This window comes from Biomphalaria glabrata, chromosome 1, assembly GCF_947242115.1.
Source record: "Biomphalaria glabrata chromosome 1, xgBioGlab47.1, whole genome shotgun sequence".
In the NCBI taxonomy this organism is placed as follows: Eukaryota; Metazoa; Mollusca; class Gastropoda; family Planorbidae; genus Biomphalaria; species Biomphalaria glabrata.
The window spans coordinates 10,862,192-10,984,087 of NC_074711.1; the positions used below are offsets into that span (position 1 = coordinate 10,862,192).

The following is a 121,896-nucleotide window of genomic DNA, read 5'->3' on the forward strand; positions in this document are numbered from 1 at the left end:
CAATAGTTTAAATGGAAAATAAAAAAAAAAAAAATACACTAATCTAATTACCCTGACAAAACTACACCACCGTAAAGATCCACATTTGACATAGTGCCACAAGTCTAGACAACATTTGTTGCCAATAACAACGGAAGTTATTACGTGGCACGTGACGTGATTACCCACGAAAGCAATAGATTTCCAGTAGAGCTAAAATAACTAAAGGGCGATAATTTAAAACAAAAGTTTAATTTTTATTTCCGAGTCTGTAGTCACTGTAGTGTTGTCACATTTTCTAGATCTAAACTTCAAAACGGAATGATCGATACAAACTCTCTTTACGGATTTATTCTTTCCATTTATTTCTATTGAGACATTGGATCTGTAGCTATTTACATGTATTGGGCCTATATATAATTCACCTTGTATATTAAGTGCAAGTAGTATCAATAAGAATCACACCACACTGATGATACCTTTGCATTAAACAATGGATCACCATCACAATAGTTGCAGATGTAGGGTCACTACGAAATAACAAGAAATTTAAAAAAAAAGAAAAAGCTGTAAGTGTAATTGTATTAATTAGTTTGGATCAGTCATGTAATTAAATTTGTAATAGATCTAGACTAACAATTATAAACCTGTGCATTAGAAATATTTTTACCAATAGTTTTGTTTAGCGCAATTTCATGCCTTTAGCTTTCTCAATGCACTATGATCCGATCACTTAACAATTATCTGGACCAGTTGGGAAAAGAGGGAGGGGGGGGGGCAGAAAGAGGTGGGTATTTGCTATATGGATGAAGGTTACCATTATCGCCTTTTTATGCATTTTATTTATTTATTTTTTAAAATTGTACGACTTCAATTTGAACTCGAGGGATCAAGCCTCATCAAACCAACACACTAACTACTGTGCCAGCGAAGTGCTCATAATTATCTATTGTTAGTTTCAAACTTTTAACCAACGACCTAATTGTCTACACATAGAATAAAAGGGACTAATAGTTTTATACCGCCACATCAGTCAAGTACCTCTACAATTTCTTTCACTTGTTCAATACCAGACAAAATAATTAATTTCCACCAATTAATTAAAGAATTTGGAAATTTTTGTTATTGATTCTTGTTTTGTTAGGTACAAGAAATAATTGTGCAAAGTTTCAACTTGATCCGAGAATGGGTGTGGGAGAAAAAAAGTGTTCAAACTTTTGACCAGACAGACAGAGTAAGTTGATATAACCTTTGTAAAAACCACACGGAACCAACATGACACATTCACATAGCCACTAACACCACTATACACATGCTATGTTTAAAAATTTAAACATTTTCACTCAACTGAGAATATTTATGGATCAATCCGTATCAGCAGAAGTCGGTTTCAAGTATATGGATTGGATTATTACAAACTTGTACACTTAATTTGTCTATTTATTTGTACCAGGAAATACGTTGAATCTATATTTTTTGAGCAAATAAACGTTCTGCCATATTGTCGTCTGCTTATCAACCTCGTTCTGAATACGGGCAAGGGATTAGCGGATATTGTTAAAATATACAGATCTAATTTTCTACTTTATTTTTTCTTACCCCGGATAGTAAATATTCTTTTAAAATTGACACAGAGAAGGAAAGGGAGAGAATTTCACGAAGAATACGTGTCTCCTCAAATTTAATATCATCAATTTTCCTCCCCTTTCCCACAAGACCTCGCCACACTCCCCCTCCCCCTTCCCCCCAGAAGGCAAACATTGGGTAGATGGGCCGAGGGCATATCTTGAATGTCAACAGCCATTTGCTAGGTCAATATTGACAGGAGCCAACCTCGTGTGGGCCATGTCCCTGCAGTTTTATCTACGACACTGGCCACTAAATTCTCCATGCACTATACCATGACCAGAGTCGTGTCCGTGACAATACATGATGACGTGTCCTTTTCAAAAATGTATTCAGCGAAAGAACGTTAAAAATAAAAAAATGATTTCCCCCCACAAACACACAGACACACACACAAAGCCACACACTTGTATTTATCATTATAGCGCCGGCTAACATTATCAGGTCTCCTATGTCGTTGTTTGGGAATCGAACACGCTCTAATAGGTAGCTTATGTGACATCAAACTCAGAAAGATTTTTTTAAATAGAGATTTTTCTTTTTTCCGTATTTTTTTCTTCCCAGACATCAACCAGGAAAACTACTATCTATGCAAGATTTAAAATCTAATGAACTCGGGCGACTATGACTCTAGACCCTATACAAATAAGCGCAGGTTGTAACAATACTTTTGAAAAGGATGTTTATTTCTGATCTAATTCGTAAATGTTCAATTGAATGCTGCGCACAAACGTAGGCATCACAGCAATTTACATTTCCTTTTTTAGCGGCCCACGAAAGGTCTAGAATAGACGCTATTAGTTTTGTATGGTCTCTCTGTCCGTCAGTCCGATTTAGATCTCGTAAACTAGAAAAGATATTGAAAATCTGACATCATGATATTTTAGACCTTTCAAAGTTCTGATGCAACGGCTACTTTTTTCTTTTCTGAACGCGAAAAATTTAATTTTTAAAATCACACAATATCTGTCAACTTTCTTTCTCCATTCTTCTGTCAATTCCCTTTGATAGAATTTCATTGTGATATTTTTCTGAAAATATTGAAGCCTGCCTTTTGACTTGCCTGGGTGGATCACTTCGGAGGCCGAATTTGAGTTTGTGTTAAGCACAATTTTTAATAAATATTTTTAAAAAGGATTTGAGAACAACATTCTAAAGGCTTCGTTGTGAAAATAAGTATGGGTTTGTAACTACCGTTACCTATTGTAAGTAATCCAACATACCCGTAAAGATTTTGTTAAAAGTGTGTTTTTAAAAAAGGAAATACACCGAGCCATCATTGTAGCCTAGACTCTACATAGTAGAGGAAACTCCTCCTTTCTTTCCTTTAAATGATGCTAAAAATAACTGACCTACTTGGCTGCCATGAAACAAGAGTGTAAATATTTCTCTCGGGGAAAAAAAAAAGACTAGGGGGAGCAACTCTTTAATGAATGAGAACAAAAAATCGCGGGCCTACAAAATTCTTGAAACAAAATAGGTCTGTCTAAAGTTGAGCACAGCATTAACTTAATGGATCAATATGCAAGTATTGTGCGCAGGAAATTTGTTTTTTAAATGGGGTTTAAAAAATATTTTTGACATGTCTGCGAATACATTATTAGATTGCAAGTGAGATAAACCGATGCAAGCATCTGTCTCGCCCGGGTGGTATTGAATTACGCCAAATATCAAATCAGCGGATCAACCCAGTGTATCAACTGTGCATACGATTTTCGTAAGCTGTTTAGTTTCAACACACACTCCCTAGCCAAACAGTTCTCAAAACTTTGTGGTCCCAGACACAGAGATTGCCATTATTATGCCAACTCAAGTTGGAATAAGACTTAGCTCTTTAGAGCTAGAGGACTGTGTTAGAAAATATTAAGCAATATGATTAAAATAGATCTAGGTCAAGGTCAATGTTTAGGGTAGATCTAGAGATGATTTACAAGACCAGACTGTATGAGAACCACTGTAAAATTTATCTAGATCAAGGTCAATAGTTAGGGCAGCTCTAGATGGTTTACAAAGCCAGGCTGCATGAGAACCACTGCAGTTATATGATTAAAATAGATCTGGGTCAAGGTCAACATTTAAAGTAGACCTAGCTGGTTTACAAGGTCATTGTTATGGAGTGTGTGTGTGTTTGTGTGTTGCTGCTGTAATTATGGCGAATAATGTTTCTATAAGCTCAATAGATTCTGATGTAATAATTATGGAGAATAATGTTTCTATAAGCTCAATAGATTCTGATGTACTAACGAGGAAGTCGAGGTTGTAAATAGAGCGAGTGATAGGATGGTGGGACAAGCAAGAGACATGTGACAGAAAGGTCTTTTTATTTTAAAGAGGATTCTCACTTCTGTTGTGTTACTACACACTCAACATTAAACTTAAACGCTGTGTCTATAATGTCTATAAAAGTTGCATTCAAATTATGTTCAAGTTTGATTCAGGCAGGCATTTTTAGAGTGATGCGCCTACTAACTATTTGGGGATACAACCCATTGACGCGTTTTAACAGTCAAGCTGTTGGAGAACCACTGCAGAAATACGATTACAATAGCTCTAGCTGGTCTATAGACTTCTATCACGTGAGAACCACCATTGTTATACGATTAAAATAGATCTATTTCTAGCTCAATATTTGGGGTAGATCGAGTTAGTTTACAAGGTCAAACTGTGTGAGAACCACTGAAGTAATCCCTCACCATCACGCCCTCCTTACAGCCTCGCACTTCAGCTCAGTGTCACGTGTTCGCGACCCAAGTGCTGGGCTATCATTTTGTCAGATGTCGTGGATATCAAATAAACCATGAAACACGATGCGTCCTTTCCTCCATCAAAGACCCACCCCCCACAATAATAATAGCAGCCCATTATCTGTTGGCATAAACGGGCTTGTGTTTTAAACTCCCGACAATTACTTCATTGATGATGGTACAGTAACAGACAATCCATTCTTAATGATTATTTTATCAGGCGAATTTCTTTTTTATTCAAATGACAGATTAAGAAGCATCACTAAGAAATAAAGACTCGCTCCAAGATAGACACGGACCCAACCATTGCCTAATGTCTCTGACATTATTCATGGGCTTTTAATCAGGTAAGTGCTTTGTTGTATTGCAATTAAACACTGAACTAAACTCTGTATCATCACTCATGCACGAAAAGAGAACTCTTCAATGTCACCCATTCGATAGCCTCTACTTCAAGAACGGAACTATTTCTCTGATTCTAGATCTACCTGTACACTTCATGCGCTAGAACAGTGCCCCTAGTCTGCGGTACGGGTAGATCTATAGGACAATGTACACTGGTTGGACCAAGTTTTAAAGAGAGTTGATCTAAAGATAATCTAAAGAGTGACAAAAGCAGAAAGAAAAGTTTTTAGGGATACGTAAGAAAAGAGATATTTATGACGTAAAGAGTGAACGATTCTTAGAATTTGGTAAGTCTTTAAGTGGTATCTATCCTTCAAGAAAAATACAGAAAGCCCTTCTGCTAACAAGGTCTAGATCTCTCTCTCTCTCTCTGTGGCATTTTCAGCTTGATCCCAGATTGGGTGTTGGAGAAATAAGGTGTACAAACTTTTTACCAGACAGAGTTGATATAAGCTTTAAAAAAAAAACAGGCCTCTGCACCCTTTTGCGTCTAACATTTTTTACCACATTTAGTCATTTTATGATTTCATAACACTAAATACCCCCTCCCCCTTACGGCAAGAGGTGTAGATGAAATAACTCAATTATACGGCTCACAAAGTTTGAAGAGATCACCTGGGACACGAGAAACAGATCCAATCAAACAATGCCAAGAAACCAGAAAGGAGAGGAATGATCTTCCCCCAAGTCCCAAAAGGCTCTGAATGAATTCATCACCTTGAAAGAACTCGGTAAACCTCAATCTATCATCAACACTTTGGAAAGTTTTAGATCAAGTCTTAGTCTCGTATTTCGTACCACGGAGTCCTCCCAATATTAATTAGTGTTAAGGACATGAACTAAATGTCAGCGAAGATACTGAACGCAACATACACTCATTATTTTGTTCAGCATGTCACCAAAACAACACGTGAACCCTAGTTCATCTCAACAAAGCTTTCAACGAAACGTCTGTAGCCCACAGCAAGGGTTTTTGTCCGAAGCAGACCCATTGTCCCTATGTACAAAGGGGTCACCAAAGGGGACAGGAACTTAAAACTAGATTTTGTGTTACCGTTCTGGCAACTGGGCTGTGACTATAGAGTTTGGGAACAACCATACAGTTTATTACTTATATACAATAAACAATGTTTAAAAGACTTGGTGTTTATATTTTTATGCGATTAACTAGGCAAGTTCCTTCAACAAAGAAAAAAAAAGCGTCAGGAAAATGAACATGAACGAATGAAATCGAAAAAAAAAAAAAGGGGGGGGTGAGGTGGGGTTTAAATAACTTATGGACAGGTTTAGAAATGAAGCCTGCATAAGACTATTCAAGAAATGGCTAAATTTCTTTCATTAACGTGACACAATGATCTCAAGTAGAGGTCCAGCACTTCAATATTGAGTGATGAACGAGTGTAATAGTCAAAGTCTAGGACAAAGAAAGGCTTGAGAATACTTCCTACAAACGTAGGTACATACCAGTAGTAACATACATTTTAAATATAAGAGGCAACATCAAGCAGCACATCTTTATGTGCAACACATGCAACAACACAGCAACATTAGACTTCTGTCAACTGGTTAGCAGTAGGTCACCCATAACAAAACTATGATATGGCAAAAGTAAATATCGAGAGGACCATAGTCTTTTAAACTGGAAAAACTGCTGTAAACATGTCTAAGTTATGTACTGAATTTTTAAACATTAAAAAAAAAAAAGGCTGTACCTTGCTTATGATGTGTATAGACCTTTGTCAAATAATCAACCTAATGTTATTAACAGGTTGAGACCTGATCCAAATGTCACATTGGACATAATCTACAAGAAGAGTAAGTAGTCACATCATTATTAGCACTCTACAATAGGGACATTGGACTAAGAGGAATGATAGATAGAATAGAGAGAGTTGAAACACTTGATCCCTACATAAAGTACAACACTAAATAATTCTAAGTGGCAAGCAACACAATGACAATGGAACATAATCACAACAATGGAACATAATCACACCAAGTCAGTGAACTAGTTTTATACATTTTATTTTTTATTTTGGAACTACATAAACATACGGACAGACAAACCAACTATCACAAAACCACACAATTAGAGAGAATGTGAGATGACATGGTTATTTACAAACATTAGCAATCATAAACAACATTGATGAAATTATCTCCCCTTTCACACATAACATGTCACCTGGTCAACCATCAACATTCAAAAAGTTACAAAAATAAAAATATTTTGCACTATCCAGTCATTCTAAAGCAGAAATCCTCTAGAACACCTTTGGAATTATGATTAAAAAAAAAAGGCAGTGACAGTTCTATCAAACTTCTCATAGGTACATATCTTTGAAGAAAAAAAAACAACATGCAATCTCATTAAAAAAAAAACTATTTACACAATGTCCTCTCTCACATCTGCAGCAATTATCTCCCCTCGCTCAAACAACACTTATTGATTTTAGATTCCAGTCTGAGGTCTGGGCTTTAAATAGAAGCAACAAGAATTATGAAACAAGCAAGCATTTCCTCCTTGACAAAAAATGTTTAATTGTTTATCTTTTAGATGTCATGATTAAACAATTCTGTGTCAACTTGATAAAATACAAGTCTTGAGGATTAGAAGAACAAGTAAATAAAAAAGGTAGCTGCATTACAAATAAACTTTGCTCTGTGATGACACATTTAGAATCAATGTCTCTTTAGTCCAAAGACTAGTAGACAGCCTTTAAATAAAGGAAGTGGTACAAATACCACTTGGTGAACAAAATCTGTTGTGTACTTTCTAAGCTGAAACCAGTGGCACATACAATCCCTGTTTTAAAGCTTAATCAAAAATGTGTAATACATGTTGGATGTTCCATTAGAACTGAAGATTATTACATCCTAATCAAAATATCCCACAGGATGGCAGTGGGCAGGGTTTAAACCTTATTGAGATGAAAGTCCAGTGTATACCACATGATCAGATGCCATCCTTTTTTGTTAAAATAAAAAATCTACGACAGCTTGTTTTAAAAAGAGCTAATTGCCCCCCCCCCCCCCCCCCCAACTAGGGAAAGAAATTGAATCAAAATAAAAAGTTGCCTGTATTTAAAGTTAATACCTAAATATTTATTTTTTTTTATTTATTTATTTAAGGCTACTCTGAAAGCAAGATTTATGAAATCTTTCTGAAACATTTTCTGATTGTCCAAGTAGGCATGCTAATGCTAGTCACCCTAAAACTAGCAGTAGAATGCAAAACTTTACCCTGGCTTTATCAGCAGCCAACAAAGACTAAGCCATTTTGCAATCTGTAACCAACTGGTTTCCTATCTGACTAGTGTTGGGATAACAACACTTCATGTCTTATCATTTTCAATGGAGGGCACTTGAACGTTATGAACTAGTCTTGCTTCAATAACTAAATCTTCAACGTAGGAAAAGTAATAAAGTGAACTCTTCCGAGATTGTAGTTCAATAGAACAAACAAAGTTCAACATTTAACACAAAGATTAGCTTTTGCTAATAATTATTTATAGATAATAAAAAAAAAAAGACAAAAGTAATAATTGCCTACTTCTCTTCTTAATAAAATTAAAATTAGGAAGTTTAAAAAATGTGTTAACCAATAAACAAATGACATATGCACTTGTTTATGCAGACTACTTCTATTAGAGGAAGTTTACACTGGATTCTAATCAATGGTAACTACACAAGGGAATTTCAAGGGGGTGGGAAGGAGGAGCTGGGGGTTCCTACATCACCTTGATCTAAATGAAGGGCAATATATAATTCTTTCAAAGGTTCTGTAGGCTACTTACTACTTCAGACAAGTCAAAATGGAAACATTGGACCAGACATTACATTACTTCATGAAGAGAACTCCTCCCCCCCCCCTTTTCTCAGTTCCAATCTCTCTTTAATGATACTAACTAGCATCTCTTCCACTCCATAAACTGGGATGACCACAAATCTATACTTTTATTAAAGTCAATTTTGTTATGTTAAAAACTTTTTGAGAGAATATAACTGTTTTAGTTGTACTACTGGTCGGTAAAAGTGCCTGTCTAGGTTAGGAAAACCCAAATTAAGAGTAGGATAAAGGGAAGAGTAATTTAGTAAACTTAGCTAATTGCCACTTAAACAGGTCAAGAACATAGGACAACAGTCATCACATTGAATAAGTAATTTCACAGAAACAAAAATTAATTATATTTAAATGGAAAAATAAAAGAGTATTTAGGTCAACGGACCTGCCAGATATGGTACAAAATTTGTATTCTTGCACATGAGCTTAACTTTGTTCCCCTAGAGATCAAAGCACACAGAACACAGACAAAGCAAAGCAATATTTTATAGCTACAGTTACAAAAGTCCCCAAATATTTGATTCATTCGTACAGTCAGAAACACTGATATAATTTTCTTTACATATGTATATATTTTATAAAGGATTTTTGTGTTAAAGCTGTGAGTCCCAGACAAACAACAGGTTGTCACAGAATAGGAGCGGCCATCGTAGTCTATTATGTCTACTATATGCAACAATGGGTAGTATTTACATAGAAACACACACACACACAAACATGTCAATCTAAATCACTCTGTACTCACTTTGTTTCTGAATAACTTGAAGAGAACACATTAATTAACATTCAATAATGAAGTAGAATCAAAGGACAAAAAAAAAAAAAAAAAACTTAGAACAAGGCATAATACCAAGAATTAGCCATAGGAAATTCTTCCTCCTTCTGTTCCAGCAAAAAGAAAAGGCAAATGTTTACCTCATTATGTACTTTTGCCTCAGAGTGGTAATCCAATAATAGGTTCTTAAAAGGAGCACCCGTTGTGATACTTCAATGTACTCACACACACAGTTTCAGTGAGCTGAATATGTAAATCCTTTTTTTTCCCCCTCCGCAAGGGGAGCGTCACAACAAAATGGAAATCAAAATGGTCGTGCCATCGCTTAACAAGCAATAGACATTCATATTCTTTCATTTTGATGAAATGAATCACACATCTTTTTTTTAAAATAAAAGTGTGAACAAATAAATCCATCCAATTAAATGAAAGCTTTCTGCACTGTCTACTCCATAAAGAATCATTGAAACCTATCAACACACACTGAAAATAATCCTGAGACCAGCAATATTTCTATTGGAGGCAATACATAGAGGAAGAGACACATATGAATACACTGAAATATAATCCAAACAAACACAGAAAGTTGCTTGATCTTGGCTTTGAAGCTTTGGATTATTTGATGAACTCTCCATAATGAAGAGGAAAATAAAAACAACAACAATATTTAGCACAAAGATATTTCTTGAACAATTGTTGTCACCATAGATTCTGGTGCATATTGAAGGGATGGGCAGCCATTGTTAGGAAATGTGTAGATATGCTGTTTTCAAGCATGATATGAATCTGTTGACATAACAAAACACTTCATGGTATCCTCAGCTAGTTTGTATTTAAAAGATGACTTCATAAACTGTGGCTTTCTTGTCCCCTGATCCGGTAACAATATATTTATCATCAGCAGAAATATCACAACTCAACACTGATGAAGGTTCTTTGGACTGTAAAAAAAAAAAAAAAAAAAAAATTATTTTCATGGTAAATAAAGTATAAAATGTATTATAAAGAAATGATAAGAGCACAAACTTACCTGGAAAATACTAGCACCATATGGAGTACGCCAGGCATTGAGCAAATTATCTTTACCAGTACTAATGAACCATTCACCACAATAGGCAAATTTAAGAGACAGTACACAGCTTTCATGAAGGTGGAGCTGGTATTTATCAGGCTTAGAATGGTGCAACACTTCAACATTGCTGCTTTCCATGCTAATTATAGAAAAAAAAAAGTTACAGCAAATTAATACCATTTTTTTTATACACAGGTAATTAGATCAAAATAAAAATGTAGAAATTAAATTAGAACAGTTTTAAAAATTCATAACCTTCATGACTTACCCAACTGCTAACCATTCTCCTTTTGGACAATACCCTAATGAAAATATTTGAGAGGAGAAATCATGCTGCTGTAACTGTCTTCCCTGAAAGCAAAAGTAAAATGCAATAAGCACAAGAATAAACAACTATAACATTTAGTACACGGTTGAAAAAAGAAAAAGTGGAAAAGCTCACCTCTCTAAGATCCCATGATCGCACAGTATTATCCAAACCACCAGTCCACAGTTTGGTGCCATCTGGAGATATATCTATACAGCTTGCACCATCTGTGTGTCCTTGGAATTGCCTTCAAAGAAACGAAATTTAAAGCCAAATAGAAACAAATGACAAGAAAAAAAAAAATAAATAAATAAAGTGGTCAAAAAGCACAAGTAGTCAAAATATTTAGCTAGAAGCCCACATACCTGACTAGTGTTTGGTTGTGTAAGTCCCAGACTGCAATATGGCCATCACTACAACAACTAAAACATACTTTGGCATCTGGACTGATAGCCAGAGCATAACATGCTGGGGCACTGGAAGTTAACTCAGCTTTTATTCTTGGTGTAGGCTGGGAAGAAGAGATGGAACACAAAGGTAAACACACAAGTCTCAAGTGTTTCTCTGAAACAGCTTCAGAAATTACATTCTATCAACTTACTGATGCAAGATCCCATATTGATAATGTACTAGCCTCTCCACCAACAATTAAAGTGCGTCCATCTTGAAGAAGTTTGATTGATCTAATATAATTGTCACGTTGCTAAACCCAACAAATAAAAAAAAAGGTTAGGACAAGATGCAAGATAAATGTTTTAAGTTTGAGAAGAAAAAAAAAAAGTACTAGCTTTAAACTATTTCTTACCAGACAATCCAACTGTGAAATAGGAGGGCTCTTATTTCCTGGCTGACTGATGTCCCAAACTTTCACACAGCCCTGGAAAATGTAGTTTAAGTATGCAGTTAAGTATGGACATACAAAAAATAATCAAGAAATTAAATGCTGTCCTAAATATCAAGACAATGTATTACCTTTCCACCAGTATAGACATGCCGTGTGGGATTACTAACAGTGACAGCACACACCACCTCACCATGGTTGAGTGTGTTTATTTGTCGAGCATGACGAGGGATACCTGGTCCTATGAGAGCATCAGGTGGGAATGGAACTGGCTGCATCTGACCATCACCACTCACATGGAATGAATATGCTCTATACAGAATACAACAGAATAGTATAAAATAAGAGGTCTCGGCAAAACTATTGGCAGGAATGATGTGTACTCAGCATTACATATAGTTATAAATACACTTACGGTTTTCCTCCAGAAACACTGTTCAGATTGGGTCGCATAGCACCATGTGATCCATGAGCTTCAAATCCAACCTACAGAATGGAAAATAAATTGATGTCACTGTGTGTGCTAAGAAACCATTCTATGTAGACAGTTACAGGTCCAGGACATTGTAGTCATGACAATGTAATCAAATTACAAAAGTATAAATACCATTGGTGGTCTTGGAAAACTGTTAAGTGCACTGGCTGCCAAACCATTTGTTAAAGGACCAGCTGATGTATAAGGAATGGGGCTCAATTCTGAAGCACTCATGTTTGCACCACTACGTTGCATGAAAGGATAGCCTGATGAAACAATGTGTACAAAAACTATATCAGTCAAAATAGTCATTCCAGTCACTAAGTATTTCGTAAAAACATTTTGTTTAAGGTAACTAAATTTTTGAAAACATTTATGTAGGTAGAATGTTACATCACACACTAAATTTTTGAAAACATTTATGTAGGTAGAATGTTACATCCTTAAGAAATTATATACAGTTACACCTAAATTAATTGTTTAATGATATTTACATAATACAACATCATTATAACTTTTCCACAGCAGCCTTAATACAAGTGAAACATGAAGGAATGTGTGCCCATGTGATATAAACCACTTGCATTACTTAAAAGGGGACTTGAGTTTTAATCCTGATGTGAACCAGATTTGTTCTCATTGAGATTTGAGTTGATTTTCTCTAACTTGTATATAAAATAACTCTCACCATGTTTCACACCTGCTGATGGTCCTGGTGTGGTGCTGCCTGAGCTTGTTGGTGTGGCTGGTTTTGATACAGGTGTTCCTGCCTTTTCACTCTGCTCATATAAATAACATTTTGACACTCATCAAATCATGGAAAAATTAGTCACATTTTTATGAAGATATCTAATATCTAAGAGCCTAGTGTATTTTCAATCTAAGATATTTTTAAAGCCATATTAACAGGGCAATGATATGTGAAAAAAAAATCTGTTAAAATTTTTTTTATTAAGTAGTAACCTCTTTGGGTTTAGAGGAGGTAGAACTTGCATGAGAAGAGGCATCACTGTCTCTGTCACGCTCCTCCTTTTTGATGCCATCTTTAAGTGCATGTTTTTCTCTTGGTGACATGTCACCGTTATTATGTGGAGATATATTGTCCTGAAATAACCAAACTCTTTAATTAACATCTGTCTGACTAGACTAGTTTAAATTAACGTTTATCTGATATTAACATGTCTGACTAGGCTAGTTTAAATTAACATTTATCTGATATTAACATCTGTCTGACTAGACTAGTTTAAATTAACATTTATCTGATATCAACATCTGTCTGACTAGACTAGTTTAAATTAACGTTTAAATTAAGATCTATCTGACTAGACTAGTTTAAATTAACATTTAACTGATATTAACATCTGTCTGACTAGACTAGTTTAAATTAACGTTTATCTGATATTAACATCTGTCTGACTAGACAAGTTTAAATTAACGTTTATCTGATGAGCTTAAGGTACAAAATGTTATAAATAGAAATATACAGATGCTATATGTATTACCAACAATCTATCCATTTACTAAATAAAAAGAAATGTTCATTCAATTTAATTAACATTACAAATTTGTTAAGCACTGTCTTTAATATGTGATATTTAAAGATTTATTTAACTCTTAGAGCTCACCAAGACCATAACATAATAAATCAGTGACTATCATGGTCACTTGACTTAACTGGTTTGCAACTGAATATGTAAGGGTTTATGCATTATGTCTACATTTTTGTGCATGTCAGTGAAGGAAAAATAAAAAGGAAACTTACATCAACCACTAAATCTTGATCACTTTTTTCCCCATCACTGTCCTGGAAATTCAATAAATAAAACTTCATCAACTTCATGTGACAGTAATTAGCTGACATATGCATGTGAAGTATTCCTTGTCAACACATAGTGTAGGACCAAGTCAAAGTAGGCAGTGGCACTTCAAGAGGGCATTTGGTTGTAGTCAGCAATACCACTCACATACATGTGTAAACACAACTAAATGTTGCTTGCCTTTCTATGTGTTGACACATTTTTCACAATTTTATCAACTGAACAAAAACAGGTGTTTTTTGTAAAAGTGTAAAGTGTGGTGGCCAGGTGGTAAAGCATTAGGCTTCTGAACCTAGGGTTTGAATCCCAACAAAGGCTAGATATAGAAATATAAGGATTCTTAAGGATGTCCCCAAGTCCACCCAACTCAAAATGGTTACCCGACATACATTGGGGAAGTAAAGGCAGTTGGTCAATGTGTTGGCCCTTGTTAAATGTCGGCCAAAAAACAACATAGATCTGCCACCATAGAATACATGGCCTGAAAGGGGTACATTTTACTTACTTTACTTTTGTATAAGCAAAATGTTTTTTAAAAAATCTAGAGGCTATTATAACACATAGATTTGAACTTACTGCTGCCTTCTCCTCTGCTCTTCTTTTCTTTGACTGTTCACTCACTTCAGGTGTCCTACTCCTCTGTCTGAACTTTTCTCTCTCTATTGGAGAAGCTGAGCGTCTCTATGATATATAAAATAATGAGTTCAAGAACGGTGTACAAAAGTGATCAAGAATCTTAGAAATAAAACTAGGCCTTTAAACTGAATGCCTCAAGACAACAAGATAAACAAATGAACTGTTTGTTGTTTTTTTTTTTAAATAATTTGTAAATCCATTAAAGTTCTTCATAAAAAAATATATAATTTAAATTGTACTACTTACATGTTTATCATCATTTACTGCAAAAGAAGAAAAAAAAATGGTTTTAATTATTTTGACTCATACATATTAATAATAAGTTATATATATTACACACAAACATTTTAAACATCTATGAAGACAAAATAAAATTTAATAAAAAAAAATGATGATTTATTAAATGCTAAAAACCTATTAAAAAATATGTGGACACAAATGGTAGAAAGGACCCAGATTTGTAGTCTTTTTTTTAATCAACTGAACTGCCCCCCCCCCCCCCCCCCAATAACCCAATATGATCCCAATTTGAATCTCCTGTCATAAATGAGTTATAAACAACTCTTAATATATATATGTATGCTTCCCCTGTATATTTTACTTGAATTTATGTTTATCTATGGGCGAGATAACTCCATATGAATTTTCTTTGAATTGGTGAAATGGACTATTATTATAAACAGTCCATTTCAACATTTTGAATTTGGTTATCTGCATGATCTGGACAGACTCTATTCCCAATAAATCTGGAAAATCAATGTTCTTCTCTGTGTGTGTGTGTGTTTATATATACATATACACACACACAAATATTAAATGCATCTTAGGCTGAGTTCTATCATTTAAAAACAAAAGGATGTTTTCTCAACATCATCCACATTGCCATACAACACTGAAGCTTAATAAACAAGACTCTAAAAGAATGTATTAGTTTTTTTTTTTAAACTTACCCTTATCTTCTTTCAGAACATTCAGACCATGTGGCATTGGGAATGGTGTTGGTGTAAAATTTAAGAAACCTGATCCACTGGAGACTGGAGGGATGGGGGGCTGAAGACCAGCTGGGTGTGGTGTCAGTGGTATAGGTGGGGCATGTGCATGAGGCAAGTGTTGAGCTTGCATCTGTTGCTGAAACATGAGACAATATCAGTAACTGAACAATGAAGAGAGTTGAAATAGAACTAAGAGCAATGAAAAAGATACTGTATCTATAGAAAAGCTATACAGCACATTTTTTTTTAACCCCATAATTGTATAAGTACTTTTATATGAACTAATTATACAGCTTAGAAATATCCAGGTTCTCTTAGATGTTCTATTCACACTTTGGGGAATGAATTGGTCTTGGTCTACCCCTGTTTCTCACTTTATAATTTAGTACTAGTATTTACACAAACACAGACATAGATGTGAGTCATTAGAGAATACCAAGCTTTTAAAAGGGTATGTTTGATTTTAAGGGGGTTGAGGGTAAGGTAACATACATACATATTGTTTAGCTTTTTTAGCACACTAATGCTTTATTTACTGACAAATTTGAATCATGTGTTCTTTTCATACTTAAATTTTCATTTGAAATTCAAAAAGTCTCACTTTCGGCTTGAGTTGACAAAAATGATAACTTTAGAAATTTATTACAAATTATTTTTTAAAATGTTGCTTAATACACAAAAGAAGGGAAAAGAAAAGAAAAAGAAGCATAGATTAAAAATAAGCAGAAGTAATTAAATTGAAGATTAAATTATCAACTCAAATTCTGTGGGTTTTTTTCTAAAAAGTATATGTCTTTTTTTTTTTGGAAGGAAAAGGGAAAAAGGGGGGGGGGGGGGGGGGAATCAAGTGTGTGTGTGTGTTGTGTAAGCTGAAGTAATTCTATTAAAAAGTTAGCCAGGTAAAGTCAAAGATCTCTCCTCCCATTTGCCTGCCCAAGTAATGCCATGTGAAAACAATGTAGTATGTGGCATGATGCCAGAGATCATAGAGAACAATTAATGCCAGGATATACCCTAGTCTAATCGCTTCATGATTTATTAGTGTCTCGACTTGTACCCCAACCTGTCTTGTACCCAACCTGTCGTAAATGTATTCTATTTGTTAGGGAAAACCAGTTTGTTCATTGGAACACTATGGGACAAAGGACGAAAATGCAGACAAGTTTGTATGAGCATGTTTCTGTGTGTCATGGAAAGTTTCACTGTATTAAGCATCCAAATAAAATGTGGTGGATGTTAACAGAATTCTCTTCTCAGCGATGTATATTCTCATTCTACTGGAAGATATTTTAATCATAATAATTGATGTGAACAAAGCAGGAGGGGGAGAGAATGCACCACTCTTTCCCCAGCAATGATATAACAAGTTGATATTATAGCCCCTGAAAGGGGATGGGGTTCTATTCCTCTCCCCTTTTTAACTTCTTTCCTACACTGTGAAGGTATAAAACAGACGGCTATTGCAAGCAGGTAAAGAGGGGGGAGGGGTGAGAGCAAAGGCAAGAGAAAGGGAATATCTGGGAGCACAGAACAGCAGGGGAGAGGGTAAGGTGTGGGGTGAGAAAAGTTTGTTCTAAGGTTACGTTAAGTTCAACAACAAGGAAAGTGGAGAAAAACGCGCGCGCGCACACACACACTGTACTAAAGGGAAGAAAAAAATATGGCGTCAGATCAATGGAGCTATGGGACTAGTGCTCAAATGCTAGAAAATAAACTGTATCTCAAAATTGTTTTATTTTTATTCAGGAACATTTCAAATAACTTAGAGGCTAATGCCAGGCATGGAAGAGAAGATAGTCGGAGGAAGGACACAACAATTCTTAAATTCACATTACTGGTCAAACGTTAGCTGTAGAAAAATTTTGTGATGTTTTTATGTACAGATTTGTGTAATCAATAAAAAAAAAAACAACATGTCTTAAAACTACAGTAGTAGTGCCCCCTCCCCACCAAAAAAACACCTCTAGATCTAGGTATATTTATGTCTAATCCTGGCTACAACCAATGTGTAGTGCGAAAAGGAAAAGATCGAGAACAAGTACAATCAGTACAGGAGGTGGGACTGGCTGAGATTTCAAGAGTTGTCTATACATGCTAAGATTTCTCTCCACCAGAGGGCATTCTAAGCACAAGTTGAGAGCAACGAGGGGGCGGGGGTACCCCTGACCTTTTTTCCCTGGCTTTTGTTGTTATAAAATGGGAAAGAAAGAAGGCCGGGTTTTCTGCGTTCATTTGCTACACCGCCAGTACAGAGGACCCCCCCCCCCCACCCAGTCTCTCAGAAGCTCATGTTGAAGTGTATTTTATCTATCAGCATTGAGATTGTTAATGTCTGAATTATAGACAATACAAGCAGGTATGTATCCTTGTCCTGCCCCTGTAGAAACACGTATCCGAGATGAATCATACATTAAACACACGTATGTCTGTTAAACACATGCATTTATGGCATTGTACTTTTGCTTTAATACCCATTCTATGTATTTTTTGTTATTGCAGATATTTTCTGTGGACTTTGTTACCGAAACAAACGTGTATGTGAATTAATGGCGATATATATACATATACACATAAGTTTTAAAAAGTATAAGGGCTTTTGTTGTTGCCATGTGATTTTGTTTTTAAAGATCAACCACACTTAAAACCTCACAGAAAATTTATAATGGACTATCTTATCTTATATCTTATATAATACAGACATTACTTCAAGTCCTACTAGTCATGCATGTTAGCCAATGACTTAAATTCTGCCAAGTCATTGGTTTTCCTAGCTTTCTCAGGCAACCCATTCCATGCTCTAATAGCACTAGTGACTAGGGAAGAAGGAGCATTTGTACAAATTTGTCCTAGCATATGGAACAAGGATTGTGCTTTTATCTTTGTGTCTTTTTGAGTATTTTTTAAATTTAGATTGTTTTTGTATTTGAAGATTATGGTTCAGTGTTTTATGTATAATTGCTGATTCATTTTTGAGTCTTCTATCCTGAAGGCTTTCTAAATTTAGTGATTTTACTAAAGGTGTTACTCTAGTCAAATGAATATTTGTTATGAATCTCACTGTTGAGGGGTCCCAAACGGAGGATGCATTATTGGCCTAACCAAGGTTTATTAACATTTTAGTTATATGTTCTTATTTGGTTTATAGAAATTTCTTTTAAGTTTCATCAATATGAGGATTCCATGACAGTTTTTCATTTATTATAACACCTAGGTATTTTGTGTTTTTAGTCTGTGTTAATGGTTTACCATGAATACAATAAGTGGAATTTAATTGTTTTAGTTTTTTTGTTACTCTTAATAACCAACATTTTTCTGGGTGGAAAAACATGCTCCAATTTGATTCCCATTTCAGTAATTCAACTAATTCTCTTTGTAAAATTTCTGCATCTTGTGTTGTTTTTATTGTTTTATATATAATTCAATCGTCTGAAAATAATCTGACTTTTGTTCCTGAACTAATGCAATTTGGTAAATCATTTATGTAAATTAAAAATAGCAGTGGTCCTAAGAAAGTTCCTTGAGGTAAATTTGAGTTTATTGTTAGAGCCATTTATTATTACAGCTTGTTGTCTCCCTAACAGAAAATCCTGTACAGTAGTGATTCTCTCCCAGGGTTACTGTATTCAATCTGCTCAAAGGGATGGCCTGTTTCTTGTTTGATCATCTACAGCATGTAACTAATGTTCACTTTTATTTTGAAACAATAGAGACACTTTTCTTTGGGGGTAATAATAATATTATTTACTGTAGCAGTTTTCTTAGAAGCTTTGTGCTTCAAATACCAACACACACAAATGTAAGTGAAAAGTGCATTAATTCACAATTACAAGTGTCTGGTGATATTACTCTCACTCCAGATCAGACTATAGGTGATGATAGACAAACACTATATTAATTACTCAGAAACTGACAATGCCATGTTTGTCCAGAGCAGAGGTCTATTAACTGTTATCTCTATGGTTAGAAGGGGAATGGTGGGGAGGGTCAACTATCAATAGTAAACATACCCCAATGATTGCATTTAACTCTTGCATGGTGACTTGCTTAGCTCTTTCTACAGCTGCAGCTACTTGCTGTTGATGCTATGTTCAAAAAAAAAAAAAAAAAAAATTCTTTTTAACCAAAGAAAATGTGCATTAATCAATTCATCAATAAATTAACAACAACAGTCAAAAAAATAAAAGCTGTGGAAAGGAGTGAGGTATCTAGGTTATCACAGTTATGTGTGACAGTGGCTGCTTAACCATTGAACTGCATATTTAAAAAATTGTATCAATTGGTACATTTAATATCCTAATGGTAGGAAAGTTCAATTGTATACACGTGAGAACATTTACTGATCAACTATTTTTTGTTTATTTTTTTTTTAATGGCCTCCTATGGCAAAGCAACTATGGATCATCTCATGGAAATGAGATGAATGCCTGGCCATTAACTGTGGTCGGAATGGATGTGGCCCACATATTAGTTCCCACTTCTCCATGCAGCTGATGTATCTAAAGGAACGTCAAGTGTCCATACAGTTTGGGGTCAGGGGCATCACATGCTCTGCCAGGGTGTAGTACTGAGTAGTGCAAACTGCCTATGGGTCACTGGCTCCTGATTTTTCCTTAGGGTTGACTACCGAAGCCTTTCCCATGATTGTATAGGCAGCAGAGACTTGAATTCAGAGTTTTCCTTCTCCTAGGTGAGTATCCAGCCATGGCCAACTTGCCCCTCCTGCCCGAAGCTACCCACCTTCTCCTGTTAGTGACCACTTCTTACAGACACTAAAAACACAGGATACTGTGTCACAGAGAATGTTCATGACACATCAGTAGTTACGACTGGTATTGTACAGACACAAATATGTGCATGGTTCTAGCTAATGTTAATCATAAATAAATATAATACTACATTTTTATGTGTCCTCCAAAGGTGTTGTCTGATACTTTTTAGATCTTAAGAACTAAAATCCCTATTGACTACTTTTTAAAAGCAAAATGGAAAATACTTTTAAAAATAAAGCTTTTATGTGTACAATTAGTTTGGATCAGTCATGTAATTAAATAAGTAATAGATCTAAACTAACAAAACTAAATCTGTTTGATTGGAAATATTTGTTTACCAATTGTTTTTGTTTAGCACATTTCATTCTCAATATGGTATGATCCTATCACTTGTCTGGACCAGTTGGAAAAGGGGGTGGGGGAGAATGGGGTACCTGGGTGATCACTTAAATGTTGTTTTTTTTTTAAACTACATGAATTCGAACTTGTGGGCCTTTCAAGCCAACACAGTAACCACTCTGCTAGCGAAGAGTCTTTGAACATAGAAGACTATAGTTACCTATTGTTTCTATTTCAAGTTTGTGTTCACTAAGCCTCAGAGGGCAGCCTAATATAAAGATGACTAATTCAGCTAATACCACCACTTCAGTTAAGTACTATTTCTTTCCATTGTTTGAGATACCAAACAAAGTAATTTATTACCAATAGTTAATTAACTGATTGGTTAATTTTTTTTTATTAAATCTTGTGCTGTCAGGTAAAAGAAATAATTGTGCAAAATCTCAGCTTGATCAGAGAATGGGTGTTGGAGAAATAACACGTACAAACTTTTGGCCAGACAGACAAGAGTGAGTTGATAAAAGCTTTGAAAAAAAGTGTTGCATGGTTTTAACTTTATATAATGATAAAGTTTTGTAACTAGCCAAGTGAATGTAATGACAATTTTAAAAATAAGTGATGGTTGGTGCCAGTGGCATCACTAGGCAGGTGCGGGGGGTGAGGTCCACACCGGGTGACACCCACCAAGGGTTGACACCCAAGTGGAAAAAGAATTTTTCTTTGGAAGAAACAGACAACTTAGAAGAAAAAAAGTGATTAGCTAGAATCCCAAACATACTTTGATCTATATATTTTAATTTACTTTTTTTTTTGGTTGGCCTACAAATGTCCAAAATGCTAAGTGTTGAAAATTGGGACGCAAAGGTTGTCTTTCGTTTAAAGACAAAAAGTCGGTTGTATTTGCATTGCAATCCTTTCATATTTTATTATTAATCAAGTAGAAACTGCATTGTTGCCAAAATTTTTTTAAAAAGTATTATAACTAGAACCTTAAGACCTTTTCCCCATTACTACAAGATCGAGCCAATTGTTGTTTTTTTTAATAAGACTTCAACAATGCGATTTTTTAGTCTTCTAACTTCTTATGACAGAACTGATAAATTTCTCTCGGCTGATGTACAATCGTACTATTATGTATGATATGTGAACAGAACAGGCCTGCTACAAGCCCTCTTGCTAAACACGAATATGATCAAATGACAATCAAGCCCATTAAAAACTTGCATGTTATATTGCAGTGTTTCTCAAACTGTGGGGGGTATGACAAATGTGGAGGGGGCAAAGCCTTTTAAATTATATTTCAAGGATAAAATTAAAAAGTTGTATTTTTGTTGAAGTAATTAATCAACGTCTTAATATTAATCTTGTCAAATGTCTTTCTTAGGCCAGAAATTGTCACAACTGTTGAAAATGATCTTAAGACCATCATGCCCACTACAGACATACGTGCGCAATGTGTAAACAAATTCTAAAATATTTTAGATGGTAATAAAAGTTTGAATAAGGTTAGCATAATGTTAAAAAGTTTCCATAATGTGTAAAGGACTTGAAAGTCTTAAGAAAGAAAAACATGTTCAGTTAATGTAAAGTCTATTTATTATTTAATAAACTTATGTCTTAATATATGTAATAACCATAGATAAAATGTCATAATCAATCACAATTAAAACAGAATAGATACTCATTTTACATTTGTGTAACAATATTGGGAAATGTTGTTGAGGAGGGGGGTGACACCCACCCTAGTGACGCCACTGGTTGGTGCAAAAGACTGATATACTTGAATATCACTTTTTGTTTTTAAAATCAAACTATACATGGCATGTATGACACAATCACATTTTTGTTAAGCAGTTTGTGTATTACTCTGAAATTTATATACAACATAATTTCAGGGCAAGGTAATATGTAGGCACAACAAAAAATGTGGAAGCTACCCACGATTTACTATATTTTCTTGTGTATTGAAGTTTATGATTTTTTTTGTAACTTAAAAAAAAATAAATATGCACAACCAAAAAAAAAAAAATTATAAAAGAATATTAAATATAACTCATCTGTGCTGTTATTGTTACAAATGTTTTACTTAAACACTGTTCATATTTTATTTCCATATTTTAATAACAGCCAGAAGGCACTAAGGCGGACAATTTTTTTTTATTAAAAAAAAAATTTGGCCATATGGATCCATGTTTGACATCATTAACAATGTTTAAAAAAAACTAAAATATTTTAAGTAAGAAACATTGTTTCAACAACTGAGTAGGACATTTTCATGAGATACATGCAACAATATCAAATTTTTTTCAAGAAGAAGACATTTCAGTACTTCTTCGCTAATGGGATTCTTCTTGACTCATGTCAACATTGGTGAATTTCAAATATGGAATGTTCGCATCTTCATACATTTGTGAGCAGCCTTCATTTTCAGTAAGGAAACTTAAAGATGTGTCAAAAATTAATTGACGGATAAGTACCCCAGTTCCTTTTTTAGAATAACTATGATGCACTCTTATCAAAACATTCAAGCTTCATCGTTCTATTTTGCTTTAGTTTAATTTCGATATAATTAAATCTAGTTCTGTGTGATTTCTTATGTATATGTATATGCTGTTTACATCCAAACCCTCTAAACATTGAGTCATGGCAATTCTACAAAGTATACTATCCTATGTATTACTAATAAATCTTAAACAACAAAATAAAAAACTGTCGAGCTTACCTCTTGTGAAAGAAATGGAATAACTTGGGCACAAATAGCATTCAGTCGCTTGGCAATCTCAGTCTGCACAACAAACAAACAAAAAAATTTAGTATGTGTACAGTATCTGCTGTGGAGGGGGATTCTGGGAATGCTTCAAACTGACAGTTATTGGCTGTGTGATAAGAGCAGCCATCTATTTAGTCTACTTGCCATAGAGGGGCATAAAGGTTTGATACATAATTTCAATGTCCACATTTTAAATCCCAAATGTAATATTATCACTTTAAATTGCAGTACAACTTGAAAAAGAGAAAAATATTTTTTTTTTAATGCAAAAAGCAATGGTTGAAAAGAGACTTCAAAATGTAACAATTAGAAGTCTAAAACCTAATCAATTAGTTATGTTTACTTCTGCAACTTGCTATTGTTGTCTAATATTAACCTTAACATGAGTGTATATCTCAAAATGTTCACTGCTGTATTCTGATTACAACAGAAATATTCTAAATGTGCTAAAAAAAAAGGGTTAGGAGTACACACAACTATCATATATTATATATATATATATAAATATATAAATAAATGTATTGATTATCTTTGTCAGTAGTTTAACTTGATTGTACTTATTAAGAACACAAGACAAATACTGTACAAGAAACATACTACACAGAAAACAACTGCTTAATATAAAGAACTGGAGAGTATAAAAGAAAGGGAGAAAAAAAAAGTGAGCTGTGTGGCCATTAAAGCACGACATGTGTTGAGGCAAAGGTCGAGGGGAGAGATCAATAAAGCCGCACGATAAAGGTAGGGGGTGGGTGGGTGAGGCGAGCGATTGTTATCAAGTGAGGGCTTTATTTTGTAGCCTTATGTCTAGTGATGAGAGTTGCACAGTGTCACCGAGCTACTAGCTGCCTATACAAACACTATACCTCTAAATCAACAATACAAACACTATACCTCTAAATCAACAATATTTATTTGGGTAGGAAATTGTAAGCATTGCTTGTATTTTTGTAACAATAGCCGGGCTACCTTCTGCTAACATTTTTTTACACACGTTTACTACGAGAGAAAATGAAGGATTCAAAATGGCAATTTTTTTAGGGGGAAAAGGGGAGGGGGGTGAAGTAAGAAAGCGGATCAACAAAAATTAGGAAATCTCACGCACACACCAAGTTTCAGGGGAAGGGAAGAGCCAAATGTGCAGAGAATAAAAAAAAAATTCACTAAGCATAAAGTAACTACTGAACGGTTGGCCAGTCAAGCATGATTTTTCCACCCACCAGTCATCCCCCCTGCTCCTTTATCCATCATGTTTTAATGGCATATCAGCAAGGAGAGACAAGCATTATTCTTGCATGAATAAGTCCAAACTATCACCGCCTGCCCACCCCCAAACCCTCATAATTCATAAAAGGTGGGGTAGGAAAGTGCTACTGATCACTACTGCAAAGACGCACACAGGGAAGGGAAAAATACTTGGCTAATTTAATGGCCTGCTTAATGAGGGATGAACAAAAAAGTGTTTTCATGTATAAGACTGCAGATATGGGAATGTTTTTTTTTTTTTTTGGGGGGGGGGGGGGGGAGATTTTTTTTTGGGGGGATGAGATAAAGTGAGATAGACATTCAATGAGTTTTGTGGTTACAAGCCAAAAGAATTATCCGAATAATTCATCAATTTTTCAAATACAGATATCAAACGATGTGCATTTGTTTGTTTGATGCAAGTTCGAATAATTGTTTCATCTATAGGTTTTGTGTCTATTTCACACACACACAATGGTATACCAATAATTAAATAACACATCAATACAAAAATAAATAAACTTCCTTTACCTGTTTATGCATTTCAACATTTAATCCATATGACATTTCGTAATACTGAAACATACATAAAAAAAAGAGTTGCAATACACATCTAATTAGGATCTGGACAAAGTAAATGTAAATATTTAATTACAAAAGCAAAACGTGTGCCGTGCATCACTTCCTGTTAATAAATAGGTGGACACTAAACTATGCTCATTAACACATGAGACTAATTGCTAAATGAAAGTTCATTATTAGGTGAAACTATCTAGTGAGGATGAAAACACAACAGCTTGAAATAACCTTTTAAAAAAAAAAAAAAAAGAAAAGTTCTCTGGTAACATTAATGACAATAAACCATGTTCTACGCTTTCCTCTCTAACAAGGTTACAATAACCTTTTCCTTACAGAACTTGAGCTTCCCTTCCTCTCCCCCCCCCCCAACACGCACACACACATCCCTTTCTAGTAACCGCCATTCTAAAACCCATGAAACAACTAATGAGGCTCGCGCATTCCTCTCAGACAGCCCGCCATTAATCAAATCAGGGGGAGAGAAGCCCTCACTCCAATTCCCAACCCCTGACATCGATTTCGTGAATTCATCTCATCTTCTCCTCCATGCTGTTTGAGATCTAACAATCTCGTCGTTGGAAGTCAACGCACCACCATGACACGGGGGCCTTTGTGAAAGAAAGCAAGGCGAATTGGGTTAGGGGAGGGCACACACTCGCTCTGCGTGTGTAGTGTACAAGAATAAAGAGTGAAAGGGGAGGTAATGTAGTACCAAAGATCGACAAATTCTCAAATAGTGATAAAAAGGGTGTTTTAAAAAGTGTTTAAAATGTAATTTTGAAGATTCAATTTTAATTTAAAAATTAAATCCTCTACATTCTAGAAATCCTTAAGATACAAATAGTAAATCTAGATGGTCTATTTACCATAACATAGTGTCTCTGCATCTCCGTCTTTTCTTGTGCTAACTTCTCACATTCCATCTTCAACCTATAATATCATATTGCATGTTAACAAACGTTGGATAGTAATTGGAACTAAACCTAATGCCTTATACTACAATTGTAACTCTTTTCTTACTATTAGCATAATTATATCTATTTATGCACATTTATGGTAGATCTGCAAGAAACAAAAATCTATGAGAAAAAGTTTTTTAATTACTTACGTATGATATTGCGCCTGAAGAAAACTAAATTCTTCTTTAATACGATCACAGGACTCAGCCACTGTAAACTTAAATGGCTGCCCCGGTTGAGGACCCTACAAGAAAAAATATTTGTTTACAAATTGATACAGATACAGTGTCTATTTAGATCTAGAGGCAGTTTAATATGCAAAACTCGTAGATCTATTTTCTTGTTGCTAGATCTAGACTATCCAAGACTAAGGCTAAGGTCCCCTAACCTACTTAAAAAAAAATTATTATAGATCTAGATCTCACGTTTTCTAAAATAAATGTAGACCCTATATTCCTATATCTAAATCTGATCATACAGTCTTATCACTGTCATTCTTATATTCTAAATCTAGATCTTCAATTCATCTAGATTTAGTTATGACATCTCTACTAATCTAGATCTAGTCACTAGTCAGTCTATAGAATAATAGATCTAGTCTATCTAGTGACTACAGATAAGATAACTAGAGATTACTATAGAGGTCTAAACTATGACTAATCAACAAGAATCTAGATCAATTAGATTGATTTAAATCGGATTTTTGTTCATTTATTGCACTTCATTTTTTTTTCTAAAACGTTTACACTGATTTCTTAGATTATAGATAGATCTAGATTATATAATTATAGACTAGTGACTAGGACTACTCTAGCTACTCTAACTAGGATCTACATATTTGGAATAGTTTTGAAAGACTAGAATACAACTGATGACGCAATTATAATAAGAGTTTACTAGAGCACATGTAAATTATATCTAGATCTATATATTTGATATAAATATTATAGATCTAGTTATGTTCTAGATTCTAGATAGATCTAGAGTCTAGTAGAGTAAGTAAATCTAGAATAGATCTAGAGTAGACCTTATATCTTATAAATCTTACATATATATATATATATAGATCTAGATATTAATCTAGAAGTCTAGTTAAGATAGATCTAATTCTAGATTAAGATAGACTATATAGATCTAGAATGTCTAGATCTAGACTCTATAGTCACATTATACAGTTAAGATAGATCTAGTCTATATAATAATAATAATATTATTATTATTATATAGATCTAGATTTTCTAGATTTAGATCTAGACCTAGTCTAGACCTAGATTCTAGATATAGTTCTAGACTCTATGTGTCAATAGAAAAGTCAGTATAGTTAGTAAAATATAGATCTAGTATAGATATCTACTACTACTAGACTCTAGATCTAGATCTATATCTAGAATCTAGTTACTTCTAGATCTAGATCTATATCTAGAATCTAGTTACTTCTAGATCTAGATCTATATCTAGAATCTAGTTACTTCTAGATCTAGTATCTAGTAAATCTAATCTAATTAGGTCTAGATCTAGATCTAGTATAATCTAATATGTCATAATAACTAGATTAGTAGATCTAGATATATATATATAAAGTATAGAGTTAGAGTCTAGAAGTCTAGATCTAGAATAGACTACATTTCTATGAAGAGACCTAGTGTGAAGTGTCACCTAGAGGCTAGATCTAGTATATAGATCTACACTGACAAACACAAAGTGACATAATCAGTATGACTGAGTATGATAATGGATGATAATCTATAAGTATAAGATAGGTCTAAGACTCTAGACTAGATTCTTTATTATTCTAGAGTTTAGAACTAAGTCTAGATCTAGTCTAGACCTGTGGTAGATTCTTATAACTGTAATAAGTTACCATACTAGATCAGATCTAGATCTAGAGCCTATCATGATCATCTATGATGAACTCACCGGATGTCGATTCGGATACATGTTGGCACGTTTGGCTAGATACAAATCAATTTTCAAGCAGCAGTCTGAGCGTTTATAGAAAATCTGATAGATCTAGACTAGTATAAATCCTTAGCGAAAACTACACAATACACGATTCAACACTTGATATCCCATCGTCTCAATGCGTTCAACATAAAATCCAGAATGAGAATAAGAAGAATGAAGAATCCCGCCAAGAAGTTTTCGATATCAGGCTAAAACACCAATTAAAATAAAGAATGAAGGGAATGAGTCACGCACACGTTAAGTCTTATGTACTCCTTTATAATCATAAAATGAAGATTAAAACAGACATATCCTGCATCAAGAAATATATTATAAGAACACACTTTATAGACTTGCGCAATAACTGTGTAGCACCGTACTAGTTAAACGATTAAAAAAAAAAAACAATAGATCTCTATGCGAACAAAATACAATCCGTAAGAACAAGTTGCCTGAACCACACACTAGCGCGGACTACAACACGCCACATAGCGCATTAGCTTCGCACGAACAATGGAAATGGCAAACAGCTCAGTCAAACTAATCTCGATTGCGATTGGCTGAAATCCTCTAAAGTCAGCGAGAACATTTTCCAACGTGGGCTCATTACTATGCGCGATGGTATCCAATGAAAACTATCCACTCAGTGTACAAAGCGTGAAATTTCGCCCCTTGAGACGTCTCATGAATATTGTCCCCGCCTACCCCATTTTGTAAACACTGAATCGATTGCTTTTAGATTGAAAATGATGATATTGTCTTAAGCGGATAGGACTAGTGGTAAAGTAGTTGAAATGCGTCGTACTTGAAGTAATGCTCCACAGGTGTCCTTGTGAGAGAGAAGGGGGGGGGGGGGCTATTATTAAAGCATACATTATTAGACTAATATCTAAGCCTAATCAATAGTGATAACATTTTATTTTAACCATTAGTTTACTATTGACGAAACCAGTAGATCTAAGTAGTTGTTCTTCCTAAGGAACCTTATCGGGTTTTTTTTTAAATGTTAACTTATGTGTTGTTTCTATTTTGCTTGTAATTACACCGAATAATTGCTGCTATTTAACTTCGTAATTAAACTTTTAAAAGTGGTTACCAGTGGTGGGTGCTGGGAAAGGGTTGATATATTTTTAATTGTGATTTTTAAACTTTGATTTATTCATATTTCTTTTTTTTTTTTTTTTTTCAAATTATTATTTCACGTGTTCTTGAATTTGATACCTATATAGATCTAGCGCTAATCATTTTAGTGACGTACTTTGTCTCCGTGTACCATCACTTGCTGTATGTTATACATAGTAGGTCGATAAACCTGTCTTAATTAACCCTTAAAGTGCTGAGCTGTTTTACAATAAGTGCATACAAAATGGAATTACAATTCTAACGTTTGGAGGCTAAACTACCACACGCGCCTTTAAGGGTTAAGAACATATAAGAAAATAGCTAGCCTACTTCATAAGAAATCCATTGGCTTCTGTCTACATCTACGTACGAAAAATTGTGTTTAGGGTCTAGACTTGTATTCCGTTTTAATGTGCCGATCAATGTTTTTAAAAAATCAAGTAAGAATTTGAAAGTGTTGACTAAACGATCAAAGTAGTCGATAAAACGTTACAACACTATTTAAAGAAGAAAAAAAAAATATCCTCTTATTTCTTATTTATATACACTTTATGAAACTAAGAACAAAACTCCTCCAGCACTAGTCTGCGCACAAGAGGTAAATATTAGACAAAATAATGTTTGTACTCCAGTCCCAGAAATAATATTTGTTAAGCTGTCGCAAAAGATTGAGTCAATAGCCGCCGAATCAAAGCCAGATCGGGTTTACTAATAATTCGGGGGAGGGGGGCGGTCAAATAGAGAGAGCAAACACGGTGATTATCTTAGCCAACAGCACGCGCGATTGTCTAAACAGCCGCCTCGCATTGATTGCAGTGGAGTGAGAGAACTAAGGGGTGGGGGTGGGGGAGGTCGACGGATCCTACTCCCTCCCCAACACACACGCACGCATGTTAAAACATACGCGTACAAACACTCGACAAAAAAAAAAAAAGCTTGCACAAGTGAACTGGAGAACGGAGCGGGGAAGGGGGTGTCTGAATGACGTGAATTTGTCTACTTGAGGGTGACAGTGTGAGGGCTATTACGTATGGATTATTTACATCTTGTTTCCACGTTCCCGCCAAAACCATCAAAGGGAGAGCAATGTGGTAATGAAATTGTAAGCTAACGCAATTTATTTTCTAAATTTAATTTTTAAATTTTAATGAAACTGTGTATGTCTACTGTTATTTGTTGTTTGTTTATTTGTTTTTAGATTAAAAGAACCAACCATCATTGGCATAGTGGAGAGGAGTCCAAATTTGAAAATCCCCCCCCCCCCCCCGAGCCCCCACTTGAGGTGATCCCCAAATGATGGTCAGAAATGTGTTTTTACATGAAATATTACACTATTATCTCATGTCATGATGTCGAATGTCAAAACGCAGGGGGCCCCTAAAGAGATCAAGCCCCACCCCCCGGGCCAGCAAAAAGCCCTAGCTACGCCATTGCTATCCATGTCCTCTTCCTTCTCATTATGGAGCTCGAGAGTAAACCCATAACTGCTTTTACGAATTCACTATAGTTTGGTACACTTCCTGTTTTTCAATGTTGAAGAGCATGTCTGGATGGAACGAGACCAACGATGGAACCCCCCCCCCCCGCACCAGCCAACCCCCCATCAATTTAAAAGTCTCCCGATCCTTACAGGAACAAAATGCCACTGTTAGAATGTACATTCCGTTCAGCTACAATTTCTTGAGTTTAGAATCGAATATCTTGATGAGAGAAACCAAACCCGATAGAAAAGCTTTAGGTCTCGTACACAAATGACGTCCATTAATGCTTCCTTAAAAAAACTTAGAACTGCCTGATCTGGAAACCACTGTGCGGTTCATCTCAGACATAGGATTACTGATCTGAACCCTCCTGACATGTACAAATGGGAACAAAGAAGAAGAATGCTTCCTTCTGTCATAAGATATTAAAGCTTTCAGTATAGGAGTTTATTTTCTTAGTTAAAACAACGCTTTAAAAAACAAAAAAACAAAAAAACGACTATAGCTAACCAGCAGACGACCAGCAATATGACGTTTATGTAGACAGTCAATAGTTCCCTTTTCGTAAGAATAAGTATTATCTAGGAAGTTGTCTTTGTTTCGTTTCGTATTCCAAAGCTCCCTCAATTATAATTAAAAAAAAAAAAAAACTTCAAGTATAAAACGCTTTTTTGTGTGCTCTCGATGGATTGTTGAGGTCATGTAATCGCTGACCGTACGCGTTGTGCCGAGCGAGTCATGGCGCAATAGTTCGTGAGGAACACTGACCACATAAGAACATTTTGTTAAGACTTAAGACATTTTGTCCCCTAGACTTTACGACATCCGTGAGACTTAGTCCACTAGACTTTACGACATTCGTGAGACTTAGTCCACTAGACTTTACGACATTCGTGAGACTTAGTCCACTAGACTTTACGACATTCGTGAGACTTAATCCACTAGACTTTACGACATTCGTGAGACTTAGTCCACTAGACTTTACGACATTCGTGAGACTTAGTCCACTAGACTTTACGACATTCGTGAGACTTAATCCACTAGACTTTACGACATTCGTGAGACTTAGTCCACTAGACTTTACGACATTCGTGAGACTTAGTCCACTAGACTTTACGACATTCGTGAGACTTAGTCCACTAGACTTTACGACATTCGTAGGACTTAGTCCACTAGACTTTACGACATTCGTGAGACTTAGTCCACTAGACTTTACGACATTCGTGAGACTTAGTCCACTAGACTTTACGACATTCGTGAGACTTAGTCCACTAGACTTTACGACATTCGTGAGACTTAGTCCACTAGACTTTACGACATTCGTAGGACTTAGTCCACTAGACTTTACGACATTCGTGAGACTTAGTCCACTAGACTTTACGACATTCGTGAGACTTAGTCCACTAGACGGGCTTATGGGCGTCCATTTTCACACCCTATTGCTGTCATTTATAAAGATACTTGTAGGCACCAAAACGTCTCCGCTTCTTCTGCTTGGTGTCATTGTGCTCTATACTTAAACTAACTTTGTACTATGCTAAGTCCTCAAGGACCTTGTCTGTTAAGCTGGCCTCTAGAGGAGGGTGGCGACGACCAAACCGTGTGTAACTTCGTTGGTCCTGCCTAACTACATTCATCTACCTCTCCCATTGCTGGGGGGCGTCTAGACTAATTGTCTAAACGACTTAACTTTATCGTACGGGTAGAAAGGTTTAAACCCATCCGCTGCATTTTAATTAACTTAATTGTCTCTTCCCTTAAAAACGTGGAGTATATTATAAAGCTACACCATTGGAATAGAAGAGCCAACAAGAAATATCATTCAGTGAACCCAATAGAGAAAAAAAAAATATAACCGAGAGGGGAAACAACATGCTACGTTATTTAAGTAGCAAATCAAGAAACTGGGTTGCAGCCTTATAGACGTTGTGGGTCAAGGTCATGGAGAACCACAGATAGACGCATCGTTAATAGCAGATCACACCCGGAGAATGGTTGGGGCCTCCTTCAGTCGTAGAACGACTAGGGTTCATCTCGTAGAACACTTTTACACGTGACTATGGAGCCCTACTCCAGAGAGACATTCCCGTCCATATGTATCACAGGTTAAGTCGACATTCGCTTTGACGCGCTTTTCTTATTTCTTGGTCACCATCTCTCGCCACATAGTGAGGTATAGCGACGGGTATAGAGCTATATTTTCCCAGTGGTCAACATCAATCTGCCGTACATACCAGGAGGATAGCTGCATTTCAAAAACGCAATTCTGATCCTGAGTTTCGTGCTACTCCTTATGACCCCCATGAACGTGCCGTTCTTCCACTTTCTATTTCCTCTCTTCGAGTGTCTTGGTGTAACAAGTTGAACATAGACTCTGCTTCTTGGGAGACTTGAGCTAATTATAGAACATTGTAGACCATGTTGTAAGGACTGGCACTAAATTCGCCGAAAACAACAAAACAGCCTTGGCAGAGGAAAAGTGTCAAAGGTCACGGCTATTCACACAGGTTCCCGCTACAGGCGCGGTGGCTGAGAGGTTCGAAACCTGGTGAAGATTGTGATTTTGAGTTTCAGGATCTTTGGGCGCCTTGGAGTCCACCCAGCTGTAATGGGTACCTGACATTAGTTGGGGAAAAGTAAAGGCGGTTGATAGTTGTGCTGGCCACATGACACCCTCGTTAACCGTTGGCCACAGAAACAGATTACCTTTACATCATCTGCCCTATAGATCAGAAGGTCTGAAAGGGGAACTTTTTTCCAAAGAGTACTATGCCCAGTATTTAGGGATTAAGTAGGGCCTCATCAGCCACAAGCGGAGGCAAGAAAATGCAGAGCCATATCTTAATCCCCAGGAATGACTGCAACCTACGGCTCAGCAGTCAAAAGCTGCCTAGACTAAGTACCATAGATGACAGAGGTTGTCCTCATCGAGTTTGGTGGACAGCCTGGATCTATTTATTCCTTCTCTTGGGGGATTCACACCACACCAAACTCATCTTGACAAGTCTTGATTCTGTGAATGTGTGTCTGTCTAGTATAAACTCTGTATGGGGCACAGGTGAGATACAAGTGGGTCTACTTAGGGCCGTGCCCCGAGGCATTGGAAACCAAGAAGCGTTCTTATCCAGCCCTTGGGATGACCGGCTTCAATTGAGTTGCTTTTGAAGTTTTTCTGAATGAACACAAATTTCTTGTCTATATCTGAGCCTCTCTTTCACCTATTTTTTTAAACTCATTACACCCCCTCCTTTTTTTAACTCAATACACCCCTCTTTTTTTTTAACTCATTACACCCCCCTCATTTTTAACTCATTACACCCCCTCATTTTTAACTCATTACACCCCTCCTTTTTTTTAACTCATTACACCCCCTCCTTTTTTAAACTCATTACACCCCCCTCCTTTTTTTTTACATCATTACACCCCCCCTCCTTTTTTTTTTCAAAAGATAGAAAAAGCAAGACTTAAAATCTAGAAGCTAGTGTTTCCAAAACAAACAAAAAGTTATTACAATGTTTGCAACATAGACTATATGTATATATGGTTTGCAACTTCAGTTTTCGTATTCTTGCGCTGCTTCTCACTTCCGCCGTTTCTCCCCCTAACAACTAGTACATATATTTTCCTTGAATCAAAGATTGAGTGTTAGTGAATTCATTTGAACTCTGGAAGTGGAGGGGGGTGAGTGTTTGCAGAGCTCCCCATCCCCTTCTCCCGACGTCGTCTCTTGGAAGAAGTGATACATCTCATTGCCAGAGGAGCACTTTAAAAATCTGGAGTAGCAGACTGGCAAGTTCCACCCGCATCACCCCACAACTCACGTATACCTCAGTCACGTGGTGCCCCACCCGCATCAGCACATCGCGCGCGCATGTCATGATACATGATATAATAAAAATAATAAATTATTGAGTGCACTAAAAAAGGTGGGGGATAAGTTGCATATAAAAAAAGACGAGGCGCACTTCATTGCAAATCTGAACTTAGTGCTCCGCAGTTTTTATTTATTTATTTTTTTGCTCACCAGATAACAATTCTTTGATTGTAATGTGTTGTTGTTGTTTTGTGTGTGTGCACTCGTGCGTGTTTTTTTATATAAATAAATGTATGCATTTTTTGAATTTTGATATTTATTTTATCCTTTTTGTGGGGGACCTATCTCTTGTGAAATCCCCGGGGCAGTAGTCCCGTATGCACTCCCTTAAATCCGGCCCTGGCTGTAGACACTGGTTGGTTGTAGAGTCTGGCTGATTGCGGAGACTGATTGGTTGTAAAGAATGATTAGTTCTAGAGATTGATTAGTTGTAGAGAATGGTTGGCCGTAGGACTGGTTGGTTGCAGAGGCTGGTTGGTTCCTTGGCTCCCCTAGCTGCACCTCTCATCAAGGCCTCTGCGACACTCTGTCATGGTGTAGTAGAACTGCCCCTTTCCCCCCCCCCCCCTCCTCTCTCACCTGGCCAAGGCAATGGGAAATTGTGCTCATCGTACCGTCTGTCACACGCTTCACTGACTCCAGACCGACTCAATGATGCTCGAGCTCGACCTAAGGCATCCACCAACTCTTCCCCCTCACATTCATGAAAGGGGAACCCTTTTTCTGGGGGCGGGGCGGGGGGGAGGTCAATATGAACCACGAAGGTGTCTTATTCACAGTGACCTCCGTGTTTTTTTTTAAGTGCATCAATATTCATTCGGGTTGGGTTCGAGTGTCTCTAGCTGGTTGTGGAAACTGACTGGTTTTTAGAGACTCGTTGGTTGTAAAGACTGGTTAGTTGTAGAGACTGGTTAGTTGTAGAGACTGGTTAGTTGTAAAGACTGGTTAGTTGTAGAGACTGGTTAGTTGTAGAGACTGGTTAGTTGTAGAGACTGGTTAGTTGAGACTGGTTAGTTGTTAAGACCTGTTAGTTGTAGAGATTGGTTAGTTGTAAAGACTGGTTAGTTGTAGAGACTGGATAGTTGTGGAGACTGGTTAGTTGTAAAGACTGGTTAGTTGTAGAGACGGGTTAGTTGTAGAGACTGGTTGACCATACAACTGGTTGACCATACAACTGGTTGACCATAGAGACTGGTTAGTTATACAGATTGGTTGGTCGTAAAGACTTCGTAGTTGTAGATTGGTTGGTTTATTCAAACTATCAATAAGTGATAGAGAAAATCTTTAATGGTTGGAGAAAACGGCAATTGTTCAAATCAAAAGTGACACTTGGAATTATATCAAATATTCAATAAAAATTGTGTCTTAGAGAGGGAGTGAGAGAGTGACAGACGACAAAGGTGCCTAAAAATAAATATTTTAAATTCTATAAAAAAGTGCAAACTAGTAATAATAAATAAATAAATACTTCTACATCTCTACTAAGACATTCACAAATTTCACTGTAACAAAAATGTAGTGTCTACCAACGTAGTGCTCTGAACAGGGGCATGTACTCTATCTCCCTCCTTCCCAAATTGTCAAGCACTTTAGAATATGTATACATGTATTAGATCTGGGTCATTAGACTTCCCAACAGGTCTGGATAAGCTGGACGTAATATTTTGCCTTGGAAAAAATAAGTGGGGGGGGGGGGGGAGACCAAATGTTAACTTTTAATCAAGGAAAAATAGAAATCATGTAGACCTCATAATTATTAGTAGTCATATTTTTCATTATTTTATTTTTCTTGTTAGCTCTTCACAGTTTGTCGTGAAATGGTTACTATTCACACCTCTGCCGATCTCTACTGCTGTCGACTGCTCGCCAAATAAACACCACATCGCATTCTGTGACGGAAATCGAACATATGTATTGATATTTCCTGCGTGGCAGAGTTTTATCATCAAGGTCATGGCTGACTTCACATAACGGGAAAAAGTTCAGGACATTGCCAGTGGGCAGGACATTACCAGTAGGCAGGACATTACCACTGGATAGAGTTAACTGAGACGTTTTATGTGCATTTTGATATTTGTGTCTACAACCCTTCTCACCCCCAACCCCTAATAAAAAATATTTCTAGAGCCCTTTACTTCTTCTGCAAAGACCTGGGTTGGGTTATAATTAATGTACTTGTTGTTGTGTGTGTGTGTGTGTGTGAACGGTTCCAAGAGAGGAGAGGGACTGAGTACTGAGCGACTAAAGCCTTGAGGACCCCATGATAATGGATCTTGAAAAATGACTTTGAGAAATGCAAATGTAATCTGTCCTAGCAGCCCCGTCCACTCAAACAAACCTTATTGTCTGGGGGGTGACCGGAGGGTGTCGGAAGGGGGCCAACTTGAAACGTTCTTATAATTGAGAGACCGACACCCTTTCGCCCCATCTCCCAATGGAATGGCTTGGGGAGGGGAAGATTTGGGGGGGGGGGCGGGATTATAGCACTTCAATAAAAGGGTAATTGAATCAGACTGAGTGGCCACACAATGAACTATGTCAAATATCAGGGGCGGGGTGCGGTGGGTGCTGGGTGGAACAATTGAGTCGCCAAAACTTTAGACAAGAAAGATAACACTGGGAAAATGCGGAGAGGGGTGATGGGGGTGGGGGGAGAAGGAAGAACAACAGAAGATATCTATATTTTGTCAGATGTTTGTTTAGTGAACGACTGAATGAATGCATTCTAGGGAAAAACATGGTGAAGGAGGCAAAGGTACCCTTGACAAACAAACTGACAATATTTGTATACCCCACTATATATTTCCCTAGCCATCCCCCCTCAGGCTATTTCCCAGTGACATTTCTTTATTTCGTTTCTTGTTGAAATCAAATCTTGGAAGTTTGTATTTTGCATTCTCAGCGCTCAACGACTCTTGCTTGGTCGGGGACAATAGGTCACTTTCTTGTTAAGTGGACAAGAGTAGCCACTTGGCAAAACCATAGAAAATTGCCCGTTGATTACTCTGTGTGTGTGTGCTTCACACTCAGATGGACCTACTATTCAAACGTAGTTATCTAGCGTGTTATTTACTTATTTCATTAGCAAGTGTAGGCATATGTACCTGGAGGTTAGACGCTCTCCTGGTATTCAAATCAAACAATTCCGACAACTTAATTCTGTCTCGTTGGTCATTGACTTTTTTTTTCTTTTCTCAATCTTGGCTCTCCACGCCATCAGTTAAATCTCCAGGGAGGTAGTAGCCTTCAGCACTATTTCTGTGTCCCATCGCCCCATGGAAGTGACTTTTATATAACTGATACCGTCAAGTCCCACAAAAAATATTGATTGGCGATTTCGCAAGAGAAATGGTGACTGACTCGTGGGTACTGTCATCCTTGATAACACATATAATCTACTTTATGCGTTTTATGATAAAAGTTTCACTCATTAGCCGCACGTTTTATAACAAACGAATATCTTATCTTATATAATACAGACGTTACTTCAAAAAAGAAGATGATTACGTCCTACGCGTCATGCATTTAGCCATGCATATTAACCAGTGACCTAAATTCTGCCAAGTCACTGGTTTTCCTGGCCAGCTCAGACAACCCAACCCGAACTTTAGCTCCCCTGGATGACAAAAGGGTCATCATCGAACTATGATGGAAGAACTATATAGTCTATAATATATGCTAAATACTCAGGCAGGTCAAAACCATCCTTCGTGCTGGAAAGAAAAAGGAACGCCATCAAATCATGGCTTTTTTTTAAAACAGGATGCGAACCGTCTTCTAATGGGTCCAGACTGAAAGGTGTGACACTCGCAGCGTCTCCACTAAGTCAAAAAAGAAAAATTAATTTAAAAAAAAAGCACGAAACAAATGACCAAAAATACTGAAAGTTTTAAAACAGGGGGTGGTGTGGTGGGTGTGATCAATATGAGAATTAAATCAGGGATCCGCAAACTACGGACCTCGAGCCAAATGTGTCCCATGGCTATGTGCTATCTGGCCCTTGGAACCTCCTCCCAACAGAACGTAATGAACCTGCAGAGATTAAATTCTACTGGACAATTTATTTATCTACATTGTTATGTTGTGGTTAGGCTCTGCCCATGACACGAGGAAACTTCTATGGCACCCAGACAAAAAGTTTGGCACCACTGCCTTAGATTGGTGATGGCCCAGGTACTTCATTTTGAGAAACATTGGTGAAATCAGAAATAGATATTTTCAAATTCCATACCCTGGCACTTCACGTTTCTCAAAGCTCGCCAGATGGTCATTATTATATCTCCACCCCCCCCCCCACTAGCCTTTGTCTTTTGTCTCTGACGTCTACCACTTTATACTACCCATGTAGTGCCCCAACCTACACCCCCCACTAGTCTTTGTCTTTCGTCTCTGACGTCTACCACTTTATAATACCCATGTAGTGCCCCAACCTACACCCCCCACTAGTCTTTGTCTGTTGTCTCTGACGTCTACCACTTTATACTACCCATGTAGTTCCCCAACCTACACCCCCCACTAGTCTTTGTCAGTTGTCTCTGACGTCTACCACTTTATAATACCCATGTAGTGCCCCAACCTACGCCCCTCCCCCCAACTAGTCTGTTGTCTCTGACGTCTACCACTTTATACTACCCATGTAGTGCCCCAACCTACACCCCCCCCCACTAGTCTTTGTCTGTTGTCTCTGACGTCTACCACTTTATACTACCCATGTAGTGCCCCAACCTACACCCCCCCACTAGTCTTTGTCTGTTGTCTCTGACGTCTACCACTTTATACTACCCATGCAGTGCCCCAACCTACACCCCCCCCCACACACACACACACTAGTCTGTTGTCTCTGACGTCTACCACTTTATACTACCCATGTAGTGCCCCAACCTACACCCCCCACACACACACACGTCTGTTGTCTCTGACGTCTACCACTTTATACTACCCATGTAGTGCCCCAACCTACACCCCCCCCCACACCTCTTTTTAACATCTTCAGTGCGTCTTTCTTTTCTATTGACCATGGGTCACACTGGTCAGCGCCGTGCTAGACAGCGCTAATTAGAGGTTATTGACAAAACGAACATCAAACCCGAGGGTGTATGCGTGGGAGGTGGGGGGGGGGCGCTGAGACTATAATCCACATGGAAGAATGTCCGTATGTGGAGAAGAAGGGGAGACTAATGTGACAGCAGTGTGAACTCAGGCTGACTTGGGTGCTAGCAGCGCAGCAGGCGATTTGCTAGCTTTGTGAGCGACATCTGCCGGCTAATTTATTTAGTGGTTACGTAAAACTTGGTACAAGGGCAGGTAATATTCGGGCAAGGGTGGGTAATTCGATCGGCGTCAGCATTTTTTTTTTCTTCTATTTTTTTTTTTTTACTGTTACTGTGCGCCCCATTAAATGAAACTTAACTCTAGATCTATAAAAGTTATTGTCATAAAGATATGTTGATCGGGTTCGGAGTTCAGACATGTAGTCCAACTTACCCCTGTAGTCCAACAATCTTAAGAAGATAAGATAGAATAGAAACTTGAAAAAAGCTACAAAGCTTTTTTGAAACATAATGATCATGACAGGTTATATCAAACACTTAATATGTATATTTTTTTATTATTATGAACCCGGGCATGCTACCCTGCCTCATAGTGGCGTCCGGGTGGAAACGATCGTAGGAGGAAACGATTAGGCTAAAGGGTAGCAAACAAGACTCCCGTGGGGGTGCCTAAAGGGGTGCGTGAGCATCCTCATTGCACTGTGCGGAGTTGTAAAAAAGCTCCCACAACCTTGTCACAATCCAGGCGCCGTTCCTCAAGTGGCCGTTACATAAATGGCGTGTCCTGCAAGGTTAGCCTGGTATAGAAAAGGAAAATGGCAGGGATCCCTATGCACGCGGTCTCTGGCCGCGAGTCTGACACCTCATTCAGGCCGGTGAAAGGGAGAGCTCTTGTTCACTTTTGCTGGCCTGGAGTTCCAAGAGCCAAAGGCTCAACTCTATCTGACGGTTTCAAGAAGAAGAAGAAATAATTATGAAAACACAAATTAAATTACAGGTGAACATATTTTCAATTACATTTCTGTCTACTCTCTCTTACATGGATTCGCATTTTTATTCCTCGTCTGCGACAATCTTTCTAAACATAACATCAAATACTCCATACACACATCAGAACACAATGAATGTCAGGGGCAGACTGCCAAGCTTTTTGTGCCAGAACCCAATGAGCCGATGGGGCCGCCACAGAAAGACATTTTAATTAGGGATTTAATAGCTTCTATATGTACACTTAACTTCGAGGACACGCAGTATTTCTAAAATGAATGAAACTGCAGTTCTTTTGGTCTAGAGTACCAGACGATTTTTTTAGAAAAGGGGGGGGGGTATGCCGGCACGTGACATGCCTGTCGGAAATTATAAATTCGAGAAAGTGATCTTTTCTTTTGTACAGACCAGCAAGTCTAAATCTTTCTGAATATACATCAACTGTGCCTTAACTTTACTTAGTCTTCTGACCCCAAACTTTGTTCATCATACAACAGGTTAGGTAACTATGCATATTATGCATATGTTTGGAATTCGGAGGGTGTGTGAGAAAGTCAAGTACCGGTAATAAAATGTAATAAAATGCATGTATTATCTCTCTTGATCTTTTTCATTGTAATGTTGGTTCGTAGTCCTATAGCTGAGATGAAATGGCTTCCAGACGGCTCTCCACACAGTTTTTACTCTATACGGGTGTTTAAGGCCAAGTGTTTTCTATTCGGGCCTCTCGATAAATTATGCAGCTTTGGAGGACATGGTCCGCATTCTTCAGTGACACTCCACTAGGGCAAGTTTCGCTGATTCTAACTTTCAGCTTCTGGAACGTGTTTTGTTACTGTATCATGGGATAGGTCAATGTGACATGTTATACTGACTTCTTATTGTCTCAAATCTTTTAGCTCGATACCAGTACATTAAAGAAAGTGATAGCAAAGTGTAAGCTAAGAGACCCCCCCACACACACACACACAAAAACATGAAGGAGGGAAGGGTCAGTGGCAGAGCATTGTCAGTGGCATAGCATTGGACATTGACAGGAAATGGACAGTGGCAGAAAAGGGTTACTGGCAATGTGATGTCGGTGAATAGATTAAATCATTGGTAGTGAGTTTTTTTTTTTTTTTACAGATATCATTGATTTTATAGTGATTAGCGACAGAGCTCTGGTTCTGGTAACGCGGCGGTGCTAGTTGTCACTGGCGGGGAATGGTTTAAAAATCAAATTCAGATAGTCATTCAAAGAACTAATCTGAAAAAAATTAAGAGTAATATTAATAGTAAATAAGTTTGTGTTTTCACATTAACACAGAGGCTGCTCCCGATGGGACCACCATGTGTCCGCTGTTTAGTAAATAATGCAGACAATGCAGATTTTAAAAAAGGCAGGTTTTAATATTTTCAGCACTAATAGCAGAAGCTAAAAAATATTTCTTTAAATCAATCACGATTGAGATCACTTACTTTCGATACATTGTAACGTGCACCATTGTCATTAATTTAGGTGACATAGTATCCTTATTTATTATAATTGAACATATCTTACATTGTCATTAATTTAGGTGACATAGTATCCTTATTTATTATAATTGAACATATCTTACATTGTCATTAATTTAGGTGACATAGTATCCTTATTTATTATAATTGAACATATCTTACATTGTCATTAATTTAGATGACATAGTATCCTTATTTATTATAATTGAACATATCTTACATTGTCATTAATTTAGGTGACATAGTATCCTTATTTATTATAATTGAACATATCTTACATTGTCATTAATTTAGGTGACATAGTATCCTTATTTATTATAATTGAACATATCTTACATTGTCATTAATTTAGGTGACATAGTATCCTTATTTATTATAATTGAACATATCTTACATTGTCATTAATTTAGGTGACATAGTATCCTTATTTATTATAATTGAACATATCTTACATTGTCATTAATTTAGGTGACATAGTATCCTTATTTATTATAATTGAACATATCTTACATTGTCATTAATTTAGGTGACATAGTATCCTTATTTATTATAATTGAACATATCTTACATTGTCATTAATTTAGGTGACATAGTATCCTTATTTATTATAATTGAACATATCTTACATTGTCATTAATTTAGGTGACATAGTATCCTTATTTATTATAATTGAACATATCTTACATTGTCATTAATTTAGGTGACATAGTATCCTTATTTATTATAATTGAACATATCTTACATTGTCATTAATTTAGGTGACATAGTATCCTTATTTATTATAATTGAACATATCTTACATTGTCATTAATTTAGGTGACATAGTATCCTTATTTATTATAATAGAACCTATCTTACATTGTCATTAATTTAGGTGACATAGTATCCTTATTTATTATAATAAAACCTATCTTACATTGTCATTAATTTAGGTGACATAGTATCCTTATTTATTATAATTGAACATATCTTACATTGTCATTAATTTAGGTGACATAGTATCCTTATTTATTATAATAAAACCTATCTTACATTGTCATTAATTTAGGTGACATAGTATCCTTATTTATTATAATAAAACCTATCTTACATTGTCATTAATTTAGGTGACATAGTATCCTTATTTATTATAATTGAACATATCTTACATTGTCATTAATTTAGGTGACATAGTATCCTTATTTATTATAATAAAACATATCTTACATTGTCATTAATTTAGGTGACATAGTATCCTTATTTATTATAATAAAACCTATCTTACATTGTCATTAATTTAGGTGACATAGTATCCTTATTTATTATAATTGAACATATCTTACATTGTCATTAATTTAGGTGACATAGTATCCTTATTTATTATAATTGAACATATCTTACATTGTCATTAATTTAGGTGACATAGTATCCTTATTTATTATAATTGAACATATCTTACATTGTCATTAATTTAGGTGACATAGTATCCTTATGTATTATAATTGAACCTATCTTACATTGTCATTAATTTAGGTGACATAGTATCCTTATTTATTATAATTGAACATATCTTACATTGTCATTAATTTAGGTGACATAGTATCCTTATGTATTATAATTGAACATATCTTACATTGTCATTAATTTAGGTGACATAGTATCCTTATGTATTATAATTGAACCTATCTTACATTGTCATTAATTTAGGTGACATAGTATCCTTATTTATTATAATTGAACATATCTTACATTGTCATTAATTTAGGTGACATAGTATCCTTATGTATTATAATTGAACATATCTTACATTGTCATTAATTTAGGTGACATAGTATCCTTATGTATTATAATTGAACCTATCTTACATTGTCATTAATTTAGGTGACATAGTATCCTTATTTATTATAATTGAACATATCTTACATTGTCATTAATTTAGGTGACATAGTATCCTTATGTATTATAATTGAACATATCTTACATTGTCATTAATTTAGGTGACATAGTATCCTTATGTATTATAATTGAACCTATCTTATATGTCGTATTTATTCTTCAAAGGAGAAGTCTGTTTAAATTCAATGGATTAGACATTTCAATATTTATAACAGAATATGATAAGAGGATGGGGAAAATGCTGATTAGGGTCTGCCTCTACTAGACCCTGGAAGTCAGTTAGGCGGAGAAGTCGATATGATGTATCTAATGACACGGCTTGGGTTGCTCCCCTTGGTCTGTAGTGGCGCCCATTGTTCCGATTGGCCGCGCGCAAAGATGTGCGAGGGAGATAATCACAGACGCTGTTGTCCCCCCCCCCCCTCCTTTTTTACCCCAATCCCTTTGGTGTGTCTACCCTCCTCTGATACTGTAGACCAGCGGTTCTCAACCTTTTAAGCTTGGCGACCCCTTTTTACAACCCCCCCTCTGACGCGACCCCCCCCCCTTTCCACATACATACAGCAATAGAAGAATAGACAATAACAATCCATATTTTCGTTGGTCTTAGGCGACCCCTGGCAAATCGTCAATCGACCCCCCAAGGGGGTCGCGAACCACAGGTTGAGAACCCCTGCTGTAGACCTTCCACCCATTCCTAGTGCAGTTAGTGGTAGAAACGTCTTCAGAAGAGACATGAATCTGGACTAGTTTGTTGTCTTTAGTCTTACAGAGGTGAGGAGCGAGTGGCGGCACCCGCGAAAACAACGAACGGGTTTAAAAATAAATTAAAAAAATGAATGCTCTTAGGGGGGAGATGGGGAATACAAGTAAGAATATATTAGCCAGTACTAGATCTCAGGTCTATGTATTAGTATGTATGTATGTTAATAAATATAGAAATAAATAAATACAAATACGTTCACATCCTTTAAAAATTAATACAATTTAAATACTAGAGGACGTTGTTTCATATTCTAACTAGGACCTTTAAGAATACGTACTTTTTTTTTTTTTTTTTTTTTTTGCGAGAGGCGTCTGCACCATATCGAGTCAAAAACTTTTTGAAGTAGACATTTTTTAAAACGTCTCCGCTATTCTACTCGACTCTCTTATGCCCAAGATTGTCATCTTGATGATTTTTTGCGAAAAAAAGAAAAGATCCGCGATATGATGTCTTACTAATACGAAGATCTTACGATTCATGCCCATTGCATACGTACATTATGTTCCTCGAATGTCTCTCGCATAATAGTTTAGGACAATACTGCCTCATTCTTAATTTAGACTTATTTTGACTTGCGTATTGGCCTACCCAACCCTTTTAAATTGTATTATTTGTGACATGCACTCTTATTTCTGTGAGAAAAAAAAAGTTGTTGACGCCAGTAGCATTAGTTTTGATGCTCAGAAGGCTTGAAAACGCTTTGCGCCGGGGCTCCGCCCAGAACCCTCTGTAGGTAGGGTTGTAGACTTGCTGGAAGGGAGACCTGTTGCCCCCCCCCACTCCCACTATCTTCAGAACTAATCTTTTTCTTGTATACAAATCACTTAATAATAAATTATTTACTTATTAAATGGCCAGCTTAAATGAAAATTCATTATGTACATTTTGATTCCAAATATATTTTTAAAAAACAACGGATTATTATGCTAAGTAAGTTTCATTACTTTTTAAAAACCTTGCAGCTTGACATACAGCTGGGGTGGGTGCCACTGATCAAAGTTTGAGAAACACTGGCGTGGATCAAGAAAACCTTAATAGATTTAATAGCAGGTGCAAACTTAGGTCAATTTGACCAGGACAAAAGCTTATCCCAGTGAATGTCAGCGTCGAAATAAACATCACACACACATAATGGTTACTTACTCAATTTTAACCTTTTTTTTTTTTAAATGTGTAAATCTAAATACCTGTAAAGTGGGATGTAAAATCTCATCGATTTGAAGATGCCTATTTACTATTACAAGGAACTAGTTAGGTCTACCGAGCAATGCATTAAACCAGTACAGGTTACGACACGCGGATGTACACATTTTTAGTGACATTTCCTAAATTAATTTACAATATTAGTTCATGTTTGCTAGTTATCCATGTATTAAAAATAAATGAATTGCCGTCCGTGAATTTTAGGTTATGGCCCGTAAGTCACCTACCAAAAAATCTGCCACTGTCTCTTGCTTAGTCACCTACGTAAGAGGGTAACAAAGGTCACACTTGGTGTCTAGTAGGGGGTAAATCGGTGAAAATCATTTTCATTTGGAGCCACCAAATTCACTTCCCCTATGGCTACAAAAAAGAAACATTAAAGGCGTTGTTTCTCAGCCTCAACGTGGCGCTGACTACGAAAAAGAAACATTGAGGGCATTGTTTCTCAGCCTCAACGTGGCGCTGACTACGAAAAAGAAACATTGAGGGCATTGCTTCTCAGCCTCAACGTGGCGCTGACTACGAAAAAGAAACATTAAGGGCATTGCTTCTCAACCTCAACGTGGCGCTCGGATGGAAACGTTCGTTAGAGGAGACGATTAGGCCAACATGGAGGCCAAACAGAATCCCCGTTTGATTGCCTAAGGAGAGTCCATTGCTCTGGCGGGATGGAAGAAAGCCTAATAAATATGTCACTACCCACACACCATTCCCCAAGAAGCCGTTTTTTTTTTATGGCAGACACCTCTAGGTCTACGGTTGATGTGTTGTACAGAGAAGGAATAAGGGAGTTTCCCCGGTATGCTCGGCTTATGGACTCGCTTCTAACTCGAGCGTCCTGGGATACGAACCATCGGTAATAGGGATGTAAAAATGTACATCTGCTTGGATCTTTCCCAGACTGAAGTTTGTTCAGACAGGCAGATGGAAGCAAGCGGCCCAGAGTTCCTAGAGTCGTAAAGAAAAGTACGAAGACATAGATTTGAATAACTAAAGAATAATCGCGTGTATGTAGAAATTTCTTTCTGGTAAAAATTCGCGGGCCAAAAGATTGTCAAGGAAGCCTTAGCACGTGGGAGTAGATAAGAATGAGTTATCAGGTAGTATGTTGATATATATATTGCAAAGTCAAAAGTGAAGGTGCTATATATTTAAATAAACTGAATCCACCTGTTTCTATGTATAATCCATTTTATATTTATTTACGTAATCAGTCCATTCGTAAGGTCTGCAGATACAATATATTAATAGTGACTACTGAAGTACATATTCACAATGAAATTCGTATGACATTTGATCAAAATTGCCAGAAAGGGAGGGGAGAAGAGTTTTTGTCACACTTTCAACAAAAGATATAAAATAAATGGATAATGATTTCTCCTGGCTTCTTACCACAATGACCGTTGCCATTTTATTTTTTGGTTTCAATGGGAGAGTTACCCTCCCTTTTTTTCCCCCCTTGTTCATACACTTGCAAAGTATTGTAAGAGCCTATCAACTTTTGTAGACCTGTTCCGCTAGACTATTTTTACATTTGGGCTAAAATAAAAATGGGGGGGGGGGTGTTATTAACACAATATAAATGCAGACACATTAAAAACACATAATATAGTAGTACTAAATTATTTTCCAACCATCACACATTTTCTCTCACCCCCCTCCCCCTAGGGTCAAATATTGAAAAAAAAAAGAAAAGAAATGGGGGGTGGGGGGGGGGAGGAGGAGGCTAGTATGGTGCTGATGGCTTTGTTCAACATTTCTTCGATACTATCTTTGCAACTGTCATAATAAATAAAGCTTTTCATTCAAATACACTGTCCAACTTTATGTTCAACACATTCAATTCTGTAGACTGTATGCTAACACAATGGGTTCTACAGTAAACACAATAAGTATACAACTCCAGGGAGTATGGACTCTGCTCAGTTTATTGACTCAAACAAAAAGGTCTCAAGTCAGATTGTATAGAAACAAATACAAACAAATCAAAAGAGTTCCGCTGAGACTGATGTCTAGAACTGGTCAACATGAACAGAAAACTATTGCCTTAACAAACAGTGATTGGATCGCCTTCACTTTTGACATTACACATACAGGTGATCAATCAAAGCTGGGCTCAAACTTTATAGAACAATCTATATACATACAGATGTACGGCAGATTGATCTGACTCAATCAGGAGACCAGGTCAGTAAATATGTTGACCTCTCAGGCCAATTACTAAACAGTGCTCATGAACACAAGAACACAAAGGAAAAACTGGTCACTTACAGAGTGAACTGCACAAATTGATCTTTTATTTTTTTTATATATATATTTTTTTATGTTTGACATGGTGTAAACTTTCTAAACCAACTGTCATACTGAAAGCTCAAGATTGGGAAGGAGGGGGGAGTAGCTTTTTGGAAAGGGGGTCAGCAGACAGCAGGATGAGGAAAAGAGGGAGATGAACGGGTGTATTCTCACTTCTGACACCACATTATTTCTGGAGCCAAAATGGGCAACACAGTCAAATGTGTGTAAATAACATGAGCACCTCTAACCTAAAGCTTGAATCACAATCCCCTTCTTGACTTTTTTAAGGAGGACTTTTATTAATCTCATTATACAGCGGCTCATCAGATTTAAAATCTACACCTCATAGTTTATATGAAACCCCACCCTGAACATCCTTGACATTGTGCAAGTAAATGTCCCTGTATATCATAACATCCTTCCATCTAGCCCCTAAGCTGACACATCTGAAGACAAGGTTGCTGTGACCAGTACAGCCTTTGTTCAGGCAATTCATCATACATACATAATATTTATGCTAGATGTCCCCCACCCCACCCCCAGGTCATATTGCCCTAAAAATAATTTGTTTTTCTCTAGTACAAATTCCTCAATAATATATTTTACATCAGAAAAAAAGGGACAAGAAAAAAAAACAAGAAAAAATTGGAATAAAACTTACACAAGATATGTGACATCTTTTAAGAGTCTTGACATTAGAAGTTTATTAAAAAGGCTACTAGGTCAAATAATGAATATTGGATGTAAGCTGAATTACATTTTTTTTGTATGGTATATCTTCTTTACTATCTTAATGAATGTTTGAATGTTCTCTGTAAGCAAATTTGTATAAGTAAATTGCAAGATCCTAGATATTAACACCAAGGCTGTTTTTTTTTTTTAAAACTAAAAACCAAAATTTGGCTTCAGAATTAAAAACTAAGAGTTTGAGATGATGCAACAGTTAAGTCATGTCCAGTCCACTACTAAGATATATCTAAAGCTGGTTTTAAAAGATACATTTGTTTAATATTTTGAAATAAAGATCCACCTCTGACAAGACACAAGGTATTTGATAATCTTTTCAAAGTGCTGCTACAATAATTGCACACCAGGCTTGACTGAATAATGGGGGCAGCCTATTTTATCAAAGTTAACATCATCTAGTCAACACCAACACACAGGATTTAAAACAAACACATAGTGACGAAGACAAAATCATCGCAATGTATGGCTAGAGCAGAGAAAAGTTAAAACCAAACAAAAAAAATAAATTTTTCCTGTTCAGAAACAATGAAATCAAAGAGACAGAAATGACAAAGACTCTCATCAGCTGTTTGAAACAGACACAAAAATAGAATCTACATGAACAGAGTTGTTCTAGTTCTAATTGAAAACTTGCGTGTTTTTATTATTAAAAGTTTTGTGTGTGTGTAAGTATCTATACTATTACAGTACAGTAGTTAAAATTTTTAAGGAAAAATACAAAAGAGTAAGTGTATTTATATATATATATATATATATTTGACCGAACAATAAGATAAATACAAGCTGCTAAATCTGGCTAACAATGTGACATGGAGCAACATGTCAAAGAGTAAAATACTAGGAACTTAGAATTTCACATTAAGTTGGTCAGCAAACACAGACTTACAGTTTCATTAAGCAATGCTTAATAGTCTTGCCAGTTGGTACAACATCTACAATTCTGTAGTATTATCTTTGAACAACACAAAAAAAAAGTTGATTTACATCTCTTCACTAATTTACTACCTAAAAAGATTGAACCTGCTGTCATAGAATATCCTTGCTTTGTTAAAATACTTCATGGAAGTCTCATCAGAGTGGTCACCAGGTAGAATTGTCAGCATAAGTAATTAATTCCCACACAAAGAAAAAAAAAAAAAAAGAAATTTGAATCCAGGTTATAACATAAGTCACACATTAAAAGGATTCCCAAGTTATGAGATCTGGGTCCAATAATGTTCTCCCATGCCACACCTTGATCTGTTGAACAAGTTAATTGTTCCAGATGCACAAACAGACATGGCTAATCAGTAATTGTGGCAGGCAATAGGAATGAACAGAATAATATTTTCTTTTTTTGAAGGCAGCAAAGCAAGACGCAGAGCAGATTAAAACATTTCCTCTCCAAGATGCAAGCTTTAATGTTATTATGACAAGCTGGCCAAAACATCAGAACCCAAGTCACTTTTAGATGTTTTTATTTCTCTTACATCATATCTCTAATTGCTTTGTTGAGTTGATCCAGAAGTGTGGCCAGATTTTTCCTCCATCTCAAGCTGTTTTCATTTTTGGATTCATAATATGACGGTATACACTATTTGTCCAGTCCAATTAAACTACTGGTAATACGAAGTCAGTGGCAGATAATTCACGGATCTTAATGAACCGGGTCACTAGAAGTTAGGTCTCAACGTATTGGTTAGTGCTTGCTGCTGTCATCCCTTGCCTTGCTGAAGAAGCACAGACTTCCATTTACGATTAAATTCCATCACTGTGTCAATGGTAACACCTAGACATGAAAACAATAACCAGAATGAATTAGAACATTAACATTTACATACTGCTAAAACAAGAACTGGTTGTGCAATTTAATGCTTCTTTGTTTCATAATGAAAACAATCCTAAAAAAGTTACCCGGTCTTAGTGTTAACTATCACTAATGAATACTACTGGTCAATATAAAGTTTACATGCTTGGCTCATGAATTGTAGGGGTTAAAATTGTGTTGAATAAAAAGATTTTGTGTTCACCCATGTTACCAGACATACGTTAGCAAAGTCAAGGTGCGTGGTCAACAAGACACCCTATTTAACTGGGCCCTTAAAAACATTCAACACCATCCCTTAGTGTGAACCACAAAGAGTTGTACTCTATTCCTTTCACTCAGTGGCATAGCTAAGGATTTAGGGTGCTGGGGTACTTGACCTCTTTAGGGGCCCCTGCATTTTGACATTCGCATCAAGACATGAGATAATGGCGTAATATTTAAAGTAAAAACAAATTTCGGACACTCATTTGGGGGCCCCCTTAGTGGGGACCCAGGGGAATTTTAAAGTTTTGACCCTCCCACCGCCACCCTAGCTACGCCACTGCTCTCACTCAAATCTATCTGATTAGAACTGAACCCATAAAGAAATAACGGAAAAGATATTAAACTGACCTTCTTGTTCTGAAGAGGTCTTGACCTGTGCAATGACAGGCTGTATAGGTGGTGTCATCAGTTTCTGCTGTCCAGTGAGGACTGCCACAACACTGTGTCCTGTAAATGTACCAGTCTGTTGAGCCAGATATCTGGCACAGCCAAGGAGTTCAAGGTAATACCTAGAAAGGTGAAACCAAAGCAACTGACAACCTGGTTCAGTAGTTTTCAAAACTCTATAAGCATTGTCTTGAGCATATCATTTTACAAACTTTGTCCACGTGCCACTAGTTGTGAAACCAATACATGAAATTTACATTTTGGTCACTTTCTTCTTTCTATGTACATCTCCATCCCAAATGCATGGCAATAAAATACAGACAGTTCTTGTGATATAAATTAACCAATCAGACTTTATTATTTTTAAATTCTTGATTCTTTACATGACCAAGAGAAAAACAAATGCAACAAAACCCTATTCCTCTATTAAAACAAGTTTTTGTTTATGTTTAAAGTGAATGGTAAGAGTGGACAATTTCAGCTCTACTTACCAAGCCTCTCTATTCCTCTTCTTGAGCAAGCCATGTTGCTGTGTGGACAAAGTTTCTTTGGGTTTCTGGGCTCTGATATATCTGAAAGACAAAACATTAACTTTGAGAACAAGCAGAGTTTTAGACCCATGTCATTTTTTAATACACTCTTTGAGTCTCACAGTTTTGAAGGAAGCCCAGCAAGTGATATGCCAAGAAAATAGCGAAATGAAGATGAAGTATTCAGTAGCATTGCAGTGACTCAACAGCTTCATATGAACTATTCAGTAACACTGCAGTGACTCAACAGCTTCATATGAACTATTCAGTAACACTGCAGTGACTCAACAGCTTCATATGAACTATTCAGTAACATTGCAGTGACTCAACAGCTTCATATGAACTATTCAGTAACATTGCAGTGACTCAACAGCTTGGATGGCTGCCTGGTCGTGGGGTTTACGCGCTGGACTGTTATTTGGATTTATCGATGGTCCCGGGTTCCATCCCTCGTCGTCCAGCGAGAGGTTTGGACTAAGAAGTAAACTATCTTCAACTCTGAAGGAACATCCTAAACATGTAAAACATTTTACAAACAAACATATGAACTATTCAGTAACATTGCAGTGACTCAACAGCTTCAGTCAAACAAAAAAAAGTTGTGAGTTTAAATCCCAGTTAAAAAAACCCACAACAGAGTTTTACATTGGTTAAATAATAGTCTCTGTTTTAAATCACTGGCCCTTAATGCAATAGGATAAAGTAGGCCTATTTGTGAATTGAACCAACTGACCACTGTTTGATAGGGTCAAACTATGTTGTTAATTGCGAGTGTTTGTGTGTAAATAACTTTAAATAAGGTTTCATTATCACTAATATGATTGTTTCAAGTGTTCCTTCAGAAAAAAAAAAGTTGATTATAACCCAATGTCCAAAACTTTTTCAAGGTGTAAGGGATGACAGCTAAAGGCAGTGGCATAGCTAGGATTTTCCAACCTTTGGGGGCCCAGGGAGATTGACCTCTTTATATCACTGGTTAGTCAAACCTTTCGTTTATCTGACTTAATCTTAAAGTACCAAATCAATCTTGTAATACAGAAAATATAGAGAACGTAGGACCTGCAGGCTAATAATACCCAGAACAGAAACATCCTGATGGGGTCAATTATCCAAAATCTCCTGCACTGTACTACCTAAACAATTCAGACAACTCAAAACACATGAACATTGACTAGGCAGTGATCCCAAGCATTGTCTCCATTTTATTTCTATGTCAAAAACACACCAGTCTTAAATGAAGAGAAATGTTGGAGGGAGGAAATAAACATGCTAATTAGGTCCCCTGGTTGCTTCAGCCTTACACTAATGAGTTGAAGCCCTGACACCCACCAAAGGACAATCATAAATCAATGGAACAGTACCTGTTGCCCTTCCTCAACTGCGCCTCTAGCCACCTGATCGCCTCCCTTGCATTGGCGCTGTCCTTCTTCTGAAGGTCAAGGCTATCCACAACTGTATATTTATTAGAGTAAAAAAAACAACAACAACTGTACATTTATTAAAGAACAAAAGCACTACAAATTAAAAATACATAGATGTAGGTTAAAAAACATAGTTAGCCAACATTGACACAAAAAATAAATCTAAATGATGGGCCCAGCAAGAGAAAACAATGTTTGACAACACTGCTACATGACTTGGCGCTGACATGTCAAAAGTGCAGAGGGTGCAACCACTTGTAAACAAGAGGGGTGAACAGGATAAGGTGTCACATGGGAACACGGAACATCATGTACTCTTGTGTTCACTGTAGGCACACAAAAGACAGAATGGATGTCTATGGACATCATACATCACAGCGTGGTCCTCAAGAGCAGGACTGAAGTGCAGTGAGAATACCGCCCCCTTCCCCTACAGTGTCTGCTTTGTTTATGTTGAGCTCCCGTTTTTCCCATCTATGAAATCAATGTCCATGGCGTTCTAAGCTCCTAGACGAATGAGCCCAACAAACGCTGTGTGGTTATGGAGGTAGTCATACAGCCCAGACATTGGTTACTTAGGCCCGTATGTCTACTAAGTAAAATAAGGTTCCTCTTTCAGACCATGCGGTCTATAGGGCAGATGATGATAATGTCATCTGTTTCATTGGCCAACGATTAACGAGCAGGGTGTCATGTGGGCAGCACAATGACCAACCGCCTTTCCTTCCCCCAAACTTAAGTCAGGTACCCATTAGAGTGGAGTGGACTCGGGGATGCCCTTAATTAAGTTCAAAATCCCAGAGTTTCCTGAGATTCGAACCCAGGACCCCAGCCAAGCGCTGGCCTCCAAACCGGGGCCATAATCCTTTAACAAAAAGAAAAAAAAAGCACTGAGCGCAGTTAGTTTAAGATCAATATTTAAAACAATAAAAGTAACCAGAGTGGTAAGTGTCACAAAGTGCCCCCCCCCTTTTCCAATTGTGTCACATACACAAGAATTCCCCCTTCTGGAATGGTAAAAGCTTTCCCCCCACTTAGAGTGCACATTCATAAAGCCTTGTTTTATTTTCTTCCTCCCAATAAATCACTAAATGTAAGTGTGTAAAGCATTTCTAAGGTTGCTTCTATTGAGTCAACCAAGATCCAATTCTAAGTGTGTAAAACATTTCAACTAAAGATCAAACTAGATGAGTTGAACTATGAACCCACGAATACACCCCAAATGAACAATTCTTGCAACAACTGCTATCCTGCTATCTACCTTTTGTTCGTCTCCATTTTTTTTTTAAAATTAATTAATTTTTTGTCATGCAATTTTTCTGGGCCTACAAGTAATTTATGAGAGCCATTGTTTGGTTCCTGTTGGATGCAGACTCAACGCTGAGACTATTTGCCAGACAGACATATGTATTGTTATGTTGATACCTAACTCACAGGAAATTAACTACAACAGGGCAGTCTAAACTGGGGGGGGGGGGGGGGATTCATGTATACAAATGTTTGCTTCAAAATGACTGACATATTGTTTCAGTGGTATAAAAGGAGGGGGGTCCAGGATGGTCGAGACAATTTGAGGTTTGGGCTAGCTTAACGAGTGGGTAACGCCATGCATCAAAGTTTTAGAGAAACAAAAAGTAGGTATGTACTTCTTAACGAGACGCCAAAGTCCACAATTTAATGTGGTACCAGCAATGACTATCTAGGCTAGGGCATTTAAAAATAAGGTCAAGTTCATGGTAGAGGGTTTCATGCCAATGAATAAACTACAAAAAGTGAGATGTGGTCATGAGTTGACTTTAATGACATAACTAAGACCCTGTCTGCTACATTCATCAACTTAAACCAACTTAAACACTGACCTGCCAATGGAATAACCACAATGCAACGGGCTGACCCTGCCAACTCTTTCACCTTGCTCAGGTAGCTGCACAAGGCGGCGTCATCTACCACTACATAAGGGGGGAACACGGGGTGCTCAGCACTTTTCAGGCTTCCTTCCAGCTCGCTGACTTCCGCCTGGTCGTGAACAGAAAGTTAAAGCATAAACTTCATCAAAACTGAACTTGCTGACCTCAAGCGCCTGGCTGCCAAGCCCGAGGTCTTCCAACAGAGATAATGATTGTTATTTTTGTTATTCAGGGTTTAAAGAAGGCTTCCTATATAGATATAATAGGTCGTATGTATGGAGCATCAAAAGTAGATTGATGTTCAACAATTTAAAATAACATTAATTGTTTTTTTTTAATTTTTTTTTTAATTGTGTTGCTACGAAAGCAAAAATAAGTAAAAGAAAAACTAGGAAGGGTTAGAAACTAAGAAAGAAAGGAATGAATAGTGTACCATCTCACTGAATATGTGTACCATCTCACTGAATATGTGTACCATCTCACTGATTATGTGTACCATCTCACTAAATATGTGTACCATCTCACTAAATATGTGTACCATCTCACTGAATATGTGTACCATCTCACTGAATATGTGTACACTATAAAACAATTGATGAACTCTCACCTTACCAAACACACACACACAAAGATCTACCAATGTTACACCTTTACCAAACACACACACACAAAGATCTACCAATGTTACACCTAAGTATTATTACTTGCAATAGTGACAAGATAAGACCACAGTACCAACAGACACACACACAGGAGCCAAGTGTGAGCCAATTGTGCTCACCAGTGAAACCCTAGAACTAAAGTGTGTGTGTGTTTGTCTGGTTGAGAGGAGGAGCACGGCAATATGAAAAGAAAAAGTACCTGGAGCCTTAACTGTGCCATGTCTCTCATCAGTTGATTTCTACGACTCTCAGACTCTTTCTGAAAATAGAGACAATGTACATCATACATGTGTAAATACAGATCACATAGACTCAGTATACATATCACATAGACTAGAGTATACATATCACATAGACTCAGTATACATATCACATAGACTAGAGTATACATATCACATAGACTCAGTATACATATCACATAGACTAGAGTGTACATATCACATAGTCTCAGTATACATATCACATAGTCTCAGTATACATATCACATAGACTCAGTATACATATCACATAGACTAGAGTGTACATATCACATAGACTCAGTATACATATCACATAGACTCAGTATACATATCACATAGACTCAGTATACGTATCACATAGACTCAGTATACATATCACATAGACTAGAGTATACATATCACATAGACTCAGTATACATATCACATAGACTCAGTATACATATCACATAGACACAGAGTATGCATATCACATAGACTCAGTATACATATCACATAGACTCAGTATACATATCACATAGACTAGAGTATACATATCACATAGACTCAGTATACATATCACATAGACTCAGTATACATATCACATAGACTCACTCATAGAGTGTACATATCACATAGACTCATAGAGTGTACATATCACATAGACTCACTCAGAGAGTATACATATCACATAGACTAACTCATAGAGTGTACATATCACATAGACTCATAGAGTGTACATATTACATAGACTCATAGAGTATACGTATCACATATGCTCAAGAGTATATATTGCATGGTCTAATGTCTAGCCAGTGTGCATGTTGTGATGGAAGTAAGATGGAGCAGGCTTAGCCAGCCTAAGAAGGAGTAAATCAACCTTGACAGAGAAAAGGTCTTTAGAATCTGTGTGTGTGTATGTGACCCTGGGGTGGGGCGGGGGAACAGATTGGGCTGTCCAATAATAATAATAAAAAGAAGTCTAACTAACTCTCAAGTCCTTGTTATAGACATTACAACTTCCGAGAACAATCAACAATGTTCAAGTATCTAGTCGCATCCAAATATTAGGTCAACAAAAGGTGGACTCTATTGTCGTACACGCCACAGTCAGTCTACCCATATTGTATTTATCACTTGTTGTAAATGTCAAGATACAAAATGTTTCTTCAAATACCACTCATTGGTCATTCTGAGGCAAAAGAATGTTTGAATGTTAAACGTTATTTAAAAAATAAATACATGAACAGATATTTATGTACAGAGGGGGGGGGGCGCCGATGATCTGGTTGGATTTAGAAGAAAAAAGGCAAGGTCCTCTAAATAGGTTTCCACACTTTACTGTGATAAACATTCAGTAAAAGTTGATACTAGTACTGTGATAGATCCTATCTGTTAAATAAAGTGCATTCTAAAAATGTTGATAACATTGTGGGCCCATGTTCATAGAAGCTACTTCAGAAGATAAAGCATGGACTTATCTAACAAAAAGAAATGTAGGAACAACTCCCTTCGAGATGGTTTTCAATAGGGATTAACACCAGAGGGCGCTAGACTCATGTTTTTCTTCAAAAGTAAGGGTAGCAATAGTGACATCATGAAAAGGGGGGGGGTGGGGGAGGCGAAAGTCCACAGCTTACTTGTAGGATTTACCATTAAAACTATTTATTTTTAAATGACAAAGAATACAAAAGACAAAAAAAACAACAATGTCATTATCTTTATTGTACATACAACATAAAAGTCAACCCCACCACCTGCCACACTGACCCCCAACCACCCGCAGATCCACCCGACAGCCACGCACACGCAGAAGGACACCTTATAGCTGTGACACATTTCCAGGTCCTGACTTACTCGTGTGACATCCGTACACCAGGGGTATATTCAATTGGCTTGTTCACATCCGCTGAGCTAGTGTCCCTGTTAGTGAGGCCTATCTACTAAAATACTAGATCTAGTAACTAGTGCTGCTGTCTACATATCAACACGAGACTTGAGCTTTTCAATGTATTTCTTCATTCCCGACCTTTTGTCGAGCATTGCCTCCCCCTCCCCCCTAACCATTCTTCGTTATACACTCGGGGGGGGGGGGGACATGCCCCCCTTCTCTTCAATAGACCCAGGCTTTCCTTTTTTTTAATGTTATTCCCCCTCTCCCCCCCCCCCCTTTCCCCTAATCTTCATGTACCGGTCCATTGCGTCGACACCCCATTATTTGATTCAAGTGGAAAGAGTTTTTTTGTTGTTATTTTTTTCCTCAACGATCGCCGTAAAAAGAAAGCAACTTTGATCCCACCCCCTCTCTTTTTGTTTCCTCTTTATAAATAAATAACTTTAGCCATTAGGGGAGAATAGAATCTCCCCCCCCCCGACACAGACGGGAAGGGTGTCCACTGAACAATAACACGCGGGGGGGGGGCTTTATTAAGAGGAGTTTTGTTTGCTTGTGTAAGATGCCATCTGCTGGGGGTGGAAGAAGTGCACCTCTCTCCCACCCCCCACTGCTGTCTATCCGCCTTTATACTTGACCTTCTATCACAATAGTTAACAAAACTCACAAAAAACGGAAGAAGACATTCTGAAAATCATTTCCGATGCAGCCCCCCTTCATTTAGTGCTCAACCCTTTCATCAGTTGGTCCACAACACATATGTGTATGAGAAGCAGGTAGCGAATCGCTCGCGACATTTTGTTGTTTTTTTTAAGTCTACATGCCAACAATAGTCGAGAAAATAACAACAAAACAAAAGGAACGTTTTGAAGACGAGCTGGGAATATATTATTTAAATACATGGGAAAGGGGGAGGAGGGGGGGGGGGTTGAGATGTAGAAATGTTTTTGCCCATGACCTTAATAGTTGTATTGAACGCAATGAACCTTGAAGCTGTGTGTGAGGCTATTGTGTCACGTTCGAGAGTTCCAACGCTTTGTACGCATGCGTGTGTGACTCAAGGCTGTTTCTCTTCGCCCTTCCAAATGTCATACCTTCCCATTCTCTCTCACTCTTTCCAACACACACCTTGCCCGCGAGATACGTACTCCACGCACCCCAAGTGATCAAACCACATCTCATTCAAAAAAAAAACACAATATCGGGCTGACAAGAGGTCAGGGGTCAAGATCTCTCTCTCCTCACCCCCCTTCCCAAACCCTCGCTTGATCTTCCACAGCAGACTTAACGTCGCAAGTAAACAGTTTGATGGCGTTCAATGCAACAAAAGGCTAGAGAGTCACTTGAGCCTGGAGGAGATAGTCATCGGCCGCCTTGTGGCGATGGATCACTGTCATGACATGGAAGAGATAGCATCCAATGAACAGGCAGAAAAGGAAGGGGGGGGCGGGCGGGAGGCAGAAGAGAATAGGCGGAAATGACGTTCAGAAAGTCATCTAATCAGTCTAGTAACAGTAGGAGTTAGCAAAGAACATCCTCCCTCCTTTTGAAATGATGTGATACCTTCCCTCTCCCACCCCCAACGTTCAGAGAATTACTTACACATACGACTTATTAAACTACCTGATGCAACTAACACGTTTAAAATTCATTCTCTCTCTCTCACTTTAACGCTTCAAACAAAATCAACTTTCTCTCCAACATTAGTCTGATAAAGGTCAGCGTTACAAACCCATCGCCAATTCCACAGCACAAATCTTTATTTCCTACTAGATCTAGGACTTACTAACCAGTTGAAAACTCCACAATAAATGTATTAATATCAAAACGAGATTCGTTCGTCGCTGTAAAGAGCGTTCGGTCAGAAGTATAAAAAAAAAAGAGTTCATTCCCCTGAATTATGCCATGTTCAGGTTCAGACAACCCTATTGTAGACGTGGTTAGAATTTGTCAATTCCCTCTGACCGCCCTACACGGAAAGGGAACGGGGGGCGAGGGGCGTGAATGGGAACACAATTACCCCGATCGATACTCAATTTAAGATTGACATCCTGGAACATCCATCCTTGGACGAGAAGAATGGTTAAACGGGTAGATAAAGAAGTGAATAGTCGTTGGCCATAGAAGGCACTATGCTCACAGCGTACACGTAGCAGGGAGTCTCAAATTGCCAGGGGGCAAAGACACGCTATGCAATCACCCAGTCAATGTAGATCTACACTATATACGATTCGTGGAATATGACGATGCAAAGTAAAGTCTTGAACATTAATCTTCGGACTCGAAGACAAAGCCTTATTATGGACAACATCAATCTTCGGACTCGAAGACAAAGCCTTATTATGGACAACATCAATCTTCGGACTCGAAGACAAAGCCTTATTATGGACAACATCAATCTTCGGACTCGAAGACAAAGCCTTATTATGGACAACATCAATCTTCGGACTCGAAGACAAAGCCTTATTATGGACAACATCAATCTTCGGACTCGAAGACAAAGCCTTATTATGGACAACATTAATCTTCGGACTCGAAGACAAAGCCTTATTATGGACAACCTACTAATCCATCAAATTAGATGTCGGATTTCAGAAGAGCTGGGTGGTTCTGAATCTTCGCTCATAAGAATGGGATTGGAGCCCAGTACGTTCCGTTCGATAATCCCTCAGCCAACTCGTCCAGTAGCATCTCCTGACCACTTCTGCTAAATACGTCGTTCGATTAGGACGAGACATTTCCTACTCACTACGCATCAACACTAAGTTTGAGCTGACGTGCTCATTTCTTGTGTGCGCAGGATGAATGGACTCCTCAGCCGGGATCGCAAGTGACCAAGTCCAACTGGGCTACGTGGACAGTGGCCAGGACGAGTGCACGACCCGGTCAGACGATGACAAGCAGCGAGCGACTTCTTGACGCGATCACGGGGCCTGGTGCCAGAAACATGTCATTTCCCTTATCGGGGCGGCCCGCCACGCACATCACACCTCGCTCACCCTGCGGTGGGCGCCCAAAGTTTAGCTCATCACTGGCAAGAAACAGAGAAAGGGGGGGGGGGGGACCTGGACATTTAATAACGTTATGAGACTAGCTGAATGAAATAATTGAAAACTTGTATGGAGATCAAGCTAAAAACCAAAAGAACATAATTTCTTATTTGTTTAGTTATGTCTTGAAAAGTAGAGTAAATAAAGGGAGATAACGAAACAAGTCAGAACAAAATTAAGATAAATAAAACAAAATTGATAGAAAACTCGGTTAGAAAAGCTAAATTATAAAATTCAGCAAAATACACCGATCTATTTCATTACAAAATATTCATTACAAACAAAAATATTTTTTTTTAACCGACCGGTTGTGATAATGAGTTTTTGCTATTAAAATTGACAGGGGAAATAACTCGGATAACATTACTGGTTGTGTTTAAGTTCCTAGATCTATAGAACATAGAGGTTACAGTTTTGAAAACAAAATAATGAAGTGCTCAGTGAAATAATAGCCAGACAGCAACGAGGATGTCATTACAGGTTCAGATAACTCTCAGCGTTGGATATCCAAAGGTTTTAGGTTTATTTAGGTTTAGGTTTGGTTACGTTTTCAACCATGACCACTACATTGGACAGAGTGAAACCATTGGAAACATTTATGTAGTGGTTTTAGACATCCTCATGTCCTTTCACTCTAGGTCTAGAGTCGACCAGGGAGTGTGTTTGTGTGGGTGTACCGAGGTCACCGTTCTCACGTTATGTTTTGTGGACACGAGACCTGACCATTCCCCCATGTACCCCCGCTCAGAACCCTAAAGCTGATTAAACAAGGTGCGGACGACGCTTCTGACCAGGAGAAAGGCCAATTCAATTCTCATGAGCACGTGCCAGATTGGCTGCCGTTAAGAATGTATGTAAGAGCTTTAGAATAGAATAGGCTATGTGTGTGTGCGTGGGTCTGCACTTTAGAGCAGTGTGTGGAATCAACTCTTCGCTTGTAGCACTCACACACATAAACTTCAACATGGAAGAAGCAAGACTTAAAACTGAATCGAAAACACGTGGGCAATAAACTAGAGGGTACCGGTAATAAAAGAGATTTGCTACGAAGATCAATAACATAGTATAGAGATACTGTTAGCATTATTGTTTGTCTTTTTTTTGTTGTTTGTTTTGTAGCTGATGAAGGCCTCGTGGCCCAAACGTCCTTTTTGTTTTACTTTGTCCGGCAGGGTTACCTATATGAATGTTTATCGTATTTTCAGTTAGCATTATAGTTTAACTCGCTTTTTTCTTTGGTTAACAAAAAGATAGTTCCATTTAGCATCCAAGACGTAGTTTAGTTTATTGTGAAACTCTCCAATACAAAAAAAAAAGTCAATGCTTCTATTGAATTTGCCATGCTAATTAATCGAGGTCTGTATGCAAATTTGTAACTTTGTTTCGTGGCACACAAGTCTGCCTAGAAACTTAGTGTACGATAACTCTTGCGTAATATTATAATATTGGGACCCAACAGTCACCTCCCTTGTTTCCATCCTTAAAAGGTACCAACCTCGTTAGCTTTCCTATGTATTGCTGTAGCTAGAAGTTCAAGCGCAGTCATGTGCATGACCGAGGACAGAACTGACAAGGCCACACAGCCACTCGTGTATTTTGGTACAACTATCATCCACACCTCCGTACCATTCTTTGGGGAGCTGCTCTGCAAGGCGATGAATTATTGAACACGCGGCCCAGGCAAGAAGCCGTTAACTATTGATGGCTGGCCGCTGGGGTCGCCATTGTGAACAAGGCTCAGCGGTGTGTGCGCGCGTGTGTGGTCACGTGAGTCCATGTGTATGTGCGTGTGCTGCTTGTGATTCCGCGCTGTCCCAGTTTTTTTCCATCCAAATAATTAAAACAAGCGGCAATCAATGACGCGCGTTGGTCATCCTCCCATGTCCTGGGGACAAAACGTGTCGCCATTTGTGACACATACTAAAGCCTTTATGTCCCACATGCTAAAGACACATGGTACACTAAAACAGAACTTTCAGGTGCAGATTGCCCTCTACCTAATATCTGCACCTGTTGCAAACAAGGGAGATAGCGCTGATGGTAGGAGTTGTCTATCATATTATACTAAAATACTAGAACTGGGGTATCCCAAACTTAGGGAGTTTTTGTTTTCACACAAACTAATAGGACCACGTGGGCCCGTTTATTTTGTGTCTGTGTGTGTGTAAGCAATTACTAAGTCACAGGGAGGGTTTTGATATTTTCGGACACGACGTTTATGAGGGTGATATTGTAATAGCACTTTTCCTTTTTTGACAGATGGATTTATCCCTATTTGACCTAGTGTTATAGCTAATGTTAATATAAAAAGACCGGCAAGAGCTGGGAAACCATCAAAAAGCTAACAAGAGACCGTGGAGAGTGGCGTGTTTTTGTCGAGGCCCTCCCTATGTCCCATGAGGAACTCAAAGGAGTGATGATGATGATGAAGAATATAAAAAGCTAAGCGTAGATTCTGGTAAAGAACATACAACCATGTATGAATATCAGCAACTATGGACTACAATAAATTACTACACATTCTTTAATTGATTATAAGTACAATTAATAAGAAGTTGCTGGTTTTCCTAACTAGACCAGCCATGCACTCCATTGTCTAACGGCGTTGCAAAAAATCAGGACTTTTCCATTCTAGACAACGGAACAAAAATATTTAGAGTATCGTTTGTTTGTGTATTGGTAATTGAGTATTTTAATAATAATAATAATAATAATAATAATCTTTATTATCCGTAAGGAAATTTGTCTTACAATTTGTGCATTACACCAAACAAAAAACATTATAACTATAAGAAACCAAAGTGTACATTCACACCAGACGCACTCATAATTTACATGTGACAAAGTTTATACCAGATTGTTCTTATTTAATGATTTGATTGCCAGGGGAACAAAAGAGTGTTTGTGTCTGTTTGTCTTTGCTATCGGTGTCTTGTATCTCTTTTGTGATGGTAAAATCACAAAATCCTGACACAAAGGATGATTCTTTATTTCGAGGATCTTGTTAGCTTTTTTATAGATGTTTGTCTCAAACAACTGACCAAATGGGGTTTGTTTTTTGCCAATGATTTTGCCAGCAGCATTTAGGATTCTATAAAGTTTATTCCTATTTTTAATGCTCAGATTGCCATACCAGGCAGTGATATTGAAACTTAAAATATTGCAGATGTGAGCGTGATAAAACATAGCCAAGGCCTTTTCGCTAACATTAAACGAGGACAGTTTTCTTAGTAGTCGTAATCTTTGCTGCCCTTTTTTGCTGATATAATCAGTATTTGCAGTAAAATTTAGTTTATTGTCTAGGATAGTACCAAGGTATTTAAAGGTTTGCACAATTTCAATAGTCTCTCCAGCTACAGAAACAATATCATTTCCCTTCTTGTCCCTACGAAAATCGATTATCATTTCTTTGTTTTTTTTTACATTTAATAATAAAAAATTATTTTTACAGTATTCCTCAATGTGTTCTAGTTCTTTGAAATACTCATTTACGTCTGAGCTCTCTGATGAACTCCTTCCTGTACGTAGACTAGAAACTCACGATATCTTCTTTGTACGCCAGTAAACGATAATGTATAGACCAGAGCATTCCAGTTCATAGTTCATGGAATATGGTCCTGATATGTACGACCAAATAAGTTACAGGAGCATTCAGACTGAGTGGGGAAACTTGGTCACTTTCCAACATGGCTCGCAACGTAAAGAGATGAATAACTGAATGCATTATAATATTGAATACATTACTTCCAACTCTCCAGCTCTGTCAGACAAGGGAAGTAAATTGTCTGGGAGGCTCTGGGTGGTCACGTGACACAAAGATAACGAAAGGCACAAATGGACATACTCAATAAACGACCTTTTTTTTTTTCAGTCGCGTAGATTATAGCCGCATTTTTTTTTTTTTGAGGGGGGAAGATGGATATTAAAAAAATGTTGATGGAATCTAAAGACCCGGGGGGGGGGGGTCTTTTTCATTGGCTACCACCGCCACATATGTGGTCATTATTCCATTGGGAATTTCATGTTTTATTTATGTATAAAATTATCGATCGGGTAATCCTAATTATCACCACCACTCTGCGTCTGCTGAGAGCTATTAAAGATTAACCCTCAGACTGCCACTTCCGCAAAAACTCACCTCATTTCATATCTTCAACTCTGAAACAAAAAATAAATTAACGACCATACAAGGCCAATAATAAAAGACAACTCCGCTGGGGGTCTGCTGGAGCAGGAGTAAGACAACCTCATCATAGGAAAGGGGAGTTGTCTCACACTGAACGGTCTAATAATAAGCACAAGGCCAGAATGGACGAAAGGCGTAGACCACATTGGACGTAAGCCGTAGGCCAGATCGGACGTAAGGCGTAGGTCATATTGGCCGCAAGGCCAGATTGGCCACAAGGCGTAGGTCAGGATAAACGTAATGCGTAGGTCAGAATAGACGTAAGGCGTTGGCCAAAATGAACGAATGGCGTAGGTCAGAATGCCCATTTGAGCGTAGGCAAGAATGGACATTTGGGCGTAGGTAAGAAAAGACATTTGAGTGTAGGTAAAAAAGCACGTTTGAGCGTAGACTACTCCATCTCTCACTTCCTGTACCAATGTCTCGCAAAGCTAGAAAGCACATGCAATCATCTCATTGCAAAACGCCTGCAATCCTTCCTCTTGCGAAAGACTTTACTGCTGCACGGACATTGAAAATAGCAACCCTATGAAATTATATCGCTACACTCTGTTGTATCAGTGTACGCCTGAGGATAGTCTTAATGACTTTAACATATCAACAAAAACTGTATACAAGCAATGATTAGAAACACTACATCCTAATGAAATACGATCTTATTGTAATGGGTCATGAAATGATACCAATACAAGTAATATTATTTTAAGGGAGGTTATTAGAGAGAAATATCTGAGTAAAAAAAAAATCAAGTATGACTAGAAATGAAATAAAAAGTCTTAACAATAACAGTAAATCAAGTCACACATAACACCACCATATCCTTGTAGTGCTTTAAGAATGAACCAAGGTTCACGGGTTGAAATACATGTAGGTCAGATTCAGTGGGGTGTCTAGTCACACTATGTACACGCACGAGTAATATTGAATCAATTTGTGGCAGTAAGAGCATGAGTTTCATTTCCGCCTTCCCACTGTGCAATTTTGTTTTGTTTTGCGCTCAAGGCTTTGGGAAAGTTGTTTGTCTTGCGTACGGCCCACGAGACAACCTTTCCATATTTACTTTGACCGTCCGCGGCTAGAGACAGTGATAAGACAAGCCCGCGCTGAATCAATTAGATAGTGAATGAATGAGACGCACACCACACGGACACCCCGAGTCTTTGATAACGAGGCTCATTGATTAAATGCGTATATCATGTAATTCAAGAGACGTCTGTGTAAACACGGCGGTTATCCCGCTTGAGTCGTCTGCTGAGACAAGGGATTCCCCCAAGTGGAAAAGTTAAAAAGTAAAAGTTTTTCCCGCAAAAGAAACGGAGAAAATGAGTGGGAAAAAGGGAGGGGGGAGAAAGAAAAAAATAGGAGGGGAAGGAGAGGACAAGTCAAGACTGGGGTGAGGAGATCTCAGGAAATAATTTTTTTTCGGCACCGGATTCTAGAAAAAAAAAAGGTCTAGGTGTTGTGTTCATAATTTACCGCAGTAAAAAAATATTCAAGCCACATTTTTATCTGGGCGTCAACAAAATGTATCAATGTGGCTGAAGGTGGGGCAAGGCGGTGAGCTCACGTTGCGTGCACCTTCAAGATACCGTGTGAAGGGTGTGGCAGGGTTAGTGGCGCGGCTTCAACCCGAGTTGACTGTGTGTGTGTGTGGTGCAGATAAGGCCGAGAGAGAAAAGGATGATCCATACACCCAGTGGAGGAGAGATTTGAAAATTAATTGGTTTGGGCAGAGATACAGTTTTACAAACAAACCAAAAGTAAATAGTCAATACACTGGAGTGAAAACAAGGTCAAAGGGCGCTGAAACAAAACAGCGAACGAGATATTGAGAGAAAAAAAAAGGGAGAGGGTGAGAGAGAAAGAGAGAGAGGGTGAGAGAGAGAGAAGAGGGCGAGAATATAAATGAAAGAAGTCCAAATCCAGGACATTGTATCTGGCAATGGGTTGCGCTCAGCACTTGGAGAACGTGGCGGGTCCGGACGGGGTTGAAAGTGTGTGTGTGTGTGGGGGGGATGCTGGACACACTTTGCACGTTTTTTTTAAATTATGAAAATAGATAGGGAGGAGGGAAGGAACTAGAACAAAATGACAAGGTTCAGTAGTCTGTATACAAACATAAAGACGAGATGAGCTAGTCAGGACAATGCGTTACAAAAAGACTAGATCTGCTAGTCAGGCAATAGCTTATAAAAGACTAGATCTGCTAGTTAGGCAATAGCTTATAAAAGACTAGATCTGCTAGTCAGGCAATAGCTTATAAAAGACTAGATCTGCTAGTCAGGCAATAGCTTATAAAAGACTAGATCTGCTAGTCAGGCAATAGCTTATAAAAGACTAGATCTGCTAGTCAGGCAATAGCTTATAAAAGACTAGATCTGCTAGTTAGGCAATAGCTTATAAAAGACTAGATCTGCTAGTCAGGCAATAGCTTATAAAAGACTAGATCTGCTAGTTAGGCAATAGCTTATAAAAGACTAGATCTGCTAGTTAGGCAATAGCTTATAAAAGACTAGATCTGCTAGTCTAGATAATGCTTTACAAATGGTTGGATCTGCTGGACGATACACATTGATGCCAACACTTTTATTGCCTTATACATTTCTGAATAAATGCGTCACGGGTCAGATAAAAGCAAAAAATAAATACATTAATTAATTAAATTAAATGAAATTATAAAAAAAATAAAAATAAAATACTCGTCCAGTCCAATGTTACCGAGTCAAAATGTTGGCGGGAAATTCGAGAGGGGAGGGGGGGGCGGATAGTGTCACGGGCCGGATGTGACCGCGGGCCGAAATTTGGGCTTTCCATGATGACATAACCAATCAGATTGTCCGTCACAACAATGTGTTGGGTTGTGTTTCCGTGTAACACAGATCACTACAACGTTACAGCCATCAGTAATAGGTAGCCCCCCCACACACACACACACGATTACCTACACGATGTAATGAACTAATTACAGAGAGATGTGAATCAAAATATCGAACACTGAGTTGTGAAGGGCATTAACATCGGACAGATCCAAATAGCAAAACTTTCTCTACCTCCCCCCCTCCCTTTTTTTTTTTTTCGATTCGCATACTTTTTTATTTGTACTTCAACAGTTGAAATAAAAACAACCAACAAAAGCACCCAGTCCAAGTTACAATTGTGACTGGAGCGCCAACTGAACCGTGACACTACATCTCGTTAGTACCATGAAGGCAAACTTGAGTCAGATCCAGGGGTGTAAGGAAGTATTAGTAAGAATTCAATATTTTGTCAAGCAAGCCCTCCCCCCAGCAACATGAGGCTAGTCAAAGATCAAAATGAATTGAAATACTAGATTCTAAATTTTTAAAAAAAGTATCTACTAAAAGATTTTGTTATAGACGGCACTCAATGAATGTTCCTTGTTAGGAACGCTTTGCACTGGCGTATAGGAAAAAAAAGAATTCGATGACACTGGTCTGTCTCGCAGTGTGGATGTTAGAGGATGTTCATGACATCGGGATGTTCGATGATAAACATCTCAACGGCTTCTGGTCAGCGAAACCATCACATCCCTTAACCCTAGCCCCCCCCCCCCCCCCCCCCACAAACACACAGTGATGAGTAAAGCCGTCAACACAAGTGGGGGGGAACTGCAGAGGGGGTGGCTGGAGACAGTGGAGAGTAGCTTGAGTGTGATAACCTGTGTGTGTGTTACAGAGAGAGAGAGAGAGAGAGAGAGAGAGAGAGAGAATGTAATTGTAGGAGAGAGACAGTGAGAAAGAGAGGAAAGAGAGAGTGTGGGTAGTAATTGTAAGAGAGAGAGAGAGGGGCGTTTAATTAATTGTAAGAGGAGAGAGAAAGAGAGAGTGGGTTAGTTGACTATAAAAGTTGAACAGATACAATGGATGTGTGGCAGAGTTACAAGAGATGGAGAGAGAGAAAAAAAACAAACAACAACAACAGAGACAGAGGGGTAGTATGGGATTATTACAAGATGTATGATAACACTGGAAACCACACACGACGTTGTCATGGTAACATGATCATCACATTGTGCTTGGAGTGGTGACTTTTTCTTTGAGAGAGATAAAGACAGAGAAAGAGAGAGTGGGAGAGACTGTGGGAAGGGAGGCAGGGAGTCGGAGAGATGACCCTCCAGGGCTCCAACAGGACAGCACTGCAGAAAACAAAAGGAAGACAACTGCTACATATTTGTCCATTCAGAAGTAATCACCACACACCTCCATCAATACGCTGCTCTCCAAAACAAACGAGTTCAGATAAGGGGAGATAAACAAACTATACACATTTAAAACAAAACAAAAATAGTCGAAAGAAGTAAAAAAAGAGTGAGGTGGCAAATATTGGAGTGTAACATTCCATAAAACCAAAGGTAATGAATGCACTCTTTACCATAGACATTTGTTCGTATTGTTATGAGGAAAAAAAATGACATCGTGTGTGTGTGTGTCTGTCGACCAAAGAATAGCCTGTGTTGAGAAACCAATGTTTAATATGGATCAAAGAGCATTTCATTCAATGAGACGAACTATTTATCATAGAGGATGGAAACAGCAGTTCAAAGACATTCAAAAAAAAATTAAAAAAAAAAAAATTAAAGATAAATGAACAAGTGTTTGTATATTAATATTTTAAAAAATACCTCAATGATTACACACAGAATGTATTAATATGCTTTTGTATTCCACTATTATTAATAGTTGTTGAAAAACAAAACTGCTTGGGTTTGTCAACTGAAACTTATATTGTCCAGCAGAAGTCACGTCCACCTAAATGAATTCTAGTTTTTCTTCCTTATTCTTTTCCAAATCTAAAATTGATATTTGACTAAGGATGAATGTAATGCTATTTTATCAGTGAGGTTTATAATGTCTGCATCTAAGAAAGTGAAAGTGATATGGTTTGCTGATAACATTTCTAAAATGTACTCTTGATATAGTTTAATACAAGTATTATTAAAATTTCTAAATTAATGAAACAAAACAAAAAAAAAACAATTCATCTTGTATCATTCTTTTTTTAGATGAATTGATTTGTTAAGGATAAAAAAAGCTCCTAGCAATATCTATTAAATTCAAATTAAACTGACAGACCAGTATGTTTTTTTTTTTAATGCTTAAAAAATATGTAGTTCAGAAATTTGAATCAAGACATTAGTTTACAAAGTAGGCTAATAAAAAGATAACACAAGGAGTTTGCGTTTTCACATAAACTTTTAGGAGACCCCTGTGAGTTCATTGTTTATTAAACACTGCAGGTCGAGGGCAGGTTTAAATTTGTTACCACAATGAACAAGTGAAATTAGATTTTAATAGCACTTTTTATTTTGGAGATGTCCAATTATTATACAGTATTTATTCATATAAAAAACTTGGGAGATGTCTCTAGTGTAGTAGTAATTGTTCCTATAAAACATTAAACACCTATGGGTTGTTAAAAAATCAAAACGTTAATTTAAAAATTGAATGCCTGGGACCAGTGAAAATAATGCTAGCAGTCTTAACACTGTACAGGATCCTGCTAGTTGCAGCCTGTTTGGGAAATGTGATGTTTCTTTTTATGGGTAGACAGATGGGTTAAATGTTTGGGGGTCAGACAGTCATAAGGACAGAAAAAATACACAAAAGCTATGGTGTCTTCTGGCTGCCAAGAAACCAAGATCATATAAAGAGAGATAATTCATTTCATTTAAATTCCAAAGAAGACAAATTAAATATACATGCCACTTATTAGCCAGTCTTGTTAGCTGATTTGAAATGGGCTAAATATTGATTAGTATTTTATAAATTATTGCTGTTGGCATTGGTTAAATTCATTACTAGTAGCTATTTGTAAATGCTGTTTTTAATTTTATTGGGTAAAAATGTTTTCTATGCAAGAAAAATTTTAAAATAAAGTAAAAGAGAAGCAGTTGATTAAAGGTTTTTTAAAGTAAAAAAAAAAAAAAATAGAATCTCTTAATCATTGGGGAAAACTTTTATCTATTATGAGCCTGTAATTTTTTTCACATTTGAATGTTAAGTTGAACTTTGTATAGAAAATACAAAAACATACATATGGGAAACCCAAAGTAATTTTCTATACAGTCATTCCCCCCTGCATCAGGAAATATTATTTTTCTATATGTTGAATTTTGTTTAACCAATAGAAGGACTTGGAAGCATAGGGAGAAAATTCTAGACAAGGAACAAAGTAATTTTTGGAAATAAGTTGCAATTTTGACACTTTTTTCTCTGGAATGACTGATGACTATAATATTTATACAAGTACATAAAAGAAATACAAATTGAATATTATAATATTTGATAAGACATTCCTTCAAAAGAGAATAATAATGAATACATTTTAAATATGAAACTAGTAGTGTAATACTTAGAACTTAGAACACTGAACTTTTAATCAGGTATTTTTAACACGTTTCAACAAAAATATAGCCAATTATTATAAAGAAAGATAGTTTAAGAATTTTAACAGCAAAAAAAAAACAAATTGCAAGAAGGGAAATAAAACTTACCATTTTAGTCATGGTATCTTGGCTGTTATTTTTCACTGAATCAGAAGAAGGTCCAAAAAACATTGCTGTCTCAGGCTGATAGGTGAACTCAATATTCTCAACATTTGTCAGAAAATAACCAAAGCGTCGTAAACAGCAGATTCTCAGGAAAGTCTGTTAATGGAAAATAACGAGTAATTGGATTATGTTTTAACTAAAACATTAAACAAAAATATCAAGAACATATCTTTAAATATGTTTTTACATGAGAGGAAATCCATACTTTGGTTTTAAAACCTAGCAGTAAAAAAAGTTATACAATTTGGCAACTATAGTAAAATAAATGCATATGGCCAGCAATCAATTTAAGAGCCAATGCATTCATTAACAAGCACGCTCTTCCACTCACATGGAATAAAAGTCCACTACATATAATTGGGACAATATAAATATTTCAATTCTATTGACTAAAGCAGTGATGCTCAAAATACGGCCCGCAGGCCAGATCCGGCCCGCGACGTGGTTTTATCCGGCCCGCCGACATGTCGGCACAAAAGGTAGAGCCTCCTCCCTCTTTTTTTTTGTGAAGAAAAGGTTTTAAAATCTATCTTACCTACGGATTTGTACGTTTATGAAATGAAAGAGCAGAAGAAACTATAGGTGGACTCTAAATTTAGAATCTACCAAGAAAAGTGAACGGATCTTTACTTCCTTTTTTTTTTTGGAACATGAAAATAAGTCATGTTTAACCAAAATATTTCATTTGTAAATAAAATCAACAAGAAATAAACAGCATTATTAAACAAGTATGACGTCATTCTTGGTTTGAGACGCGAATAGAAAAAAATATTAGAGGATATTTGGAAATATTTAGCTAAAAGAGACAAGAAAATGAGTCTTTGGTGAAACTAGTTCTAAGTTGCTCCCATTTTAAATAGAGAAATGAAGCCATTTTCCAAAGTTTTTTTTTTATTTAAAAGACAACTTTCAAATATCTCATGAATTAATGTAATTACTAGATCCACACGTATCTAAAAATAAAAAGTTTCAGGTCAATTTCAACTCATTTTAGTAGCTTGTCCGTCATATGGCCCACGACACGAGTGTCGTAACATAAAATGGCCCGCAGGTCGAATTAGGTTGGGCATCGCTGGACTAAAGTAAAGTTCCCCTTTCTGACATTGCAATCTATAGAGCCGATGATGTTAAAGTCATCTTTTTTTTTGGCCAACAGTTAATGAGCAGGGTGTCATGTGGCCAGGACAACAACCAACTGCCTTTTACCTATTAGAGTTGGGTGGACACAGGGCGCCCTAAAATCCAGAAATTCAAACATCTTAGTCTTCACTGAGATTCGAACCCAGGACCCCCTGGTTAGGAAGCCAAGCACTTAACCCCATAGCCAATGGGTCCCCAATTCTGTTGACTGCACTGGCATAATTAAAACAAGATAAGGTCCTACAACAAATAGCATAGCCATCCACTAAATAAATAAGCTATGGAAACAAAATTATAGTTATTCAAAATAGTAAATAAAAGCCATCCACAACTTTCAATTCAATAATGACTATGGAGTGTAATGAGTTTTGTAATGAGAGATTCAAACATACTTCTTGCAGCTCACTAAGCTGGGCTCTGTGTCTTGTAGTGAAGTCAATCTGGGAGTGGATATCTGACAGAGGTGGGAGTTGACATACTTCAATGTCTTCTGTTAAAGGAAATACCTGAGCCCAGTCAGCAAAACGTGTCTGAGTGGCTATGACTTGTAACTCAGGAACCCAACACATATCTATTTAAAAAAACAAAATGACACAAAGGTTTCTATAGTTCAATATATTAGGACTGGAAAATTAAAACATATTCACATAAGTAAAAACAATCCAAAAGTTACTTTAAAGAATATTTTCCAGTTCAGAAGTAATAGGGCAGGTTTTTTTTTCAAATGGTGTTGAAAGTAATAATTTGAGCACAAGACTTAAAAATGAATGTTTTGAAGATCAATTTAAGAAATTATTTTTCTACAAGACAAATTTTCAATTTTCTGAAAGAACAAAAAGAGAAGGAAAAATTGACAGACAGTAGGATGCAGCAAGAATTGTTAAGATCTCAGTAAAGCAGACGTAAATAATAGGCAGACGCGATGAAACAACAACATCTATATTTAAATTCAAACAACCAAAAAGCCAACTTACTGTGTTGTGCAATGTCATTTTCATGGGGCAAGAAATTTAAGAGTACAGAGAGACGCTGCCACAGACTGAAAGAACTCTACAGAAAAATAAACAAACTGATCAAACATTTTTACAATTAAATATTTTTATAACATAATTTTTGAGTTAACAAATTTACCTATATTCAAAAATAATTTGCACTTTCTTAATAATAATAATTTTGCACAATTTTAATTATTTTATTGAAGTGCAGTACATTAAAAGGCTTTAAGTTTTATCTCGAGATTTAGATAAAATGCTAAAACCTACATACTTTACCACAGTCCGTGCAAATGGTAGACATTTTTTTTTGTCTTTTGTATCCTTCTTTAAATGAAATTTTTTGTTTGGGGGGGAAAAAATGATCTTTATAATCAATTTGGGTTAACTTCATGCTTAATTTAAGCTGATCCATTAAGACATAATACATCTGGTGAACAATGAAATATATGTACTAAGAGATGATATTTTGTACCTGAGCACAAACAGAAATAATAGTAGTCTGCGTTGTCATCCAGTCACACATTATCTTGACAGTGGGCAACAATCCTTGGTTGTGAACAACTTCCAACGTCTGCTGCAACCTTCGCTGTTCTAGTTCACTTCTAATTCAAGTACAAAATACAAACACAAAATTAAAGTTGTCTTGGTGTAAGGGGGACAACTCTCAAAATAGTAAACACATTTATTCAGACTTTTCTAGGGAATTACAAGATTCATTTAAGGTTTTAAAACAAACACAAATACCATTTGTAATTTTTCAAACAAACTGACACAGTGACCTGAATTAGTAGTTAATTCTATTCAATAAACTATGGTTGATAATGGTTCAATTTATAAAAAGATTGTACTTATGTTGTTTAGAATTACATTTCTATGGGGATAGTTTCACAGAAATGAGTTTCACTATATTAATTGAAGTTTACATATGCAAAATTGACCTACTTTTCTGTATTGCTGGAGGTGCTCTGTTCATTATCAGCTTCATCTGTCTCAGTTACAGACTGTTCTGTAAAAACATTTACAAAACAAAACAATGGGTCACATTCTCTCATGATTTCAACAACTATTTACTAAGTATTTTGTAAAGTTCAAGTCATTTCCACACAAATCTTAAAATAAATGGGGAAAATAACTTTGAATGTTGGGCATTTAAGAAAGTCTAAATCTTAGAAAAGGATTAGCAAAAGAATTTCTTTTAAACTTTTTAATTTTAACAATGGTTTGCTTAAATATGTGAACGTTAAATTTTTTGAGTTGTTAAAATTTAAAATTCTACTACTACTAAAATATTTTAAAACTAGATTTATTCTAAAATGAAAAATCAAACAAGAAGATCAATTGATTAGTTATGGATCAGTGTAGCTATAAGACTTTGAATTGAGATGAACAGAAGTAACATAATGAATACATATATACACTAGCAACAAATAAGAAGTAAGTATTCAAATGTTAAATGAGGTCTTTAAGTTAAGAAGTTAAGACCCTCACTATTTTCATTTATTTTATTCCATGTTACACTCTCTAAGTGACTTCAACTTACATTCTGTTAATGGCATTAATCAAATAAAATAATATTAATTATTATTTAGATCTGTATAAAAAAAAAAACATTTTTGAGATCAGGGGTTTTTTTAAAATTTAAACTTCATATTAATCAGAGATGTTTTCCAGTATTGCCAGCATTAGTAGAAAATTTAGTGAATCCTGCCAGGTGAGATATTTTTTGGGGTTTAATTTGACCTGAATTCCAATCTCCTCAAAGCATTCTACATTGTACACAGACTGCACAGCATGTAACACAGCACATTTGGTGTCACATTTCTTCATTCTACTTTTATTCTTTGAAAGTTATTGATAAGAAGTATCTTGTCCATTTTTGTACTATTCATTTGTCAAGCTTACATTTTTTTCCAGTGATAAAAGATTAACTAAAGCATCTCTATTGTTGAATAAGAAATGGTGAATGCAAGGCTTTTCTTTCACTCATGATCCTAATCTTGATGATAAAGGACAAGACCAAACCTTACAAGACATACACATTGAAAAATGTAAATGAAGCTATCACTTGCAGATGGAGGCCAAAGCTAACATGGTAACCCCCATCATAATGGTAACTTCATTCAATTATTTGATTGATTTACAAGACAATGCCCTTCAAAATTCTCCATTGAGAGTACTTGACTCTGGCCCCATTACACCTCTGTAGAAGAAAAACTAAATGGAGAGCTGCCTGACCTGGAAACCACCGCACAGGTTCATCTCAGATATCGGACTAGTCATCTGAACATTCCAGCATAATAATGAGAATGCAGAAGAGGAAAAACTTCTAAAATATTTACTATGCTTCTAAGATTTAGATTTCCTTATATGCCCAACATTAAAATTATATAGGCTAGTACCTGTATCAGTAGGCAGGAAGTTAGTTTCCGTGTCAGTCTCAATATCAAAGTTGGCCAGTTTTTCTGTGATTTCTGCAACATGTTTGGCTTCTTCAGAACTGTTGAAACCTAAAATTGTGACAATATTGTAGATATTTTCTGGCTTTACAATAAATAGTTTCAAACAATAATAAGAAAAAGAAAATTATGTGAAGTGAAAGTGTTCAAGTTTAAAGACTTCAAAGTACACATAAAGGAAAGGAAGAAAAAGTTGGCTAAAGAGATACTACAGAAATCAGGTCTTATTCTTTTTCAGAGGGTCTGCTACTTCTACATGTCACTTCATTTTGGTGAAATCCAAAGGATAACAGAATAAAGAAAGTAAAGGTGGATGCCTGATCGTGCAGTATGCGCACTAGACTGTTGTTCAGACTTGTTGATGGTCCTGGGTTAATACCCATCCTGCAGTCATCCCGTCCTCCTGCGGGAGATTTGGATTTTTACAAGGTTGTGGGGCAATTTTTTGTACATTCAAGTTAAATGAATAAAACCTGATGTAAGGATGAAAATGCTCTTATAAACAATAATATACACTCAAACCCTTAATTCTCATTTTTTCTTTTTAAAGAAATAAACAAAAAAAATTTTTTCTGCTTTACAACAAAATAATCAAAATACACTTCTAGCAGGAGGATAAAAACTAGAGAGAAAAAAAATACCTGGAGGTATGGGCACCTCCTTCTGGTCAGCCACAAGATCTGACACCTGACTGTTGTGAGCCAAGTCTTGACCTAAGAACATGAGTGAGGAGGAGAAGAGCTCTGAAGAAATGTGTGCCAGACTGTTGTCTCCAGTGCCGTTGGACCATATATGTTTCATGTCACCATTGGGTAGGCTCTTACCCGGTGGTGGCCATTTGTTGTGATCATCTGTGGGAGACAGAATAAATACGCTACTGAAACATGACAATAAATGATAGCATATACATGCTTAATTTTTTTTTTGATGACACATTTTCATTTAGATAACTATTATCATTCATATCATCACTCCCAGCCTCAATGTGTTTATTAAAAAAAAATTTCATTCCTATTTTAAGTCAGGCACGACATGGCCTAAATTGTGCCGATGTGCCTCAAATCAAAAATCAAATCAATCTATTTTAAGTAATGAAACTGAAAATGTTAAAAAGAAAAACAAAAGACATAGCGAGCTTTAAGATGTACAGAATAACTGATGGTTAATCAGGACAAACCTGAAGTTCCAGAGTTGGCATTGTTGGTATTGATCTTGGCATCACTGTCACTAATATCTTCTGTCTCGGATAGGTCAGAATCTGAACCGTGATCAAAGTAACTGGCTAAAGCATCATCGTCAGAGTCACTGGAAATGATTTGATCCTCCCCACCTTCGTTGCCTGAAGTAAAATAAAATAAAATAGTAGCACTAAGGTAAATATGTTTCTGGAAATCACAAACACAGCTGCTACAAAAGTTATGAGCAAGTTACCTTCGCTCAGGTCAGATGCTTCAGATAGGTCTGACATTTCTTCACTACTTTCACTCAGCTGTCGCCATCTTTTGCGGCGGCGAAGGTTACGTATGTTAGATAGCCTGGATTTCTGGGAAAAATAAACCCAACTGTCAAAATGCACAAACTAATGAAATTTTTTTTTTTACCAAAGGAACTCATTTTTAAGATCCAGAAAAAGCATTTACAGTTAGAGCCAAGATTGAAGCTGAGAATTGCATTCATTTATAGGTGGAGCTTTTAATGCCTTGAAGCAAGTTATGACTGTTTCCAGTAAAAAAAAAAAGTTATGATTATAAACAAAAAGATATAACATTTAACAAATCCCTTCAAACATCAATGATGTATGAAACTGACACCATATAAATAGCATGCATAAAATTGATACCTTAGAATCTGTCTTGCTGCTGCCGTTTTTTGCTGATTTTTCCTGAGTAGTTTGTTGAGTTATTTCTTCATCACTAACTGATGACTCGTCACTGGGAACATTTTCATCTGATACGACAGAAAAAGAGCTTTCATGTAAACTTGTATAAATGTCTCATATCTAGACAACAGATGATGCTTGTTGCTAAATAAAAACTTAGAAGTATTTTAGTGAAATTATCATCTAGCAATTCAATCTGGCAGTCATCTAGTATACCATTACTTCTAGCAATTCATAATCCCCAAAAAAAGAAAGCTAGGGGATCAAGGGGAATAATTAAAAACAAAAATTTAGTTTTCTTTATAGATTGTTCTTCTACATCTAAACTTAGATAGTAAATATATGTTTGGTGTTGTACAATCAGATTTTATTTCAAAATTCTCAGTTTAGATTTATTTATTCATTTATATTGTGTTATTATATTGTAAGAATTCATTGTGCATGTTTATAGGAGAAATAAAATTAGTGCAATCAAATTATTCACTATTCTAATTCAGAACTATGAATCTGTGTCTACTCTAAAAATCATGTTGGGTGTCAGAAGATTAAAATCTAAAAATTCACACAGCACCAGCATGAGACGTAAGTAAAACTTCCACCAGTAAAACACTGACACTGTTCATATTTTTTATCAGTTCAACATTTTGTGTCAGCTAATCCAAAACCTTTTAAAAAATTAAGCATTAGAAGCCAAAAAAAAAAAAAGAAATGTTTTTATGCAAAACTTTATACAACCACTTTTACATGTGGTATTCATACCAAGATTTTTTTAGATGCATGAACACAATACAAGAATAGTCCTCTATTTACTTTGCTACCAGTTAACTATTTACATTAAATGGATGCATGTTGCTTCAGGACACCAAAGAGGGAGATAATGACAGGGTGCTTGAAAGGTTGAGCATTGATCTGTTAATTCAAATCTCTTTGAAATCAAAGTCCAGGTATTGATACTAGGATTTTGGAAACATAAACGGAAAATGTAGATTACCCAGCTCCTATGGCCTTTAAAAAAAAAAAGGTGAAGTACCCCTTTCAGACCCTAAGAAGACCTATAGGGCAGATGATGTAAAAGTCATGTTTCTATAGCCGACGGTTAATGAAGGTATCATGTGGCCAGCACAATGACCAACCACACTTACTTTACCCAACTAATGTCAGGTACCAAATAGAGTTGGGTGGACTCAGGGGTGTCCTGAAAATACTGATATTCAAAACCCCAGTCTTCAATGAGATTTGATCCAGAGACCACTCAGTTCAGAAACAAGTGCTTTACCACTCAGGTACCACCAGTGGCGTAGCTAGGGGAGAGGGAGTTGAAATTCGAAAATCCTCTCAGGCCCCCACTAGAGGGTCCCCCAAATGAGTGTCTGAAATATTTTTTTGGATTAAATATTATGTCATTGCCATGTAATCTTGCTATTCATGTTGTTAGATAAGTTAGTGACACTGTTGCATGTATTCCACACATTAGACGTATAAATAAATAAATATATATATTAAGTATATTATCTCATATCATGATGTCAAATGTCAAAATGCAAGGGCCCTAAAGAGACCAAGCCCCCAGGGTTCCCAAATCCTTAGCTACGCCACTGGCCACCACACTTAGGGTGCCGTATTGTTGGAAAAATTAAAGTAGTTCATTTTTCTGCTGACTGTTCAATAACCTTGTTGAAATGTAAATAATGGATAGATAACAAAAGTGAACTCTGCCATACATGCCTTAAGAACTATCAAGAAACATGTTCTGGGAAAACAAAAAAAACTTACTTGTGAGTGATGATCCTGCTATGAAAATTTTGTTAGGATGTTCAATGTCCTCAAGACCTCCTTGAAGTCTGATGACAACATGGTTCAAGATGTGAGACAGAAGTGCTAAAAGGAAAGCCGTGGCTGCAGTTATGTTGCTGGAACCTGTGGTAGAGAACAACACAAGCTTTCAAGTTTTCTTGACGTGTTAAGAAATACGAAAATGAAAGTTAAAATATTCAGTGGGCAGATTTACATCCCATGGAAACAAAAACAAGTCACAGAACAATTGGGATATATTGATGAATATTAAGAATAAATGTAACCTAAGCTCATCTTTAAAATAATACATTTGAATGTATTAAGAATCTTTAGTGACCAAAAAGGAGCAGATTAAGGGGAAGTACTTTGTTCAGTAACATTAGACTGTAAAACAAGTAAAAATATTTTACTAAAAGAAAATACCATCATAAATGTATGTCAAAATGTAATATAACAGTAGCTTAATACCAACAGAGACATTAAACATTTTATCAATAGTTTAAAATGTAAATTTGGATCAAATCAACTGGTGTAGCCAGTGTAAGCCTTGCATGGTTTTCTAAAGTTGAAATGTTGTTTTTTATTTGGATTCTAAGAAATATTTTATTTTGGCAGAATGAATTCATTACCATTTTTTTCTAACAAATGAATGGTGCAAATCAAACAGCAAACTATCTTGAACACTATCCCATTATCTAGGTACTGAAAAGACGAAGGGTCACCAGGATCAGCAAACTCTTCACTGTCTTCCTCCTCCACAACACAGTTGTGCCCCCCTGTCCTCTCCTTGATGCCATTCTGAGGCTCGTAGAACATGCATAGATTGAAGTCTTGCAGTGTGTGTTGACAGAGTTGTTGGACTTCCACCATCTCAATGCTGGACATGGAATAGATTCAAGTACATTCATTTTAACACAAATACTGTCAAAGACTCATATAGCTAGCTCACCATCAAAGCTAAAAATAATAAATCAGATAGCCCAAGTCTCTTGGTATATCAGAATCATTCCATTTCTTTATAAGTCAAGGGATAGCTCTTTAATGTTTCAATTTAGTAAAACTAAGTTCCTCTAAAAATCTATGTGCAACTAAAGACTTAGTGGTTTTATTTTAAAGAGTGTTATATTTCCAACAGAAAAATACACTCAACTTTTGTATGGAGAACATTTTCATTTTCCATCAAAACATTCAATTCAACAGCCATTCATCACTACTACTAAACTAGTTCCACTTACTTGTTATTCTGACTATGAAGAATCTCTAAAAGTTTTAGAAAACGAGTAAAAAATCTTTTGATGTCTTGATGTCTGGAGATCAACAAAATATAATTTTTTTTATAATTCACTATTTAATTCAAATATCACAAGCCAAAGAACCATTATTGATTGTCTAGAATTTTCAATAACTTACCTTTTAACGAGTTTTAGTGCATGTTATTTCAAATACTTTGAGGGTTTATTTGAAATCATAACAAAAATTTGTAAAGAAATTAATTACATGTCACCTTTCAATACTTTTATATTAAATAACCACAGTGTCACAGATAAATGTCTGTATGTGTGTAAATCTATTTTTACAGATATATGTCAGAACGTATGCGCGAATGACCGGAAGTGTGTTAGTTAAGACAGAAGAGAGAGACCAGCGTGTGATATGTGCCATGAAGTATAACAAAGTTTTTGTGTTTTGATCAAGTTGTTAAGAGTTTGATGTAATTACAGCTGAACCCATGAACACCTAGACTTGGAGAGAAACTAAGGTAGTTTCTAGAGAGCTATTGAAATATAGATATAGTAGAAAGCTGTAACACACAGCAACAATACAAGGTGGCACTAAAATATTCTTAATCTTTTACAGAGTTATTCATGAAAAATAAAAATGGCCAAATAAAAAAACAAAACCTTTGTTCATCTGGTGGAAGATCTCTGGGCTGAGGTTTGTTGAGTTCATAAAATTTTTTGGCATTTTTTTCAAAAAGTCTGGTAAGATTTCCTCTAGCTCCATCAAATGGTTTTTCACATGCCAAGCTAAAGCATAAAATGAGTTTGATTTAAATATATATATAATTTAAATTATATATATATATTTTTTTAAAATTGAAAATGAACTAGCTTAGCAACATATTTAATTCTGAATTTCTGATTTTTTTTCCTTAATTAAATATGACTTTATGTACTATAGTTTAATATTATCGTTTCTTTTTCATGTAGCAATTTTAAAATACATGTAAAAATAATGTTTAATAAAAATAAAAATTTCCCAAATAAATCATTAAGTGTTTGTTTTTTTTTAAAAACAAAACCTTAAACAAATTTTTAATAGATGAAAAAGAAAAATTCAAGAAACATGACTAAAAAAATCTCTGAAAAGTATCTTACCATCTGACATAATGATATGCTGCCTCACAACCAGAATACCTTGAGCCAGCTAGTGTCCCTAGTTGGTTATGGGGCATGCCTACAACAAAAAATGTATATAAAGATTTAAAGCTAGGCATCACCATAAGCGGTTCAGAAGACTTGATGTGATGGACTATTTTACTCTCTAATATATTATATACAATTTATAGCAACAAACAAAAACAAATTTCTAATGATTAAAAAAAAAATTCTTATTAGAAAAAAATGACGTTTTGTACTACAGTATTTTAAAATTAGTGTTGTGAAATCAATAATCTGTAAAAAAAACAAACAACTAAGGTTAAAGTATTTATTCAAATACAGTCCTAAGGCCATCAATTAAATATTACCTATTTCTGGGAAAAGCATGAAAGCCTGATGATAATAACGATCTGCTGTTGTTGGAACAGACATAGGGTCAACATCACAGATGTAACGAGCTTAGGTGGAGGAAAAGAAATTAGGATGCATTACTTTTATCAGCAAAAAAAAAATACACAATAACAGAAATATGTGTTTCAATTATTTTTGTAAGGAAACAAACTAGACTCTATTTCTCCTCAAGGTATGTCACGTTAAAGTGAAGGGAATAAATGTTGAGTACTCACAAATATCACCTAAACAAATAAGACACCTATGGCAAGCCCTCTGGGCCCACTCCTGCACACTTGGGTTGATGGTTTTCACACTGCTAGTATCCGATCTCCTGCCTGGAGTAAAAAAATATGTTGATAAATACACAGTGTTTGTGTTGACTTGATCAAAAGTATTAGTAGAGGTTGATGATGCTGCATAGGTGTGTCTAGTGTACTACTGCGGGACAAAGACTTGCTGACTGCCACCTCCACTCACAGCCATGTACATACCAGACAAAATGCACCATGTTGTACAGAAATAGGAATTATTTGGTATCTAAATATTTTCTAAGTTACAAACATAATTTTTTAAAATTCCAAATCCTTTGAAGAAAAAATACACATTTCTTACAATTGAAAAGAAAATAAGAAAAGCTATTGCAGAGAAATACAGTATTTCGTTTCAGCATTAATTTTAGTCAAATATAAACTAAAAAATACTATAATGTTTGATGACTTAATTGTTTCCAGAATATCAATCTTATTTAGTTATTTTCTTTGTTGAAGTGTAAATTGAAACCAGTTAACAATAACAGATCCATGCACATATATTTCAACGTTACCTGTTCTAGGCTCAGGAATAAGATGATAGTCAATCACACCCGCTAGTCGAAGTGAAAACTCACGCTGAAGTCGGAAGACAAGATGCTGATAATATCCAGCAGCTGCTGCTAGATGTGTGCGATAAGCAGTTTCCACTGAACCATGATGCCTGACGTGCTGTGATAAAAAGTTTGTAAACTAGTTATTAGTGAGAGCTCACAATGTAAATGAACTAAATTATCTGCTAGTCATGTTCTTCAGTTTATTATTTTCAATTTTACAGTTTTAACAGACATACATCTTTGCTATGTTTGACAACTTGAATGACATCATAGAAAACTCTCCTCCACAATACTTCTTCAGCTTTGCGTCCATATTCAATAGGATTAAAAAACATTAGGCGCTCACAATTTTCTTTCAACCTGTCATATAGAAATGCATGACAATTTAATGAAAAGGGTCACAAATAATTTTTAAAGGATCAGAGAACAGAACTTGAATAAAAGAAAATGTTGTTTTTTTTTAAATGCAACCATTTTGTCAATTTGTATCATTTTTGTTAGAAAAAAGTCTAGTTTCTAATGATCCACTGCACTCTAAATCTTTGTAAGAGTATAATGGTAATTTGAATGTACATTGTCTACATATCATTCTGATTATTCTTTTTAAAAAAAAACCTACTGTGTTTATTATATTAAGTTTTCAACTATACATCAAATGGCAAATCCAGCTAAGAAAAACATTACCAAGTAGATATTTCAGATTTTAAAATAAAGAACATTAATAAAAATCCATTGTATTATGGATGAGAAAAAAAGGTTTGCTTATTTCTAAACAGGTTTTAATTTTCAGTAGCTTTGGTTTAAAACATCTTTTTAAAAAATATATAATGATTAAAGAAAGTTTTTATTAAGTCATAACATAAGATATGTAAAACATTCAACAATATACATTGAAGTTTAAATAAAATATAAAATATTTAAAAATCCACAATTACTTATTTCGAAGCCCCACTGCATCCTGTCTGAACACCTCTCGATAGGCCTTTTTTTCCTTATTGATGCTGTCAAGACGTTTGAGAGATTCCAAAGCAGCCCTAGAATTAGAATTTTGAAAGAAAAGGATAAAAAAATTTTTTTAATTAACTAAATAATAGTTAAGTATTTTTTTAAAATATAATTATCAAACAATATTTTGTGGGGAAAATATTGGGTAAGGGGGTGGTAAAATAACAACATAAATTGAAAATCTGCAAGTCATGAAATTGGAAACAGCAACATGAAAGTTCTCTGCTATTATTTTTTATAAGAGCATACAAGAAATGATGAAGAGCCAAGATAGAAAGGTACCCAAAATTGGCATCTGCATAAACTTGGATAAAACTAAATGTGTGCCAGTGGCTGGCAAAGGCTGCCAGAGATTGAAGAGTTGGATAAGTTCACATAACTAGGCAGCACCATAGCAAACAATGGGGATGCCTATCAAGACGTAGCATGCCGAATAGGATAGGCAGGGACTATTTTCCAAAGGCTGAGGCCTATTTGGACAAGCCAGGCTAATGGATTTGAGACATTTAACACAATCGTAATTCCAACAGCAACACATCCTTGCAAGACATGGACATCATCTGCCAAGATCGAGAAAGGGCTAAATGTGGCTCTGCAAAAATGGCTAAGAGGGATTTTAGGAGCACTTGTGCGAATTAGTCCTGGAATAAGAAATGTGCCTTTTACCTTTGTGTCTTTCTGAGTGTTTTTATTCCTTTTTTTTCTATTTGTAGATTATGGTTCATTGTTTCATGTGTTATTTATTTATTATTTATTTCCAATATGAATATTAAAATATGGTAATATAACATTAAAATAAAAGCATCTTGATCTATTTGTCAGCAAGAAGAAAAAAACAAATGCATAGTCTTTTTTATAGATGGTTATATCTTTTTTTTTATGAATTCTTAAATTTACATTAAAATATAAATATTATTTTATCTTTTTTTTTTTTACTAAAATATAGATATAATAATGACTTGTAGGTTAGATTATTCTAGAGCTAGCTGACAGCAGATCTAACAAAATCTTGATCTGTTATTAGTACTAAGAATGCTCAAATCAATGAAAGCAATTGATACTAAACCAAATCTAAAATAGTAATATTATTTTCTTTACATAGGTAATTAATTATTTTGTTGGTTATTGAACAATGGAAATTGTACTTGACTGATGTGGTGGTATAAGTTGAATTAATCCCCGCCTTTATACGTTGCCGCTTTAAGTTTGAAACTAACTAGTGTCATGGAGCAAACGCGCAAGGCCATTTTAAACTATAATTATTTATTCATTCTTTGGTTGTATGTTTGCAACACAAGGTCTTAGTGGTATATTTTTGACTGGATTTCCGTCAGCTTTAAAAATAACAGAGAAGGAATGGTTGGAAATTCCAAGCATGTGCAAGAAGTTTGGGTAGTTTTAAAAAGGTGGAAAAGGAGATTGTAAGAGGTATATAAGGAGATGTATTAGTAGTAGTATTATAAGAGGTTGATGGCCAATGCTGCATAGGTGTGTCTAATAATAATAATAATCTTTATTGTCCGTATGGAAATTTGTCTTACAATTTGTGCATTACACCAAACAAAAAAATTAAACCATCTATAAACACGTCATCCATTGGTCTATAAAATTAGATCTGTTGCAAAGTTTCAACATGAGTAGTTAAAATAAAATCTGGTGTCAAAGAGGAATGGGGTGGGTATGACAAAATGTAAACTTCGCCAGACAAAATTTTCCCCCTTACTACGATATCAAACGCCTTTTAATCATATTAGACAATATGCATTTAATAAATATTTAATCATCTAATTCTTTCATTTCAGGTATTTTCTGGTCAAGCAAGAGGTAAACTACTGTGTGCAAAAGAAAAGAAAAGACTAATTGCCATACACATTTCACATTGATAGTTCAAAATTTAGGCAAAGTCAATGCTAAAAGTACATTTAGCAATGGCAGGGGAGAGCATACTTAATATAAATTATTTTTTTGGGAAAAGGTAAGTTAATCTGCAAAAAAAAAAAAAATTAAAAAAAAAATGTGTTAATTTGTAAAAAAAAAAAAATATTTTTTTTTGGTCAAAATAATGTTTAATAAATATGTATTCATAAATTGCTTGTGTGTTTTGATGTCTTTTAGCAAAGCAAGCCGTTTTGGCGCGAAATACATTATGCACGTTCATTAAATTATTTATTTAAAAAGAATTATGCATATTTATGTTTTGCATGAGTGCTTGTGTTAAGACATATTTTTCAAGGACAGAAGAAGAAATATTTTTGTCCGCTATTTTTGGTACTTAAGTTTGTTATGTAATTATTGTTATATCTCAATATTACACAACACCAGGCTGCCATCCATACTTCTTACTTAGAGTGGTCTGCACTAAACTTAACAAAAACATAGAGATATGCCAAAATTTAAATTTTTCTTGCTTTGACTGGACTTTTCCCATTGTTTATATAGAATGCCACAGGTTTTCAGTTAAAAATATAATAAAATGAAATGGCGAAAGTTTTTCTAGTTTGTCAGCGTGCTGGAAAAAATAATTAGTGAATGGTCTAAACTACATGAGCTTATAAAGACGTAGGGGGCGAAGAGATTGAAAGAGAGGGATAGACTTTGGGCTGCTCTCGGAAGTTAAGATTAAGGATTATAAATTCACACCTAGGGATGTCAAGTGGAGTGCTAGAAACAGATTATCGTCTTACGTGTTAGACAGGGAAGGGGTGGAAGAAAGAGTATATACAAGGAGTGAAATGTGCCCAGAAGAGAGGGGGCTGGATAGGTGTCACAGGTAATGACCAGTCCCAAGGAGATGATCGCCAGACGCATGACACCAACGACCAGTGCTCGGTGCTGGTCTTGTCTTCATTTGTTCATTCTTCAATGCGAGATGTGTCACCCAAATCACCCCTACCAAATTTCTCAAAATATATCTTTTCAAAGTATCTTAGTGTCGTAACTTTGTTTCTATCTATTGTTTGTTTACATTGGTGGATTCACATCAGAGTTTGTGTGGACAACATTCCGTGTCTTGATCTTTACTATGCGTAGAGTTATTTTCGTCATTCAGCGTAATAAAGCTTTAGATGTTAACATGGTTTTTGTTATATAAAAGTATTACACTAATACAATATTATGGAAAAGTTAAATAAATACGCTATAAATACGTTATAAACGCTACATGCTTATATTAAATTATCGTCAAATTTATATCTCTCGCCAAAGCATTGGTGCCAAAACGGCACGTACCGGTCTTTTAGTACTAAAAACTTACTGATTATGTTTATTTTTGCTTTGAACATTTAAGAAAACATTGCATAAAAATACACGAACACTCAAAAAATGTTTATTTCAATATTGTAGCATTTTCTAAAATGTTAAACCTTATCAAACACGCCCTATAAATCTGAATAAGTTATATGGAAAGCAAGGGAACTGTAATATACATGTTCTCCTTTCAATGCTGAATCCAAATATAATAATATAGGTCTTGCTTGGCTAATGCAGTATGGGGCTATACATTAGCCTTAGTACTGGAAGCACCCCCATTTATGTGTATGAATATGAAATAACACACTTTCATATCAGTGTACATTATTACTTAGTAGAAAAATGATCTTGCACAGGAATGCAAAACTAAATGTGTTAAAAAAATAGAAAAATGGATTGCGCACAAAAATGCCACAGTATTTAATCTGTAATAACCATCAAAATAAAGACACATAAATAAAAATATGGTGTGATGTACAATAAAATGGTATATGGGGGGGGGGGATTCGATATTCGCAGGTTTACTCTAGATCTAATTATGTCTATGTATGTATAGTGTATTACATACATACTAGTTATAGTATCATTCATGACCATGATGTCCAATGATCATGATCATCTAGCCTACTCTACTGTACTAAGACTCTGACTAGATCTTTCATCTACTCAGTCTACTGATAGTCTAGAGTCTAGAGTGTCACTGTCTAGAGTAGTGAGTAGTGTCTAGACCAGGTTCCAGCCCAGATCTAGGTTAGGTAGGCTAGACTAGACTCTAGAGTCTTTAAATTTAAAAACACTGTGACTCTGGCGTCTAGACTCTAGCTCTAAATAAAAATAAACTGGTTACTGATAAATTTAAAATAAATTTAAAATTCTGGTAGAGTTAGACTTAGAGTACTCTTAGCTCTTAGAGTGTAACAGTTACTGAGTTCTAAGACTCTACCCTACTGACGGCTACTGTGAAGTGTGACTGTTTCTACTAACTACTTTACTATCTTAGTCTACTAGAAACTACTTAAACTAGTTTAGACAGTTGAGTTTAGTTGTTAGTTACTAGATTCTAGTGACCTAGTGAGGCTAGTCAACTCTAGATTCTAGATCTAATTAAGTTAGACTAGTTTAGTAGTTAGAGAGGAGAGAGTCTCAGAGAGAGAATAGAAAGAATCAAAGATAGATTTTTATCATTTTTATAGATTATAAATCTAGTTTATCTAGTTATAGTATTATAATTATAGTTTATTATAGATTAGATCTAATAGTTTAGTTCTAGATCTACACAATTACCGATAAACACGTTTAGCTCTATCTGCGTCAGATTTTGAGCCATTGCTTGGTTCTGCCCTTTTCTTCATTGCCTTTGTCAGAGATATAAATAATGCAATGGTATGGCAATTTTTGTTATCCGTTCAAATACGAAAGGCCTTACTATGAGAAACATAATGTCGGCCATTTTGTTATTGTATCACGTGACATTTTTAAAAATTCATATGTATGAACATAACAAATTTATCAAAATCTTTAATTTGGTGTTGTTTAAGCTAATAAAAATCAAAATGAATTAAAATTATCCTTTTAAATATAATTAATAGCCATTTTATAAAAAATTTGTTTCTATGTCAGAATAAAAAATTTAGTTTGTTCTGCTACTGTTATTGTAAATATAAATTCAAGACAAAATGGCAGCGCTCCTGAGAAACTCGAGTTGGAATGTTTTTAAGACGCGTAATGCTAGGACAATGCATTTCGGAAAAGGTTTTAAAGTTTCTTTTAGATCTAGATCTGTCAGAAAGGAATACGCTTCACTCTGTAATTATAACAGCTTTCAAACTAATTTGTTAAATGCATGTGAACAATCTCAGTCTAAAAGTAACGTATTGCGTCAGATAACAAAAGATTCGCTTTCTTCTTCATCTTCGAAAGGTTACAGTAACAGTTACAGATCTACTGTATTACCAAATTTAAACCTTATCCAAAATAATTCAGATACTGTAAAACGCAAAACTACCCCAATATCTGAAATAACACCTTATTCCTTATACAAACATTCTAGAGCATGCAATAAAATCAAGTTATTATCTCAAAGTCAAAGACAAGTTGGACTAACAACAAACAGCCAAGGGAACAGAACTGTTTTGAACATTGTAGCCCCTGGTAATTTTACAAGTGTTAGGCTTATTTCTGTTTCTTCTGGTCATTTGCAAAAGAAAAATGATGATGATGGGGATAATACCAATTCTAAAAAGGAACCTGAAGTGCAATCTGAACCAACGGAAGAATCTCAAGAAATGGGAAGCTTCAATCCAATTGGGGCATTAACCACAATGTCTGTGCCGGAGTTTCTGCCAGTGGTGCCAGTTATTGCCATCAGCAGGAATCCAGTTTTTCCAAGATTTGTCAAAATGATTGAGGTGACTAATTATTATTAAAAGTGTAAATTATTAAATACATTAACATTTTAATAAAATAATAATAATTTTATAACTAGATTAGCTTTTTAAAGTAAATTTATCAATGGACCTCATTTACCAAATGTAAACAAACACCCTGACTTTGGGGCCTTATGTAACGGGCTTCTCTATCTATTCATACATTTTTCGATCTAATTTGAATCGAACATGGATATCAAGTAACTTATTTTTCGTTGTTTTATCAATGGTCATCATGTTTACAACCATTCATTTTTGGTGAAGTCGAAGAGGTCCAATACCAAGTTGTCCAAATTTCTATTTAAAATTTCTTTTTGGTTTAAAATTTCTTTTTTTTTACTTGAAGTCTAAATTGAGAAAATGTTATATTAAGATCCAGTGCTGGATCTAGTTTTTGTTAAGCTGTCCTAAAAGTAAATTTGAAAAGTTTACATTTAAAAAGTTTTTATCTGAGGCTTAAAATTTATGTCTGTAAAGATGCTTTACTTTTTTATGTAGGCAACTCTTTATAAATAATGAGAAAATTCTAAAACCAGGTGTCCATTTAAGTTTTGAAGTCAATTCAAGTCCTCATCTTTCGAAATAGACTTCCAACTACTCAGCATCATGGCGTTCATTTCTTTTCACGAAACTTAACTTAAACAATGTAATTAAACCTTGACATCATGTAAAATCTGTGACAATTATTACTCAACTCAAAAAACATTTAAGTTGTTTTACTTTGTTTGTGTAAACACTAATTTGACTTAAAAATGCATCTCCAAAAATTTCTAAACAAAACTCCTTAAGTTTTGATTGCTCCTTAAAGCCAGAACATGAAATCCAGTTTACTTATATTTTATGTCTGTTTCATTTTCTTATGTGTTTTGTTCTTCTAGGTTTCTCACCCTGAATTGATGGAACTGTTAAGAAGAAAAGTAAAGTTCAATCTTCCCTATGCTGGTGTTTTCTTAAAGAAGGATGATACGTAAGTAACAAGTTGCTCCTTGAGCGCTTTCAATAAATAACAAACATGCAGGGCATGAACAATCAGAAATCAAACATCAGTGGTCTGCTATTCAGTTACTTCTAACACATTGTTAGTTTAATAACCACTTTTAATTGTATTTCAGAAATGAATCAGATGTTGTGGATCGTCTTGATGACATCTACAGTGTTGGTACTTTTGTACACATCACTGAGATGCATGACCTTGGGGATAGGCTGAGAATGATAATGATGGCTCACCGAAGGTAATTCTTTAAGGGTTCATTGTGTTAAAAATTTTCCTGAGTATGTAAATGTTAGTACTTTTTTTTTTTTTGGTTTAAATCTAAATATATTTTTAAACCCAGTTCAACCTTTGTTAAAATGAAACTATCCAATATCCGATTTATTATTGTAAAATATCTTAAATAACAAAGTAATAGCACTTACATTTTGTGGAGACACAAACTCAAAATTGGTCCCCGAAGTGGTCCACCCAGGCAGGTTTCAATATTTTCAGAAAGAACATCAGAATGAAATTTTATCAAAGGCAAATAACAGAGAAGAATGGAGAAAAACAGCTTGCATAAGTGATTTAAAAAATAAGATTTTTTGCTTTCAGAAAACAAAAAAAGTAGCTGTTGCATCAGAACTTTGAATGGTGTAAAATATTGTGATGTCGGATTTTCACTATCTTTTCTAGTTTATGAAATCTAAACATGACAGGCAGACAGACATTCTACACAAAACTAATTGCGTCTTTTCCCCTTTCGGAGCCACTAAAAATTTTAACTAATAAATCACATTAATCACAGTCATGTTAGTTATGACAAAATGTAGATCTACATCGCCACATAAAATATGCTTCCTTAATATTTAAACTTGCAGACAATGCCTTATTATTGTTGTTATATCTGAAATTAGCTAGAACTTCAATATACTTTTTCAAACATTGATTTTATTGTTAAAAGCAAAATATTAGATAACTTATTTTTATTCCAAAAAAAAACAACTTTCCATGTATTATTATCAAGGAAAAAAGAAATAAAAAAAATAGACACATTTTAAACTAAAAGTTTATTGAGAAATTACAATCATGGAGGGTAATTAAACAGCTATTATGCCTGTAATTTTGTACAGGGGTTCATATTTAAAACGTCTTGTGATAACCAATTATCATTTTGTTGCTATAACCTTCTATATATACATAATTGTTATCACGTTGAAACATTGCTCAACTATGATTATGTTTGTCAGAATCAAAATAACTGACCTTGGATCAGAAGATGAAATAGAAGCTTTACAAGATCAAGGTAAACAACCTTTTTTTGTTTTCTGTTTGGTTTCAAAAGAATATTAAATTTAACTTTGAAAATGGTAGGATTTTTTTTTCCTGCAAATAAAATTCCTTGGAAGTTTTGTATTAAAAAGTGAAAAATATCTTAAACTGTTGTAACTATTTCTCTTACTTCTTCTTCATTCTCATTCTTTTCTGTTTGAGGATTTACATCAGTAGTCCTGTATCTTGAGATGAAATGTGGTTTCCAGATCATTAAATTCTCCATATATAATTTTTCTTCTATAGGATGGTTTCAGGGTCATAATCATGTTCTGGCCTCTCGAAAGAGTATGCACTATGAAAGACATGATCAGCATTCTCAGGTGATGCGCTGCATGGGCAAGTTTTGCTAGTCCCGACTTTTAGATTTCGAAACATATGCTATCTCATTCTCTTGTGTCCGATTCTGAGGGTAAAAATTATGCGTTGGTCATGTCTGGATCACTGGGCATCACTTTTTTTAAATGGGATGAGAGCTTGTCCATTTCTCATTTATTCTACTTTCTATTTTCTTAATTTCTTCTGGGTAGAGAGGAATTTTCCATCTTGGCCAGTATATGTGCTTTTTCATTGCCTTCTATTTCAATGTGTTCTGGAATTCATTGCTGTTGTTGTTGAGGTTTACAAGAGTTGTTTTATAAAGAAATACCAGAGTTTTTCAGGCTTTGAAGGATTGTTTTGTTTGAGATCCATGAGTAAGACTATTGGCTGTTTGGTGTACTTGGATAGTTTAGTTCTCTTACAGTGACTTTTTTGTTCAAAGCAGGAAAGTCAAAGCGAAAAGCCAGGCGCAGAAATGGTAAGAAGGAATCTGATACAGACAAAAAAGAGGATGGAACATCAAGTGAAACAACAGAAAGTCATTCTCCATATGCATTGGGAAGCCTTTTCAAGTCTAGAAAAGAGCCTGCATCCAAAACATCTGAGCCAAAAAGTGCCCCATCACATGTGTTGCTTGTTAGAACAGAAAACATCATGCATGAGCCTTTTGAAAGTAATGATGAAATCAAGGTAATTACAAAGTAACAATAGCATCAAGGTCATGTGAAAGTAATAATTTAGTAGATTAGAATAAGAAATCAATTAATCTTGACTGCCACTTAACAGAATGTACATTATGTGGACTAAATAAAACAAGATCTTAACACATTGTGGGGGACATGGTGGCCTAGTGGGGGCTTGGCTTCCAAACCAAGGGGATTTTTAATTTCAGGCTTTTAAGGGCACCTCTGAGTCCACCCAACTCTAATGGGTACCTGACATTGGAGAAAGTAAAGCTGTCGTTTGTTGTGCTGGCCTCCTGAAATATGACATTAATCCTCTGCCATAGAAACAGATGACCTATAGATCACAAGGTCTGAAAGGAAAAGTGTTTTCCAGATTGTACATTATGTGCATTAGATAAAGCCTGAAGTCTGTTTTTTTTTTTTTAATAATCTGAAATATAAACACATAGAGACATTATAAAATTGTGTACAAATTTTTTTTTCCTGGCAGGCACTGACATCTGAAGTTGTGAAAACAATTAGAGATATTATTGCCATGAATCCTTTATATAGGTAAGTGGGGAAGAAACACATCAGGGAAATTTTAAACATCACTTGCTGAAAAAAAATAATTAAAATACATTTAAAATACTACTACAGGGCATTCTTTCTTTTCAAAAACTTTAAAAATTTTTTTTTTAGAGAAAATCTTGCTCAGATTATTCAAGCGGGCCAGAGAGTAATTGATAATCCAGTTTATATTAGTGATTTAGGTAAGCTTTGTTATAAACTAGAGAGGATGTTTGAAGTACTATCTGTATTGTTTTAGTTTAGTTAACATTAGATCGATTGATTATTAATTTTGATTAAATCATCCTTTCTTACTGTTGACTTCTCTAGGTGCTGCCCTGACGGCTGGAGAGCCCAGAGAACTACAAGAAGTGCTAGAAGAGAAAAATGTAATTTATTGATTTCTGCATTTTTTTTTATTGTATGCTTACATATACTTAATTTTAAATTACATTACAAATAATTTTGTATCAGTTTAATTAAACAAACAACATTTCACAGATTGCTAAACGATTGATGTTAGCCTTGTCATTGCTTAAAAAAGAATTTGAACTGAGCAAACTCCAGCAGCGCATCGGAAAAGAAGTAGAAGAAAAGGTGAAGAAACAGCACAGAGAATACATTCTTCGAGAGCAGTTAAAAATCATTAAAAAAGAACTGGGGCTTGAGAAGGATGACAAAGATGCCATTGAAGAAAAGTTTAGAGCAAGGCTGAAGGTAATGTACTAGATGCTTACTCTGTTTCATGCTGTGTATGTTGCGTTGATTGGCCTTCACTCTCTGATGTTTTCTGTCTGGTCTTACACTACAAGTATCATCCCAGTTTTCATATGTGGCGTTTCAAGTAGCTTTTCTAAACAAATTACTCCTAATATTGGATAGAAAGTTTTACATAAATATTAATATATATATATATATATATATATAATTATAAATATATTATATCTGTATAATAGTAACTGATAAATATGTTGAACAGGATTTGGTTGTGCCAGCACATGTAAAAGAAGTGATTGATGAAGAGCTGTCTAAGTTATCATTCCTTGATAATCATTCTTCAGAATTCAAGTAAGTATTAGAACTTAAAAAAAAAGCATTGGGTCCATCAATAATGTCTTCTGGTGTTGGGATAAAATTGATGGACCATCGTTTACGAAACACTCTATTTTCTTTCTTTGTTTTCTTTAGTGTGACTCGCAATTATTTAGACTGGTTGACGGGATTACCCTGGGGTAAATATAGTGAAGAGACACTGGAGCTTGACAGAGCCCAGAAAATTCTTGATGAAGATCACTATGGCATGGAGGATGTTAAAAAAAGAATTCTTGTAAGTACTTTTATTAGACTTGCTCAATTTGGTGGGGATTTTTCATTCCGTTTGTAACGGTGGAATGACCTTTTAAACAAGGTCTGATACCTCAAAAAAGTTTTAGTTCAATGCTTTCTGTTTCTAGGAATTCATCGCTGTCAGCCAACTCAAAGGTAGCACACAAGGAAAAATTCTTTGTTTTTATGGGCCCCCTGGTGTTGGTAAAACAAGTATTGCTCGGTCCATTGCAAGAGCTTTAAATAGAAAAGTAAGTTTTTTTTACATTTGTATCTTGAGTTTTAATGTGTTAACCATCCAAAATAAAATTCTTTTTTTTTTATCCGTTTAAGTATTTTATTTTAAAAATGAAGCTGTTTTTTTTTTTAAACTTTTTATACAGAAACATTTTTTTTTAAGTATTTCAGATTTAGTGTGGGCGGAATGACAGATGTTGCAGAAATTAAAGGTCATAGGTCAGTTGAAGATTTTGTTTTGTTTTTTGTTACGGATGCTTTTTCAGAATTGAATATTATTACTTCCTAGCCCAAACCTCCCACATGACAGTGGGAGATGGCAGTGGGCAGGGTTGGAGCCCAGTACTATCGAATTGACAGTCATGAGTGCATAACACATGACTAGCTACACTAACTACACAGTTAATGGAATTGCATATTTTAAAAAGTTAAAATGATTTTTTTTTTCATAATATCAACTATCTCTTTATTTCAATTCTAGGAGAACTTATGTTGGTGCAATGCCTGGTAAAATCATTCAATGTTTGAAAAAAACAAAGACAGAAAATCCACTTGTTCTCATTGATGAAGTAGATAAAATGGGTCGTGGTTACCAAGGCGACCCATCATCAGCATTACTAGAGCTCTTGGATCCTGAACAGAATCAAAATTTTTTGGATCATTACTTGGATGTCACAGTTGACTTAAGCAAGGTATTCTTCTTGTCTGTTAGCAATGAAGTAGCCTGCCTTTGATTGCCCTACTCTAGGCTGAGTTTAAAAGTACAATATTATAAATAAGGAACTATTTAATGTCGTTTAGTGTTGTTTTACTGCCCAGGTTCTATTCATCTGTACGGCCAATGTTGTTGACACTATTCCTGAACCACTTAGAGACAGAATGGAAATGATAGACGTATCAGGATATGTGGCAGAGGAAAAACTAAACATAGCCACAGTGAGTCTTGAGACCTATTAGAGAAGTAGGATTATTACTTCAGTTGCAACACATACCTTTAGTCTGCTTTTTAACTAGTCATCCCCTACAATAACTATGACCTTTTCTTGTGATCTCACGTGGAATTAATCTAACATGATCACAATAGAAGGAAAAAGACTGTTGATATTAACTTTGTCCTCAGCAATACTTGATTCCCCAAGCACTTCAAAGTTCAGGAGTGGATCAGAGTAAGATGAACATCTCCAATGAAGCCATCAGTACATTGATCAAGTCCTACTGCAGGGAGAGTGGAGTTAGGAACTTACAGAAACATATTGAAAAGGTGACTACATCAACCAATGGCTGTCTAAAATTATCTTAAAGTGAAATCTTATAAGTACTTTTGATGTTTTATTACTTAAATAAAGAAGGAAAATTACTTTGATGTTTTTGGTTCAACTGTTTTGCTTATTGAAACAAAACAATATTTTAAAAATGTATCTGATTTCAGATCTATCGGAAAGCTGCATTGAAGGTGGTAAAAGAGAAGGTTGACACTATCGTTGTAGATAACAACAATCTTCATGAGTATGTTGGCAAGCCATTGTTTACGCATGACCGAATGTATGATTTAACACCACCTGGAGTAGTGACTGGCTTGGCCTGGACAGCTATGGGTAAGATCATATTGGTTATTGTGTATTTTCTTTTTTTCTAATTAATCATGTAATGAAATATGGTAAATTGATATGCTAGTAATGTTGTTTTATTTAAATACATTTTGTTGCTATATTTTATTGTTGTACTCATTATATGTATAGCTAGCTTACTTTGACTTTATAAAAGAGATTTTAAACTTTCCTTCTGAAGTATAAACTTTACTGAATGTGTTTCATCTCTCTGCATGTCCTAGAGCTGTTTGGTCATATCTAATTATGTCTTTGTTTCCATCTAGGTGGGTCGACATTGTTTATTGAAACTGCAATCAAGAAACCCTTGAAGGATGATAATAAAGAAGTAGGATCCCTTGAGCTGACAGGCAGTCTGGGTAATGTCATGAAAGAAAGTGCTCACTTAGCCTACACATTTGCTAAAGCCTTTACAGCCAAGAACTTCCCTGACAATGACTTTATGCAGAGAGCTCACATTCACTTGCATGTACCTGAGGTGAGGTTGGGTTTTTTACCTGTTTGCTCAAACATTAGCATGTGACATGTTATCAATCAAATACATTGATCAAGGCTCAAATTTGATTCTTTTTAATAGTTTAAATCAGTGTTTCCCAAACTGTGTTTGCGTAACACTAGGGTTCTGTGAGGCCTGAATGTTATACAAACTACTGGAATAATCAATTAGTAGGCCTATACGTAAATAAGCTAAGTGTACTGCTAAATATTTAGAATGTAGAAGTGTTTTGTTAAGGAAAAAGTTTAGGAACCACTGGTTTAGATATTTAAGACTTGCTAGCCTACCATTCAGTCTTTTTCTAGTTGAATTCCAACACTAAAGTTCAATCATATTAATATTAATAACAATTTAATTTATAGAGCGCTGTTAACAAATGCAATGTAGGCTCGGGGCGCTGTGATAACATTACAAACATAAACACCACAGCTAAAATGACAAACTAATCTAAAAAAGTTTTAAAGAGATAGTTCTTAATGTTCAACTTGAATGTAGTGTTGCATGTTGTATGTCTGAGATCAATGGGGAGTGAGTTCCAAACCTTTGGTTGTGCACTGAAAAAGCCAGCAGGCTGTGGCTTTTGAGGGAGAAACATGGCACCACTTGTAACAAAAAAAAAAAAAAAAAGAGAGAAACACACACACACACTGTGTTGGGCACTAATACGTGTTTCTTTTCAATCATTAGTATTTTGTCACAGCTTTTATTGCTTCCCTTTCAAAACTATCATCCATGTGACCATTTTTTTTTTATCAAAGAGAAATCAAATATTTTTGTTTAGCTCTGCAACTTGTAAAAATGACATTTTGTTCACTGGTAGTTTCAGATAATTTAAAAGACAAACAAAACACATAGTAGCTATTTTGTTAGCTGTCTTTTTAAAGTTGGAATTGTTTTTATTCTTGTGTTAATTGTCTTAGTGGCACCTTTGTCAATCTAAAACTTTGTTTTTTTCTCAGGGAGCGACACCTAAAGATGGTCCTAGTGCAGGTTGTACTATAGTCACTGCTTTGTTATCCCTAATGTTAAACAAACCAGTCAGACAAAACCTGGCCATGACTGGAGAGGTTTCACTCATTGGAAAGATTCTACCAGTCGGTGGAATCAAAGAGAAAACAATTGCTGTAAGTACACACCATGGTAGTACTGTCAGATAGTCATCTTTTTTACAAATTAATTTCAATAATGACTATAACCAGATTGAAACAAACATTTACACCATGGTAGTACTGTCAGATAGTCATCTTTTTTACAAATTAATTTCAATAATGACTATAACCAGATTGAAACAAACATTTACACCATGGTAGTAATGTCAAATAGTCGTCTTCTTTACAAATTAATTTCAAAAATGACTATAACCAGATTGAAACAAACATTTACACCATGGTAGTAATGTCAAATAGTCATCTTTTTTACAAATTAATTTCAAAAATGACTATAACCAGATTGAAACAAACATTTACACCATGGTAGTACTGTCAGATAGTCATCTTTTTTACAAATTAATTTCAAAAATGACTATAACCAGATTGAAACAAACATTTACACCATGGTAGTAATGTCAAATAGTCGTCTTCTTTACAAATTAATTTCAAAAATGACTATAACCAGATTGAAACAAACATTTACACCATGGTAGTAATGTCAAATAGTCGTCTTCTTTACAAATTAATTTCAAAAATGACTATAACCAGTTTGAAACAAACATTTAAAAAACTGTAAAGAGCAACATTTGTAATGATTCTAACTAGGTTCAAACTTTAGAATGATAGAAGTTCATAAAATATTTTCTAGTTTTTGTAAACAATGAAAAGATAAGTCTAGTTTGTACTTGTTTTGTCATACTTTTTTTTTTAATTACCACCCGGGCAAGAAAATCTTTAAAACCTGATGTGCACCTGAGAAATAAATCAGATGGTCATTGTTTCTTGATAATTTTGAGTTGGGTTGTACAGTAAATCTTTTGTTTGAGTATCACATTCCTGTTTGTGTTCTCTGAGGGATCTCAAAGGATTTTCTGGGGGTATCATTAATTGACACAGAGCTCCTGTTTATGTTATTCCCTTGTCAGACAAGACAAGATTAAGATGATTGATTTTTAAGAATCCATGTGATGAGTTCTTTTGATGTTTGTTTGAACCTTCCAGGCCAAACGTGTCGGGGTGACCTGTGTGATCATGCCAGCAGAGAACAAGAAAGACTACTCTGACTTACCCAAGTTCATCACCGATGGACTAGAAATTCATTTTGTTGAAAATTATGATGAAGTGTTCAAATTGGCATTTCCTGACCTATAAAAGTGTATGAATGGAAATGTGTGTGTGTGTGCACAGATTTTGTTTATTGTCTTTCCTAGGAACTAGAAGTGGACAGAAAATGTGTGAGTGTGAAAAGAGACTCTTTTAACAGTTATCTTCTAACATTACTAGTTACTACATTGGTTTAACTTATTATGTCATCTCGATGTTTATACAAAGATTATATCATTAGATTGTTATATTACATGATTGGCATTATTTTATATGTAATAAATAAAACATTTAAATGCTTTAAAAAAAAATGTTTTTTTGTTTATATTTTCTCTGTCATGTCAGATTGAAGACTTAAAAGATTTTTTGTTTAGTACTTGAGATCATAGAAACAGATTTTTAGTTATGATCATAGAAGATGCAAAGCAACTGACACAGCCTTGTTATGCCTTGTTTTTTTTAAATTGTGATAAAACTATTTGTATAAGTGCTGTGAGTGTAGCTCATGCTTCAAATGTTTTCTTGTCAATTGTTTGTTATAAAAATAGAATTGGAGTAATGTTAGAGTCATTGTGTGTTATTGCAAAGTTAAATGAAATATACTTCTAAGAATCTAACTAAACTTTGCATACATAGTAACTGTGGTCTGTCTGTAACTATAACTTAGAAATCATTGGTACAACTCTTGACACATGTATGTGTGTGTGTGCATGTCAATTAAATTTCTCTTCTGAAGCTTTTGAAATAGTTGGAGAAAGTTATTGGAAGTACTTGCTTGGTCCAATTAGAGAAAGTTATTGGAAGTACTTGCTTGGTCCAATTAGAGAAAGTTAACTGAAGTACTTGCTTGGTCCAATTAGAGAAAGTTAACAGAAGTACTTGCTTGGTCCAATTAGAGAAAGTTAACAGAAGTACTTGCTTGGTCCAATTAGAGAAAGTTAACAGAAGTACTTGCTTGGTCCAATTAGAGAAAGTTATTGGAAGTACTTGCTTGGTCCAATTAGAGAAAGTTATTGGAAGTACTTGCTTGGTCCAATTAGAGAAAGTTAACAGAAGTACTTGCTTGGTCCAATTAGAGAAAGTTATTGGAAGTACTTGCTTGGTCCAATTAGAGAAAGTTAACAGAAGTACTTGCTTGGTCCAATTAGAGAAAGTTAACAGAAGTATTTGCTTGGTCCAATTAGAGAAAGTTAACAGAAGTACTTGCTTGGTCCAATTAGAGAAAGTTAACAGAAGTACTTGCTTGGTCCAATTAGAGAAAGTTAACAGAAGTATTTGCTTGGTCCAATTAGAGAAAGTTAACAGAAGTACTTGCTTGGTCCAATTAGAGAAAGTTAACAGAAGTATTTGCTTGGTCCAATTAGAGAAAGTTAACAGAAGTACTTGCTTGGTCCAATTAGAGAAAGTTAACAGAAGTATTTGCTTGGTCCAATTAGAGAAAGTTATTGGAAGTACTTGCTTGGTCCAATTAGAGAAAGTTAACAGAAGTATTACAGCAGGGTTTCTGTCCAGGGCTTTTGCAAGAGAGGTTTTAAACCTCTCAAGCCCTCACTCAAATGGAGTTTGATGATGATGAACAGAAGTATTTGCTTGGTCCAATTAGAGAAAGTTAACAAGCACTTGCTCGGACCAATTCTTGAAAGTTAACAGAAGTACTTGCTTGGTCCAATTCTAGAAAGTTAACAGAAGTACTTGCTTGGTCCAATTAGAGAAAATTAACAAGCACTTGCTCGGACCAATTCTTGAAAGTTAACAAGTACATGCTTGGTCCAATTCTGGAAAGTTAACAGAAGTACTTGCTTGGTCCAATTCTAGAAAGTTAACAGAAGTACTTGCTTGGACCAATTCTGGAAAGTTAACAGAAGTACTTGCTTGGACCAATTCTGGAAAGTTAACAGAAGTACTTGCTTGGTCCAATTCTAGAAAGTTATTGGAAGTACTTGTTAGGTCCAATTAGTGACAGAAAGTGTATAAAAGAATTGTTCACCTCACTTGTCCTTTAGTCTTGAACCATTGGGGTACCACAAAAGATCTAATGACCGTCTCTCTCCTTCTCTGTCTTTTTGCCTTGGATAGTCTCTTTCAATGACAGGCCCATCCATTCTTTTATGTTATCTCCCTTCGCTTCTCTGTCTGCATCTTCTTTTTCCTGGTATTGTACCGTGAAGGAAGGCCTTTTCGAGCATTTAATACTTTGTGATGTGGCCATGAGTTTTTTTGACAGTAGTTAGCAGGTCATGGTGGGGTCCATTCCTTCTATCTCTTTGATTTGTGATGCGGTCTTGTATGTGATACCTAGGATCTTTCTGTAGCATCGCAATTCTATTGCTTGGACCCTCCTCTCCAGTTCTGTGGCCAGCGTCCAAGATTCTTAAGCATGTAAGAATGTTGCTTTGACCAGGGAGCGCATCAGACTGATTTTAGCGTCGACGGCGATACCTTTGAGTTTGGCAAGTGCTGCTGTGGACTGTGCAATCCTGGCCAGTAGCTCAGGTTTGGTTCTTTCATCTGAGACGACAGCTCCGAGAGATTTTAAACTACTGACACTTGCTAGCTTTTCAACTCCAACACTGATGTCCCTTTTGAAAGTCCTGTTGGCTATGGGTCCTATTTTTTTTGGGGGGGGGATGTGGGGGGGGGGCATTGATGTGCATATCATATGCTAAGGAAGACTCTTCCATACGCATCACCAAGTCAGCTAATTTCTCTTCTGTCCCTGCCAGACCATCTTTGTCCGCAAAGCCCCCGGGAGAATCTTCCATTATTCTTTCAAGGAAGATAATGAAAAGAGTTGGTGAAAGTAGGCAGCTTTGTCTCCTCACCCCAACTGTAGTTTTAAACAGTCCCCAGTTCTTGTTGAAGTACACCGCACTTGTGGCCTGCTTGTTGAAGTACACCGCACTAGTGGCCTGCTTGTTGAAGTACACCGCACTAGTGGCCTGCTTGTTGAAGTACATCGCACTCGTGGCCTGCTTGTTGAAGTACACCGTACTTGTGGCCTGCTTGTTGAAGTACACCGCACTAGTGGCCTGCTTGTTGAAGTACACCGCACTTGTGGCCTGCTTGTTGAAGTACACCGCACTAGTGGCCTGCTTGTTGAAGTACACCGCACTTGTGGCCTGCTTGTTGAAGTACACCGCACTAGTGACCTGCTTGTTGAAGTACACCGTACTTGTGGCCTGCTTGTTGAAGTACACCGCACTTGTGGCCTGCTTGTTGGAGTACACCGCACTAGTGGCCTGCTTGTTGAAGTACACCGCACTTGTGGCCTGCTTGTTGAAGTACACCGCACTTGTGGCCTGCTTGTTGAAGTACACCGCACTAGTGACCTGCTTGTTGAAGTACACCGTACTTGTGGCCTGCTTGTTGAAGTACACCGTACTTGTGGCCTGCTTGTTGAAGTTCTGGATTACTTTTATTTTTTTATTTGCATTTCTCTTTCTTACTGTCGCCCAGAGAGCTCATGCCATATTCTGTCGAGAGTTCTTTTGAAATCAATAAAGACATGACTTAATTGATTTCATTAATAGAATTACGACCCGGTCTAAATCTCTCCCGCTCCCATTTTTATCCCAAATGTAATTCAAAATTAACCCTAAAGTGTCCGACATTCTAACAGATAAGTGTAAGACGGCGCGTGACGTGGTAGTACTAAGTAATAGATACACTATTGTAGACTTGAGTAAGCTCTCAATAAAGTAGGCCTAAACTCTATCCTGCATATCGGCCGAGCAGAAAACTTCAAGGTCAAGCTGCTTTTTCATCCTGCGAAATTAATTATGTACAAAAATAATTATACCAATGTTTATATTTGTTTTAATTATCAGCAAAGAGACCGTGCGATCAATACTTATTGATTAAACCCAGATTTTTTGTTTTCTATTTCAAACTACAAGTCATGAAGGACAGTTTTCAGAAGGGAAATAATTGCGGTGTGGCAGACCAACAAAGAAACAATTCTATCCATGATTTCACGGAATTTCTTCATTTTTTTTAAAAATCTCTAGCATTTAATTTAAATTCCGCCACAAAAAATTTGTTTTAGTCAAATTTTTGCGGCCCCCGAAAGGGGAATAGCAGCTATTAGTTTTGTCTGTCCGTCCATCTCGTTTAGATCTGATAAACTTGAACAGATATTGAAGATCCAATATCATACTATTTTAGATCTCATGAAGTTCTAATGCAACGGCTACAATTTTGTTTTCTGAAAGCGAAAATTTAATTTTTAAAATCAACTATGCAAACAGTTTTTTGAAATAAAAATACACCATTTATACAGTAATAAAGTTACAATTTTCAAAATGGTCCTTATTAGAAAAACTGATGAAAACTATTTGTGCGAATACGGAAAATCACGTTAACTTGCGCACACCTTGAATTTTACACGTGAGAGAGGCAATAGGTTAAGATGAATTATCAATAGGATCCAAGTTGAAAGAATTTAGATATTGAATGAGAGCTCTAGGCAGATCCAGTTGTCAGCTGCATATTACGACATCTGATGCAAACAAAACATACGCCGGTATTAATTAATTATTTACATCTTCACAAAGTATGTCGATCGGCCCAGTTCGTGGCCAAGAAGATATCTGACTGTTCCTTGATTTTGACCCGCTCCAATTAGGTAAACGATCTTAATCTTCTACTTCTGCTGCTTCCATTTGAATTAAAAACTTCTTCATTTGACCAAGTTGTCCAGTTAGTTTCTTTATACTAATATATATATTTTTTAAATACTCACATGTACAGACAAAACATAAAAAAATCATGTAGACCTGTATCATATGGGCCTATATCATGTAGGCGTGTATCATATATCATGTTGGTCTTTATCATATATCAAATAATAGAACCGTGATCTTTACTTGTGATGATTAGACACATTATTGTTATAACCTTTTTTTTTTCTTAAAGCAACGGACCATCTAGTCTAGATCTTATATATATATATATAATAATAATAATAAGGCTTGTCTTCGAGTCCGAAGATACCATTTGGACAAAGGGTTTCCCTACAATACTTAGGAGTGCAATTCCCTGTAATTGTTGAAGTCGCTTCAGTCACCTTTGTTCTTCTTGTACAGGGTGACGATCGTAGCCTCCCACAAGTCCTGTGGCACCGCACATTCTTTCCAACATTTGCAGAGCAGTTCAGGTAGAGATTGGCTTAATGTAGTTTTGCACTGTTTCTTGTCGGATGCCCTCCAACGGTGGAAGCCAGGGGATTTGCCAGCAGCCATCTTGTCTTTGCTCGAGTGATACTACCCAGCCTGCTGAAAATTGGCAGATCGGGTCTACCCAGAATCCCAATGTGGCTTTCGCTCAAGAAGATCAACAATTGACCTGATAATATCTTTCCATAGCTGCAGGAGAAGTGCAGAGAACAAAGGATGCCGCTGTGTACATTGCATTCATTGACCTGATTAAGGCCTTCGATCTAGTCGGCAGAGATGGAATCTTAAAAAAAAAGGCTGCCTACCAAGCTGCTAAATGTAATTGTTTCTTTCCTCCTAAATATGATGGGTAGATCTACTCTTCAGTTCAATGGCACCAGCTCTGAAAGTTTTAGCATAAACAGCGGAGTTAAACAATGATTCGTCAAGACCCCAAACCCTCATCGGAATATTCTTTTCACTGCTAATCCACCACACGTTTGACCAATCCACCGACGGCTTCTATCTCCATTCCAGATTCGATGGCAAAGTTTTGAAAATAGCCAGACTGAGGGCGAAGACGAAAATCAGAACCATCCTGTAAGAGAAATGCTCTTCGCAGATGGCGCAGCAGTAATGGCACACTCACACGAAGAGCTTCAGTCACAGAACCATCCTGTAAGAGAAATGCTCTTCGCAGATGGCGCAGCAGTAATGGCACACTCACACGAAGAGCTTCAGTCACAGAACCATCCTGTAAGAGAAATGCTCTTCGCAGATGGCGCAGCAGTAATGGCACACTCACATGAGGAGCTTCAGTCACTAATGTCCCTCTTCTCTCAGGCCTGCAAAGAGTGTGGCCTAACTATTATCTTACTTATGTATTACAGACGAAGAAGATAATTACGTCATACGCATTTCATGTGTCAATCTAGTCATGCATGTTAATCAATGACTTAAACTATGCCAAGTTGTTGGTTTTCCTGGCTGATTCAGGCAACCCATTCCATGCTCTAATTGCACTAGGAAAGAAGGAGTGACACGATGTTAGACGTAGGCGGGCATGTTATTGGCTTTCTGCTTTTAGGGCTTCATGTGGTAAACGTGTCTCTTCTTGCCGTCCCGCGAATCTCACGCGATGTTCATGAGTCACTTCACTTAAAGGAAAAGATTTCTTTATTTGTGACATGATCTCGGTCTCGGTCTCGCTATTCCTAGGACCCTACTCATGGCAACGTTGAGCCTCTTGTCGATCTTTATGGATGACTTCAAAAAGTCTCGCAACGTCTAGGTGACTGATGGAACAATGATTGTAGTGAGTAGGTTATGGTCTCCAAGCTAATTGACTTGTTTGCCTGATGAAGGTAATACCTCTACTGAAGTCCTCGAATTCACTTAGGCATCAGCCGTAACAAGAGCCTTAGCCATATAGCATACAGCCTTAGGCAGAAGAGAGTTGGCCTAAATTTAAATGCGGTAGTAGGCCTACATGAGAATTTGGCATTTACAAAAAGTTTTAAAAGGAAAAATAAAACTCTTCTGAAAAAAATAGTCCCATTTATCTATTATAATTTAATTTATTCTCATGCAAAAATATATCTATATGATTTTTGTTTCAAGTAAGGGAAAAAAAACAGAACTAAAACCCATAGACTGTATATATAGTCTAGGATAAAACCCAATGCATTCCATCAAATCTAGTTTCGTTGCTCGGTTTTCTGTTTAACTTTCGTTTCCCAGTATCAGTGTACGCCTAATCTCTTCAAAGCCAGGCGCTAATTCCGCCACAAACGTGGCATTATATTTATCCAGTTTGTTCTAAATTTACTTTTATCAGGCTCAAGGCCGTTTAATCACGTGCACGGCGGTTTAATCTCAACAAACAACAAAATAATTTAAAAATAAACGATTTTTAAGAATGTTCAGTTTATGCGATACCGCATTTAAAATGTAAGCAAGAATGGTTAAGTGCTAGCGCGGCTAGACTTTCTGATCTGTAAGATGTGGGTTCGGGCGGCAGTGGAAGCACAGGGATATAAATAATGAAACTGAATCAGACACAAAATAGAGCAGTGAGATTCATAACTAACAAATATTCACATTTGACTAGAGTAACACCTTTAGTTAAATCACTAAATTTAGTAAGCCTTCACAATCTTCAAATACAAAAACAAAATCTAATAAAATACTCAGAAAGACACAAAGATAAAGGCACATTCCTCGTTCTATATGCTAGGACAAATTTGTACAAATACTCCTTCTTCCCTAGTTCTATTAGAGCATGCAATGGGTTGGCTGAGCTAGCCAGGAAAACCAGTGACTTGGCAGAATTTAAGTCATTGGTTAACATGCATGACTAGATGCATGTCGCGTAGGACGTAATCATCTTTTTTTTTTTTGAAGTAACGTCTGTATTATATAAGATAAAATAAGATCTCTGTCTGTCTGTATCTCTTTCTCTATGTTTATAAGAATAGATAACTTTAATTATCTCGTTTTGAATCTATGGGGCTTTGATTACCTGCCAAATTTGAATATTCATAGCAATTTTATGAGTTTTTTGTATAAATAAATATATGGTGTTAAATTTCCTTAAGAGCTATGAACCAAGTTTTAACCAGGTACTAAGCATTGGTCAGACAAAGGCACTATTCCATATTCTATTCTAGATGTTTGTTTTAAACCTGCTCTTCATAAATTGCAATAGCTCAAAACATATTCAACTTTAACGATTCCTAAGTAACAAACACTCTCATGTTTCTTTGGCTTGCTAAATATTTAATTTTTTTAAAAATTGTATTTGTTTTTGTTTACATTTCATCTCCTTTTTATTCTGATATAATGATTACATTCACATTTTGTATACAATACAGAAGACAACAAAACAATGTGATGAAGACTTTCGAGGACGCATCGTCAAAACTGAACGTTTTCCACTATGTCACAATTGCAACTTCCTCGGATGCGAAAGTTTTTGAAACAACAGTAGATAGTTCAATGTCTACTAAACAAATTACAGATTCAGTTAATCCTCCATTAATTCATAAATCACCGACTGATTGTTAAATATATCAGACTTAGATAAGATTAAATGTCATAATGTTAGCGAAGAAAAGTTGATTTTACGTATTTTAAATACAAAATAATATAAAAAACATATCAGGCTTTGAGAAAATTGAATAATTAGCAGCTGTATGGAAATTTTAATTGTTGACACCCAGGACTATCCCTATTCTCTCCACCCCCCCCCCACCCAACCAATTCCTGTAATACTACCAATAGTTTTATGAACAGACAAGGAAAAAACAAGATTACAAAGACAGTTTGTGTGGAAACAAACTCAAAATCGGCCCCCGAAGTGGTCCACTCAGGCAGGTAAAAAGGCAGATTTCAATATTTTCAGAAAGAATATCAGAATGAAATAAATTCAAAGGCAAATGACAGAGAAGAATGGAGAAAGAAGGTTGACCGAGCTTAAGTGGTGCCCCAACGGTAAAGCAGAAAAAGGGATAGGTGTAAGTGAAGTTAGATGTGAACCTGGCCTAACTGATGTCATATAATGATTGTCTAATTTGATATAGCTGTTTTGTAAAGGGTCAATCTCTTATACAAAGCCTTAAGGAAAAAAAACATTTCCGTAAAATAAAATAGTATAACTGTTCCTTTGTTCCTCTGCTGTTCCCGCGAGAATGTGAAAAACTACATATTAATTGTTGTTTTCAATTATATTCCGCTTATATGCTTATTAAATCTATGGTGCCATACATGATGAAACAGGGTGGAGGACACGCACTAACCATGAGTTATATCAATTATATGAAGACCCACCAATAGTGAACGAAATAAAAAAGAACAGACTACGTTGGGCAGGTCACCTTGAAAGAATGTCAGACAACAGAGGGGCGAAAATCGTATACAGGCGAAAACCAAAAGGCAGGCAACCCAAAGGCAGACCCCGAATGCGATGGATAGATGACGTGGAAGCAGATCTGAAGCAGCTTGGGGTTAGGGCGTGGAGACGAAAGGCCCAGGAGAGATCTGAATGGAAGGATGTGTTGAAGCAGGCCAGAGCCCTCCATGGGCTGTAGCGCCACTGGGATGGATGGATATATGCTTATTAAATAGATTTTTTCTCTTTAAAAAAAATGAAACATTTATTTTTGTAAATGTAGTAGTAAGTATGATAAAAGTTACTAAACTTAGCAATACATTTGTAAAATAATAATAATAATTTTCTGACAAAAAATCTAAAACCGTTTTCATAAATGTGTTAAAACATAGTAAATTGTTGTCTCCCTTACTAAATAGCCTCCCGTGTTTGTTACTATTAGTAGTGAATAGTTGTAAAAATGAAGTATTTTCATGAAAAAACCGCTTGCATAGTTGATTTTAAAAATTAAAATTTTCGCTTTCAGAAAAGAAAAAAGTAGCCGTTGCTTCAGAACTTTGAATGGTCTAAAATATGATGTCGGATTTTCAATACCTTTTCTAGTTTACGAGATCTAAACGAGACGGACGAACGGACGAACAGACAGACCACACAAAACTAATAGCGTCTATTCCCCTTTCGTGGGCCGCTAAAAAGAATGGAACGATATGGAAACGATTGTCCCCTCAAACGCACGATTGGGATTATCCACCATTACAATTGACAAAACCTAATGGAAAGCAAATCCTTACATTAAAGCTTCAAACACTGGTTTTTAAGTTAATATAAACTTTGATACAAAGTTCAGGATATTTTGAGGGAGATTTTTTAAATTCTATTTTTTTAAATTGGTTTTTACAAAAGTGCATTTATTTTTTTACTTTGGTGTCATCCCCACGTTCTCATGTGGGCCCCAACTAGTTAAGAGTCATGGGCCCAAGCTCTGTGGGCCCCTAATGGTCGTGGGCCCCGATTCATTGAACCCCTTCGCGCCATGGATGCTACGCTACTGTATAAGTCATGTGTCCTGCGCCATTTTATACAGACTGAAAGGTCTAAAGTCTTTTTTTTTTTATGGTATTATTATTATTTTTTAAAAATGTTTATTCAGTACTGAAGAGACTACATTGCCAACAACACATAAGACACTAACATAAGTTTACGGTTTACACAAGAGTTCACGTTAAAATTGTTCATAAACTGTCCAAACTTGACGATCACTGGATTGTCCATTGTCCTTTACTGTAGAGAAACGAAGTTTTTGGGATTCTTTCGGAAGGATCTGTCATTATTTCCTATGGAAGCCCAAAGATTCCAAGAGATATACATGGTTATATATAAATGGTTATTCAGTCACAAGAGGATATTCTTTTCTTGTTATTTAAATACGAAAATATTTGTTTTTGTTGTTCTTAAAACTTTATTGATTGTTTTAAAATAGCTTGTGTTTGGGTACATACAATGTGAAAGATGAGTCTTGATGCGGACTAATTTGAAGGTTGTTAGAACAGTGATAAAGAGATGTGACCATCACAAACAAGTTGACGAATAGAATATTGGGGATTACATTTGGGCACGTCCGTACAAATTCAGATATTAAACCACTGATAAGATCTGTGTCCAAGACAGTGGAATCAATATTCAATATCAGAACAAACTGTCTTCAGTTTCATTTCAGATCAGTGATTGTGAAAAGTCCAAGAAGATTCACAACGTTATTCAAATTTCATAATTTCTTGGTGCGGCAATGGATAAGAAGGATAACTCACTTTGTTTTCATTCACACATGCTGTTTAGGAAAACACTTGCTGCCTTGAAACATTGCCTATTTCTATTCTGTGGTAACATTAAAAAATCTAAAGCTAATTGCCGAAACGAATATCTGTAATACAATTATTCATCAAATTAAAATTCTCTTCAGTATTAATTGAAAAGAACAACTAGCTTTACACTTTGCACGAGATTTAGTAAATGATTTAGGCGCATGCAAAGTCTTTAGTATTTGTTCATTTGAGTCTTTGGCCAAAATTTGTAATATATTTTTAAATTTGAAAGTAAGAAAGCTCTTTAAAAGACAAAAATGAATTGGTCAAGTCTAAATACCGCGAACTTTAATGTAACTCCTATTGTAACAATGAGCGCCTTGAATAGGTCGGATATCTCTTTGAACCAAACTTTGCTGCTTATTCATGACATATCTCTAGCAACTAACGCCTCGAGCAACAACGCAACTGCAGACAGATTTGCTCTCAAAATGACTTCTTTGGACATTGCTTATGTGAGTGTGACATTCTTGATGTCACTGATGTCCATATTTGGGTCAGTGATAGTTCTCTTCGTCCATTGGTCTTACTCGGAGCTGAGAACGTCGGGACGGACCATGCTGGTACATCTCACTGTGGCTGATCTCTTGACAGCGCTGGGCAACTTGTTAGGAGTCGTTTGGTAAATATGCCAGTTTGGCACATACATACCCTTAACGCATTAATAAAGGGAGATCAATTTATAGAAACGTTTCATACTCTTGTAGAGCCTCAGCACTTTAGCTCATCCATGGTTAGTAAACAAAATTAATAATTCATAATTGTAAGTGTGACATAGTGGCAAAGAGCTATGGAGTCTCGAATTCGAATCCCGGGATTTTTAGGGCGCCCTGTGTCCACCCAATTCTGATGGATTACTGACTCAAGTTGTTAAAAAGTAAAGGCGGTTGGTCGTTGTGCTGACCACATGACATCCTCGTTAACCGTTGGCAATAAAAAAATCATCTGTCCTATAGGTTGCAAGTTCTAAAATGATCTAATTCTTGTTTCATTGCTTTGTTTTACTTTGAAATGAAAAAAAAAACTTATAAAATAAGATGAAACAATTTCGTATGCTGTTTATCAAATCTAACATCTCGTCAGAGTTATTGTAAAATTGATACAAATATTTTCTCTTGTTAAAAAGTTTTAGACTTTAAAAAAAAAGTAAAATAAAACAAGACAAACAGTGGGTAGGAAGAAATACTCCAGAATCTCTCTGACATATCGGATACCTTTAGTCAATACTAGACGCCCGCGCCATTTATAGACCGATTACCAAACGTCAGTTTGCTAGAGTTAACAGTGTAATCGATTATATGGCAGAGAAAGTGAAGTAGAAAAAAAAATTAAAATCATTTCCATAAAAATTCCATGTCATGATGCATTGATAAAGAAATGGTAATGGCATTTAAAAAAAAACAACCTTATAAACTTTGAACTAAAAAGGGCAAGTGGGAAAACCATTAAAATGTTAAATTTTTAAAATGACTTGATCAATTGTGTTGAATTCATGAGTATTTATATCCACAAGGAAACACTTCGCCAAATTACAAATAACTTGTAGGCCTACATTAAAGAAATAATACGTATGAGCTTGTTCCATCTATTTGTCTCTCTTTCTCCAATGTCGAAAGTTTTTTCTCTAATGAGAGAGAGAGAGAGAAAGAGAGAGAGGGAGAGAGTTTTCATTAAAATTAAAATAATTCACTGCATTCAAAATAGTGTCCATACACTTCCAAACATATTCTTTGTTCTGTCACTTGTTGTATGTGTCAACACTTTTTAGAGACCTAGATCTGTTGTGTGGTACCGGTCGTTGACTTGTAGCACCAAACTGCTGGTAGACTGTCACGAGTCGAGTCTGTGACCTATTTCGACCAGTTTCTAGAAGCTCGAGTTCAAACCAGTGCAAGTGTCCAGCGTAAACAAGTTAATTTTAGGTATCCAATCAAAGAAAGGGGTTAAGGAAAAAAATAGCACACGTCAGCTTCTAGAAGGTCAAAGTTACTCAAATAATTATCTGAGAAGGTTCCATGATTCTGGAACATACGATTAAGAAAGGTATAAATTGAGGGAAAGTCAGTTAGACGGGTTCCTCGCTCGGTCCTCGCTCGGTCCTCGCATAGTAGTAGTTCTTGTAGAGCGATGGTCCTCGCTCAGTCCTCGATTAGTAATAAGTTTTGTGATATTAGCGGGTCCATTAAGTAAAGTTTTAGTAGTTGAAGTTGAAGTTATACTAAGTGAAGTTTTATGTATCTTTAAGTTTTATTTATGAAGTGTCAAGTTGTTATTGAATTAAGAAGTTAATTTGATGTGAAAGTTGAAGAAGTTATTAAAGAAGTTTGAAGAAAATACAGAGAGATGTTTCTTTCTTCATTTCATTGAATTGTCAAGTTTGATAATATAATCCCCGGCAAGTGTGATCATCACATAGACAACTAAACCGCTGTAGGCGTATTAGATCTTAACTTATAAAACTTGAAATGACTTGAGTAACTTCTTTGTGAACCAAACTCAATACTTGTATTACATACAATGGAGATCAATTTAAACTTGAGATGAAATAAATGTAGTAGACTTTAATAATAATATAAATTGGTATGTTGAACAAAAACTAGCTGGCTACAAAAAACACGTCTTTTCACTCTGGAAACCTGGAGTTGACTCTCATATCTAAGACCGCTGACGACAAAGCAGCTTATCTTTCATCATTCACAACCATTCTCTAACCTCTTTCCAACGTCACCCTAGAAACACACACCCCATAAAATTGGGATAGATCAAAAGTCTCTTTTAAGGGCTTAAAATCTCTTGTCTAATGTGATGTAGCGAAAGTATACTTTTGGAGCTTGGATCTGTTGTGTGTTGTCATGTAGCGAAAGTATCCTTTTGGAGCTTGGATCTGTTGTGTTTTGTCATGTAGCGAAAGTATCCTTTTTGGAGCTTGGATCTGTTGTGTGTTGTCATGTAGCGAAAGTATCCTTTTGTAGCTTGGATCTGTTGTGTGTTGTCATGTAGCGAAATTATCCTTTTGGAGCTTGGATGTGATGTCATGTAGCAAAAGTATCCTTTTGGAATTTTGATCTGTTGTGTGATGTAGCAAAAGAATCTTTCCGGAGCTTAAATCTGTTGTGTGATTTGATGTAGCAGATAGCAGAATTATCTTTTCGGAGCTTAGATATGTTGTGAATTGTGATGAAGCCAAAGTATTTTTTCGGAGCTTAGATTTGTTGTCTGATGTACCAACAGGTATCTAAACGTGGAAAGCTTAGAATACAAAATGGTGTTTTGCAAGTTTCACAGTGCTTTGACCATCATGTCCAGCATAGCATCTTTTATCTGGACAGTGGTTATTGCCTGGTTTGTGTTCTGGATTCTGATTCGCATGCAGCCGACAGCGAAGAAAACTCCTGCAAGTATAAGCATCGTCCTGCCCAGTATCTGCTGGGCTATACCTAGTAAGTTTTACCCCCTTCTTATTTTTATAATTTCTGATAATGTAACCGTTTGTCTTAATTTGTCATGAGATTTTTGCAGACTAATGATATGTAACAGGCGATAGAATGAGGCTTTAATTTTTGGGTATTTTCACGAAAACATGTAACAACAGTTATTTTTTTTGACTGGTTACATTTTGATTTATTGATGTTTACTTCCGTAACATAGACAAAGAAAAGAAAGCAAGATTGAGAAATGTGGAAAAGAGACAGTTTAAAGAAAAAACGTAAAATAAAAGAGTAAGAGAGATTTTGAGATACATAAACAAACTCAACAGAAATACATAAACAAACTCAACAGAAATACATAGACAAACTCAACAGAAATACATAGAAAAAACTCAATAGAAATACATGGAAAAATTAAAATACATACAGTCGCGTAGCAAGGTAACGTGTGCCCTGGTTCTAGAAGATCTTGGTGGGCTTCCCTCCTCCAATAAGACGAATGTTGTGTGTGACAAGAAAAAAGAGTAATCTGAATGTACCGGTATTTTTGGTAGAACTGCATTGCCTAATAGGCTTTGAATCTGTGGACCTTTGATTTCCAATCAAATTTCAATATTCATAGCAATTTTAAATAAAGCTTGATCTAATGTTGTATGAATATAAAGTAATAATAGTCTTAACTTTAAGAACTATGAAAAACTAGTAATTAAGTTTCAACCAAATTTTAAGCGTTGATCACTGAATGACACTATTCTGTGATCAGTTTAGTCACTTCTCTCTCTACTTGTAGATCTTTGTTAGAAACCTCTTACCCAAATTGGTTTCGCCTTTCTATGCATCAGATTTCGCTGTATATGAACCAGGATTAAACTTCTTAATATTTATGTGAAGTCTAGATTTTTTTTTTTAAAAGGAAATCTCAGAATTTGCGCTATTTAGTTTTAGCTTTATCATCATAGGAATCCTTGGGTCTTAGGCCTCTTTTCTTTGCCTCATTTTTAGAGATGGATTTATTTACTTTTTGAATTAAAAAAGAAATTTTTTTTTTTGTTATATGTAGAAAAAAAAAACGAAATAAATTGAGCTTTGATAAAGTTGAATAATTAGCAGCTAAGTCGAAACTTTTAATTCGTGAGCTCAGGCCTATTGGCCTATAGACCTAATTGTCATTGCCTTTACCTTTTTTTTTTTCTATTCAACACATTTTTTCTTAATCAGACTCGGGGTTACGACCACAAACTCTCCCAAGCCAGTTGGTGTTGGATCAATCCTGAAACTGACTACCCCATGATGTGGATGATGGTAACAGGAAAGGCTTGGGAGCTGGGGGGCATGTGCTTTGACTCTCGCTTTCCTCCTCCTCCTCACCCCCCCCCCCATTCCTATAATTCTATCAATGTTGTTAATATTAACATGCAGGGGAAAAAAAAGAATGAGTCTGGAAACAATTGTCATCTTTAAAAGCATGATTAGGGCTATCTTCCATAAAAATAAACATAATCTTTAAACGCATGATTAGGGGCTAGCGTCCATAAAAATAAACATAATCTTTAAACGCATGATTAGGGCTAGCTTCCATAAAAATAAACATTATCTCTAAACGCATGATTAGGGGCTATCTTCCATAAAAAGAAACATAATGTAAGTGCGTTACATCAAAACAGGCCTTACAACCAAGCCGTTGGTACTGTTAGATAGCTAGTTGAGTTAATTGGGGCACTTTATTAGACCAACAGTGAACGTACATTTTATAGTGATGACATAGACTTTGGGTTAGAGATTAGAATAGACTATTTGAAATCAGTTACTGCAAGACTCTTGAGGGGATAACATCGCTGTTAGTGACGGACTAGACTGTGGCCCATTCTGTATTAAACGTTATTGAATTTTCATCTTGAGTGAACTTTGTCATTTGAGTCTGTGTTCCTGTTTAGTACCTGTTCATTCTTGTGGCGGATGTCATAATAAAGAAACTCGCAGTTGAAATACTCTCAACAAGGTACGCACGCACTTAGTATAATCAAGTATCTTTAGAAATACTTCAAGTACATCTGATGTACACATGTATTCGTTACAGTACACAGGCTCTAACAGTCTAGCTGAAAGCACGGGTTAACGTTTTGAAGTCAATAGAAAGATTGGGAGCTTTTTAAATTCTTTTTTTTTTAAATTGTTTTTTACACAAGTGTTATTATTATTTTTTGCTTTGGTGTCATCCCCAAGTGCCTATGTGGTCCCCAACTGGTCATGAGTCAAAGGTCCAAGCCCAATGAACCCCATTGCAGTGGGCCCTTAATGGTCGAGGACCCGGGCTCATTGAACCCCTTTGCGCCATGGATGCTACGCCACTGAATACATAGACGAAATGAACAGAAATACATAGAACAACTAAACAGAAATACATAGACACATTCGTACAAGTGCCATTAGAGAATGGAATGGGTTGCCTTAATCAGCCTGGAAAACCAACGACTTAGCAGAGTTTAAGTCATTGATTAACATGCATGACTAGATTTACATATGAAATGCGTAGGACGAAATTATCTTCTTTTTTGAAGCAACGTCTGTAATATATAAGATAAGATAAGAAGACAAACTAAACAGTCTTAATGACACCATATTGAAAAACAAAATAATACTAATCACTTTGTGGTACAAGCAAGAGAGATGTGATTTTAAAGTGCTACAAAGTGAACAAAACAAATCGTGTACTTGTTACGATACATAGCTGATCAACGCTTCCTATATTCAATAGACTTGAAACACCCAAAGAACTAGCTATTTATACTATTTATAGTTATCGGGCATAGATGGGAATCTCCAGTAGGCTATTATGGCTATAGATTGACACATTCAGAATGCACTGTTTGTCAAATGTCAAATAATAACATGGTTAAATTTTTTTTTAAACTTTCAGTAGGAAGAGTCAGAAATAGAGACACATATACACAGAGAGTGAAAGAGAGAGAGAGAGAGAGAGAGAGTTAATCCAATGTCTTCACTATCCTCAGTGGTCATAGCAGTGACAGCACTGGGTTTGGATGTTCTGGGCTACGACCACAAACTCTCCCAAGCCAGTTGGTGTTGGATCAATCCTGAAACTGACTACCCCATGATGTGGATGATGGTAACAGGAAAGGCCTGGGAGCTGGGGGCATGTGCTTTGACTCTCATACTGTACACTTTGGCGAAGGTTATGCTGTTTAGACAGGTAGAAACACTTATGACTTTTAACCACATGATACGCCCAGTATTTACATTCCGACTTATACCTACGCCTGATATTCCGAGTTTTCCAAAACGCATTGAGATTTGAGACTTCATACATTTTTATTTGTTTAGTCTGATCTTATGCCAACGATTGTTTTGAAAGGAGTCCTAATTCATAGTCCCCAAAGTATTTATTTAAATTCCAATATTTTCCAGGCCAAGAAACGCTCTGCTTTAGTTTCACGCAAAAATCGTCAGATGGATGAAGCCAACACCAAACTCACATTTGTACCACTTGTATTTATAGTCATTAGAATCTGGGGCACAATTAGATTTCTGATCGGCAGCTTCGCCCATGAATTTGGAAATTCTTCGGTTGCCGATTGGATCGCCATAATGCAGGTAATAGTGGTTCCGAATACGTCTTTAATGAGGTGATAGTTGTTTGGAAGGATATAAAAGATAATCACCTTCTATGTTTTTCGGTATCTAGAATACCTTTGTATTCTTCTGATGTCAAACACATATCAAAGAACTGTCCTAATTTCTACGCCTAAATTACAGACTTTCCTTTGTCGCCAGTTTCAGTATCAGTCCGTCCCGCCAATTCTTAATTTAACTTTTTAAAACTTCTTTTTAGAATAAATGGTGCACTTTTTTACTGTAGACGCCAGAAGAATGAATTTATGAAGCTCAGAATGCAGGAAATGCTTGTAGCGCCTCCCAAATCCTGTAGAGGGCGTCACTAGTAAAAATTGCAGAAAAATAACTAGATTAGAATATTTTAAAATACTATAGAGTTTAACTCTTTGAATTTCAAAGAAGAGCTGTCTTTTTTACTTTAAAGAAGAAACGTTACTGTAAATCCATTCAGATATAAAAGGTTTCAAAAGAGCAAACTCTCTGGTTAAATAAATTATTTTTTTAATTATCTTTATTCATGACCTCTGACCAGGGCACTGGAGACAGCGCCCAAGGATTCGCCAACTTCATCATGTATATTTTCTTCACCTCCAAAATTCGGGAACGACTTTTTAAAAGTTGCCAGTGGTGCCACTTGGAGCGTTCCCATGAGCACTCTGATCACTCGCGTTCATCCTCAAAGAAACATAAGGAGTCGTCGTGTGAGCCAGGAAATGGGTCAATGAAACAAGCCAACAAAGTACAGTCAGCGTTGCCAGGTAAGATTATTGTGTAGCTAAACTAAAGCCACATCGAATGTAATTCGGTCACGGCCATTGCTGAACTATCAGATCTAAAAACAATATGATTACTTTTAAACTGAAAAAGTAGCTGCCCGTTAGATGTGTGATATAGTTGGGATTCTAATTCTCATTCTTTTTTTTAAAGACTTTCAAAGTTCTGTTTCCAACAAAACTATTTTCATAAATCACTAATGACCAAAATAAGACGAGAAATCAGACCTTTTTTTGTGGAAATTTTCACACTTAAAGTATATGACAGTAATTTGCTCTTTCTTATAAGACTCGGTTCACATTTTTGAAAATACCGTCGGATAGAAAATGAAGAGAAAGCGATATGAAAGAATGTGATGCCGATGTAATAGAACATAAATTGAATTTAGAAATAGTTGTGGAGACTTTGGTATTATTAGGAGAATAAGCAATGCCAAGGAAGCTGTATTGAAAGATCACTGCTACCAACAAAATTGTACAATTACTTTGTGGTGTAACTCAAGTCAGATTTGAAATTTGATTTTCAGTTCTGAAAAGTGGGACAGAAATGATAAAACTTATTTATTCAAATACATCTGTTTGTAATATTTTCGTTTTCCTTACACCGGTTACACCAAGAAGCTTGTTTTTTTTTTTAGTAGATTTGCCTCTATGTATGAACATCTCCAATGTATTTCAGCATTAAAATTATGACTTAAGAAATGAGAAATATAAAAATACTCTGCAACGAAAACAACTTATATTAAGTGTAATTGTATCAGTTATTTTGAATCAATCATGTAATTGATTTGTAATAAGTAATAGATCTAGAATAATAATAATAAAACGGTGTGATTGGAAATATTTTTACCAATTGTTTTTGTTTAGAGAAATTTCCTTCTGTTAGCACGCTCAATGCGCTATGATCCAATCACTTGTGTGGGGAGGGGGAAGTATCTGGGGACAAGTTTCCGTGATGGCTTTTCAAAATCAATTTTAAAAAAAGAAGTTGTTCGACTTAAATTCGAAGGTCCAAGCCTCCTTGACGGAAGTCAGACATGCTAGCCGCTGATAGAGAAGTGCTTATGAAAATTGAAGGTTTTATAGTTATTTAATGTTAGTTTCAAATTATTAGGCGACGACCTAAGTATCTTCACACAGCTTATCTCCCCTTAGCTAGTACTATCTCTCTCTATAAAACAAAATTAATGAGTTAATTACGGGCTAAATAATTGGTCAATTTCTTGATTGATTCACGAGATGTTAGGGACCAATACAATGAGACAATTTGTGCAAAGTTTCAACTTCATCCGAGATGGGGAAGTGGGAGAAATGAAGTGTACACAATTTATACCAGAGTTGAGTTGAGCTTTGTACAAATCGTTAAGCTCTGCATGTTCATTAATTCTGAACTTTCTGTATTCGTATTTAGTTCAGACAACAAATGGCAAGGCGTCGACCGGAACGCATCAGACATCCATCGACAGCGTGAGCAAACAGATGGAAGACCAGGAGCGCAGAGTTCGAGTCCTAGTGACCACAGCGTCCAGCCTACTGACCAGTGACATTATGACGAAACACAACATTGACCCCAAAATTGAGCATGCAGGCAACATTGTAGGGAATGGTCCAAATCAAAGTAACAAAGGGGACATAAATAGTCCAGTTTGACGGGTGGTGTCCCCTGATTAAACAAAAATAATTTTCGCAATGCAATATTAATACCCAGTAGTTACCAAGCTCTGTCTACATCGCCATGAATAGTAACGTACTTTAGCCCACTATATCTCTCCTATGATTATCTAGGCTAATTATAATGAATAATACAATACAATTGTGGGGAAAAAAAACGGGGCATAGTACTGACCTATGAATTAGCTACGAAATAAGTGTAGAAAGGATGTATAAACAAAGAATTCATTATTCCATGTCAAGGTACATGCGTTGGGAAGCTGGAGGTGGGTCTGGAAGTGTGGGGAAATGCATGTGTGACATTTCCTTTCCCAAATCTTGCGTAACAGTGCCAGAAGCAACCTTCTTATAATTTGAACTGGCGTTTTACGGTTGAATATCAATGGAAAAAAAAAAAGAGTAAAGATTTCTATTTCAGACTTAACAATCTATGGGGCGGATGGTATAAAGCTCATTTGTCTTTATGGCCAACAGTTAACGAGGTATCCTTTAGAGTTGAGTGGACTCAGAGGCCTCCAAAAGTTCCAAATGTTCCCACTCTTTATCGGGATTCGAACTCCTGAGATCGAAAGCCAAGCACTTTACCACGCCCCCAATACTAATGAAACTGAAGAAAAAAGGTCATTGGCAGTAAATAAAAAAAAAAACTTGAAGTTTGAAGGACACAAGAAATGTATAAAAGGTTTTAGTCTAGCTGAGGAGGAAAAAATGTCGAACAAGCAAAAGAATAATTTTTAAACAAATCTTAACTTAGGGGAATAACTCCATATTTACAGGCACAAATATCATAATACTGTAAAAATTATTTCACTTTTTATAGCAAATAAAAATAAATAAATAACCACTATTTATTTACCTATTTGGTTCATTTTTTGATTTATTCATGTGTTGTGCATAATTTCAAATTGATTCGAGAATGGGAAGTGGGAGAAATAACGTGTTCAAAATTTGTATCAGACAGACCGACAGACTGAGTTGATATAAGCTTTGTAAAAACGCAGTGGGAGTGATGTTGTGGATGTTAGCTGTATCAAATCTCTCACCGTTTGCCATTCCCCACTGTATTATACCTCGGCGGGCGAGTATTTCTGAAGTCAATGACAGCTCAAGAATCACGAAAAATGCGTTCATCTGTTTGCTGTTCTTTACTTGACTTGATGTAAACAAGGCTACTGACTTCGATTTCTTGTTAACTATTCACTTTATTTAATTGAG

At 36.0% G+C, this 121,896-nt stretch overlaps 4 protein-coding genes across 6 annotated transcripts; 2 read left to right on the forward strand and 2 right to left on the reverse strand.

Moving 5' to 3' along the window:
* Positions 1 to 6,763: 6,763 nt before the first annotated feature.
* LOC106079105 (transducin-like enhancer protein 4) lies at positions 6,764 to 28,634 on the reverse strand. Of its 2 annotated transcripts, none has more exons than XM_056021492.1 (22): positions 28,092 to 28,634; positions 26,324 to 26,418; positions 26,082 to 26,145; positions 25,168 to 25,212; positions 23,344 to 23,406; positions 19,521 to 19,595; positions 15,472 to 15,643; positions 14,768 to 14,784; positions 14,462 to 14,566; positions 13,831 to 13,872; positions 13,032 to 13,172; positions 12,757 to 12,847; positions 12,201 to 12,334; positions 12,009 to 12,079; positions 11,725 to 11,905; positions 11,558 to 11,629; positions 11,354 to 11,455; positions 11,118 to 11,263; positions 10,888 to 10,999; positions 10,714 to 10,796; positions 10,404 to 10,584; positions 6,764 to 10,314 (listed from the first exon to the last, which is right to left on the reverse strand). In XM_056021492.1, exons 1-22 carry the CDS (start codon positions 28,110 to 28,112, stop codon positions 10,207 to 10,209), a joined length of 2,121 nt encoding a protein of 706 aa, XP_055877467.1. In that variant the 5' UTR covers positions 28,113 to 28,634; the 3' UTR covers positions 6,764 to 10,206. The 2 variants fall into 2 exon arrangements, with proteins under 2 accessions (XP_055877467.1, XP_055877461.1); XM_056021486.1 differs by having other exon boundaries at positions 15,472 to 15,649; positions 28,092 to 28,633.
* A 19,250-nt stretch (positions 28,635 to 47,884) lies between these two features.
* Positions 47,885 to 89,544, reverse strand: LOC106071763 (nonsense-mediated mRNA decay factor SMG5-like). Its single transcript, XM_056021504.1, has 27 exons — positions 89,352 to 89,544; positions 84,749 to 84,847; positions 84,050 to 84,173; positions 83,772 to 83,928; positions 83,182 to 83,283; positions 82,924 to 83,013; positions 82,553 to 82,631; positions 82,076 to 82,201; positions 81,410 to 81,481; positions 80,804 to 81,051; positions 80,154 to 80,297; positions 78,342 to 78,448; positions 77,933 to 78,044; positions 77,679 to 77,840; positions 77,143 to 77,352; positions 76,445 to 76,552; positions 74,988 to 75,051; positions 74,518 to 74,647; positions 74,025 to 74,100; positions 73,443 to 73,621; positions 71,854 to 72,006; positions 56,194 to 56,253; positions 55,285 to 55,441; positions 53,366 to 53,456; positions 51,966 to 52,046; positions 51,436 to 51,596; positions 47,885 to 50,784 (listed from the first exon to the last, which is right to left on the reverse strand). Exons 1-27 carry the CDS (start codon positions 89,417 to 89,419, stop codon positions 50,711 to 50,713), a joined length of 3,234 nt encoding a protein of 1,077 aa, XP_055877479.1. The 5' UTR covers positions 89,420 to 89,544; the 3' UTR covers positions 47,885 to 50,710.
* Positions 89,545 to 89,715: 171 nt separating this feature from the next.
* On the forward strand, positions 89,716 to 100,583 carry LOC106071143 (lon protease homolog, mitochondrial-like). 2 transcript variants are annotated; one of them, XM_056021514.1, is made up of 20 exons: positions 89,716 to 90,475; positions 91,372 to 91,460; positions 91,606 to 91,725; positions 92,717 to 92,772; positions 93,562 to 93,809; positions 94,296 to 94,357; positions 94,487 to 94,557; positions 94,685 to 94,743; positions 94,856 to 95,071; positions 95,334 to 95,422; positions 95,543 to 95,681; positions 95,809 to 95,931; positions 96,081 to 96,136; positions 96,399 to 96,609; positions 96,737 to 96,853; positions 97,038 to 97,178; positions 97,347 to 97,512; positions 97,791 to 98,002; positions 98,980 to 99,144; positions 100,171 to 100,583. In XM_056021514.1, exons 1-20 carry the CDS (start codon positions 89,744 to 89,746, stop codon positions 100,318 to 100,320), a joined length of 3,222 nt encoding a protein of 1,073 aa, XP_055877489.1. In that variant the 5' UTR covers positions 89,716 to 89,743; the 3' UTR covers positions 100,321 to 100,583. The 2 variants fall into 2 exon arrangements, with proteins under 2 accessions (XP_055877489.1, XP_055877497.1); XM_056021522.1 differs by having other exon boundaries at positions 89,717 to 90,475; positions 93,565 to 93,809.
* Positions 100,584 to 111,378: 10,795 nt separating this feature from the next.
* LOC106071144 (G-protein coupled receptor 157-like) lies at positions 111,379 to 121,503 on the forward strand. Its single transcript, XM_056018542.1, has 6 exons — positions 111,379 to 111,798; positions 114,408 to 114,616; positions 117,616 to 117,815; positions 118,031 to 118,216; positions 118,770 to 118,995; positions 120,422 to 121,503. Exons 1-6 carry the CDS (start codon positions 111,434 to 111,436, stop codon positions 120,658 to 120,660), a joined length of 1,425 nt encoding a protein of 474 aa, XP_055874517.1. The 5' UTR covers positions 111,379 to 111,433; the 3' UTR covers positions 120,661 to 121,503.
* Positions 121,504 to 121,896: the final 393 nt, after the last annotated feature.

Bases quoted from the DNA above. Each gene is read 5' to 3' on its own strand.
- LOC106079105 (XM_056021486.1), bottom strand. From the start codon at position 28,112: ATGTATCCGAATCGACATCCG. The intron at 15,650-19,520 runs GTATGTTTACTA...CTCATGTTTCAG, and splicing joins AGTTAAATGCAATCATTGGG to CAACAGATGCAAGCTCAACA. The intron at 11,000-11,117 runs GTATGTGGGCTT...GTTTCTTTGAAG, and splicing joins CACAACCAAACACTAGTCAG to GCAATTCCAAGGACACACAG.
- LOC106071763 (XM_056021504.1), bottom strand. From the start codon at position 89,419: ATGAAGAAAAGGGCAGAACCAAGCAATGGCTCAAAATCTGACGCAGAT. The intron at 80,298-80,803 runs GTAATGAATTCA...TCTCTACCACAG, and splicing joins TCATTTGTTAGAAAAAAATG to GTTCCAGCAACATAACTGCA. The intron at 50,785-51,435 runs GTCAGTTTAATA...TTTCATGTCTAG, and splicing joins GACCTCTTCAGAACAAGAAG to GTGTTACCATTGACACAGTG.
- LOC106071143 (XM_056021514.1), top strand. From the start codon at position 89,744: ATGGCAGCGCTCCTGAGAAACTCGAGTTGGAATGTTTTTAAGACGCGT. The intron at 95,072-95,333 runs GTAATGTACTAG...TATGTTGAACAG, and splicing joins AGTTTAGAGCAAGGCTGAAG to GATTTGGTTGTGCCAGCACA. The intron at 96,137-96,398 runs GTCAGTTGAAGA...TTTCAATTCTAG, and splicing joins GCAGAAATTAAAGGTCATAG to GAGAACTTATGTTGGTGCAA.
- LOC106071144 (XM_056018542.1), top strand. From the start codon at position 111,434: ATGAATTGGTCAAGTCTAAATACCGCGAACTTTAATGTAACTCCTATT. The intron at 117,816-118,030 runs GTAGAAACACTT...AATATTTTCCAG, and splicing joins AGGTTATGCTGTTTAGACAG to GCCAAGAAACGCTCTGCTTT. The intron at 118,217-118,769 runs GTAATAGTGGTT...ACCTCTGACCAG, and splicing joins ATTGGATCGCCATAATGCAG to GGCACTGGAGACAGCGCCCA.